Source organism: Manis javanica, chromosome 15 (genome assembly GCF_040802235.1).
Source record: "Manis javanica isolate MJ-LG chromosome 15, MJ_LKY, whole genome shotgun sequence".
Classification (NCBI taxonomy): Eukaryota; Metazoa; Chordata; class Mammalia; order Pholidota; family Manidae; genus Manis; species Manis javanica.
The window spans coordinates 5,894,465-6,038,643 of record NC_133170.1 but is presented as its reverse complement, the minus strand read 5'-3'; the positions used below and the strand labels follow the sequence as shown (position 1 = coordinate 6,038,643).

The window sequence follows — 144,179 nt, the reverse complement described above, 5'->3', positions numbered from 1 at the left end:
TGGTCCTGGAGGAATGCTTGTTTCTTTACTAAGTCCTGGCACTCTGACAAGGAAGAAGGCATAGTTCTATGTCATCCGCTTTGGTGATGTCTTGTGTAGTCTTACGGGAAAATCATATAGTGAAGACTTGATAGTAAATGCACAACTTCCAATGTATGGATTTGTGGTTATATTTAGTTTATTTAACATATTGATTTATGGTCCTGGTGAGATTTCTGGAGTCACATACTCTTGTTTGGTGATATGTTGCATCTCATATTCTTCTTCAATAAAAATCAGTAATATTCAAAACCTAATCTACAGTTTGAAAACTATGGTCTGAGAAAAAGGAGTGTAATATAATTACTGTGTCATGTCAAGAACTGTTCAGTTAGCTAAGTATCTCCCTTGCTCAGGATTTAAAAACAATATTTTGTGGGAATAGTTCATGATGCCAGTCCACAGAAGCAAGGCTGGTCCATCAGAATTATCTGAGGATGCTTTTGTTAAAACTGTTGTTTCAGACCCAACCTGAAGAGATTTTGATTTAATAGATTTTTGGGAGAAACCCAGGAGTCTTCATTTGTTTATTTATTTATTAAAAACCTCTGAAGCGTATTTAATGCACACCATGCCTTTTTGGAAAGTATTATGGAAGACAGCTTTAGATGCCTAGAAATTTTCCTTTAAATTGTATTAGATATTTCTAAATGGCACAGTCAAGCTTTAAAAAAGTACTTAGACCAGTTGCTTAAAAACTTACATTTCCACATGGCAGTTTTATTTTTCTTATGTACATGGGAAATAGCTCTATTCATTTCTCAGTATATAAATTCATAAACCCGAAAGCCGAAGCTTGGTTCTGTGTTTCACCCTGATGAATCTGCGGCATCTGAATGCCTCTGATGCGACTCTAATCCCTCCATCATTAGGCAAAGGACCCAACATAGACTTTGGAAGGTGAATTTTTCCATTCCTATTTTGGGCATATTTTGTTCATGCCTGTTATGGTGTTTTAACCATCTGTCTGCAGCAGTGGAGAAATACTAGACACCCCCTGCATTTTCAGTAGACAATTCTTTCCTTGCCTTTGGCAAACAGAAAGATTCCGGCCGAAAGGGGCTTATATAAAAGCTCTGTCAAAACTCTCCCCTGACTGTCTGCTTTGGGTCAGCCACTCATACAGTTGAATGATTATAATAGAGTGGAAAGATCATGGACTTCAACTCTGAATTTGAATTCAAGCTTTATTGTTTCATTAATAAATGTCTACTGAGTGTCTTCTGTGTGCTACTCTTGGGCACAGAGAGAACACACAGGACAGTGTGCCTTCTAGCAACTCATAGACTTGTGGGAAACACAAATAATTATCACGCAGAGCGCTGTACTAGAAGAGACGGTAGCGTGGGGTGGAACGTCCAGAGAGGGTCACATGGAACATGCATTGGCTGTTGGGATATGCCTGACTGGGAGGGTGTTCAGATTTTTAGAGGGTCTTACTGGAAGTTTAAGCAATCTTCATTTAAGTTTTGAAGGTATTTTAAGCTGAGAGGAAATGTGGGTGGTTCAGTCTAAACAAACACATGAGTGACATGTTTGAGGAAATACAAGTAGCTTAGAATGGATGAAAGGATATGTGAGAAGAAGAATAAGAGCGGAGGCTCAAGTTCCCAGCAAAAGCTGGTCAGTAAAGCCTGTGGACTTTGCTCTGAAGGCAGTGGAGTGTGACTGAGTGGGAGTGAAGGGATCAGATCTGAACCCTGGTTGACCTTGAGGAGGGCATGACCTGGCAGGCTGCTGCAGTAGCTCAGACCAGAGAGGCAGTAGTGACCTTGATGGTAGTGAGGAAATGGGTTTGCTGCTATTTAGGAAGTTACATTGGTTGGACTTTTATCCTTAATTACAGGCAAGTGTAAGGGAGAGAGAGCAATTTCAGATGCCTTGCAGCCCAAATGGTGGTGTCCTTCACCAATTTAGGGAACGCAGGAAGAGAAGCACTTTTGGGGGAGGGTGTTCTGCTCCACTGCTCTTCAAAAAAACCTTTTTCAAAGCCTTCCACTAAGCCAGCCGATGGTATGAGCTGAATTTTGCACCTATTGTGTTGCTAGAGGCAAAATTAACATCACATCATGATCACCAAAGCCACAGATGCATTAAGATTATTCAGATCATATGTGGTGCAGCAGAAATATATGTAGTAAATTGCATGGGATATAATGCTTGAAGATGCCTTTTTTATGTCACTACTGCCCTGCATGAGACCTTAAACGCCTGAATGTGACCTTAAGAAACTAACATGAAAAAAAATACTAGAAAGAGGCAGACTCTGGTGTTTGGACAACATATAGATGCACCTTACAACCTGGAAATTCAGTGATGTGTATGAATTAATTTTAAGCTGTCTATCGAACTAAAGGCTGCTACACATCCATTGACAGATCTGAGCATGTGCAAAGTTTGTCCAATTTCTAATGAGCTGATAAGGGGATTGCGAAGTCAGTTTTAGGCTGGGCATCAGGCTGCCTGAAAAGTCTGGTGTTGTGATCCTTCACAGGGCCACAAGTGGTGTGAGACATACGAGGGTACGTCAATGGGAGATAACTTTACATATATGAGGTCTGGGCCTTTTTCTTCATCAATGACCCCATCCTAAGCTTCTTCCTGGGAGCCAGACTGACTCCCCAGATTACAGAGTACTGGTTCTTAGTGCAGGCATTGCAGATGTGTTGGTCTTGGGAGAGGTGCAGGGGGCAATTTGCAAATAGAGGCCTGGAGTTCAAGATGGCTATTTGTGCTAGGTATATAAGGAAAATTTTCTGTATGTCTTGGGAACTGTAAGTGGACCACTTTGGAAATAATGAACTCATTCTTCCTCAATGTTTCAAATAACAGACCAGCATCTATTCATCAAGTGTTATTAAGTCCTTAGATGACCTTTAAAATGCCAGGGAGGTTTTAAGTTCAAATACATCTAAGCTAGCAATACTAATTTTTGGATTTGTAAAGGGACTTGTTGATTTTTATGTTGTATAGGTAAGAAAGAAGTTCTCATGTATTACCTGAAGTGTACTGCAAGTTGAGAAACTTAATTATGCAGAAGATGAAAGCTTTTCAAACTCTTAGTTACTTTGAAATATTTGTAGAGTTTAAATGCTACTTATTGTTAGATGCAGGTACTACATTTTGTGCTATACGTAATCAAGCAAAGCAAACCATGGCCTAATCTTTTAGAGCTTTACAGTCTCATATGAAGTACAAAAGATTAGACAAAAAATATAGAGCTGTGTATTCTAAATGAAAGAATATGGGGGGAGATGTCAGATGCACCAACAAGGTTAATCAAACTGTTACTTACAGTTAACAAATATTGTTAATCATGTAGTTTACATGTGGAATCTCAATCTTAATCATAATCAATAGAGAGAAAATGTATTATTATATCTTTACTCTGATATGACTTCAGAGTTTAAACAAATCTACTGCAGTCAGAGCAATGAAAACAAATAAAACTGAAACAAAGCAAAAAGTCCAGTGTCATGTTTTTCCCTTTTTGTTTTCACCTTATTCTCACACCCACACCGGCAAATGATACTGCAACCTTTTAGAATAACTTATCTTGAAGTTTAATTAGTTTTTAGCTGAACTTGTAAAACATTTTCAAAAAGAGAGAAGAGTTCCCCTCCCCACCCAGTGCCTAATGTAGAGAATTTTTTTTTAATTGAAGTATAGTTGATATACAATCTAATATTAGTTTCAAGTAAACAACACTGTAGACTTTTAATGTTTAATTATACCCTGGCAGTTTTGCTGGCAAAGGGGAAATTATCATCCACCTTTTAGGACAGGCCTAATAATGAGAGGTTTGTAGTATAGTTTATACAAACAGAGGCTGACTACACTTTCTTCAGTTCCTTTGGAAACGGTGCAAGGGAAGACCGCGGTTCTAATTCCTTTCTACTTGCTTATGCTTTTCCTTCTTGTTTGTGATCAGGAGATAAAAGACCAAAAAACCTGCCAAATTATACTTTTTCAATAGGCTGAATCTACAGCAAACCTGGGGCTTTTGGCCAGACAGAAACATCTGGGGATATTTGCGGCCAGCAGAAGGTTTTATGAAATCCTTTGGGTCCCCTTTGGCTTGATGACGCTTCCTGACAGCAGGCAGAGATGGGCATGAAAGAGTGCCATCCCCTCTGGGTAAGTATTGTTCTTTGCTGGTGATATTTTTCTTAGGAAAAATAATGTGACTAAGTAATGCTTCTTCTGAGTTTCAGCCTGCTGTCAGGGAAAAAAGGGGCTGCCATGAATCTACCTTCTTTACTTTCCTACTATGAGCATTCAGCTAATACTACTGAGCTTCTCTATGTCCCGGGATGTTGTTTAGGTGACAAAAACATAGCGTTCAAGACCTGGCCCTTAAGAAATTAGTTTCTCTAACCAAGAGTCTTTGAGATTGTATGCAAATTGTAGGCTGTTTTTGCTATTATTTTGTTGCCTTATTTTGTGAATGTTGTTGAGATTTGGGCACAATATGGGACTCTCACCTCATCTTTCCTCCCTACTCTTGGGGAGAAGACACATTTTCTTGCCCAAAAAAAACACATTTCATGCTCCATGTTTAAGAGGCAGAGCTCAGTGTGTGAAGGAATAGGTTGTTCGATGCTGCCTGTGGCAAATGATGAATCTGGTTAATTCTGGGTTTTCATACTAAGAAGACTGTTTCTGCCACATGCCTAATCTGTGTTCTATGATCAAGACTTTATTAATGGTGTTGATACCTTGATTTTATCTTTCTGTTTAAAAAATAATACTTTTAGTCTTATTTCTCAAATGATTTAGAGCCTGGGCAGGGAAAAACAGATGCTATTTGTTAAGTCCCTTGAAACACCAACTTCACATGAATTTGTTGGGAATACTGAAAGAGAGAAAACTAGGCTTTTGGTGAGCAAAATGGGTTTGGTTAGGTCATTTTTAGTTTGATGCTGCTTTTTCAAATTGGATTTTTGAACTTTGCCATGATACTTATTATTCCATATGGCTGGATTTTGCAGTCAAGGGTCTGTTTTTAACAGTTATGACCTAGGCAAGCAGTTTAAGAATTAAGAACTAGCTCTACTGCGTTTTCACACTGACATGTCACTACAACTAAAGATGGCTTTTCCCCAAGTAAGGAGCTCTTTTTAGCTGAGACCATGAGACCTTCTCAAATGGTGCATGAGTCTCACCATTTTGATGATGGTTGAGTGCTGAAAACACAAAATCCTCTAGGAACCTCAAGTGTGGTGGGATTTACAGGTGAAATCACCTGAAGGTGTGCTATGCTCGACTGTTTTCATCTTAACAGAACCTCTCAGCAGAACGATTTCAAAATCTTGTGTCATGAATGCTGTATGGTGAATAGCGATTGCAATAAAGCTATGGACTCTACAAGGTACCCCAAATTCAGAAAAGTAAAAATATGAAAAGAAAACAGATCTTAGAATTGATAAAATTACAGGTGCTTTGAAGATTACTGGAAGCGCTTTAAGAATGAGGTGTTCAGTTGGGCCTCCTGAAAGGATTTGCAGGACGATGTAGGGCTGACCCACTAAGAAGGTCACCCCACCTGATACCACACTTCGAGTTACATGAAAGTGGGAAGCCCCTGCCACCAACACAATTGCTTTTCATACTCAGGAAACTGGAAGATGGATGCTGACATTCTGCCCAAGGAAGCCTCACATTTCTAAACCACTTTTTACAAGAAACACCAGCCAAGACTCATGGTAAGATGACCTCTGCTGCGTGTTTATTTTTCTCACAAGAGTTTGTCTATTTGGTGTTTGCATCAAGAATCCTACCTGCAATGGAGTTTGGCAAGTATAGATTATAGCTTTTCCATTCTCTAATCAGAAGAAATACAGAATGGAGGTGGTTGGGGAATCCTCAGTGTTGAGTTCCTTAAGCAAAAGTGAGAGAGTGCGGAGCTGCTGAACAGGTGGGGCTTTGTGTCCAGGGTGTTGCGGTTTGAGTTTGAGCCGCCTCGGTGCGTACCCGGGGCACGTGCTTCAGCCTTAATGGGGGAGTGGGTCAGGGTGGGGAGTGCGTCAGGGAGAAGATTACCTCGGGGTGGGATTATCCATCTCAGCGGAATGAAAGCAGCGAAAGACTTTGGGAGCAATCAGTTCTCTTCACAGATTCCCGACGTTACTGATTTCGTCTGATTACTGACATCTTAAATGCAAGTACCAGTGGGAACTGAAAGAGAAAATAAAAGGCAGACATTTAATTCCCCAAAGCAGCACGAACGTTTCATATTGTCAAGGAGGAAATGAATCCATTTCAGAAGTCGGTTCAGTGGTTGGAAACTCATCTGAGCCTCATCTGCTGCAGGAGAAGAACAGAGGGAAAGGAAAGACTAAGTAACTCACACATCCGCAGAAAACGATGGCACAGAATGGAAAGCTCACATCAGAAATGTTGCAAAGTAAAGAAGGACGTGTGTCCTGAAAAGTGCATGGGGAGGTATCAGCCCTCGCTCGGCCCCAAGAGCACACATTTCAGAAGCAGCAGCAGCAGCTTCGGTTTGGCAAATTGCTGTGGGGTGACGCTGCAGCTGAAAGAATTGTAGGGGTGAGGGATTAACTCCTCCCAGAAGACTCAGGCAATTCCAGAGCAAGTGGTAACGATAGCAGCCACGGAGGCAAAAGGCAGGGGCAAACGCTCCGAAGACTGACGGCTCTGGCAGCGCTGGGTATTAAAGCAGGTACACAAAATAAGACTAAGCAAACATCGCTGATCATCAGGGAAATGCAAATTAAAACCACACTGAGATATCACCTCACACCAGTTAGGATGGCCACCGTCCAAAAGACAAGGAACAGCAAAGGTGGTGAGGATGCCGAGAAAGGGGAACCCTCCTACACTGGGAATGTAAATTAGTTCAATCATTGTGGAAAGCAATATGGAGGTTCCTCAAAAAGCTAAAAGTAGACATACCATTTGACCCAGGAATTCCACTCCTAGGAATTTACCCAGAGAAAACAAGGTATCAGATTCAAAAAGACAGATGCACCCCTATGTTTATCGCAGTACTATTTGCAATAGCCAAGATATGGAAGCAACCTAAGTGTCCATCAGCAGATGAATGGATAAAGAAGATGTGGTGCATATACACAATGGAATATTATTCAGCTGTAAGAAGAAAACAAGTCCTACCATTTGCAACAACATGGATGGAGCTAGAGGACATTATGCTCAGTGAAATTAGCCAGGCAGAGAAAGACAAATATCAAATGATCTCACTCATTTGTGGAGTATAACAATAAAACAAAACTGAAGGAACAAAATAGCAGCAGACTCACAGACTCCAAGAAGGGGCTGGTGGTTACCAAAGGGGAGGGGTGGGGAGGGTGGGTGGGGAAGGAGGGAGAAGGGGGTCAAGGGGCATTGTGATTAGCACACATAATGTAGGGGGGTCAAAGGGAAGGCAATATAGCACAGAGAAGACAAATAGTGACTCTATAGCATCTCACTACACTGATGGACAGTGACTGCAATGGGTTTGATGGGGGGAGACTCAATAATATGGGTCAATGTAGTAACCACAATGTTGCTCATGTGAAACCTTCATAAGATTGTATATCAATAATACCTTAATAAAAAAAAAATAAGAGTAGGCGAGTGGGATTGCCACCACTGTGAACTTCTAAACTTTGTCAGAAGGAGTGCAAGTCACAGATGCCACCGTCAGAAACTATAGAGAGATGGATTCCCTCCTCAGACATGGTAAATCCACACTAAATATTTTAATAGAAGAATTTCTAATTAAGTTTAATAGTTCAAAGAATCCAGATAGCTAGCTGGCACACTGGCTGGCAACCTGACAGGATAAAAGAAATACTAACAAAGACAATATGTTTTATTGAATATATCGATTTTATTTTTTATTTTCGTTTTGAAACAGACTTTATTTTTTAAAGCAGTTTTAGGTTCAGAGCAAAACTAAGTGACAGGTACACAGATTTCCTATCTACCCTCCATCACCTTACATGCCCAGTCTCTCTTATTGTCAACATCCCCCACCAGAGTGGTACGTTTGTTTCAACTGAGGAACCTATGTTGACACTTCATTATCACCCAAAGTCTCGAGTTTACATTAGGGCTCATGCTTGCTGTGTACATTTAATGGGTTTGGACAGATGTATAATGACAGGTATCGACCACTATGATATCATACACAATAGCTGCACTGCCCTAAAAGTCTTCTGTATTCTACTTATTCACCTCTTCCTCCCCACAAACCCCCGGCAACCACAGATATTTTTGTTGTCTCCATAGCTTTGCCTTTTCCAGAAGGTTGTGTGACTGGAATCATAAAGTATATGGTCTTTTCAGATGGGCTTCTTTCACTTAGTAACATGCATTTAAAATTCCTCCATGTCTTTTCATGGCTTGACAGCTCATTTCTTGTTCATGCCGAATAAGATTTCATTGTTTGGATGTAGATGTTTATCCATTCACCTACCAAAGGACATCTTAGTTGCTTCCAAGTTTTGGCAATTATGAATAAAGCTGCTATAAATATCTGCAGGCAGGTTTTTGTGTGGACGTAAGTGTTCAGTTCATTTGGTTAAATGCCAAGAGCCGGTTAAATGCTCCTTGTGCCATGCAGCTGGCAAGGCTGCGTCAGATGGCCAGAGTATGTTCAGTCTTGTAAGAAACTGTTACGCTGTCCCTCAAAGTGGCTGTAGGATTTTGCATTCCTGCCAGCAGTGAATGAGAGTTCCTGTCCACTCCACATCCTTGACAGAATTTGATGTCAGTATTTCAGATTTTTACCATTCTAATCGGTATGCATTGGTGGCTCCTTGTTGTTTTAATTTGCAACTCCCTAATGCATGATGTTGAGCATCTTTTCATACATATTCTCATTTGCCATCTGTACACATCTTCTTTGGTGAGGTGTCTCTTCTGATCTATTGCCCACTTTTAAAATCAGTTTGTTCATTTTCTATTTTTCAGTTTCAAGATTTCTTCGTATAATTTGGTTAACAGTTCTTTATCATATTTGCTTTTTGGAGAGTGCTTTCTCCCGATCGTTGGCTTGTCTTCTTTTGATGATGTCTTTCACAGAACAGACATTTTTAATTTTAATTAAGACTGACTTATTGATGATATCTTTCATGGATTACAGATCCATGGATTATTTCTTCTTCTGATTTAAGTTTTTTTTCTTTATCTTTAGTTACCTGCAGTTTTAATATGAAATGTGTACCTGTAGGTTTTTGATATTTATCCTGCTTGGTGTTCACCGGACTTCCTGGATTTGTGGTTTGTTGTCCGTCAATTTCTTTTTTGAAAATTCTCTTTATTACCTCAAGTGTTTCTTCTGCTTCTTTCTCTCTTTTTCTGGTACTCCGATCTCACCCATGTTACCCCTTTTGAAATTGTCTCAGTTCTCAGTTGCTCTGTTGAGTTTCTTCTCTTTTCCTTATTATTCTTGTTTCTCTTTACATTTCAATTTGAGAAGCTTCTGTTGATTATCTTCAAGCTCACTGATTCTTTCTTCAGCCTTGTGTACCAAGGACCCCATCAAGAGCAATTTTTAGTTATTACAGAGTTTTTGATTTCTAGCATTTGCTTTTGAATCTTTCTTAGAATTTTCATTTCTCCGCTTAAATTACCCATCTACTCTTGTATGCTGTCTACTTTTCTTCTTTGGAGCCCTTCACGTATTAATCACAGTTATTTTACATTCCCTGTCCAATAAGTTAAGCATCTGTGTCATAACTGAGTCCGGCTTGCTCTTTAGACTGTATTTTTTCTTGCCTCTAGCATGCCTTGTAATTTTTTTGTTGGAAGCTAGACATGGTGTGATACAAATCACACGAGTGGTACAAAATGATGTAAACAGTTCAGTAGCGTGAAGTTTTATGGTAACCTTACCAAGAGTTGGGCTGTGTTAACTTTTCGGTGTAGCTACCAAAGGCTTCAAATTCCCCTGGTGTCCTGTCCCTTCACTTGTCTTCCCTGTTGACTTTGGGAAGACTTCCTAAGACCCCTCCTCAGAAAGTCTGCATCTTGCAGCTCCTGCAGCTGTGATCCACTGTTATGATATTGGAGCTCTGCAGGTGTGGTGAAAAGGCACGGAAGAGGGGAAGCATTTTATCATCTTTTGGTTAACTTTCTGTTTTTAGTGGGTCTGTGTCCCTGGGCCATCACAGGTGTTCTATAGCCATTCCCCCCTCTTCTGTGAGACAGAAAGCTCAGAGGAGGCTACAGCGGTAGAAATGCCCTATGTAGCCGTGACATAAGAGTGTGGGAAAGCGCTTCCTCCTGGACAACTGCCTTTTGTTAGGGAGATGGATTATATGTGTCTTACAATGATCATCTTTCTTTCCCCAGCCGGACCCAGGAGGAACCTTCCTCTACCCTTCACTATGAGCGCTCGCTGGGATTCCTGGTGGTAAGACCTCAGGACTTCCTCACTCCAGTGCGAATCCACGCTCTTCAGTCTCCAGCAATATTTCAGAATTACCATCTAAGTAATTACTCATTTATAGCTCTGGTTGAGTCTCCTCCCGGTTAGCGTGTCTCCTCTGTGAATCTTGGGTTCATTTGGCAATTTTCCCTGTGACCTCAGTTCTTTGACTGGTTAAGAGAAGTCACTGATTTTCAATTTGTTCAGTCTTTTCTTGTTGTATAAGGACAGTTGGGATGATTTTCAAGCTCTTTACATGTCGGAGCCGAAAATGGAGCCCCTTCGATAAGCTTTTGTGGTAACACGGATGTAATATGGGATGAAAAACAGAACAGAGAGGGGAGTTTTAATTTTGGAGCCAGTAGCCTCAGAGTTACTTTGATTGAGGTGCTCTTTGGAAGTATTTCAGTGCATTTTGGTGCAAAAATCAATATTGCCTATGAGGTGGATCCTAATAAGAGAAGTTTGCATGGGTAGTATCCTCATGAAGGTGGAAAAGGATTGTCTGAAGAAACTTCTAATCTCATCCTCAAAAACGAGATAACCATACCTTGCATGACCATCATCTTAATCATTAAACTCAAATAGCTAAGAGCTGAAAAACTGCAGAAATGTTAGGAGGGAACATTTATGCCCCATTCTTGCTTCCTTTCAGGTAGCTCCATTAGATTTTTACTCTGTATCTATCTTTGCCTTCTCATTCTTCCCAGGGACGAAGCCATAGCTTACCCTTGACGTTGGGAGAGAAACTGGGTGTGCATAGTTCAGCCCTTTTATTCCTCTTGGAAGCCAGGTACCTGTAAGATGTACCCATCTGTCTGTCCTTGCAAGCTCTTCAAAGGATCGGGCCCCTGCCGGGGAAGCATACCGAGGTCCCATGTAACTGAAACTCTGGCAAGTCTTCCTATTTTTGATTCTGTGATTAAAATCTCTCTATCACCCCATCCCTAAGGCATCTCATCCAACGGAGGCTCTGTGGGTAATAAAAGGAATATTTTAATTTTTATGTGATTGACTATTATTTTTAATAGACTTTATTTTAAAATCTTCTTAGGTTTACAAAAGAGTTGAACACATAGTACAGGTAGTTCCTGTTTTATACCTGACAGGTTCTCCTCTTCCTAACATCTTACCTTACCGTGGTAGCTTTGTCACAACTAAGAAACAAACACTGGAACATAATTAGTCACTACATTCCAGACTTCATGCATATTCCACTAGTTTTTTCTGTAATGTCCATTTATTGTTCCAGGATCACTTCATCATCAGTTGGCCTAGAAAAGTTTCTCAGACCTTCTTTGTTTTTCATGGCCTTTACAGTTTTGAAAGGATCAGGTATTTTGTAGAATGGTCAATATGAGTGTGTCTGATGTCTCTCTCATAGTGAGACAGGGATTATGGATTTGAGGGAGAATGTGTAGGGGTGAAATACTGCTCTCATTCCTTCATATCAGGGGGTCAACTATCAACGTGACTGATCACTGATGACCAAACCTTGATCACCCCAGCCAAGGTAGTATTTTCCACGTTCAGCCATTATGAAGTTACTCCTCCTGTCCCCCTTTTCATACTGTGATTGCTGAAGCAAGCCACTGATCACAGCAGACACTCAAGGGGGATACTTAAATATTTTTGGCATAATTTGCAACTAGTTTATAAATGAAGTAGAACAGAGAGCTTTGATATTTATCAGACCACATGAAACCTCAACATTAGTAAATATTCACCTGCCAGCTTACAACCGATCCATTAAGTGGCCAAAAGGGGCATCGTGGTGAGATGAAAAGGACTGGGCTTCAAGGCAAGGGGCTCCTCTGAGGTGGGCAACTGGCCAGAGAGCAGCAAGTGGGGCAAAACAGGCTCTGGAGGCTAGAGCCAAGCAGAGAGGCAGGATGTTCCCACTAGAGGATTTTAGTACATCGAGCTTCAGCTAAGGAACACAACATTTGCCTAAGCCCCTACCAGGTAATCGGTTTCTCAGTGAGTTCCACAATTGAAAAAAAAAATCAATGTTCCTGTTTTGATTGATATGAAAACTCAATGTTCTTTCACCATATGCACATGTGACCGATGTCTGGGAAACACCAAATGAATTAACTTTTAAGGGCAATCTCTGCCCCTGGGTCATCTTTGAAAAGAAAAATAAGTGGGTGGATGAAAAGACAAATTAAAAACCTTCCACTGTCAACAAAGTTATCTCAGTTTAGATCAAATACCAAGGAAACTAATTTAATTTTATGCTGTTTCCATCCTAAACTCTGTCACTCAGTAGGTTATTTATTGCTACTATAAAATTGATGTTATTTATAGCTTTTTCAATCAATAAAAAAATGGAGGCTTAAAGGTGGGTCATTGTCTTGTTGGTTGTAGAATTCTTACCTTATTCTTTTTCTTTTCCACTAAAATTACCTTAATTTTTACACTTTTTCTTAGACCATTATATCATTTTCTTTTAAAATTTATGTTGGTCAAAACATATTTGTCTAAAAAGGACAGCTTTATAGATGAGAGAAACTCATTCATACATTTCAAGGTAACAAGTGAATATTTGAGGTGCCAAAACTTGAAATATTAAATTCTCTGGACCTGCTAATACTCTCCCAGATTTTTCTCTTTTATTTTTAATGTCTTTGAAGAAGATAATTATATGAATATGTATAGTTTTCCTTGTTTATTTTAACATTTTTTGATTATATAAGTAATTCATATCCCTTGTGCAAAAATTGAAAAATGCAGAAATACTAGAAAGAAGACTATCCTGAAATGATTTATTTTCAACAAATATTTATGAAGCATCTATGATCAGCTCTCCTCTCAGTGCTAGAGTTATACCAGTGAACAAAACAGAAAAATCTATGCCCTCACAGAGCTTTCGTTCTGGTGGAAAGAGACAGACAGACAAAAAGTAATACATATATTTTAAAGGAGATAATAAGTGCTTTGGGAGAAAAAAGGCCAGCAGGAAGAAAGGGATTGCATGGGGGGAAGGGTAGCATTTTTATGTAGGGGTGTAGGGGAAGCTTACTTGAAAATTGATATTTGAGCAAAAAGTTATTGCTGAGGGAGAGAGGATAAAGCTCCATCAAGAAGAGCATTCCGGGCCAAGCAAATGGCAGGTACAAAAGTCCTGTGGTGAGGCTTTACTCTGAGTGAGTTGGAAAGCTTTCGAGGGTTTTAGCTAGAAGAGAGAAATAATGAGTTAATTTTTCAAAGGATCACTTTGGCTGCTGTATGAGAATAGACTTAACATTATGGATGAAGGCAGGGAGACCTATTTAATGGTTCTTGACTAGGTTTATACTGGGAATGGTGAGAAGTGCTTGGATATTAAATACACGTCGATGAACCAACACAGTGTCCAGAGGATGGGATGTGGAGTGTGAGATTAGGTGAGGAGTTGATAATGCCTCAAGGTTTGGTCTGAACAACCAGAACAATAGGGTTGTAATTGGCCAAGATGGGAAAGATTGCAGGAGACATGGATTTAGGGCAAAGACCAAGTTCAGTTTCTCAACATATATCCTTATTTCCTTCAAGTTTTCTTTCTTTGTATTTTTAGTTTCCATGAATTTTTGCAATAACAGTTTTACTGATATTTTATTTACTGATATTTTGTTTACTCTACTGAGGCTTTTAATCCCACTGTTGCACTCATAGTTTCTTTGCAGAATGTTCTTGGAGCAGACTTTAATAAACCATGACTTCGGCCTTAGAAGGTCTTAGAGAAAGACTCTTATGGCCACTGCTTAAGTTGTTAAATATTTACTCTCTTTCACACTAGCCATCAGCACATATAAAACTTTCAAGTCCTGAACTGAAAAAAAAAAAAAAAATCAGAATAAAAACAAAACAAAACCCCCCAGAGTTACAGGATCAGTATAGGTGCAGGCCCATGCCCACCAGCAGGTCCCTTGATCTTGCTAAGGTTTCTACGCCCCCCAGACGGCAGGAGAGGAACAAATGCAGACCCCCCGTGGAGAGGCACACGGCCGGGAGCCTTCCCTTCCCCGTTCACTACCACTTCTCGGAGAGTTGCCGAGTGACCACACATTGCTTTGCAGAACTGGCAGACTGAGGACCTGGGAAAGAATTCTCCCTTGGTGTTCTCTCCCCAACATCTTTCATTAAAGAGAAGTCTGTAGAGACATAGATCTTTGCCCCAAACCATTGAAAAATAATGATAAAAATCCCATGCAGAAAATGTGGAGAAAAACCTCAGAGCTGACTCAACTATTTGGTGAGTTGATTTCAGAATTGTATTTTTTATCTATTTCATATGTATTAGAAAGAGGTAATGACTAGCCATGCAGCTCAAAGACTGTTTCCACTCTTTTATGACCCTGCATCTCACCTGCCTCCTATTAATCTGATGCTGCATTATTTCATCTTCTTCTCTCCTTGAGGCCTTCCGTTCCTGTTTCAGGAAAGCCAGATATTTGCAAGTCCAATTGAAGATGCCAAATATTTCTCTAAAGTTTTCTATGTACATTTTCCTCTTATGGTTTTCTTCCCCATCTGTATCATTCGGTATGTTTTTATTTCCGTCATCCTCAAATAATAACGTATTTATTGAGCTTGAGCATTTGCCAGTGGCGAGTGTACTTTGCAGAGAATGCCGTGAATTGCTGTGGGTGCCTTTCTGTCTACTTGACTGAATCAATTCCCTATTCATTCTGTAGCTGGGAAGGCAGATACATGGGTTATCTCCTAGCTCACTATCCAGTAATTATTCATTTGTTTGTGCTTTTCTGGCCTAAAATTGATGATCGATATAGGGTGAAGACCAAGTTCAGTTTCTCAACATATATCCTTATTTCCTTCAAGTTTTCTTTTTCGTATTTTTAGTTTTCATGAATAATAGTCCTTCCATCAAGGAAATAACGAACAGATGGCATGCACGAAATGCCACAATTTCCACTATTCACTGCTACCAGATGGCTTCCATCTTTGCCCCCATGTACTACCCTTTATTTATGGGGACTGCACATTACAGGCTCTAATGGGCCGCTACATGTCTCAAATATAATCTTACATACTGCTGTTTTTCCAGGTATCACCATCACTGGATGTGTGTGGAAAGAGATACCTATGGGAGAAGTCCAAGACCTTCACTGCTTCAAAATCAAACTCCATGAACTGAAGGAACAAATGACTTTTTCCAGGTGTTTCAGTGCTATCCAAAGATACATGGCCCTCTTTGATACACTACCACACACCCGGGCACCTATTTTTGCACACAACTTTGACATGGCCATGCCTTGAGCAATAGGTCCAACAGCCTTCTAAGGGTGGGTAACGTTGATGATTACTTCAATAAAGGGTTGCACAGGCCATCTTGGTGGGAATGTCTCAGGGCCATCTGGCTCTCTTGTTCCTGACACCGCCCATCTCCAAATCAGAGACCCATGCAGCATACACTCCTTAGAAGTGTAACATTTACATGTGTCGTTTCCCCAATCTCTCTTTCCTACTGGGGACAGATTTGGCAGAGACACAGTCAGCGCTTTGGATGTTTTCACCCTTTGTTGTCCCCCCTAAGACTCACCCGTGGAGGATGGCTGGAATGCGAGCAGGACACACCTGCGGGCTTTAGACTCACACTCTCAGTGTCTAGTGGTTTTTTTTCTTTTTTCCTTCCAATCTCCCTCCTCTTTCCTTCTTTCTTGCCTGCCAACTTTGAAAGCACTAAATCCTCATTGGTTACCTGGTTCTGGGTTGTGCTGTGAGGTTTCATCTATGGCGGTGTCTTCCTGCTTACCCCAAAACACAAAAGGCTCTCCAGTGACTTGCACTGTTCCATGAAGGAATTGGGGTACATGTTGATCAAGTTTTACACCCCGTTCAGATTCATATCCAGGTATACTGGCCAACTTTCACTTCTGCCCAAGGGTATATTGTTCTTGGTTTCTAGATGTCTTCTGGTCAGAACTATTTGGCTTATACACAGCTAAATCCCAGATCTTAGAATTTTATTGGCCTCTGGCAGAAATCAAGTACCTTTTCATTGTTTTCTTTCCAGAAACACATGTGTCTTGTGTGGAAACATTCCCCTCAGTGATTCTTCTGTTTCCAGATTTTCACTCGGATGAATGCAGCACTTTTTGCATGCCTGGTTTCTTTAAGCCAATGATTCTACGTAGAATCAGTTATCACCGGTGAATTTTAAGACATGCACATTCTTAAGTCCTATCCCAAACCTACTGAATAGGAAACTCTTGGGTTGGCCTCAGAAAATCTGTTTTAATGAGTCTTTCAGGTGATTCTGATGTGTGCTAAAGCTTGCAAATGTCCACTTTCCCAGGGCATTTCAGCTTTGTTGAAGGTAGGAAAGGAAAAGAAGGTGCCTGGAAGAATAAATATTAAAAAAAAAATGGTCTTGGGTTTTTTTTTTTTAATATGCTACTTTTGTTTAGCAACCATGATTCCAAATGGCTTCCCCTTTTTTCAGCGTTAACTATCTCGTATTACCAGCTGGCTTGTTCTCAGTAACCATCTGTCAAGAGGTTGTGTCGTTAGCATTTCCAAAGTGTGTTTTACATTGGAGAGGTTGTCATTTACCAGGGAACTGGAGATTATGACTTACCATCACTATAAAATTTGGTGAGAGGAAGTATTTTTGTTTTCTCTCCTCTGTAAAATCTGGGAATCCAGGCCATTGGAGGCATCACAAACCAGTTAATATCTGGTTTGTATCTGCTTTTCATCACTACATAACGTAATGGATGATCCATCAATGAGAAATAGCTTCCCTGCTGTTACCTGTTCTTGTATTCTTGCAATATTTATGTTTGCTTTTGAAATGAGGAAAGGTTAAATTGTCTTCAGTCTCTTAACCTCAGAAGGACCTTTAATGAACAAGGTATGTCTTTCAAATAGGAAGTCTAACAAGCACTCTTTAATTAGAAATGTCAGTTCTAATAGCATGAACCATTTCTTTCTAGGCTGATGGAGAACAGCCTGTTCAGACAGTTGGTTTTATGCTGATTACACAAAGTATACAACTGTAACCCAGCAACACACACACAAAGCCAGAAAAATTGGACCAGTAGAGGAAAAAAGAGCCATCAGCCCAAGCTGAGTGCCTTACATGCAGGCCTTATATGTCTTTTTTATCTTCCTGTTTTCTTTTTCTTACTGATTTTCTACTACCTGCAACACAATGTCTTGGAACAAGAAATAGAAGCACTTGCTCCTGAATATACTGCTTGTTAGGTAACAGAAAAACACCACATGAAAAAATTTTTAAATGATAGTGATTAAACACACTATTCTACAAACTGATAGAAATGCTTAAAAGAACTTTCTGTCATGTCACCTGTATCTGGAATTACAGGGTGATTGTTGGTTAACCTAGATCCTGTCTTATACAAAAGGTTTATTCTTGGAAGGTTATTTTAACTTTGAAATCATTTGAACTTAAGAAAAAAATTACATCTGCTAAAGGATCTCTCCAGGTTAAGGAGAAATGATAACAGATTGGAATTTACATCTAAATGAAGGAATAAAGGAACCAGAAATGGTAAATAAACAAATAAACATAAAAGAATATACATTTTTTATAGTTTACTGGAAAAGTAATTGTTTGTTTAAAGCAAAAATACTAACACTGCATAATAATGTTAAAACACAAAGAAATGAAGGTGATGACAATTATACAAATACTGATCAGGTAGATAAACAGAAGTACACTCTTATAATATGTGAGGTTATTAAATTTGTGAAGTGAGGGGCATAAATTGTGTGATAGGCTGAAATATGGTCTCCCAATCACACCCACAACCTGTGAACATCTTATCCTACATGGTAAAAGGGACTTTGCAAATGTGATTAAGTTAAGGATCTTGAGGTGGAGAAATTAGGTGGTATTTCCAAGAATAAATGGCCAACCTAGTAAAAATGGCCTGCCTGCCCCTTGTTTAGGACCTGCAGTGAGGAAACAGAGGTTCAGGCACGAGAGCTGCCGGCAGAGGACAGCAGCGAATGAGTGATGGCGACGGCCCAGGGCTGCAGGACAGAATTCTGGCAGGAAGGGTGCACTTGGACTGGGTTAAGGGTATCCAGGAATAGACTTAATGAATCCCTATTAATAGACAGATAATTGGTTTGTTTTTACACTGTTGTGACGAAATTCCTTTTACATACACATGCAAATATATGTAAATATAAATATTTATACACATTGCATTATTTCCCTAGAAAACTTTTCTAGGAACAAATAAGCTTATATTTCTACCTATTACAAACTGTCCTCAAGAAAGGAAATATCACCGTACACCAAAAGTGCATAAGATTATCCAATTTACTTTTATTTTACTCTCCTCAGGCCTGGATATCATCTTTCTTCCAATCTTTTTATTTCTTTAGGAATATACCTATTTTAAGTATGCATTTAAAAGGTCATTTGTAAGTTCATATATTGATAATTAAATGCCATTTATATTCCTTCTATGATGTGCCTACTCAAATCGATTATCTCACTTTTCTATTGAGACATTTTTCTTTATTTTATGATTTATTAGAGTTTTTGAAATATTAAAGATTTTATTATCAAGTCTAATTTATGATACATTTTCTGGTTTTAAAAAATATTTTACCTTTATGATATAGTGGTTTCAAGTTTTATGGAGTTAAGTCTTATGCTCTGTGGGTTTGTATCCTACTTTGAAAGGTTTCCTGCACTTAAATATTAGAAGGACATTTTTCTGTTTTCTTCCAGTGCTTAATTTTATTCTTATATTGTTCAAATTTTAATCTGTATGTAAGGGACTATATAAAGGATGGTGATACCTAGGTTTATTTTACAAAGAAGAGAAGGATGGATTTTAAAATAACTTTTTTCTTCATTACATTTACCATAAGATTAAGCAATATTTCCTGAATTAAAAATGCCATTTGTTTTACCTGAAACTTGCAAGTGAGACATATTTATATTAGAATTTTCCCATTTATTCTAGCACATCATAAAAATTTCAACCAAACGGGAAGGCTTACTACATAGCAAATACAAAATATTAAATGAGATATCAAAACATGGTAAATTCTGTTTGGATTTTCAAAGAAAAACCAGTCTTACTTCTGTAAGAATTCTGATTGAATTTGATTCTCCTGGAGGAAAACATCTTAATCTAAATAAAGTATCTTAGGAAAAACCGGTTTTTTTCCTTATAGTGTTTACATGACCATTCAAAGCTGTTCTAATGCATTTTAAGAGTTAGAAGAGTTTTATCTATTTCTATAGATCAGGATAAGAATATATAAAATAAGGGACCACCACTCTTGTGTGTAAATACATTTCTCTCCTTGAGTAAGGTTTCCAATAATATTGCTACAATTTCGTTTAAAAACCCAGTTTTTAAGACTTTTTCTGAAACAAATATATGCCATTGCGATACCTTTTGAGCCTTAGTATAAATGGGCATGGTTGTTCACACTGCAGTGATATCTGTCATAGCCATTTATTCAGCAGGTTATTTTTGAAGATCTTTTCTTTTGGAAATATACATGTAAAACAAAGGCCCCTCATACGAACCGATTTCAGTTTCTGCCGTATTTCTATTAGTTACTTCATCAGGTAGTCATAACCGTAGCCATGGAGGTACACAGCTTGGGTATGTCTTTCAGAGACAGTCTGCCACTGGGGGTGCACTTACCTGCCAGCCTCCTGCTGTGGTTCCTTTCGGGGTGTCTCGGCTTTAGATCCAAGGCCATGTTCCTCCTGGCAAACCCCACCCTCCGCCCCAGTGATGGCAGAGCACAGGGGTGGTACAAGGCTCACCACCCTGGCCAGCATCCTCTACCAAGAGTCTTTATGCTGAGACTTCCCAGGGCTGAGGCACTTTCTGCTCCATCTTCCTTCATTTCCCAGCTCCTTTCACAAGTGTCAGACCTGCTTTGCCATCTGTCAACTACTGCTCTCTTAATCGTTCCTTACTGACAGCCTTTTCCCTGAGATTTTATATACATACACACACATAAATTACACACATACACTCTGTACATATACAATTGTAATTTATATATATTACATATGTATATTAGTTCTAACTCTGCCTTGGTGTCTGCTTCCCAAAGGATCCTATTGACACATGCATTGAGCATCTTCTATAGCAAGGAGCTTTGCTAGATTTAGTAGAAGACAATCCTAATACAAATAACTGTATAATTTCTCATAGAATATAAGGCACATTTTAAGATAAGCTTTATATAAGTTAATGCTAAGGGCAGACCTTTGAGGTATAAATAATATCATGCATAATAATATGTTAATGTATAATGATAGTATTGTCTTGCCAGTGAGTTTCAGCCCTGGGCAAGTTCACTATGGATTCAGTGAGACTGAGGAATGACAATGGAACGTTCTTGGGGTAAAAGGGTTTCTTACCTGACTTGCTCTCCCCGCGACAGGCCGAGCACTAGAATTACACCTGTATCCAACAGTCCGCAGGTCTGCAGTCTTCCTTCATCCCTGCCACCGCGCCTGTCCATGCCCGCAGCTGTCTCAGTCTCTGCTCTCCTGCGGCCGTACAGCAGCCCTGCAGCCGTGCCACCGTGTCGCCCAGGGCCCTGGGTGGAGCTCTTTATATAGAGTCAATAACGACGTATTGCCCACACGTGTGTAGTGAGCCAGCCAACCAGACCCAGGTGAGAATCCTGGCCCCAGGAACCTTCACTTTACCCACAAGCATTTAAAATGTTGATGTTTTGTGTATCATGGATTTTCAAGATAAATATTACTGATCTTGAGTGCTGAGTTTTGTGGTGGCATCCTCTTAAATTTTGTACCCAAGGCATTGCTTCCCTCTCCTCACCCCCCACCCCAGTCTCAGTCCTGGGAAGTTCTCAAAAAATGTTGGCTATCGTTATTCGGAGAAGAGGAAGACAAAGACATTCTGGTCTGAAACTAGTCAATCTATTTGGTCTCTTTTGGGCACAAAGACTCTGTATTTGCTGAGAACCACGCGCAGGATCTGTGCGGCTGCTCATGAGGTCTTAGAGGAGCCGACCCAGGCCGCCTTAGCACCTCGACCCCTCTCTCTCTCCTTCGGTTCATGAAGCTCACATATATCTCAGCTTTATAAAGACACAAGCTTTATTTCTAATTCAAGGCATTCGGGGGTTCACACCCCCCGTTTCTCCTTCTCATCTTGAAATGTTACCTCCTGGGATACTGTGTCATATAAATCTGGTCTTCTCCCCAGTGCTCGCACTGGGCCCTAAGACCCTTGGAATTTACTACGTGATAAGAACCACAAAGGTGTCTTGATACTCATAACAACCCCACAGCCACACCTGCGCTTACGTTAATGAGGTGACGTTTGGAAGCACCTGTGGATGGGTTGCCAGACTGATGAGAGCTTTAGAATTTTCAGTCCCCGCATCCTGACCTCCAGGGAGAGGACAGGAGAGGGGCTGAAGGTTGACTCAATCACCAGTGGCCAATGATTTAATCAACCGTGCCTGTGTCAAGTCTCCATAAAGACCCCAAGGATGGGGCGTTTGGAGCGTTTCTGGGTGGGTGGCGTCCCTGAAGAGGACTCGGAGGCTCGTGTCTGTTGCCACTTACCTTGCCTATGCATCTCTTCCATCTTGCTGTTCACAGCGAGGGCTCTTAGTGTCAGGATGTTTTCCTGGGTTCTGTGGTGAACTCTAGCAAATTAACCCAACCTGAGGAGGCGCCATGGGACCCTTCAATTTACAGCTGATCAATTAGAAGCACAGGTGACAACCTGGGCTTGGGACTGGCATCTGAAATGGGGATGGGGCGCCCTCAACCGGTGGGATCTATGCAGTCGCCAGTTAGGTAGCGTCAGCATTGAGCTGAATTGTAGGGTTCCCAGCTGGTGTAGAATTGCTTGGTGCTGTGGGAAAACACCACACGTCATACCTCCTTAAAGGGGTCTCCCTCGTTATTGCATTGAGCCCTGCACAAACTGAGCTCAACAAACACTAAATTAAAAAAAATTCCGGCTAGATAATTTAACATGATTTTTCTTTTTATTACGAGTTCCAAAGCAAATATATCTACTTATCATGAGTATACTCCAGAGTTGAGATCAAATTAAAAAAATAAAAAGAGGCAGGTAAGAACAGTATAGCGTAGACTAGGGAAAGACATCAAGAGATCCCAGCTTTGATTCTGGCTTTAACATTATTTATTTGTGTGATTTACCTAGAACTTTATATGAAGGGTTTTACCTTTAAGACCTCTTCCACATCTAAAATTCTATAGTTCTTCATTTTTTTACTCTTTCATTCATTCATTGCCTTACTCATTAATTCCTTCATTAATTCAAATCATGCCTAGGAGCTGTGCTCTTCACAAAGGATGGCAGACAACATGGGGACAGTAAGTTGTGTCCTTTGTGGAATTTACATTCTAGGGCTTCTTTCTCTTCTTGTCATTAAGAAAAATAAGAATACATAAATAAATTTTGAAATGATTTCTGTTGGTTTTTATGAGAATATATCAATTGGAGGTGAAAGACAAATGCATTCTTAAAATTAGGAAACACTGTACTTTGTGATTGCTTATTTTCCGTGAGAGGTAGATGGGAAGCATAGCCCAGGGTCACTGTGCATTCTGCTCATTTTATAATATTCTGCTGTCCTGGCATTGTCAGCCCCCATTATTGTTTTCTTAGACTTTGAAGAGAAAGTTCAACTATGCCACATTCATTTCTTTTCCTTTCAATGAATTCTAAATAAAAGCTTCATGGACGGATACATTGCTACCCAAGAGGTATGAATTCTACAGCGTCCACATCTTCTAGTGTAACGCTTCTATACATTTGCCCCAGCAACAAAGCTGTTTTCTCATAAATTTGTCAAAAAACCCTGAGCAATATGAAGCCATTCAGCTCTAAAACCTGCCACACATCACTGTTCCAAGGTAGAGAAATGGAGGAAATATTGAACAGCAAAATTTCATAGCGTAAGACAAGGTCATATAATTCTGTGTCACTAAACTAATGCTACTAAGCATCAGACAATCTTACTAGGTGACACTTAACATGTTTTAAAACTTTAACTCATTCTAGTAAAGCTTGGGCAAACCCTATTACAAAGTTGAATCAAGGACAGACAAGCAAGTAGAAATATTCAAATACATGCCAAGTACCAAGTGAAATTGGTAACTGAGACTGAACACAGAGAAAAGCTCAGAATCAGAGAATTTTACTGCCAGAGGGGCCTTATACATGATCTGATTCAATGCTTGGGGAAGCAGGCAAAACAATTTTAAAAACCAACTTTCCTGTGAGGAGGTGATTCTGTTCCCCCCCCGACACCCTGCCACTGTCATCACAATCTGCAACTAAGGAAAAATAAATTCTCGCTGTGTAATTTTATATGTCAGAAATAACCAAGATGATTATAGTTAAATGAAAAATGGAAAATAGCAAAATATTGCTCACTCTCTCTGTTACATTTACCCCATCTTTGTTAGGAAAAGATAGGAAATGCTTTTCTGTGTGGGTAGAAAGGAAAACATATTTCTGTGTTCAGAGAAAGATGCGTAATATTTTATACTCACCAAAGAAAGAAAATATTCATTGAATAACACTTGACAAAAAAAAGCAACACAGTGCCACTGAAAAGTGACAACTTTGTAACATTTAATATACACCTTTTTGTTTGTTTTCTACATTCTTTTAGGGAGTTGAACTCAAACTGTTTCCATTCTGCTTAGTACTGAGTTGGGATGGCCCAGGGTTTGTGCGCATGTGGGGTGTGACAGTTGATGTCACAAGGCATGTCCAACAGGACAGATGGTTTAGCGGGGGCCAGACCAAGAGAAGCCTTCATCCCACACTGCTGGGATAAACGCTACGAGACACACCTTGCATTGAGAAGACTGCAGCCTCTGTTCTGTTCTGCCCCTGCTCTCTGCCTGCTGACGTGGGGGGGCAGCCCCTCGGGCCACCTGGGCCGCATTTCTATATTAAGTCCTGAAGAGATGGGCTGATGATGCTGCTGCACCGCAGAGCCTCATGTACAATGAGGTGATGGCTCATTGCTGAACCCTGACACAGAGTCCCTGTACCCTGGACCCAAGACAGTGCACATGAGGCTTCAGCAGAACTTTCTTCCTTCCCTTCCAACCTCTGCCAACTTTCTTCCCTTTGCGCTTCCTCCCCTGGGACAGACACACTGTGGGAAGGCAGGGGACGGTCATGTCTCCTTACTGCAGGCGTATGCAACAGCCCCAAAACCTGCCCAGATTCTCAGCTGATTTGGTCGCTCTAGCAAACTTCTTACAAACGGTCATGTTAACCTCCCTATCAATAATTTGGCTACCTAATGAATAATCTAGTTACCTAATAAGTAGTTCTATGTGATGTGAAGAGGGTGCACCACTAAAGAAATTAGAATTTGAAAAGGTCATGGCTACAGCTCCGTTTTGATCTTGAAAAAAATCAAATAGAAAATTCTAACTGGTCATAATTTCGCAACAAAATAGTATGGACCGTGTCTTTAGCGATTTTCACTTTTAATCTGAAAGTTGTATTTAAAAAATGCACTTTTAATACAGATCTCTGGTTTTATATGAGATGTGTTGCAACTTAAGCCTTTCCTATGCTTCTAAATATATTCAAGTCAACAGACATGCAAACGTTATTTTTCTCTCTATTATATTTGTATGGTTATTTTTTCAAGAAAACTCTCCAAGTTCTGTCCTGGCAACCTTCATCAAACTGCAGGAAGAATGGGTTGTGCCTGTGTGAGCGTGCAAGCGAGCAGTAGGGAGAAGCTGTGTTCTGAAGTGGGAAGGGCAGACCGAGTCCAATTCACCCACAGAAGTTAATGCTCCTTAAGGAATGATACTTTCCCATGGTCTGAGGATGCATGGTATATAATTATTACTGATATTTTAAGAACCTGAGACTTTAGACATCCACCCACTTTTCTTCATAATGAAGTCTCAGTTTCATTCTTAAGTTGCAACCTCGTATATTATGTATAGTAGGTACGTATAGCATAGTGGCTCTTCATTTGATTTTGTCTGGTACCGATATGTTCGCAGCCAGTGAATCAATGTGAGAAATCCATTACTTGACTGTGCTCATTTCAGGGGGTCTGAATTGCTCTCAGACTTCTCTCGTGGGTTTCTCTGGAGTCACGCTGCTAGAAAAGAGCTTTGGGTTCGAGGACTGATTTTTGTTTCTTGGTTTTCATTTGAGGAATGATTTCAGTGAGGAATGCAGAGAGCCGCCTCTGAACTGCAGGACTCTCACCGGTACTGGACTCCTGGATAAGAGCAAGACCGGCATTTAATCATACTTTTCCTGGATGTTAAATTTCATTTAGGATTCCTTTTGGGAAGCCATTTATCATTTCCATTTTTAATCCTGCTCAAGAAACAGTTAAAAGCATCAGGGAATCTAAATCTATTTGAGAAACTGCTTCTGAATTTTAATGCTTATCATTCTCACCTCATGGGTTTGTCACTTATGTTTGTATCCTAAAGCAATAGATTAATTTTGCATATTTATGAGTCCTGTATATACATGGAATCATACTGTGCTAATTTGCAACTTATGTTTTTCTCTTAATTTATGTTCTTGAGGTTTATTCATGTTGTTATGAATAGGTAACCACAATTAATTACGTAGTGTTCCATCTTATGAATATAACACACTTTGCAGTTATGGATTTGCATTTTTCTTCCTGAGAGCTTTATAAGGGTGAAGAAAAGCTTTGTTTATCATTGTAAAACCGGCCTAATTTTGGCCACAATAGTTGCCATGTAAAGGGTATTAAATAAATGCTTGGTTACTGGTATCTTTTTAATAGGGCAGTAGGCAATGTGAAAAAAGCTTTTTGAGACCCTAAATCATAGACATTTGTACCTCTAGTCCAATTACAGGGCAATCCTTAAAGCAAAAAATGGGGGAGACATGTCTTTTCCATATAAAGTGCATTTGTATTTTTGGCTTAATATCTAGCAATACTCTTTGACAGGTAGGGGCCAATCAGATGTTTTTTTTTTTTTTTCATTTGAATGGATATGTCCTTACTGGTGATCTTTACAGTAAATTTGAAAAGGAAGAAAGTAAAGGTTGGTTTTAAATTGTTTCACTCTTGTTTCCACAAGGAGATTAGTTAGCACAATGTTGCATAATCTAAACAATTAAAAGCCTTAGCAACAGGACAGATAATTAGCTACTCGACAGAGCAGGTAATTTTTCAGGTTTGTTCTTTGCATAAAGAAAAAAAGTACCTCTGGGTGTATTTATTGTTTGTTCCTGAACTACTCTCCCTTATTCTTGGAAATGGGATGGAAAATGTTTGGGTTGATTTTAGGGCTGTATGTCTTGTACACACAAACACACTGAAAATCAACACCTTCATTACTATAGATTTTGCCCTATTACCTTCTCCCCAGGAAGTACCATTTTTACAATGTATTTCATTAATCGCAAAAAATAACAAGCTGCGTCTCATAACCTGTTTTCCTGTGAGCAATCACTATAGCTCCTGTTCAGTTAGGCCCCACTGAGTTAAAATTTAAGGTTTAAAATAGTGCTTCCAAACTTGTGAGCTCTGGGGTCTGAAGCTCAACTGCCAGAGTTGTGTCAATCCATATTGTGCACAAGTCAGGCATTTTTCTGTAGACTGCAGATGATTTGTGTACATAAACTATATGTAAGTGCTTAAATATAGGTAGATGAAATCATGTTTAATAAAATAAAAGTGAATCTTAAAGTTCCATTAAGTATATTAGGCCATTTCTAATTTTTTTCTTTTTAGCTATTCTTTCATGTTAAAAATGTGTGTGCACATGGCTTTCAAAAATCAGTGGGCTTATACTCGAAACAAGAGGGCGTCTGTTTCAAGCCTTGTCTAGTCTAACCCAAGGTGTGCCTCTTCATAGACAATTGTTTATTTCTTCTGCTATTGATCTTCTAACTTCTAAGTAATATACATATGCTCGTATTTCTGGATTTTGCAGCATTAGACATTACTCACTGGTTTCTAGGTCAGGAAGAAAGGTCAGGATTTAGCCCTCCTTTCCTCTGGTCATTTGCACAATTTACAAAAGTAATCAGATTTTATATTATTAGGACTAAATGAATATCAATCTTAGCTAAACAACATTATGATAATATGATATGATTACCTTTCTATTTGGAACAAGTTATATTTTGTTTTGCCTTTTTTAAGGGAATTAATAATTATTGTTTTTTGGCATTCACTTATTAACTCTGTAATTACCACTAATAATACATCCCGAATATCTTCACCAGAAATGTGTACCTGATATTCAAAACATCAGAAAGCCTTTAGCTTCAAATGCCTATCGTCTGTTATTCTGTTATCAGTGCCAATCTGGACTAACTGTTCACAGAAACTGCTCTCCTGCTGATGTCAGAACGCCTGCCTTCTCCATCATTCTAGAAGTCAAGCAGGTGGTTATGTGGAGGGTGGATTTAAAGGAAGGAATGTGAGAGGCAGGGAGACATAGAAGGCACGACTGTCGAGTGATAATAAAGGCACACGCTTAATAGCATCAATTCGCACTTTTGTTTCTAAATCAAGGGACCAGGGCAGAACCCAGCCGACAAAGAGCCCAAAGCAGAACATAAGCAGAATAAGAACGCTTGCTGTTCATTTGAGGCCATAGTGAGCTGGGCATGTTTTAAACTTTCCCTGAATTCATTTAATTAATCCCTTCCACAACCTTATTATACTATTATACTATTACATCACTTTATAGAGAAAGTAGTGTAAGGGTAAGATCATTAAACTTCATTTTACAAAGAAGAAGGAGCCACCTGCTGTCCACTCTCTCTCTGTACTGTGTCTGTAAATGTGAAGCACCTAAGAGGAGGCCACCTTCCACGTGCTCAGAGCACAGTCCTGGACCTTCTGACCCTAGGACTGTAAAGGCATCCCTCTAAGTTATTTCAAGATTAACTCAGAAGTCTCCCATGCGGTGTACAGGAGACAACCCAAGGTAAATCCTCTTGTCCCTAAGGAAATTGTCCTCTCTTCTACTTTTTTCCACACAAACACATTTGTGTGAAGTTCTCTCGACTTTGTGGACATTTTTATGCTACCATTAAACGCATATAAACTTATAAGGCACACTCACCAATACTCTCTGTCATACACTACCTGCTATACTAGCATAGGGGAATTTTCTGGTGTCAAGATGGTTAAATTCCCCAAGTAATAGGTACAGAGAGGTTAAGAAACTTGTGTAAAGTCACACAGCTAGTTGCTGGGAAAACCTGGAATTCAAAAAACAGCCAAGGCATTGTGATGGTTAATCTCATGTGGGCTATGAAATAGTACCTTGTTCAATCAGATGCTAATCAGGTATTTGTAAATGCAGTTAACATGTGTAATCCATGATTTGAAGTAAAGATTGCTCTTCATGATGTGGGTGGGCTTTGCCCAGTCACTTGAAGGCACTTGTCCACAGGCTTAAAAACACTTCCAGTAGTCGGTTCAGATGGGCTCTACTTGGAGAACTTGCAGGGAGGTGGTTTTCATAGATGTAAGCATTTTTTTTAGCAAGATGTAGTAATTTGTTTAGTAATGTGGAAGCAGTTAACATGACACTAGGCTGAACATTCCTTCTCACATGTCCACTTACTTCAGTATTGGGGTTCCAAAGGGAAAGACAATTGAGCTTTCGTTGAATGCAGAAGAAAGGTACCCCAAATATGAACTAGTGACAGCACTGCTACCCCTGCAAATTGCTAAACTTTGCAAGAAGGGAGAAATTTCTCCAATGCCATTCTCTTAAAAAGCAAATAGAATGATCTGGTGATTTTTTTTTTCTCCAGATAAAATACATCTACCATGTGAAATGTAACTACTTTCTGAGAGATTTTCCCCAAATAATTGTAGGCTTTTGGGTCTTGAGTCCAGACAACCAGCCCAGACCTTTTCCTCTGCCTTTCTGCAGCTGAAACCAGATCTCTGCCTCAGTTTGTGATTACTCCAGGCGTTAGGTTTGGGGAGCATTAGCAAGCCTGGGATGACAGTTTAAGGGTCTGAAGAAAGGTCTGTTTCCTAAATTTCATGCACATGGGTCATGCTGTGGCAATCTCTTGTTTCCTATTAACCTATCTGTGTCAAATAAAGTTTCTTGAGAGATGTAGCATTGAACTGATGGAGCTTCAGTGGCCTGTTGCAGCCAGAGATGGTCTTGGTTGCAGCTTCTCCAAAGAACTCTGACTCTCCTAAGGGACTGAAAACATATCTGAGCTACGGTCATCAGCATTAACATTTGAACAGGGAGAAATCTATATATAATTCATTTGAATGTTATCTCCTAAGGCCAGGAGAACCTGCTTTCAGTCTTTAATTCCTTTGGATTGTGGTATCTGCGGACTTAAACTTGGAAATGAATTTCACTTTTGAATGTTACATTCTTCCTTAGAATTTCAAAATGTTTGCAGGGCATCAAAGTAGGAGTAGTTTGTTTGCAGGGTGTCTGTACCATTTTGCATCCCCACCAACAATGTATGAATGTGTGTCAGGCTAGACAGTGGAGATCCCAAGGAATTTCCACTGTCAAGTGGTAGCAGTACAAATGAGATCGGGCTTCAGGTGGTCCGGGAAGTACAAATCAGTTGCACGACAAACTATTCACATTCTGAAGATACTCATTTCTCTTGCACTGTTACTTTTACTCAGTAGGCACCAGAAACTCCAAGGAAAATTCCTATGAGCATGTGCTAGAAGAAATAGTACATAAAATGGACTTGTTTTCCCTGCCTGCCATGCGTCCTCCAGTAACATCATTGCTGAACTCAATGAATGCTTTATTCACCATTATGATAGCCCACAAAATTTTACTTCTGTTTCAAGGAATCCACTGTACAGGAAAAAAATAATAATAATGGGGTGATTTCCATATTAATTCACTTTACTATGTACCAATCATGATGTTAGAAAATGGTAGATTAGCCTATTGAAGACACTGGGGTCTATTGAAAAAATGCTTTGCAAAGTTAAAATCTTATCCCCCAGATGGAAGATATATTCCCTGAAGTATGATAAAATATGTAGTAGTTATTCTTCTAAAATCATAGTTGATGGATCTGGGAATCAAGACATAGAAGAGGAAAATGGCACCTTACATCAAATTACTCACTTGAAAAATATTTGCTCCCTAACTTTTTGTGCTGGGGGTCCCAGTTCCTAAGGGAAGAGCGCTTCCACCACAGGAAGCAACAGAGATTCCACTGAACTGGGGATTTAAGATCGCCGCTCGTCTGTTTTCGCCTCCTCTCAAAGTAATCCAATATTAAAAAAAAAGAGAGAGAAGCAGAGAGAGAGATACTCTATTGATGGGCAATTTATCCTGACTGTCAAGGGGACATAGGGTGGCTCCCACATAAAGCACCTAAGTGCATGTCCAGGGATCCTCTTGGAAATCACAAATACCGTAATGGCAAAATTTAATGAAGGCTACAGCAACCCTGGGGGAGCAGGACCTTTAGGACTCAAACACCTCGGGAATGGAGGGTGGGATCATATTTCATTTAATAAACCTCGAACAGCCAATCTTCTGACTGAGGTCAAAGGACACATCAAACAGGTACAGAGTAATGAAGTCATAAATACTCATCACAACCTATGACCAGTTGCAGAAACAAAGTCTTTACAAGATTTGTATATGGACCGTGGTGGCCGCCATACAGCAACTCACTCAGCGTCTTCTCGATGACCTTGCGTCGTGCTTTTTGGACATTAAAGAGCTGAAATCTATACTTTCCCCTTCAGGTTTTCTTACAGCTCCGTTTTTCGGATGTGGTTTGCTTTGTGCCAATCAGATGCATCTGAGCACGGCCTGAATTTGGAACTGCATGCTGCCTTTGGTGGGGAGGCTGTGTCACCGCTGTGTCCCATGTAGTCTGAGCAGGTGCTGGATGCTTGGAGGCATCGACTGTGGCATAGCCTCCCAGTGCCCAGAAGGAAGCCCAGGCAGCACATCACAGGAGCCGCAGTTCTGCCGACGCCCTCCTGACCCCGTTATCCTAGCCGAGGCTGCCTCCTCCATCAGAAAGCTGTCCTGGCGGTGACTTCCTTCTCGCCGGATCCCAGCTAAAGCTGTGTATTTGTGGGGGGCAATTGCACCGCTGGAGTCCTGCTTTGCATGCCCTCCGTGCCCCACTGCTCCTGGGCAGCAGCACCCTGGACGGACCTGTGCTGTGATGTGATTCTCATAGTTATTCCCGGACCTGCTCCTGCACTTAATAAAAGGATTATGGAAACACGTTAATTTCCTTAGCTTTTTATAACAAGAGGCCCTCTATTGCTTGAAACGGCACTCTGGGTGGTAGGAAATGGCCGGTTTCTCGCATTCTTGGAGATACCAATAGAGCGACTCTACGGGGAAAAAGGAAAGTAGAAACTACCGGAGAGGTAGGTGGGGCACATTGTAATTCAGTACATGGCAGACACCACATACATATAGCATCAAGCAAGTAGGGAGAGAAAAAAAAAATTGAATTAATAAACTCTCATTTCAGAGCATGGTAAACAGAAATTTTACAAACATTAATTTTTGAGCTTTGGACAAAAAAGTGATAATTACTTCATTTGCTAAGACACAACATCTTCATGCCTACCCTGCCATCTGGACCGTGGTCTTCAATACTCAACCTTAATTAGAATGAGAACTTTTTAGAAAATAGATGAGCCTATATTTAAGATAGGAATATTCAGCATGAGCCCACAACATCTGCTCCTTGTCAAAACCAAGGATACTTTCCTAATTGCTTTTGGGTAGGACCTGACGGGATACAAATACAAGTCTGAGGAGAAACTGCTAGAAGACAAGTAATGACAAATTGAACATCAGGAAACAGTGATGAAATCAGGCCTTGTGTCTGTAAGACGGCCATGATGATGCTTAAAGAAGACAAGTAGTAATTGTATTAGAGAAAAATCTGTCAAGAGCTGTGAAGGCTCTGACTTTACCCCTTTTGCAAGCATGCAAGTTAGCCTGCCACAGTTTCATAGATGCTGAGGGAAGACAAGGCTCCTGGGCCAGAGACAAAGCCTTGTTACTAATGGCACAGCAGGCAGGGCGATTTTCCGGGGCACCCCACATCCAGGGGGGCAATGCAGGAGCAGGCCCCGCGGATGCCGCACGGACAGCATGTTTGTACACCGCTGAGGAGCCCTGGGCTTAGGAAGCCCTCATCCTTTGAAGGGGCTGCTAGCTGACCCACACAGCTCTCCCCTACCTAACATCACTGCAGTACATGATTATTTTGGTCAGAAATACTATTATATTTAGTATTTCTATACTATATTAGTTATTTTGATCAGAAAACGGACACTATATTCATTATTTTGATCAGAAAAACAGTAGAGCTGTGTGGTTATGCCCGTGTCATCTGGAGCTGGGCTTCTTGTGGTGCAATTATGCTTCTACTGCTTCTAAAATGTGGGACCAACAAGCAAGTTTCTTCATTTTTCTGTATCTCCACTTCTTAGTCTGAAAAATGAGTATGATTAAAAAATAATAATAATACCTACTCACTGATTGCTACAAGGATTTGGTGAATAAATCTATGTCACATAATCAGGAAAGTACTGGGTGTATATATATAATATTTTATATAAATATATTTATACATTATATTTTATATAAATGTATTTCTACATTATATTTTATATAAATATATTTCTACATTACATTTTATATAAATATATTTCTATATTATATATTATAAAAATACATATTTGAATAGATTATTTCTATATGGTCATGTAAGAAACTTGGAAATAGTTGACTCTGGGAGGTGGGAGTGAGAGCCTGAATACATGTGTTTGGAAAAACACATTGTTATCACAATATGCCCTTATATTGTTTATATTTCCTACCAAATTCATTCTTCTACCGATTAAAAAACCTAATTAATTTGAAAGAACTCAAAGTAAATGGGAGTATAACAGTTTAGAATTTCTGAGCCAAATGGCGCTTGCCATCACAGAAAAGTAGATGGCAGATTTTTATGATTTTAAACATTTGCTCATATTGTTTTATACACTGAAAATTGAGAAAATTGGTCATCGGAAGTGCTGTTCTATGTTTTAGTTTCCTATAAAATTCTCATAAAATTTTCTTCTTTTAAATAGTTTAAATATTTTTAGATCATGCATATTTAAAATTTTTCCCATATCTAACTACATACTCAATTACCAGTTGGATCCATTTTGAATAGTCTCTACAATGAAACTGATCGATAACAGTGTCTCTACAAACTAAATGAAAAAAATGAGCTCAGAAAAAAAGCTTTGAATGTAAAAACAAAGACAATTTAGTACCAGGCAGCTCTGTAGGACATTATGAGAATGTTCCAGAGGGTCTCTACTCCTTTCAGATGAGGGGTCCTTGTGCTCAGAAGAGGATAGCCTGTGAGGTTTGACCTTGTTTCACAGTCCCTTTGAGCTGGGAATAAAGTGGAGTAGATCCAGTTCCCAGAGCTGGGTTACCCATGCAGTAGAAAGCAGAACCCTGAGAGAGAGAATAGATCATTGTACCTCTAAATATTGGAATTAAAAGTTAAGGACAGTTGACTTGGAAGCAGTGGGGAACGCAGCAAGCTGGAGGGCACCACACTGTGAGCCTTCTCTCAACAGGACTGCCTCAGGTGTCAGACGGAGGGGTGAGACCCAGAACGGGCACAGTGCAAAGCAGGACGCATGGCATTCTCATGCTCGCCAGAAGTTTCTTATCTTGCTAATCTTGTGATTTAAAGACTTCCATTCAATTACAATATCCCTCCCTTTGGTATTGCAAAGTCTTTAGACCATCTTGTCCTTTGCGTATGCATTTTCCAGACTTGTTTATTCTCACCTTGGTGCTAAGCATAAAATATTCCTTCATGGGATTCTGTCTTCCAAATACCTCAATGCTTTTTCTTCATTCTCTGACACCTGACACTTTTCAAATAGTGTAAGGGAAATGTTTTTCTCTGTCACCACAGTAAACCAGATGCCCAATGTTCATATTTCTTTCAGACAGTGACACCCAAGAGAACTACACACTTGGCATTTAAGCAGCAGGTGATAGACGTCTGGGAGCTCTGGGAGGGTCGTCTTGGTGGGAAGACACCTTACCCGGTCTCCCATTTCCAAGGTTACAGTCAATAGGAACACAGTGGTGGTCAAATCCTAGGGAATATGATTTCTTGATGTGTTTGTCTGGTTAACTGATACAAAATAGGGGTGAAAACTAAAGACATGGATCACAACATAAGGGGTGTCTCAGTTCCCTCCAAGGACTGCTAAAACTTACTTTTACAAGTAATGTATGTGATTTGAATTAATATTTCATGTAATCTGAAATATAAAAACTGTTTGTTATCCTACAGACTTGAGGCCACTCTTAGCTCCACCCCCTTTTGGAGCTTCCTGCCCTTCAGCTCCGTCTCTGCTCCGTCAGTCATAGCAAAGTAAAAGGAGAGGGTGCTGTCCGGAAGGTCCGCACTCCTGACAGCAGGCGGCGAAGCCCTTCCCAGGGGGGTGACTGATGTGGGCTTGGCTGCGCACCCCCAGATAGCTTAGGCTCCCACATAACTGATACGGCAAAGTGGGTCGTACTCTTTAGGATTTGGAAAATGTATCAGAGAATCATATTTTTTAATTCTCCTTCTTTTTAGGTGCCTGTCCAGAGTCACATTATTTGAGAACTTAGTATATCCATATTTTATGTCCCAGAATATTTTAGTATTAAGAATATTAGAATTTTTCTCGCTGCAGAGATTTTCTCAGCTTCTGATGAAAATGAAAGAAGAGAGAATGGGTTGACAGTGTAGACACCAAATAAATGGAAATAACATGAAATACCTCGGGAGGATCTGCTGTGGGGCTGTAGGTCTGGTGGGTTCAGGTTGCTCTCTGTAGCTAACTGCGTCACTCACCTTCCCCTGACACTGGGAATAACATGGGTCCCACAGTGCTGTTAACAGCTCAGGGATATTCTTTCCAATCATTTCTAGCCCACAAGGATTCAATAACCTATCACCAAACTAGGTTCTTTTATTTCTGTTCTCTTGGGGGAGGAAAAGGGCGGCAGCCCAGAATGCTATGGATGTGGTTCAAATATTCGTCCAGTGAAATGTGCAACCAGAAAAACACCTGGATATAGAGAAGAAACACACAACAGAGTTTCCTGCATAAAAGAGGTTCTGTGATAAATGGGGATAAGGGAGACAGCTGTATGTGTTTCTGTTTCAAAGAAGGGGAAAAGAAAGAAATGAGCTGGTAACTTCTACCTAACTATATGCCTGGAATTCTTTTGTAATTGTCAGAAAGGAAAGACAAGTCCTCAAAAGGAGATGGGGAAGGAGAAGCCTGCTACCCTCCTCTCTGTGTGGGCGGCTCTCTCCACCCATAGGTGCTGCCTCCATATTTCCAGGGTGGCCTGGAGTTTCCTCTTGCTGGTCTTTGGCTAGAAGGCATTGACATGAGCTGACATGCAGGAAGTGCTCTGAGTAGTGGTTGGCACTCTTATTAAGCTCAGCACACAATATGGGGCTTAGAACATCATTGTTAAGTAGTACACACATTCCACTTTATATCTGCAGCATTCAACCTCGTGTATGGCCTCTAGTGTGTTGAGTTAAATGCCTAAATGAATGCCTCATTAAATTAATGCTTTAAAAATCATTGGGTTCATGTAGCACTTGAAAATACGTGGGTCCTACCTACATTGTAGATGTATAATCATGGAAATGAACTAAGGAATGGAATGGGTGCAAATCTGTAATTGTTAACTTACAGAGTCTGTACAGAGGAAGTGAAAGGAAAAAATGAGAATCTTAGAGTTTTTCTGGGTTGGGAGTTCTAGCTCTATTTTGGGATAACAGAGATGCAAATAACTGTAAGAAAACTTCTGAAATGCAGTATTGACAGTATGTTGTGTAGGGGCCGAGGGCAGCCGCCCCAAGATGTGGCTTTATGATATGTGAGTTGCAAGCAATCAACACCACCCAGAAAGACACCGACTCCCCCGCCAACTGCATATAAAGGATTTGGATGGAGGAATTGCTCCAGGAGGCAAGGCATTACCATAGGTAAGTGCGCTATAATGCAAACTAGAGGCAGCAGACAGGGAGGGACGTGGCTAAGTCTATTAAAATTCCTCTCTGGGCCCCATTGTTTTCGTGTGGCCCATCAAGTATTTGTTTACCAAATGATTACTGGTTCATATTCCTGTGAACTGCTCCCCTTTTCCTTTGAAGTCTCAGACCCCTGCCCACCTCTCCTGGGTTCAGGAGGACATATAGAGTTCATTCTTCCTGACTGTCTTTGGAATCTGTGTCCATGGATTCCCCATAGGAACCTATGAAGTTTAATTTAGTTTTCTCTCCTGTTAATATACCTTATCTCTGTGACTGTTAGACCAGCTAGAAGTACCTTGAAGGATAGAGGAAAATTGTTTCTCCCCAGCAGTTGTGAAGAACAGAACACTAAGTACATTTGATTTTGTGAGTGAATAATAGTCTATCTGAGAAATGTAAATAAGTAGAAGAGTGGGATCAAGATACATATACATAGATCAACATACATTGTGGTTTGTGCTGTAATTTTAAATGCCCTGGAAAATGTACAAATTCACTAATTATACAGAGTATGTGAAAGATTAGAAAATTCTTGTCGGAGCAGGAGAAAATGAAATATAGGTCAATATAATTGGTAGAAATAAGTATTGTTTTCAAGAGATCAGAAGGAGATGAGGCTTAAATATCAAATGAGGAAAATTCTTAAGGAAAATGGTAAAACATGAGGTTTAAAGAGCAAAAATTGATATTCTTCACTATGAGCTCAATTTATTAAATTATAGAGTGAAAACTAAAGGTGAAGAGTTTGAGACAAAAACAGCAAAATCAAAGAACAAAAGAGTGATTTTGTAGCTAGGTTTAAGGTTATGAAAACAGACAGCAGATCAAGAAAGACTCAATATGTGTTCCACATAGACTCAGTCTTTGATGAGTGCCTAGGACAACTTTTGGGTACGATCAAAATGTGGTAAAAATATAAAACTATAAAAATGTTGACATGAAAACAAAAACAAACTAAGAATAACTAACAATAGTACCTTAGAAAAGGGAGAGAATAAAAGAAATCATATGATAACAAGATTTTATCCATGAATGATTTTGTAGAGGTAGTCAAAAAAGTAGCCTAAATCATAATTAACAAAGTTACAGCACTATATATACAAGAGACCAAAAATAGAGGATTTCTGTGGGAACTTAAGGGGAATGGATCAAAGAAGGAGGTGCAAGGAATAATTATGTTTACATCACTTATGTATTTCTGGTACAGTTTTCATTTTCTATTTAGGATCATGGTATTCCAGTTATGCTAATGGAAAATAAGAAGATTTACATGAATTAATCACTGTATAATAACATATTTTGATAGGCAAGATAATGTTGAGGAGGAAAATATTTCCTCTATCCTTCAAGATTCTTCTAGTTGGTGTAAAAATCAAATTGACATCAGACAGATCAACAGAAGAAAATCAGATTTGATTTCATATGTATGGGGAATCCATACAGACATGAAATTCTAAAGAGTCAGGGGAAAACGAGAATGGGTGGGGGCCTGGGACTTCAAATGATAAACAAATGCTTTCTGGGTCACACAGAAACAATGGGACATAGACAGGACCTTGGTCAACAGGCCTTGCTAGGTTCCTCCCTGTCTACCATACCTGCTTCATATTAGAATGTAGTTTCCATGGTGACAGCTCTCTTTCTGGAGCCGTCCTCCACCTAAATTCTTTTTAGGCAGTTAAGGGGAAGGTCAAAGTTTCTTTCTGAGTCTTTTGGGCCTTGACTGTTTTCGGCTTGATAAAATCTGCATGTCAAAGTGGCACATTTTGGGTTGGCCTGTCCTTGGTTCCTGGTAACATAAAGGACTGAGCACAGGTTTTGTGTTTTGCAATGTCTGCCTGGCTTCAAATCCCACTTCCGCCACAGTTTAGGTGTACGTGAGTGTGTCACTATGTGACTTTGGGCTTCCTTAACTTTTTGAGGTTATACTTTTCATCTGAATCAAGAGAAAAATGATATTAACAGTCTTTCATTTTATGACAAATAGAGTTAAAAGGTATAAAATGAGTGGTGCGTCATCTGTGCAAAGTGTTCAATAATTCATTCTTCTTTCCTCTCGCAAATTGCACATTTTTCCCCAGCTTCTCTCTGAAATTGGGATGTCTCTTACAAATGTTAGAAGAAGGTTGCTGGCCACCAGGGTAAGGAGCTAAATTTTCACTGCCTTTGCTCCTGAGAACTCAGTTTTTCTCAGAGGTTCCTTTGATTGTCACCTCAATAGAGACACTTGCATTGATAACTCCCCAGGCAATTGAATTTTAAGTAAATTCTGGATCCCTAATTTTTGCTTAAAATGTCTTTGAAAAGACTGCATTGTGATGCAGCATTGAAATGTAAAATTACATTGTGTACAAAGATAACCTGTCACAAGCCAAGTGATTGAAAGACAGAAAAAATTGCCAGGTCTCTCAGAATAGAACATTAGAGTTTTGCAAAGCTAGGGGAGGTTAGGGTGACTGATGAGTGTGTCATAAAAAACTGTATCACCCAGGTGCCTATTAACTGTCTGTCAAAAACTTCCAGGTGTCTAAAGGAGTAGTGTTAACTTCATTGATACATACTTCAATTGATAATCTTAAAAAATCGAGATGACCTAATAGGAATTGCAGGAGAAACCCAGAAATCTTCAGTATGCCTTATTCTCAAGCCAAAAAGACATGAAGAGGTAAAGAACAGCTGTAATAACTATGAAAACCTGTGGTCTCTTTGAGGCTTTACTTAGATGTTGATTTTTAGTTTATTTAAAAATTTAAATGTATAATACTGCAGGCCAGGCCCTTGTTAACTCATTTAATAACAAACTAACTTCTTTAATCACAAACTAACTTAACTCCCAAATATGGACTCACTTCATTCTTCTAACAAACCTATGAGGAAAGAACACCTGTTACATCCATTTTACAAATGAAGACGTTGCGGGATAGAAAAGGTAATGACAGAGGTCACAGAGGAAGTCGGTGGTAGAGCTGGGATTCAAACCTTTGGGTCTATGTTAATCTTTAAGTTCTGCTGTCTTTGCGATGGCTGGGGAGGAGATTTCCACCTACTCTTCAAGGTTGTTGTAGCTGGTCTAAGAATCAAATAAAGGCGAGACAGAGTAACAGCAGAGAAGAAAATAATGATGTATGTATGGCACGAGATTCTGTAGGCAGTCAGACACAGGAAGGTCTGTATGTCCTCCTGAACTAAGGAGAAGAGGGTAGACTTCTGGGACTTCAAAGGGAATGAATGGGAAGCAATTCACAGGAAGATGAAAGTGTAAACATTTGGTAAACAAGTGTTTGCTGGGCCACACAGACAAGGGTCCTAATGAGGAATTTTAACAGAATTCGCCAAATCCCTGCCTGCCTACCACCCCTGGTCCATGTTGCAGTGCAGGTGTCTGTGGTGGCAGCTGTCCTCCTGGGGGCAGGTCCTCCATCCAAACCCTTTCTGTGCAGCTGTGGGGGTGAGAAGGTCAAGTTTCCCTCTGAGTCTTTTGGGCCTTGATTGTTTCCAGCTCTGACATGATCTGCACACTGAAGTGGCGCATTGTGCAGCGACCCTTGGCTCCTAAAGACTTTGCAGAGAAACCTTAGTCTCAGACTATCATAATAGGCTCTGTTCTAAGCATTTAAAAAAAATGTATAAATGGGTTTAAATCTTAGAACAAGCTCAGGCAGTGGATGGAATTCCTCAGAGCCACAGAAAGGTGAGGGGAGTTGTCTGACAGCCAGGCTGGGATTTCTCCTGAGGCAGCCTGGCCTCAGAACGCACAGCCTAGCTCCTTTCAACCACTGGGCCTGTGCCTCTGAACTGTAAAGCAATTTCAAGAACCCAAGTCCTTCAGGGCGTGAGGCAACGCTAGTTGTCTAGTTCCTTGTTCTTTAAGTTCCAGTCATTCATTCCTTGCTATTCTATTCAGTGTGGACCGTCCATAGGAAGCAGAAATTCTTTAAAGGTGGGCGTGGGAAGAGAAGCAGACAGGACAATTTTGGCGACATGCCTACAGCTCTCTCTGGTGCACCGCCTTGTTAGAGACCCGCAGGGACAGTTTGTTCCTTTCTAATCTGTGTTGCGGGCTTTTTTCCTTGTACTGGTTGGAATACACGAAGCTACTGTGCAATAGCAATTTAAAAACCCCAAATTTCAGTGGCTGAACACAACAAAGATTTATGCCTTGCTTGTACCACAGTTTGCAACAAAGTCTGGGCTTCAGCTTTACACCAAATTTTCTGGCAGTATCCTGGCTTGGATCTTTGCCTGGCAGCCACTTTTAAATATTGAAAAAAAGAAATTTAATTTGCCACCTGGAAAGACTGGGGAATTTTATAGCCAGTAAATTCTTGCTTCTTTTTGTTTCACAACCTTTCCTTGATCTCGCCTCTTTCCTCTCAGATCTTTCTGGAAGCAGCAAGAAGAAACCAGGTGGCCCCGTCATCACCCTATTCAGTTAGGCACATTTTCTACCTTTCCCATTGAAACAGCAACGGGCAGTCCCTGTGGGTCAGGAATATGGGAGGGGCTGTTCTGACCTGGGGTGTCTCGTGAGTCACAGTGAAGACACTGGTCAGTGCTACAACCACCTGAATGTTTGGTTGGTCTGCAGAACATACTTCCTTCCAGTAAGGGCACATGGCTGGCAAATTATGCTAGTTGTCAGGAGACCTTAGTTTATTGCCACATGGTCTTTTCTGTCCAGTTGATTGTCTTTATAAAATGGAAGCTGGCTTCCCACAGAGCAAATACTATAAGAGGGTATGGGAGAAGCTACAATATCTTTTATGACCTAATCTCAAAGTCACACTCTGTCATTTCTTCAGTATCCGACTGTCACACAGGTCAGCTCTCTTGAGTGTGGGAGAGGACTGCACAGACACCTGACACAGGAGGCGAGGGTCCCTGAGGGCCACCTTGGAGGATGGCCACTAGAGAGGTGATAAACAAAATAATAGGTAATGATAATGTAACTTATAAATGCTACAGAAGAGGTGCACCCAAAGATGTGTAGTGCTGTGGAAAATGGAGTATGTAGGTGAAGGCTATGAAATTCTGAGAGAAAGCGACAGCTGAGATGACTCCTTGGGCGTGAATGGAAATCAGGACTCGAGAGAGAAAGAAAAATGGATTCGAGGAGAAGGAGGAGACGCTGTGACACTGGGTCTCTAAGTCACGGTATGTACTAAGGAAAGACAGTGGGTAAAAGAGTAGGGGAGGTGAGGGGCAAGCTCCTGGGCAAGAGGGGTTTCTTCCTGTTCATTCTAGGATTTCTGTGGGCCTAAGTGGCTAACCTTGTGTGGTGCCGTAAGCCTCACTCCTGAGGGTCTGTGTCCTGGTGACCATAGAGGTACCAGTCTGTGGTCACTAAAATGACCAGATCACAGTTAAAGCTGTAATACCGATAATGTAAGAGACAAGCAAGTAAGTCACTTGAGTGCTAACTGTATTCCCGCGCACCCCCGGGGAGTACTGGCCCTTGGTCATGGTGGTCCTGATCAGTGAAGGAGAGACTAAGGGGCTCACATCACTGCTGACACCTCTGAACCACACTGACGTTACGGCCCCTCTGTTGGAGGAGAGGCTTGTGGGGACCAGATCATAAATGAGACGCACCTTACAGTGGGACCAGTGGGTCCCTGTGGCCATTTCCAGGTCTCCCAAATGTGTAATTGGAATGAACAGACTTACAAGTGGGCTGGACCCTTGCATCGGTTTCATCTTTTTGTAAAAGTTGTTATAATAGGAAAGGCCGAGTGGAGGTCTTTGAAACTCAGAGCACTTCTCCCCAGTCAACATAAATTAAAAATATCCTAAAATGGCAGAGGATTTAAATGACATGGCCAAAAAGTTGAGGAATAAGAAAGAGCAGTGTCCGTCATGTCTCCTTTTACTTCACTGGTCTGACCCCTCTGTACACCTAATGGATCATAACATACGACAGTGAACTGACACATACTTAGTCATACAAAAGCCCCCAGTGCTGAATTGAAATAATATGCTCTGGATCTATTTGTTTATGAAATCTAGACAATCCCTGTTAACCCCCTACTATGGAAAGGAAATTTGATCTTACCTACATGATCTCCCTTTCCCTCTCTTAAATGTTTGTTATATTATGGTTTGGGTTCTACTTTCATAATTTTAAATAATAATTGTACCTGTATTGTGTGTTTAATCAATATTTCCCAATATCTCAACTCTATATAAAAATGAATGATCAAATCCATGCTTCATAACATCTTGCTTCTATGTTTTTACTTCCCACCTTCTGTCAGCCACACTTTCACTTTTATGTTACAAAGGTTTCCAGTATTTATATTCTGTTCTGCAAACCGAGGATTTGTGCATTATCCACAGGTTGACTTTAGATCTTAAAAACTGATCAACAGAATTTACTTTATTATGACACAGGTATAGTTTACAGCCAGATCAAAAAGTATGCAATGTTTATTCAATATTTAATGAACGCCTACGATGTGTGTCAGGCTGTTTTATGCACTGAAGATATAACAGTAAACAGAATAGACAAAAATCGATGCTTTTAGAATGCTTGCATTTTCTTGAATTTTCTACCCTATAGAGCCAGTGTTACTGCCACTTGCATCCTTGAAGGAGCTTCTAACGTGAAGGCCAAAGAAAATTGTAAATTGCATCCCATTACTTGCTTAAAATCATGCCATATTTTATCTGTTTATTGTTTATGATGGAAATGATGGGTAACTAACATGGCACTTAATATGTGATAAGCATTCTGCTAAATATTTCACATATGCCTTTTAACATCTCTGCAAGACAGGGATTAATGGTTTCCTTATTCATGGATAAGGAAAAGGAAAGACAGAAAAGTTCAGTGCTCCACAGAAGGCACTATGAATCTGCAGCCACTGAACAGAAACACACTCAAATATATGAAAGAAAAATGTTAAAGATGTAGCTAAATATTTTAGAAATGCAACCATATAGAACACTTTTTCAAGCTTTAGAAATCAATCAATCAAAAGTAATTACAGAAAATGGAGGAGCTAAATGATAAGGTTTATTTGAAATCTATGGAGAATAAACTTCTGTGATTTATAGATAGGAAATATTACCTTTTCCAAGTGGTAATAGAATAATTGTAAATGTTTTCTGTAGTTTAAATGGTGGTTTCAAGTTGTAGAACTCACAAAAATTTATGAATTCCAAAAATTCAGGAATTATTGACGTTATATTGATTAATGCAAGTGCCCCTTTCCTTGCTGCCTCCATCCTAGAATATGTAAGTGATGACCAGTGCTCCAACATCCATTTTGTAACATGAGGAACCCCTGAGAATGGAAGTCATACTCTTAGGATGATTGAACAGAAACAAACACTAATGACGCATTAACAGCAGTCCTAGCCCTGGACTCTCTGTCTCAGGACTTCTTTTAACTGGAAGAAAAATAATCCCATCTACATCTAACCAGTATTATTGCTTGAGTCTATTATTTCTGTTTCATGCAGCTAAACCTTGTTCTCATTGATAGATAATAATGCTGCCATTTTAATTCTTTCCAAGCTCTGACTTAAATGGTCTAAGATCTTGATGTAGGAAATGAAAGACTGTTCTATCTACTTAACCAGAGCCTTGGGTAGGTTCATGGGGCACATTAGTTAGATATGTAACCCCTCTTTCCTGCCATTGGTTATAATCACTTCCCACAGTTACTAAAACAGTCCAGTTTAACTAAGGCATTACCAGTCCTTTCTGGAGACCTATCTGAAGTGAAGAGAAAATATGATTGTAAGAGAAAGGGGCTCTAAGGAAACTGTGAGACTGGAAGTTACCTGGTATTTAATGTGTTTCATATTATAACTTCAATTGAACTTTAAATAACTGGATTTCTGTCAGAACTTGCATTCAATGGCAAAATATTTTTGAGAGGTAAATGGAAAAGAAATATATACTCATTCAGAACCCATTTTGGGGAGGGATATACGTTGCCACCCAACTTAACAAAGGTTACTTGGCTCATCATTAAAATAGTCTCAGTATTTATGAGAGTTTAAATGCTCTGTTTGGTCCACATGGTGCTCTTGTTTTTGACTTTAATAAAAAAAAATTACAACTTCTATGCTGTAAAGACATACATTTTACATAATCTTTCCCCTACTTAACAAATCCACACACTATTGCAAAACAAATTTGAATAAGAATGATGAGAAATGAATAGATTTTTTTGCTGTGATCTTTCTGACAGTGTTGCAATTAAACTGCCAAAAGCGAAGAGAGAAAGAACACATGTGCGCGCTGTTTGACTACAGAATGGCTGCTCAAGCAGAGCACATTTTGTACAACAGATGCTAAGAAGCATTTAGCATATCTGACATGTAACAGTTAGGTGATGGGCAGTGAGTCATTTCGTCACTGGAAATAGGTGTAATATTGAGTTTTCTCACTTAACATAGGCTACTAGTCTTAGACCTTTGTGTCTGAAAAGAATGAAAATATAAACAAAATCAATACTATAGTGGATACTGCTTTAGAGAGAGTGAAGATTTAAGTGTTCCAGTGACCTCCTTCTTAAGTCTCATGCCCTTTGAGGGTGTGGATGGGCACACACTTATCTACATGAGGAGATGAGTTCTCAGGTGACACCTCTGGGTTCTAGAAGCACCTTTATCGGCAGGTCAGCTGATTCACTGCAGGCTCAGATCCCAACAAAGGTAATCACACAGAGGAAATATCAGTGGATATGTTAACAATTTTTATTATCTGAGAAGGATGCTTGGTATAAATAGCACAAGTCCTACAAATGCTCCTTTATTGCAAGTAATATATATATATATATACTTAAATGAATACCCAACTTCACGAGCACTAATGCTAGTAGAAGAACTAAACTCTAAATGAAAGCTCAGTGATCTGAAGGATGAAATTAATGTAGACAGAAGCACGTTTTGATAAGTTTCCACCACTTTTGGAAGAGCTAAGGATGATTCAGCATGTGGTGGCACCAGTCTTCTCACTTGTCTCGGAGAGGGAGAGTGATAGCAGAAGTCTGAATTTAACTTGAAATTTAAATTTCCGTTTAACTGAGATGGCACACCCCCAGGGTACTCAGGAGTACACCATGAAGTCTCTCCCCCAGAAAGGTTTAAAGAAACTACCAATTTAAAATTTACACCAGCTTCTTCCGTGACATAGCAGAATGCATTAGCCTGGTTTTACTAATTTTATTACTTGTGTCTTAGCTCTGCTCAAACTCTAACATATAGAAGTGCTAGCTCCAGATATGGAAGTAACTGGCCTTAGCTCTCTTTGCCTTCTCAAGTTTTTGACTAAATAATAAATAAAAACATGAAAAGACGTTCAATATCACCAACCATTAGGGAAATGCAACCTTTAGACATAATAATAAGGCCAACAATATCAAGTGCTAGAGAGGATGGGGGCACTGAAGCTCTCATATATTGCTGGTGAAAATGCCAAATGGTGGAGTCAGTTTAAAAAACAGTTGGCAGTTTTTTATAAAGTGAAACATTTTATAATCAGCAATTCCATTTCTAGGTATTTATTCCCTCTTAAAATGAAAGCTTACATTTATGCAAAAAAACCTGTGAGCATTTATACTGACACTATTCGTAATTCCCCCAAAGCCCTTTACGTAGTGCTTAGCACACAGTAATGCTCAATAAGTGATGGTTATTAATTATATTTGAGAAAGTGTATGATAAATTCCTATGAGGTATTTGGAGGATAAAATAGATCTTGCAGAAAATTGGGAATAAAATCAGTCCATGAGAAAGTCTGTCTTCAGTAAAACTTCAGCTTCTTTTTAAGTTTTTCCGTTTTTCTGGATGACAGGCGATTGCTCACCTTGTTTTGTCAGCGTTTGATTGACTCAGTTTGAATAAATACATGCGATGCCTTATTATAGAAATGTGTCAGCAAAGTAATTAAAAGACGTAAGTTCTCTTATTTCATCAAAGATGATTTTAAAATGCAAAGGTCTTGAGTTTGAAGCATTTAAAAACTTTCTTGAGGCAACTTTGCCGCGGGAGGCTTCAGAAAAGGCACATGCAATGGTTAACTTTTTGTGCCAACCCGACTGAACCACAAGGTGATCAGATACTTGGTCAAACATTTTGGGTGTTTTTCTGAGAGATGTTTTTGGATGAAATTAATAGTAGACTGAATAAAGCAGATTGCCCCTCCCCGAATGTGAGTGGGCCTCACTCAGTCAGGTGAAGGCCTGCATAGATCAAAAAGACGGAGACGTCCCTAAGTAAAAGAGAGTCTTTTCTCCTTAAGGGTCTTCAAACTGGGACATCAATTTATGACCTGTCTTCAGACTCAAACTGAAACACTGGCTTTTCCTGGCTCTCAGCCTGGTGGCCTTTGTATCAGAACCATGCCACCTGCTCTCCTGGGTCTGCAGCTTGCTGGCTCATACTGTACACCTGGGACTTGCGGGTCTCCACAACGGCCAAAGCCATTTCCTTACAGTAATTCTCTTTGTATGTCATCCAATTGGTTCTGTGTCTCCGGGCAACCCTAATGAGGACAGGACATTTCATCCTGTCTGATGTTTGGCTTCAGAATTGTTCTTGATCACAGGGGATCTGCATGTATGTGAACTGAAGCAGTCATCATGTATCCTGACTGTATTTAATCAGTTTTGGTTGAAAGTGCATAGTTACAACTCTTATAGACACGATCCCTCCCCCACCTCCATCCCCATATTATCAGCTTCTATTTTGAACTTAGTCTTGAAAAGCTGCTTATCTCCAGCTTTCTGTGTGCATTGGGTCCTGCCCACATTCTGAAACCTAGGCAAGGAGGGTGCCTTTTGTTCTCGCTGACAAGCAGACTGGACAGGAATGTTCTGTGGCACCAGGAGGGTCAAAACTCCGTCTTGTCCAGTTCCACCTGTTCTCTGCACCAATGTCATATTCTCAGGCTTGTGGTGAACCCAGGAACGTGTTTGGCGGCTGGCAGGTGATAGGGATACGTCAGGTGAAAAATGGACAAACTTATAAAGAAGCTGAAGTTTTATTGAAGACAGACTTTCTCATGGGCTGATTTTATTCCCACTTCCCTGCACTCCCAACACATTTTTTGAGACCAGCCTTCTACCACCCTTCCTTCTGTTCTCTAGGAAATGAGCCATGTCCCCTACCTGTCCCATACATTTTAGCTCTAGTAATTTGGATTCGGGTAACCCTTACACGGCTCTTTTTTTTTTTTTCCCTTTTGGACCAGGGACTAGAAACGGCAAAGGCATTTTTTCAAAGAAATTTCTACTAATTAAAAATTAAACTCCTTAGTACATTAGGATACTATTACTTCCAGATAATACATTCCACCTGACACTGGTTTCTCCCTTGAACTTCAAAAGGATCTATCCATGCCACCCACGGCATTCCATGGGAACATGTTGTCACACTGTTCACTCAACAATCTTAAAATATTTTAATGGGAGAGACCGTGATTAATTTTTCTTTGGATCCTAATATAGCAGAGATGATGGCAAAATATGACATGCTTACTAAAAACAGTATTGCTTGATTCAATTAGAGGTTTTTTTTAAATCGCCTTATCTTTGCACAAAAAATAATCAGAGAAGTTTAGAAGGAGTTTTAAATAGAGCTAATCTCTGCCTGGATTATGATCATATTGCTGCAAAGTATCTAGAAGAGGTTTTCTATGTTCACCCGTAATGGAGAATAAAATGACCCTGGCCTGGTTAAGAAAGATGAGTCATGTTAAACTAAATCAAGGACTCAGCTGACTACCCTGATGGGCTCAGACATAGGAAGGTGGACCTGAGACTAGATTAAGAGAGGGCTGCAGAGAACTGAATTACTCTGTAAAAAATGAATAAGAGGGGGTACAAATTCTCAAGGTGACCCAAGAAAGAAGGGATAAGGCAGGGATTTGAGATAAAGGAAAGGAAAAATAAGGTGCTGGAAGACTGGAACACTCCATGGAGTAAGTCATCAATGAGAAATACCTGCTGCAGCCAAGTGGTAAACCGAAGACATTTTGAATACATTATCTGCTCTTCAATTGGAAGCTCCACGAATGCTATAATATATACCCCTTTTCAATTCCCTCAGTCAAAGAAGTGTCTTCAAAAAAATATATACCCTATGTAAGGGTGGAAATTGAGGCATAGACTGTTTTGGGACTTGACAGAAATGATGTGGGAAATGCAGTGATCATGTGGGCAGTGAAATAATTCACAGTCTGAACTGATTAAACGTAAGAAGAGTTTAAGCAAAGATGTAACCGTGAGGATAGAAACCCCCCAAGAAACAGCAGAAAGCTTTGAAAGAGTTCTGGGCTTCCACCTGTTATGGGTTGGGAGTTTGAGCCAATTTTATTTAGATCACAAGAAGCAAAGACCCTAATTTTTGGGTCATATACATGAAGAGTTATGGGTCCTTGCTCCCTTATCTGTTATCTTTGCCGATGTTTGAACTCCTTCTTGTTACTGTCGCTTCTACAACAAAGAACAAAGGCATTACTAAAGTGATACGTGTTTGCCTACAATGAAAGGTATAAGTATAGTTTCCATATCACATAGAAAAAAATAGAACCTATACCTACAGCCACTCATTTATCTTTTCAACAATAACTTATTCAGTGAAGGTAATGGAGCTTCAGACATTGTCTTGTACTCTCGTGCCAGCAACAGAAATACTGGGTAAAATCTATTGGACAGTCATTGTCTTAAGCCAATATCCCTCGGATTATCTGCAGGTCACATGGCCCTCTCGTGAGAGGTGTGCTCCCCACACAGAAAGGACAGGAGCATGAATGTCTCGGGAGATGGAGCGGCACCAAGAGGAAGCTGTGCAGACCGGCCTCGTTAAATGTCCCTTGGGTCACTGCACTTAGTCACACTTTCTGCCCCATCATATTTCACCCACAACTTTGTACTCTTCATCAAGCCTAGTACAAAAACCCTCAGGTTTTACCTCTACTTTGGGTCTTCATTTCCTTATGAAGACCCTTATGTCACATAAAATTGATTTTAAATACAGTGTTACACTTCTCTCTTCTTAATCTGTCTTTTGTTACAGAGGCTCAGCTGAGAACTTGGGTAGAAGGTAGAAGGAAATGTATTTTCTCTCCCTTGCAAGATGCATAGGTCATATTTTGAGGACAAAAGTTTTAACCTCCACAGAAAATAAAGTATATGCTTACAAATTCTGTTAAATATGGTTTCTCATTTTTAAATTTTCTTAATAAATTAGAATGCTTGCATCAGGAATATCAAGGAGAGCTGACATAAGAAAATTGCTCTTTGATATTAATAATAGGCTTTCAGTGCATAGATGACTGGCTGAAGAAATCAATCTACAGTGAAACTTTTCCTATTCTTTCTCATATCACGTAGGTGAAGGGTAGCTTGACATGCCACATCTTTCTGGCATAGGCTTATTTTCAGCTGATTGTTCTGAGGAACATCAGCCACCGGAGAAACTCTGTAAACACAGTGGAAGTTACGACGGCATGTAAATCTGAATTCTAAGCTACTTTTTAGATTTACTCAGCTCCTTGGCTATCTCCCTAATGTATACATGGGCTACGCATGTTAATCAACTTTTGTTTGTTTTCCTCTTGTTGATTTGTCTTTTATTACAGAGCTCTCAGCCAAAAAGCTCAGAAGGTCAGACAGCAAATTGTATTCTCCCCTGCAACATGGACGTTCTATTTAAAATTTTTTGAGGTACCTTTAGGGCAGCGGCATAATTTTGCAATCCCACCGCAGCAGTCAAAGGGTCCAATTTCTCTATAGCCCTGCCAATGCCTGTTACCTTTGTTTTTTTGATAGTATCCATAGTTACTGGTATGAAGTAACATCATACCAGTTTTGATTTGCATATCCCTGATGATTAGGGGTGTTGAACGCTCTTTACCTGGCAGCCATCTGTATGTTTTCTTTGGAGAAATGTCTATCAAGTCCCTTTTCATTTTAAAATCAGTTTATTTAGTTACTTGTGTTTGAATTGTAGGAGTAGAGTATACATTTTAAACAGTGAGCTGTACCTTCCATGAAAAGGCATATGGTACTTTCGATTCGTTTTAAAATCAGGTTAATTTTTAGTTTATACTTTCAAAACGAGGTTCATTGTCTCCATGGCTTAGGCAGCTCACTCTAGCATAAAACACTCAAATTACACTTTAAAAAAATGCTTCTTTGTTTTCTCCAGCCCAGTTGTCGCTCTTTTTGATGACTTTTCATGGCACGGACAATGCTATACATTTATCAAATCCCATTTCATTTTTCTTTTCCGGGGCGTACAGGAATGCAATGTTTTCCAAGCTCTCTTGCTGTTAATTGGGGCCAAAGGACTAGGTCCTGGCAAATTGCCAAGGTGAGTCACACCCTTAAAAACAGCTTCTTCTGTTTTATCCTTCTGCTCTTTTCTGAGTTGGAAACTATACATTATAGAGATGGCATATGGAGGTGGGGTGGCCAGGGGGTGGCCAACTTACATTAGATTTAATATGAGCAAGACATAATCTTTATTGGATTAAATCATTAAGGTTTCAGGTTTTTTCTTTTTCTTTTTTTTGCAAAGCAAAGCCTAGCTAGTATGACTAATTCAGCTCTCAGCAAACATTGTGTTCTAATTCTTTATAAAGGTTGATACATAAAGGATGTATTAAGAATTTTAAAAAAATTTGTAAAAAGGCATTGCACGATGTAAGTCAACATTTTCTCCAGAAGTCTTATATCGCTCAAAAACGGATATTTTGTCAGATAAATGATAACTAAATAATGCCAAGAAGAAAATAAATTGTTTTTGAAACAACCAAATGCAGATTGGAAAAGTCCAAATATATTTGAGAACATTGGATAAGGCAACATTAGCTGTAATTATATTTAATTATATGGTAACAAGTTTTGGGTTAACAATTTGAGAAAATAAATCTTTGGCAGTTGGAACATTTTTTTTCTTCTTAAAAAAAATCTCTTTAACTAGAAAGGAAAAGAATAATAGTATTATATTAGACAGTGGAACTCAAAGTGCTAATAGATGAAGGCAGGACTCTGAGGAATATCCCTAAACCTAATAGAAGTAAATGAGGTCGATTTTGTCCTGTTAATCTGTCTCACGTCGATTTGATTCTTAAACCAGAAAGAAGAACCTTGAAGAGTAGAGGAAAATTTTTCCTTTCCAGCAGATAAAGGGATGTCAATAACTTAAGTGATAAGCCACAAATCTGAAATCATTAGAATTTAAATATTATATTTTCTTTATAAGCAAGTTCACTGACAGAACACTAGTACTGCAACAATACGAGTCAGGAATTTCTCAAACACAGCTCTTATCTCTTCGCCTTTTTGATCCTTAGTGACTAAGGTATACATTTGCATCGTTTTATGCTGTGTAGAGAGCTAAAGACAAAATAGGGATGACCAATCAAAGCCAAATGTTACTATATTTGCCAGAAACTTCTTTATGTCAGACCCAACATAGAATGATTAAAGTTTTAGACCTGGAAAGTATCTCCGAGATCACTCAAGTTGTGCTTGGCTATCCCTTCTCCGTAATCGAGTCTCATCTTTTCCACGTCGGTAGGTTGAGCTTGTCAGCAGTGTGTGTGTTGATGGCGGCTGAATTACAAAAAGATGCCTAGGTGCTGCAGAGCAGAAGGGAGGCTGCCAAACCAGGCCTGGTGGCCAGCATTATAAGCTCTTGCTTTTCCTCACTGTGTGTGCTGGTCACTCTCTATGTAACGACCAAATCTTCCTTACTTTCCCCTCAGAGTTAATGTCTCCTTTCTTTAAAGAGCTAACGAATATGCCCGAGTCGTACATAGAGACTGGCAAATAGTGGAAGCTTTGAAATATTGGTACCTAAGAGGATTGCATACTGTACTTCGAATAAACCACCTAAGACATTCTACGGAGTGTTCACCCTGTTAGAATGTTTGTCTCTGCCAGGAAATTGTAAATAAACTCTTTTGGGGTGAGACCTTGTTTCGCCGTCCCACAGCTCCTTGACCGTACCTTGTCGTGTGCCTCTGTTGTGTGTCTCGCATGGTTTTGTCTGTTTTCTCTCCTCCCCTAGGTTATGAGTTCCTGGAGGACAAAGGGCATCGTTTTCATCTGTGTTCTTCACAGCAACTAACCCTACATGGTACATAATAAATATTTAAAAATTATTTGTTGAATTTGAAGGATATCTCCTCTGGGTAATTTTATTTACAAAACATTCACATTTGGATGGGGTTTATTTTACCAGAATGATTTATTTTGAAGATTAAGGTGATTGTGAATTAAGCTAGAAGACAAGGAAAACCTAAGCATTGCTTCAAACTTTGAGACGGGGTTTATCAGGATTAGCACAGTGTGGCAAAACGGGCACATGCCTTTTGGTACCTAGTTATTTTCAGATTGTTATAAGAAGTTAAGTACCACTTCTTTGGGGTTTTTAAAAAAATGGGTTAATGAGACCCTAAAGACTTTAAGGTGTGTCTTTAGAAGGCCTGCATTCTTTGTACACATGTCTTGGCAGTGATTGACTTAAGTTGGAACCGTTCAACAGGAAAGAACCACTAAGAAGCCAGGTGAGACATTCCAATCAGTCAAATAAATTGAGCTTCTTGAATTCCCCCCAAAAATGCTTATTTATTTGATTGGTTCCCTAAAGCTGATGTTTGAAGCAGTAAAATTGTCAGCAAAGATGGGAGGGCAGTGAAGGAAGTTTTAAAAATTACTTATTTTTTGTTATTGTAACTCCTTTTCTAAAAAGTACCAATGTTCCTTTCTATAAAGATTTTAGGCCCACCTGTTATATATAACATGGATTCACATGTATACAGTATGTTTTTTCTGATTTGGAAACTTTCTATTCAAAAGACTCAGTCTATAACAATATCTAGATATTTATAAAGCCTTTCTTAATTTCAGTTCAGAATTGGTCATTGATTCATTTGACCATTACATGAAGATAATGATTTAACATCAATGGAATGATCAAAACTAGCCCTTGAATTTGGAGAAGGTCAGGATGGAAATCTTGTCATTCATTGTCATTATTGTCCAAAGACTTAGCTAGTCTCCTGAAGGTCAGGAAAGAGCCAGCACAGAGCACCTTCAGCAACCGCCGGCTCTAACTGCAGACTAATGGATGATGTTGGTGTTTGAACACGTTTGGGTAGAGGCAGTTTCCCCAAGAGTCTGAACTAGTACCACGATTTGAAGGAGGCTCCTTTAATAGCAGCAGCCTGGAGTTAGCAGACATCTCCCCTGAAGAATTTCTCCAGTGAAAAAATCGAGTTATTCTGAGTTTTTATGGATATAGGCAAACTCTGTCTTTGAACATGAACTTCTCTTAAAGTCAGATCCCATACCACTTTGCTGATGGATGTGGCAAACAATTCCTCACCCAAATGAGAGTCGAGGGTGAAGGGCAGCCTATTCAGAAACACACCGGGATCCTGGTCTTCAACCAGTCCCTTCTCAGGTGTATTGCCATTTGGTGCCTGTCTGCTTTTGTCTTAACTCATCTCTTGGGGTTCTTTCCTCATCTTTTAGGTCTCAGCTTAAGTGTGCCATTTAAGGGCTTCTTTGATTATCTCATTCAAATTAAGCTCATTTATTTACTATTCAATTTAATTTATTTGTCAACCTATTTATTTTAAAGTAATGTTTATCATAACCTGGAATTATCCTTTTATTTATTTGTTTTTATACCTATCTCTCTACCTCAGACATGGGTAGAAACTCTACAATGATGGCAACCTTGTGTGTCTTCTTACTGGTGTATACCTTGCACGGAAGTAGTGCCTGGCTCAAAGACAATAGAATAAATAAGTGTGTACCACATGTTGAGTTTCTTTTGTTACTTTGTTATTTCTGCTTTTAGTGTCTAGAAATGAATTACACTACTGGAGCACATAATATTATTTCCATTATACAGATAAACAAAATGGAGGTTGCTAAAATATTGAAGAAGAATATAACTTACTATAATGAAATACTGATTTAATTTTCTTAAGATATGAATCAGCAGTGTCCTTCACTCTTATTTCTAATTATATTGTTCTATGATTCCTTTTGACGGTGATAAAAACAGAAGAGTAAATTTTATGGTTAAGGGTGTATCAAGGCAGCTTAATTGGAAACATATTTGAAAAGTATGATTACTGTCTTAGTCATTGAACAATATGATTATCAAATAGGTTTTAATATATGACTAAAATTATTTTAAGTCAGTGGACTCTTTGAGATCATAACAGCCAGTGTTTTATTCCCCAGCTTTCACTGGCATTTTGTATTCTCTAATTCTCAAGTATCAAATTAATTTTTAAAAAGACCTAGCCAATCTGACTTTCAGAGAATGTGAAAGCTCTTGGAACTCACAGCTTTACGTTTCTCTAAGCACTGAATCTGACACTATTTGCCTTCTCTGTAGGTACAGACATACTCCATATTTAAGTATGGATTGTAGCCCAAGATGAGAAATTTAGGAATCTATGCCAGTTGTACATCCACTCAGTACTGAGCCAGCTATTGCTACTTCCAATATAACCTGAAATTCCCAAACTGTCGTGGTAAGATTTGCCTCCCTAAGGTTGTAGAACAAGACATCTACAGTTAATCAGGCCCTTTCTTGGCTGACTGTCCATCTTTTTGAAACTTCCTACCTTCACTTGCCTTCCTTATCACTGTTATAGATCTTGATTTTACTCCAACTTACATTAAAGTTCAACCTCTTCTCTCTTCATTTGTAGCCAACATAAGAAGGGTTGGTTCTCTCCATTGGTCCATTTCTGTTGTGTTTCACATGTTTTTAGTTACTACAACATGCATTCAATAACCCCAAGTGAAAAATACTAGATAACATTACATTTATATGATTCAATCTGATTTTTGAGTGTCCTTTGGAAATAGAGCTTTGAAATTCTCAGGCATCCTTATTTGGATTATGGTTCTCTTGGTGAGTTGTACCATAGTCGTCTCACCTTTTATTGACTTATCTTTCCTGTTTCTTTCTTAGGTCCACAAAAATGTCATTACTCTCCTTACACATACTCACAGCATTGTGCAATAAAAGTTCAATAGGGGATCTGATCTAAAATCAGACCAAACAGTGGTGTCCTATCTCCAACTATCTCTTTTCCTTCACTTCATTACCGATTACCTTTGATGTCTAGTTTTAGCAAATCTCCTTTCCTGTGATGGTTTTATCAAGCTGAGAGGGTTATTTCTGTGATTAAAATTTCATGGTTTCTTACATCTAAATTCTTTGCTAGAGAGAACATTGAATATTCTCTGGAAAAAAAAATAGAGCGTAACAATTTTTTGTGGTTGCTGAAATTTGTCATTACAAATTCTAGGGAGTGCCCTGCCATTAATTCTCTCCAGAAGAAATAGAGTAATGGTAATAAGCTGCACAGCAAGAGTCAGGTTGGACAATTTATGGTTATAATAATAAAAAATAATATTTTTGATATTTACAGGGTGATTTTTTTTCATCCAGATGTTTATTTTCAAGACCAAATAGAAAATACAATTGAGACAATTAAAACATACTATACGGTTTATTGATTATGCAAATATAATCATGTTACCAAGCATGTTTTTTTTAATATGCTAAGGATTATTTGTGTAATTAAGAATTTAGAGGGGGATTCTTAATTGAATTAAGAATTGACTATATCAACAGAAGACTTAAACATAAGACATAAAACCATAAAACTTGGAAGGAAGCATAGGCAAAAAAATCTCTTGAACATAAGCGTAAGCAATTTTTCCTGGACACATTGCCACAGGCTAGGGAAACAAAATATAAAAAGAACAAGTGGGATGACATCAAACTAAAAAGCTTCTGTACAGCAAAGGACACCATCAGCAGAACAAAAAGACAACCTATAGCATGGAAGAATATATTTGAAAATAATTTATCTGACAAAGGGTTAATATCCAAAATATATAAAGAACTTACCCCCAAAAACAAATAACCTGATTAAAAAATGGACAGAGGATCTGAACAGACATTTCTCCAAAGAAGAAATACAGATGGCCAACAGGCACATGAAAAGATGCTCCACATTGCTAATTATCAGGGAAACGCAAATCAAAACCACAATGAAGAATCACCTCACACCAGTCAGAATGGCCACTATTCAAAAGACAAGAAATAACAAGTGTTGGTGAGGACGTGGAGAAAAGGGACCCCTCCTACATTTTTGGTGGGAATATGAACTGGTGCAGCCACTGTGGAAAGCAGTATGGAGGTTCCTCAAAAAACGAAACACAGATATACTATATGACCCAGTAATTGCACTTCTAGGAATTTACCCAATGAAAACATAATCCCTGATTGGAAAACATACATGCACCCCTATATTTACTGCCACATTATTTACAATAACCAAGACATGGAAGCAACCAAAGTGTCCATCAATAGATGAATGGATAAAGAAGAGGTGGTACATATGCACAATAGAATATTACTCAGCCATAAAAAAGAGAAATCCTGCCATTTGCAACACCATGGATGGACCTAGAAGGTATTATGTTAAGGGAAATAAGCCAGGTGGAGAAAGATAAATACTATATGATTTAACTTATTTGTGGAATATAAAAACAAAACAAAACAAAACAAAATGAACAAAAGAGCAGTATACTCATAGACACTGAGAAGTGTCTGGTGGTTACCATAGGGGAGTGGGAGTGGGATAAAGGGGCACAAAAATTCTCAATTATAATATAAGTTGGTCACAGGGATGATGGTACAGCATGGAGAATACAGCCCTTGATCCTGTAACATCCTTCTATGTTGACAGATAGTGACCTCACTAGTCGGGGGTGAGGATTTAATAATATGGGGACCTGTCGAATCACTGTGTTATATACTTGAAACCAATATAAGATTGTATTATCAACTATACTTCAATAAAAAATAGAAAAGAAAAAAAAAGAATTGATCATATCAAATCAAAGCAAAATACATTTCTTATAATCCTGCTATGTCTCTAATTCTGTATTATGTATTATAAAGGAATACATGGCTTTTGTTACTAAAAATTTTATAATTTTGACAGGGAGACAAGTTAAAAGAGCAGTCCAATATACCAGTCATCTCAAGTTCTAGTTTTTTAGCATAAAAGCTGAGTAAAAAAAATCTGCGTATTGGACTCTTAAGGGGACACTAATTGGGGGTGTGTGGGATTTTGATTGCCCTTACCGAGAGTGTAGGCATTAAATTCATGTGCGGGTGAGGAGAGAAGGGGAAGGGACATAGTAAAGGCCAGTGTCCATCAAAGGGTGTGTATCTTCTACCTGGGGCAGCAAATTTTTTCTAACCCTCAAATTTCACTGGGCCAACTCTCCAAAATACGTATAGTATTTTCTTTAGAACTGCAGGATTTTCAGGTTTCTTGCTGTTTCATAGAAATGCTGAGGTGGTTTACACCAGGTAAATTAGAACAAGTTCAGTGTTATTCAGTTTTGCCACATGCGTTTAGAGACGACCACGTCTCTGGAAGTGGTTTAGATTTTATTTCAATAATTGGAGGTTAACTGGTAAGGTCACTTCGTGATTTAGAATAGAAGGACAAAATGTTCTGAGCCAGATAATAAAATACAGCTGGACGTGTGACCAAGATTGTTCTCACATAACTGGAATCTGAAATATATTTTTGTGTTGGAGAAAAACAGCCAAGTGATTTGGTGAACCATGTCACAGACAAGAATTAACACGATGCTGATGTTAATCGCATGGTGTTCATCTGCACATAGCGGGCATCAGATTTCACGGAGCTGTGAAGAGAAGGGGGTTTTAATATTGGGTAGAAATATTAAAGATTCGGTGCTTTCTGGGCAGTTAGGAAAAATGGTGTCAGAATGTACTCAACTTGGAATTTGTTCTCCTTTTTACCAAAATTCAGGAGCTATAGATCCTTTTCCGTGCTAAAGTGCAGATGAGAAATAAGTGGAAAAGTAGAAGTGGAGAGATAAAAAGATAACGCTGCTTAGAGAGAAACCGAGAGAATGAGGCTGGGGGAAAGACAGAGGCCAGTCACCAGTAGAATAGGGGTTCTTGGCTCCCTCCTTTAACTCAATACTCAGCACTCTAAACTGAATTATGCCTCCCCACCCACCCCAGTTCTTCCATTGAAGCCTTAACTCTCAGTGTGGCTGGATTTGGAGATAAAGCCTTCAAGGAGGTAGTTAATGCTAAACGAGGTCACAGTGTGAGCTCCTGACCCAATAGGCCTCTGTCCTCATGGGAAGAGGAAGAGACACAGGACATGTTCTCTCCTCCTCTGCACACGCAGAGCAAATGCCACGTGAGGACACACGGAGAAGGTGCCACCTGCCAGCCAGGGAGAGAGGCCTGACCAGAAACCAACCCTGCTGGCCCCTTTATCTTGGGCTGCCAGTTTCCAGAACTGTGAGAAAATCAGGGTCTGTTGTTTAAGCCACGCAGCCTGCGGTTCCCTGTGATGGCCACTGGGCCGATGGACGCTCGGGATGCCCGGAAAGAACAGGGCGGTTGGCAGAACCGTGAGCCACGTCCGTCACGGGAAAAACACCGTAAGAGGCCAAAGGGGACAAGTGGTTGTTAGGAAGGGCGGGGGGATGGTCTGGGGACTGGCCGTGGCACCCCTTTTCTGTGCCCTTTGATGCCCTTCGCAGGCACACCCAGGAGTTTCAATCTGGGAAGCAAAGCCCAGAAGCCGCTGGGAGGTGCCTCCTCCGTTACATTTCCACGCTTCGCTTCTGCCCGCTGGGTGGGCGAGCATAAGACTCAAGTACAAACAAATCACCATCTGCCCCTTCCCCCCCAAGCAAAACTCCAAATCAAAAACCCGGCGGGAACACGCACATATGACCTCGAAACTCAGGTCTCCTGGGTCTGCCGTCTGAGTCTCGGGGTGGAGAACATGGCAGCAGTCTGAGATCTGGGGGGCACCCAGCCGGCGTGGGGCGCCAGCTGCATGAGGGCCAGCAGCCGGGCTTGCTGGCCCCTCAGTGCGGACATCCCTACAGAAAGCCTGTCTTCCTTAGTGATACCATCACCACAACCCTGCCCACACTTAACCTAGGGTTCTTCAAATGACAGTGCATCAGGGGCTGGCAGGAGCTCAGTTTCGGATGGACTTGCCCACTCGGGGCAGTCACCCCAAAGCACTCGCCCCTATAGAAATGTGCTGGGTCATCTGCTGCTCATATTCGTGTGCTGTCAAAGCCCAACGAAAACAGCAACATCGAACTATGAAAATGTAAAATCAAAACAAAAAACCCAATCACCACTTCTTCCTGTATCCCGTGTACTCCTATACTTCTCACACCAAACACACACACACACACACACACACACACACACACACACACACACACACACACAAACAGAATCCCATCCTCAAGAGCCAAACCACTGCTTCTGCTCTAAGGGGAAATGAGTTTGGGGTGATGCCACACTGAGCCGGCCCCATCGTGCTATAGTGATGGGCATGGATCAGGCCATCGATCAGCTCTGGAAGCTCTTGACATGTGTGAAGTTTTGCCAACCAGGGAAGCCTGTTGAAATCGTGGTGTCTAGGGTTTTTATTGAGGTTCTGGAGGGCTCACGTGGCCGACTTTACTCAGTCTCAGCTCCTCAGACATCAGGTTGACACTGTGGCCCAAAACCTCTACCATAAATTACTTTGCTCGCATAAGCTATCTGCTGGGGCCCAGCCCCGGGTAAACGAACACACTCTTTGCAGGAATGACGATAGTCCAGGGCGACTAGAGACTATCTTCCAGGAGTTGGCCAAATCTTTGTTTGAAAAGTGCAGGGTCTGGAGATGATATTTACTGTGCACTATGAATTTTATTTCAGAACATGAAAGGAGGTATTACAAACCTTTTGTTTTAAAAAAACACTGGGTCTGCTAGGGCTCAGAATCATTGTATTAAACATAGAAGAGATCAAGAGCAAAGGAATAAAATCCTATACTTTGGGAGGAAGGGCAGTTGCCTGCCATTTCAGTCCAGCCCCTCTTTCAGCCTCTTAAGGCGATAGAGTGCAGTTTGCAGCATAAAAGTCTTTGGAGTCAGGCTTCCTAAATAAAAACATGGCCCTGCTATTTACAAACTGTGATATTCAGGCGAGGCTACTGGAAGTGCGATGGCTCAGTCTCTTCACCCGCTAGCGACTAGAGTCCCAAATGCCCCTACCGAGATCATAGGCAGTTACTGGTAAATAGTTAGTAAACCTCGACGTCTGTTAGGATTACTAGAATTATTAGCTTTCCTATGAGAAGAAATGGGATTTGCCCAGTGGAGAGAGGGGAGGAAGCTTCACAGTGCTCAGAGGCGATGGATGTGCTGCCTGCTCAGGTGGGGCTTTGGCGGACTCTTGTTCCAGTCTGTGTCCCAGTTGATGGGGGCGTGGCGTCCTGGTCATTCCCATACAAATGATTCAGGGCAGCAGTTCAGGTGATAAACATTCAGTTGAAGCTGCCTTTTTATGCTGCTTCCCTTGGGAAGCTCAGGATAGAGCATCGGGCTTCACACATGGTAGTTAACGAACAGCCTCCGGTCCAAACTTTTCTTACCCAGGGTGAACAAATCACACTATGTAAAGAGCCCTTGAAGTGTTTTAGTCTCTGCTTTCAAGGTATAGATACAGCTTATAAGTGTATGTGAATGATTCATTTAACCAAAATGGGTTGCACAAATTGATTTTTATCAAAAAGAACTTAAGGGTAAGAGATTCAATTAACTGAAGACTGTCCGATAACCTCAGCTGAAGAGTCCCCATTTATGGTGGAGCTACCTACATTTTATCCAAAGTTAAGTGCCATCAAGCACCAGAAAATGAAAACACACACTTCACATTAGAGAGCCAGCATTCTAGATCGGCCCTTGGGGTCAGGGGGTGGTCCTTGGGGGTGAAGTGACTCACGCTCCCAACTCCCAACACTCACGAAAAAGCTATTAATCTTTCTTCTTTTGGGGAAAGCTGTTAACTTTTTCAGAGACTTGAAGCACAGCTGAGTTTTTGGATAGTACAATTTAATAGAAGACCTGTTCCCCAAGAGCTTCCCATAGCTGTCAGCCGAAGAGGTCAAGAAAGTTTGCCCCATGCTCCATTGCAAAACACTAGGCTCAGAACCCTGGGAAGCCGAGAGCCCACCCTCTGGGGCCTCCAAAGGGAAATCTGCTGCTTGGCTTTCCTGCTGCTCAGACAACCTCTGCCCCGTGCACACTCTCACGGTGCCCTGGGGCTCCACTCCACTGATCTGTGTTAGCCCTCTGCATGCCCCTAATGCCATGCTGTGCCATTTGTTCTTCTGGATCCTTGATCAGCAGATTCATATGGCTTCAGTGTCTACCACAATTGCCTTACCCTCACCTCCTCCCGCGGCAGGTCTAAGTCACGGTCAGTGTCTGCTCTCACCTCACTCAGATCATATGAAACACATGGGCTCCCACTGTCTGGGGCCCTTGCCTGAAAGGGTGACCTCCTATTTCCCTGGGAGTCTCACTTCCACATGTGTCTCCTGTACCTCTTGCCTCCCAGAACTGTTCCACTCCGAAGTCTCCAATTCAGACGTTGTCCTTAAGGCCACAGCCCCATATATTTCTTGTTAGCTTATATAACCTATTGCCAAAATTTTTTCCTGCTTTATTGAGGTATAATTGAAACATAATGCTATGTAAGTGTAAAGTGTACAATGTGATGATTTGATACATGTTGCCAAATGTTTACCATAATAAGGTTAGTTACCACATCCTTCACCTCACAATATTACCATTTTGTTGTTATGGTGAAAACATTACAGCCCTGCGCTCGCAGCCGTTCCAAGCATACAGTACAGTATTATTCACTCTAGTCACCATGCTGTCCATCAGATCCTGGAAGTTTGTATCCTTGGACCAATATTTTCCTGTTTTCTCCACCCCCCAGCCCTGACAGTCACCATTCTGTTTCTATGAGTTCAATGTTTCTAGAGTCACATATAAGTGAGATCGTACAGCATTTGTCTTTCTCTGCCTGACTTATTTCCCTGAGCACATTGACCTCCAGCTCCATCTACATTGTGGCATAATTGTTTTTATTTTTATGCCTCATCCCTTCAGCAACAGCATTAACGTGCTCTTTGATAACCATTTCAGAATTTCCCTCTCTTTCTTTATAGGCTTGAGTTCTTTCTTACACTCAGCAAATGATCTGGATCACTGGATTCGAATGTTTTGGTCACCTCAACCTCAGCATGTGGAAAAATAGTTTTGAGCCCTCCACCCCCATCAAAAATGTCCCTTCTCCAGTGTTATCTTTCTCTGCTTCACTCCTGCACACCTCTAGTCTGTTCTCTCAATATAAATTTGAAGTCAGTAGGGATATAAGTATAAACACTTCCTGGAGAGGTTTTTGGAAATACTAATGGAAAAATCTTAACAGTAGCCATCTGATTGCTTTTTTCAGAAGCAGCTTAGAGTTCAGGCACCTCACATTCGAATGCAAGGGCTGAAGCAAACCCAGGCAGGCCACACGATTCACTCTTCTTCAGCCTCATTCTACACAGAGGCATAGGTTTATTTACTGGCTTCTGCGTAGGAGTTGTATGTTTTTTTAAACAACGACTAGTGCAGAAACACCTGGTTTATCAATAATCATGATTTCCTTTAAATCACTACTATGTTGACTACCCCAAACAAGTTGCTACACGTACATTCCTTATGAAAATATGTTTGAAGGTCTGAGCAAAACAGACACAAATGAACCACCTCACTGGTATATCCCAACTACAGGACCACCTGCTAAGGTATTTGTAGGGACTTTTGCAGATGAAACAGATGTAGCTAACGTGTAAGTGGCATTTATCTCTTTTAACAGTAGATTGACAATTGTTTCCTTACTGCTTAATGGAAATAATCCGGACCAAACATTAACAATTTTGAGAAATAATCCAGGACCAAAATTAGTAATTTTGTGAAAACAATGGTATGTATTAAGTGACATTTTTAAGATCTGTTAGTTGTTTGTTATTAAATTATTGATAAATGAGTTATACTGCTCTCTTATAAGCGCTCGAAGTAATGACTATTAAAAAAAAACTTAGCAACAGGAAGGTCTCAGAATTAAATCTGGAAAAGGTATTTTCTACAAAGACACACAAAAATCATTTCTAATCACTTTATTTATTTTTCAAAATACATATGAAACAGTAAAATTATATTTCAAGTGCTTTTCCATTTTCTTTTACAAAAGTAATCATAAACTGTACACTTCATAACAGCTTTGAGGTTTCATTGTTACGTAATTCATCTGAACCTGACAAATATATTCACACATTCTAAAGAAGACATGGTAAAAATACTGAGATGTGTAACACCTTTTAAAGGTGGTCGCGAAACATTTGTTCTAAGTAATACAATTATATGCTGTCAAGTTTCACAAATGGCTGGTTATCATGTACAAAAGCCAGAAACACAAATTTCAAAAGATTTTAAAATTTCTGTTCTAGAATATGGAAGTCAAAGAGATTGATTTGAACAATGGCTACATATTACGTCACAAATTTCAGTTAAAAAGTCACCTATGAACAATGACTATGATACAAAAAAAGGATCAAATAGGATGGATCCAAATTATTCAATGTCATGTAGGAAATGAATTTTTGTGGTTCCTGCTAGTTTAGTATAATTGGCAAAAATCTTGGCTATTCATTAGTGGAATCATCACATTGCAAAGTGAGGCAGATCTTTTCTATTTTGACTTCTTCATTCTTCATTCTGAAATGAAGGTCTTAATTTATTGTATTTTATAATTTATCCACATTTTGCAGATTAGCCCAATCACTTATCTCAGTTGGAAGGGTCATAAGAAGTTACGTGGATGACATGAACTTGGGCTGGATGTTTTGTTTATTTAAAAATTACAAATGCAAATATTTTGTATATTAGAATTGGTCTACCTGCTTCTTTCTCATGCAGTCATAGAAGTTATGAAGCTATTCACACGGGGATTACTGCTTTTTAAATGGAAAGCTTTGAGGATCTTTTTAAAGAAAAACAACAAAAAAATAAAACCTACAAAATGAGCTATAGAGATATAAATAGCGGAAAACATGCAATTTTTTGTAGAGAATGATTCTGTGGACAGTTTGTCCATAGCTTTAGAGATTATAGTCTTTATTTTTGTTTTTTTTTGGCTGATAAACTTGATTCTACAGCAAAATTGTAGCCAAAGAAAATTCCCTGTATAGATGTACAGACTGAAAGAGATAACAAGGAAATCCAACCCATTAACCTTCCAACTTTGAGACTTCTTTAACAATTTTTAACTCATTTCTATAACATGCCTGGTTAGCCAATAAGTTGTTTTTCAGGGAACAAAAACAACTTTGAAATTGAATAATTGAAATCCACCACTCTGTATAGTAAATAGGGATTCTGTGCACAGCAGACACAAATCACAACAAAATTTCTGAAGAAAATGGCCTATTTTCACCCTTTCATGACAAGATCAGGTATAGTTTGCTCTTTAGAGAAGTTTCTCAGGACCCAGGTGAGCTTAGAAGAAATCATTGTCAGTCAGAGATGAAAACATTTTCCTACAAACACTATTTGCATCTCTAGATCTATCAGTAGCAAGTCATTTCCAGAGTCTTAGTATAGATACAAAGCATTGTTCTAATCAATTTTTTTAGGAACATATTTAAATCATTTCAGACATGAAAAAGCCTATTTTGTCTCTTAAATGTCTACTTGTTTTTTTAATCACCATTTCTAGCATTCAAAATGTTTGCATTCAATAAATTCTGAAGTCCTACTGCAGACCCTAATTTAGTGCTTTCTTGTTTAAGTCTCTATAGCATAACATTGTCATGCCATGAAGTCAAATCCTGCTGACCTATCCTTCATGATTAACAGGTAGAAATGAAAACAATCTCTTACTTTGATGAGAAAACACTTGAACTGAATATTAATTAACTGCCACTGTTCAAATACACATCTTTTCGTTAACTGTTTATGGCAGATGACAAGTATTACCAATGCATTTTTTATTAAATTACCATTCACTTTAATTAACCCAAGATTGAGTAAATATAGGCAAAGTCTTTTAATGAAATAGAAAATTCTTACCTTAAAGAGTACCAGTGAATAACATAGTGGAAAAAGCATTGAGTTCAGTTAGCTCTGTTTCCCATGTTAAACATAAACTCACTATTTTATTTTAGATAATGGGTCTTTGTAGGTTCAGATGAATCATTCCTGAGCCATGCCATGGAGTAACTATTAAAATGCTGTGTCATGAGCTTTTTTGAACAGTGTTAGAGGATTTACTTCCCATTAAAAGTTAAAATGCAAAGGAGTTTTTATATTGTAGTCACTATCTTTATTTTCTTGCATGTTAACATCTGTGTTTAACTACTGTTTAGTTAGGTTAGTTCTTCAAATTATCTCACTTTCCATGAGTGTATAATTTCTAATTGGTAGCAATAGATTCTTAGCCTGAACACTATTAAAAGCTTAAATCAGTTACAGTACATCAGAACAACTGAAGCTACTATGTCAAGAACACAGATCTTGGTATTTTCTTTAGATTCAGTAGAGGTTGAATAACTTTCTTAAATCCTTATGAACTCCAGTTTTTTTTTTCTTTTCTTAATTATCAGGTAATTAAATTACCTGGTCATAATTGCAACAAAGGTAGCAAAGAAAAAGACCAGATGGAACTATATTCCATGAAAATATATGTTCTGGGATAAAATATCAAGTCCTCTTTTTAAAGAGGTAAAGAAATGACCATGTGTTCAATGTGACGATTTTGTGTCCATTTATTTGTAATAGTCTTTGGCTCTTTAGATAACTCATTCTGAAATAAGTTATATTGTGTTTTATGGATGGTAGAATCTGAGAAAGGAATGGAAGTTTGACTTTTCCATCTGTGAAGTAATTAATCATTAAACAGAAGCCTTAAGGGATTGGTAGTTCTTTACTGAGTTGCAAATTTTAAAAATAAGAAACATTACAGGAGAATAAGCAGAGGTGGAAATGCCCATTAAATATCATAACCAAATAGGTTCAAATATTTGCTTTTATCTAAAACCTGAGTCATTATTGATCAGTTGTGATCTCCCTGCAGTAACTAGAAAACACACCCCCTTCCCCAAACTGCGTATGAAAGTGGGTGCTTGGCTCTGAATTCCCATCTCTAGTTCCCTGCCACTAGTCCTAAGGACATTTTGTTTTTTTTTTTACTGAACTGTAAATGTATTAATAACATGAGATTTCAATGGAAAATGAAGTACCAGAAACAAAGCTGGCCTGTCAAAGAAAATTAAAATTAAGAAAAATATTAAGAAACCAGTGGAAACACAGCATTGACTGTTCAGATGTTCGTAGCAAGACTGCATATGCCACAAACATAAAGTTTTCATATTCAATTTCCTCATTCCCCAGATTACTTAGTAAATCAGGAGAAATAAATAAATAAATAAATAAATAAATAAATAAATAAACAAACCCCAAACACCAGAAGGAACATCTGTGTTGTTATGCTAATGAATCAACACTTGCATCTTTTTCCTAGACTAATGCTTGGCATGTCTCTGAAATTACGTATTCATTACACACCTAGGGCTGCAACTTCATAATGTGTCAGGGCTGTTGTTAAAATATGGTCTCCCCCGCTAGTGGAGGATTCCTGTAACATCAAACCAGACTTTAAATACTGAAATGAAAAACATTCCGTCTTCAATCACAAGCAGAAAGAGGATCAGTTATGTTTGTATGGACGTGTGGCTGTGGAGAGGGATGCTGTTGTGGTACTGAAGGCGGCTACAGTTTTGTAATATGAACTCTCATTTTATATAGTCCTGCTTTATCAACACGAAGGTGGATCTCCCACATGTATTGCATGAAAGATGCTTTGGTGAAGTCCCTCTCCTTTCTCTCTCTGATAGGATTAACAAATACTCTGACAGGATGAGTTTATTCTAATCCCTAAGGAAACATTTCTTAAAAATTGCCTTAAAAACTTACTTTATTCTACAATTGCCATATTAAACACTCTTGGTTGGCTGGCTTTTTGCATTTTTTCATCACAAGCATTCGCTTTTTCTCCATAGGAGGCAAAAAAACAAACAAACCATGAGCTACTAAAAACAAATAAAAAGTTCTTTAAAATATGTTTTTGGGTGAAAATTATTATTACACTCATTTAGGAAATATAGTCGCTAGTTAACTGTAAGCTGTGGCTGTATCTACTAACAAAATAATTGTCTCCAAAAATGTCATTTTATTAAGAGTATAAGTTTCATCTTTCCATTTGACAATTTTTATTTGCAGTAAAATAAATAATTCCAAGGTGGAAGTGAAGTCTTTAATCATTCTGTCTATAGTAAGTGGTTCTCTTAGGCTTCCTAATGTAGCCAGGTATTTTTAAACAGGTTTCTTCTATTATTTTCAATTAGAAAATGTTAGCTAGAAATATTTGTTTTCATTAGGATGGTATAAGCATTTTTGAAAAATGTCACGCAATTGGGTTTGCTTTTAAAATGTTAATGTGTCCATCAGTAGATGAATGAATAAAGAAGATGTGGTACATATACACATGGAATATTATTCAGCCATAAGAAGAAAACAAATCCTACCATTTGCAACAACATGGATGGAACTAGAGGGTATTATGCTCAGTGAAATAAGCCAGGTGGAGAAAGACAAGCACCAAATGATTTCACTCATCTGTGGGGCATAAGAACAAACAAAAACTGAAGGAACAAAACAGCAGCAGACTCACAGAACCCAAGAATGGACTAACAGTTACCAAAGGGAAAGGGACTGGGGAGGATGGGTGGGAAGGGAGGGATAAGGGGGAATAAGGGGCATTATGATTAGCACACATAATGTGGGGGGGGGCACGGGGAAGGCAGTATAGCACAGAGAAGACAAGTAGTGACTCTATAGCATCCTACTATGCTGATGGACAGTGACTGTAATGGGGTATGTGGGGGGAACTTGATAATGGGCAGAATCTGGTAACCACAATGTTGCTCATGTGATTGTATATCAATGATACTAAAATAAAAATAATAAAATAAAACATAAAATGTTAATGTGTTAAATATTTACATTTTAAAAACAGGAATGCCATTATTCTGAGAGATGGCAATAAACAGAATTTCATGGCTTTTCAAAACTTTTTTTAAAAATGTTTAGGAGTAAGGGATTTTACTAAAATCAAAACTTTATAATTGCTGATAAAATGGTCTCATTCTAATAAATGTCTTTTTATATTCTAAGTACAAATTTTCCTTGCCCTCTTTTTGGTTCTTAAACCTCTTATCTTGGGATCAGCTTGAAATACATCCTCGCCATAGTATGTATCTCAGAAGTAAGGTTGAGATCACTCAATATAAACACCTCCCAGTAGAGTCCAGACATGAGAGAATAAAAAGTTGACCTGATTTAAAAGAAAGTTCGGTCATGTAAAAACATTTGCATAGTTTTTACGACTAGTGGCCTGGTCCTTGCTCCTTAGGAAGGCAAAAGCCTCTCATGAAAGGACTGTGGGCCTGGGCCTTTTAGAATTATTTGTTTATTAAATGCTGAAGTTATATCATTTATGGTGTATTTCTATAATTTGCTGAAAAATAAGTCATCCTTTCTTTAAGAAAATACCCAATTCTGATGATTTGCTTCCGATTGTGTTTAAAAGTCACCGTCACTGTGTGCAATCTAAACACAATGAGCAGAGACATGTATTGTACCTTTGGTGTCTGTTAGTAGTCTATCAGAAATATAGGATCTACATGACAGCTTCATGTCACGAAATACACACATCACAGTACTTGAGAACATTGAAAAAAATGAACACCTGATTCTATTCACTTAAGAATACTAATGCTACATTTGAGAGTAAGATGATTCGAATTTAAAAAATATCAGTTCAACTGTTGAACTGATGGACCTAATAGAACATTGAGACAGTATAAAATGGTAGCCCAAATGGCTCAACCTCCACTTTCCAGCTACTAAATATTACTTCTTAAATTTATAATCAAAACAGTTCTTTAAATTATAGCTTTATCTGTATGTTTTAAAGAACAAGCTTAAGACCCAAAGTTTTGAGGAGAGCAGAGGCCAAACCTCACCAAGAAAAGAAGCTACTGAGGGTGAAAGAATATATTATCAGGGAAGGAACGTTAAGTCGATCACACAAGGATTTAATGCTGTGTAAGTTAAGTTCAAAATCTCCATTAAGGTTTATATAGGATCATGTACACAACTGGAAACGAATATACTCATAACAAAATCAGAACCATACACACGTGACGTACTACTTTATACAACAGCAGCATAAACTCTCCTTAATTTCAGATAAGTATGTATTCTTCTTAAAAAACGTATTTCTTTGCTTATGCAAAGCATTACAACTTATTAAAACACTGTTTGTGCTAATAGGCATATAACATGAATAAAATACCTCTGTCAGTAAGGACCATTTGTATTCAAGTAAAATATGTCAAGATGTTCAAAGTTAATAAACAGGACAAGAAAGTAAATGAAAAACTGCACAAGTTTTTTTTCATTATCACGATACATTTGAAGTGAGGAAATCACACCTCCACTTCTTTTTTCTCTGATTTGACGAGAATGTGATTCTGTGTCCTTCGCAGGATGGTTTTATTTTGGAGGCATTATGGTGTGGAAGGCGGTTTGGGAGATGGACAGGATCCTTGACTATCAAAACTGGTTGCCCGGCCAGGTAACTGAAAGAAAATAGTTTCATAATGTATGATCTGGTTAAGAAATAAAAAATAAAGTGGGTCATTGCTGCTACCTTCCAAGAGTGAATATTCACCCACGATATGCAGGTCTCTGAAGAGTAGACAGAACTCCCCCTGCCCTTCAGGGTTCACCTTCGCAGCAAGAGGGGCACCAACACTGAAAGAGGTGCAGGCAGCGCACGAGGCACAGACGGCACGCTGAGCAAGCCTGTCTGGACCACTACTCCTGCCTCAACATTCACTACATGTGCCACGCCGGGCGCTTAGTTCTTACGGTACAAGAATGACTGGTCTACTACAGCGACGGCCAGTTGCTAGGTGAGAGCAAGGAGGCGTAAGACACAAGAGTCGGCATTCCACTTGTTTGAAGGCAGGGAGTGATTTTTATAGGGGCAATTCATGAAATAAGAGGGACTGAGTTTGGCAAACAGGAGCCATGAGTGGTGAAAAATAATTCCTCACAGTCCCTAAATATTATATATATTTAAAGAGTTTGATTACCACTGAATAAACTTGTGATTATCTAGGTTGAAGTAAGCAGATTTTCTAAAGGATGCTTTAGTCTCTGTCCCATCAACTTACCCACTTTTTGAATAACTGTTCCCTTCTTATTTAAATCTCTGCTCCAGGTAACAGAACATAATTACATGCTCATCAGTTTCCCACAAGGCAAAATCCAGGCAGTTCTTAGGTGTCTAGCCCATATGCCCATTATGTTCTGTTTCAACAATGACTGGAGGTGCAGGAGTTGGGAAAAAGAAGCTCTTTGCTGGAGAAAGTATGTCTACATAATTTTTTAGTCCTGCTTGTCCTCCGATACACCGCTGCTAGAAAAATACCTAGGATCTTCTTCTGATGCCCAAATTGTGGCTTATTCTTCCTGTATATCCTGCAATGGCTGAAAGGTGCTCACGTGCTCTGCCTGTTTCATAGCTCCCCTTCACCAGATAAATGGACAACTGTATCAAACAGTCGTGAGTAATTATAATATGCCTTGAGTCATGTAACATGCCTGTCCTTTCATTGGATAAAAGTTCTTGCTCACATTACCTCATTTATCCCTACATCATTCCTGCAAAGTCTGCCGGGATGTGTATTTCTATTTTCATTAATTATGGAGAAATAAAAACAAAGATGAGAACTAGGGCAGGGATAGCAGTTGTATAATAAGTTTAGACTTTGGACAATACACATCACCAAAATGAAACACAACCTTCCAGAGACTCGTTGAGCTATTCAGAGAACGCACCTGCTTATACTTACGAAGCTCTCTAGGGGATGGAGCCGCGTGAATGTGCATTTGTGTGTGTGTGTGTGTCTTTTGTGATTTACATTAAATGATGAAGTGAGGTACAGATTTGGAGCGTAACTGTATATACACAGATATCTAATGATGACAGTTTACCTCTGTCATCTGAGCATGAGATAGTCATCAAAGGTTCCCTGTAATGTTCCGAGTATCACAGCCAAGGTCATATTTTGTGACTATGCTGAGCATAGAACCTGGGCCTACTGACATTTAGTTAAGCAAAGAGCCTTGTGCTAGGACAAGAAGCAAAATCTGACCCATGGAGAGATGGTAAAACACCATCGATTCTTACTGAGTTGCATAAATTCCACCATGTACCACACATCCTTGTGGGAACCAGCATTACCTCTCAATTAATCAGGTCATATAATGACTCTGTGACTCTTCCGTGGCTCCAGCAATGTTTTTGGAAAGAAAACCATTTCTTCTAGTGGGTGGAATACACACTCAGTTATTGCGTAGATAGACAACTTCACAGCGAAAAATCCTGATAGAAATGGGTGTTGATACTTCTTCTGGTTCATATAACTATAAATATTAGCTGTAATCAGAGCTACCACTGTGCCATACTCTGTGTGAAGCACTTAATATTCAGCATTTTATTTAGTTTTACCCTATGCATTTACTATTTTTACAGAGTAACCAAAATATGGAGTGGTTATAAGAACTTGTCCAAAGGGATCTCCCATATGTAAGTCATCAGCTTTTAACTCTGGCAAGCTGACACCCTCATATTTAAAAAAATTTGTGAGCACCTACTTCCTGACCAGAGAAGGGGGAGATATATACCTGCCACCTTACACAGATGAACTGTATCAGGTGGTGGCCACTTCTCCTGGGGGATTCTGGGGGAAGTTCAGGTGAGGTGGCTGTTTTCAGAAAAGAGAGACACCGAAGTTCCCAGTTAGTAATGAATTTAACTCAATTTCTCCACCACCCGTTGATGGAAATTTTCAGGCTGTGCAGAGAAAATAATAGACTTGAAGTTCTAATGGGCTTACAGTCCAAAGGACTATCAAACTAGAAAGTTTAGTGGTCTTTAATCTCCAAGGCACACACAACTTTGAATACTGGATGATTAGAGTCTGTGAGACAAAAACAGAAACAATATCCATTTCTTTTTTAAAAATAGGTAAATATATAAAATGCTCAAGAAATGTTAGCAGGTAAATAACGTAAAAAGATAGTAAATGTCAATCCCAGAGTTACCTCCAGCAAGGGGTGCCAATGAGTGATTGGTTTTCGGTGATAGGCCAGCATTTCGTTCCAGTGGTCTCGCCCGAGACCCTCAGCGTCCAGTCCTGTTCTACAAATCCCGATGACCTCATTGTGTCCTACCCTGTGATTTGGAGAATATTATGCTTTTATTCCAACATTCACAGATAAATGGAATTTCACACATCTGAGTATAATTTTAAACATATGATTAGAACATTAGATTTTGGGTCAGGTTCTAAATGATTTTTCAGATTAAACTATTCCAGATCAAATGGAAAATCTTAAGTAAACAAAAACTTACTAAACAGGATCGGCGTTCACATAGGAATTTGTAAAGGGAGCACACTCAAACCATTTTAGTGCCCCGTAACTTGAGCACACGTCACCATAAGAAAAGTGGTGTGAATGAGAAACGCCAGCTGGGCCTTACCTATATGGTGAGTTCCTTCCTTGCAAGCAGTCCTATTAATGTTAAATGGCGTAAATCAAACCTCATGCTTTCCATGAGGCTTAATGTTTTATCATGCTTAGATTTCTCACCAAGAGCTCAGTACCCACTTGCTTATATAAATCACCATGTTTAATCGACTCTTAATGATATGGCAGCGCACATCTCTGCTTGCACCCAATTAAACAGGCAGCGCTGAGCTCAGTACCATGGCATCTGATTTGCTGCTGCGCCAGCACCACAGCATGCAAACAACATTCCTATTTTCTGCTCATGTTCTGTTTTCACAGCAACAAATCAAAATAATAATGATAGTTAATATTTTTGAGAGTTTATCATGTGCCAGACACTGTTTAAAATAACTCAAGTGTACTCAATCACTTGATTCTCACACCATGACTATGACTATTATCATCATCAACTTATTTTACAGATAAGAAGCTGCCCATCCGGAAGTTAAGGGAGCTGCCTGCCTTTACACACTTAGTAAGAAATAGAGGCAGGATTTGAACCAAGACAGTTGAGTCACATGTACAGGTGGAAGGTTACTTCTCAAAAACAGAATGCAACTTACAGGTATTTCTAGAGGGTTATTTTTGACAGACATCTCTGAGGAGACTTTAGAGATGGCTTTGGGACATTTCATTTCCTTCTTCCTGTCACTGATGTAGATATGTATGTTTAGGTCATTTTCTTCAATATGAAGTTTCCTAAACTAGCATATTTTTAGAAATATTTAAAAAAAATTGTTGTGTTCTATATACTGTCAGGACCCATTTCCCTACAACTGCCTGGTGCCATTTGCTCAGCTATACCGGCTGCAATCATTGCTATGAGAAATTAATAGGAGCAATCTTTTGATAAAGCAGGACAAGGGCTTTGAATAAATACATTACATTTTTAGAGTTAGTAATTTCAACTAATTCAAGATTTCTCTCTCTCCTTCTCAACAGTAATAGCTTTTCTTGTAAACTGTGATATAAACCAATTTCAAACAGATGGTACAAATCAATATATCTTTCAGTGTCCCATTTTGCTAGCTCTGAGCCAGAGGAAAACACATTAATTTCTCTAGATTACAGGGTCCTAGTCACCATTATTTTCATGGTGTCATAAAGTGGACGCTCTTTTTGAGTGTTTGCACCTGTGTGTTCCGTACCATTTGTGTTACCCTTAGAGCAGCATTAATGTTGTAAGGCACTGTCAACATACTGTAGACAATCAAGTGAGTGCAGCATATAGTATTTCTTTTATAAATATTTATATTTATAAAAGTTTATAAATATAAAAAACGAAACAACTAAGGAAGTCTGTATGTAGCAATGGGCAAACAAGAGATAAGAACTTGTAATGGGCCAACCATTCAGAGAAAGAGGGGGTGCAGCCGAGGAAGATGGAGAAGTGGTGACTTGAGCAGAGCTGCATAGTGTGGGCGGGCTGGGATCCACAGGGTGACCTTCCTGACAAGCGTAGAGAAGGAGGGTGAAGGGAGGAGTGGCAGCAGGAAGCTTCAGAACTGCTCTTGGGGTGTGCAATTTATTTTATGAATGGAGAAGTGACTCGAGTGTGTGAGCTGGAAGATCTGTCCACAGAGCAATGTCTTAAGACGGATAGGAAAGCATCCAGGTTGTACCCCTATGGCCACTATTCACTTTCCACTCTTACTACTCACTGACCATGGTTCGTATTATGCTAACACTTTCCAAATGGGAAAAGTGAATCCCAAAGGCTTTAGATAAGTTGCCTTTCCACACAGCTAGTTATTGGGAGCGTTTGGGCAAGAATCGTGGTATTCATATCCTAGCCCCGTTGGGAAAACAAACTCCACGGATTGGAGCTTCCCAACACTGTTTTCTGTAATGGATTCTGTATTCCTTCTGCCCCACGCTTTCACCAGCCCCAGAGGTCCTGCCCTTCAACTTATGAACGACCTCATTTGGAGAAGAAAAAAGGAAACATTGTAACATGGGAACAAATGGATTTTGAATGAGTAATTTTTCTGTCCTCCAACTTAACTTCACCGCTGTTGTAGCATAACCGGTCTGCGTCTGACTACATGTGCTGCCGCTCTTCAGGGACACACACGTACCTATCGTAATCCATGACCGCGATGGAGAGGCTGACCTGGTCCACATTCTCCGGAGGGATGTCAAAAATAATGGCCTCGTTGTACACAGGGTTCAAGGTGTTTTTCTTCGTAGTTGTTTTTCTCTTTTTTAATCTTCGACCCTCACACATCAGAGACACTTTGACATAAGGATCTGGGAGTGGGAAGGTAATTTCATGAAAACGAATGTAACAGCACAGAGCATAAACAAGGCTGTAGTTAATTATATGTAAATAAGAGAAGGGTGTAGTAGGCCCTTTCATATTACCAACTTTAAATTCAAAGACTTACTTGGGGGCAGTAGATTCTCTAAGATGTCTTCCTTTAAATGAAAGAATTTATCTTGAAAGAACTACAAAAGAATGAACTTGATCTTATCATTTTTAATACAATAGAGAGAGCCCACTAGTCTATCAGGAGCCAGGGCAGAGCTGCCTAGGCCTCTCTTTAATAATGGGAGTGAGGCCTGATTTACCCTTGGCCCCCCCATTTTGTCCCTGACAGCCTTTCTCTACTAGTGACAAGGATGATTCACTGGATCCGCAGTTGATTCACAAACCTGTTCTGAGAAAGCTTCTGAGAGAGGAGCTGTTTTCCAAGCAGCACTCCTTGATGACAAGCTTCATGTAAATAAAAAGTGATCTTGTACTTAATTACAACTTTCATGCTGTTTACCTCTCTTAAATATGACCTCTTTGACATAGGGTAGAATGAGCAGAATAAACAATTATTTGCAGAGTCTGCTGTTTATCTTAAATTTTTCAACATTTATTGACCTGAGATATTTTTACCAAAGTAAGTGTGGAACCGACTGACTTTCTTTCTACCTTTATATATCAACTACATGTTCCAAACTTTAAGAAATGAATGGGTAATTCATAACATAGCTTAAAAATGAGGATGAGAAAGATGTACAATGAGGAGCCCCTGTTGCGTCTGTCCGTGTACCTCTCCACCCCTTAGTTTTGTGCACCACCGCAGTATTTCTTTATGCAAATATTAGTGACATGAATATATATTCTAAGATTCCCCTTTCTTACATAGAAGAGAGCATGATTCCCGTATTTATTTTTGCACCTAGTTTTCTTATTCACTTAGAATATCCTGGAACTCTTTCTACACTAGGACTTCATACCTTTTGTAGTGCAAATTTAGTTTCTGTGCTCTGAACCAAAAAGCTATAAATTCCTTCCCCATGTCATCCTTTACCGATGTCCACTATTATTTCTTATTTGTTTAATTTAATGAATGCTTCCTAACTTCCGTAATCTGTTCTTACCATTCTTCCTTCTACAGACCTGTGCCAAGGTTCACATATTAAGTTATGAACAACCCTCCAGACTGCAGTGATTTAAATGAAGGGATAAAAGAGCATGATGTACTTTTACCTCTTCATCCAAGTTAGCACAAGGGAAATTTCCTTCAAGAATGTCTTTAGGAAAACTTCAAAAAATATTCATTTACTTAATTATTTCTTCCAGTCCCTTCCGGTTGCCCAAACTTTTATTCAGAAGGGTATTAAGAATGCAAATGAAAATAGGGTCTTGGAAACTTGTTTGCACATCAGGTGAGGGAGATAAATTCAGCCTACGGAGGTCCTCATACGGCTTTTACTCACAGAAAAATGCAAGTTCTAAGTGAGTAGCTTGAAGTCCAAGAATCTTCCTTTATAAGCAACTGACCAGCTGGAAGTAGTGAATTAAAATGGTAAATTACATATCTTTGAGAGAGAACTAAATCAGTAGAGAAAGAGATAAAAATAAAATCCCAAGTTCAGAGTCAATCTATTTGATAACATCTTAAAAAATTTTCATACTGATAACATAATCAAAGAGGTGATTTGGAGCTCTTTTTCTACTTTCTTTTTTTCCCACTGCAGACAAATGAACTCAACAATAATTTAATAGCCGTATATAATTTTGGATCCATGGAATATTTTATCTGGGAAGGTATCCTCCCCCCCACTAGCCAGTTGCGTCCATACCTGATGAGCCAGTGATGTCCATGGCCTTCAGATTTCTGCACTTGATGACTGTCAATGTCATGCGTCCAGCAGTTGGCAAATAACACAGGGAAAACATGATTTCACCGAGGTCTATGCTTTCCTAGAAAGGCAATCGGTAGTGTTAGCAATGTTAAACATCAGATAGTGAAGACAAAATATAATTGAAGCTGTTGAGTGAAAAATCACTTCAATAGATTGTTTGAATGTCACTTTAAACTGTTTTAAGAATACAGATAACATTACAAGTAAGCAGCTCTAAACAGAGTAAGAAAGGAGAGCATAGCCCAGCTGCTCATTCGACATAACCATTTGTATTTCTTTTTTTTTCTTAATTTTGGTATCATTAATGTACAGTTACATGAGCAACATTATGGTTACTAGACTCCCCCTATTATCATGTCCCACCACATACCCCATTATAGTCTCTGTCCATCAGCGTAGTAAGATGCTATAGAATCACTACTTGTCTTCTCTATGCTATACTGCCTTCCCTGTGAGCCCCCCCACATTATGTGTGCTAATCGTAATGCCCCTTATTCCACCTTTTCCCTCCCTTCCTACCCATCCTCCTCCCCAGTCCCTTTCCCTTTGGTAACTGTTAGTCCATTCTTGGGTTCTGTGAGTCTGCTGCTGTTTTGTTCCTTTAGATTTTGCTTTGCTGTTATGCTCCACAAATGAGTGAAATCATTTGGTGCTTGTCTTTCTCCGCCTGGCTTATTTCACTGAGCATAATACCCTCCAGCTCCATCCATGTTGTTGCAAATGGTAGGATTTGTTTTCTTCGTATGGCTGAATAATATCCCATTGTGTAGATGTGCCGCCTCTTCTTTATCCATTCCTCTGCTGATGGACACCTAGGTGGCTCCATTTGTATCTCTAACAGGAGTCTCAAACTCTGTACACTCAAAACCAGACTGCTGATTCCGCGCATTCCTGATCATGTCCCCAGACCAATTCTTTGGTAAAAATTTTTCCCAAATCAGCTAATGGCATCAAAATTCATCCAGATGCTGGAGCCAAAATCGTGAGGAGTCACATTTTGTTTTCTCCTTCCCTCCCCCTACACATCCAGCCCATGTCTTGTCTACACTACGTACAAAATCTATCCCAAATCAGTGGCTTTCTTTTCAGCTCTATTGCTACCATTCAAGCCACTATCACTTCTTGCCAGGATTGCTTCATTAGTCTCTAAAACTGATCTCCAATCTCAGAAGCAGCCAATGATCACTTATGAAATGCAAATCAAATTATTTCACTCTCCAGCTGAAAACAACTATACTGGAATAAAACTCAGACTCTTAACCCTGGCATGTAAGTAGGGTAACTATAAATCCTGGTGTCTCTGGGAAATTCTGGATTCACACCTATGGTGCTGGTGTAACGATTAAAAATGTCCCCCTCAATTCTTAAATATGTCTTTGGACACTGCATGTTAAGGCCCTGTGTGATCTGGGCCCTACCTATCTCTTTTTATCTCTTGCCTCCCACCCAGGTCACTCTGATGCAGACAGAAAAACTTTTAACTCTGTTATTTAAAAAAAAATGAAGTTTGTTCCTCCCTTTGGCCATTGCATTTTCTTTTTTTCTCTTTTCTCTTTACATGGCTGACTCCTCACCATGCAGAATTTAGCTCGAGCAGCATCTCTGCAGCAAGGCCTTCTCCCTTTCCAGGCTTAGCACACTCACCAATCCTTCACAGTTTCCTCGTAGAAATTAGAGTCCTCATCATCATTAGAAATTATCTTTCAAATTCATTTTTTGTTTTCCCAATTCCCATATATAAGCTCTAGGAGGGCAGGATTCTTTCTGCCTTATTTTTACATCCTACTGAAATGCCTGGTACAGAGCTGGCTCTCAGTGCATTTTTTAAAATACTTGTTTAAGGAACAAAAGGATTACTTATTAATCTAGGTTCAAAACTGACCTGCTATATTTCATTTATAAAGTACAACTGTCCACAGAACACTGATATAGATATATTTGCTGTTAATGGCTGCATAGATGGTGGACACATGAAAATGAGTGTGAACAATGCACATTTAGGATGCTTCTTGAAAAGTTTTATACTGCATTTTATCAAATTGTTCCCGGTAAGACAGTTTGTGGTAGATTCGATTTTGGGAGAAATAAGTTGCTATGCACCCAGGTCTGTAGAGCTAGGTTCTTAAAAATTCTTCGAGATAAACTTAGTATTTATGGGACTTATTCTGTAGTTTAGGTTCTGATTTATGTAATTTACATTTCTTCAGGGTCTAGAGGCAGTACAGGCTCTGAATGAAGAGCATTAACTTTAGAGTCTGTTAATCCTGGGTTTGACTTCTGTTTTCCACTTTTTAGTTGTGGATCCTAGGAAATTTAAATAAGCTTCGAATCTCTAAAACTTTATTTTCAGACGAGGAAAACGCTCATTTCACAGTGGTTTTAATTATGAAATGAGATAATGTCAAAAAAGCCCAAGGCATTTAGCAGTGACCGGCCCAAGATAAGGGGCCCTGTTTTGTTCGCTGCTGTATTGCTGTGACACGGAGCGGAGCCTAACACGTCTCAGGGGCTCAGTAAGAACTGGATAGAGGAAAAAAAAAAGTATCAAGGGGAGCAATGATTATTTTTCTCGAGAAAATTTGTAAGAAGTAATTATTTTAAAACAAAGGTGTATCCAGCTGGGTCTCCTCTAGGCTGTTGCATGGCTGTCGACCCACGTGCCACCAGCACAGGCCTGAGCAGAAACAGGGAGAGTGCATCCCCCTACTAAGGATTCACTCTTTTCATGGCCGAGAAATTACCAGATATTATTTGTTAGGCTCACTGGTAGGTTCTGTAGCCTCCAAGACAGCCACGGCGTGATTCTGCCCCCAAGGACCTCAGCTGAGAAAGAAGAGAGTAGGCTGGAAAGGGCTAAGAAAATAAGTCTGAATCCTGTTATTTTTATCTGATTGTTCTCTCCTTGTTTATGTCTTTTCCCAAGTGTTTCTTTAGGCCGAGCCCACGGGCTGGTTTTCTGTCTGGCAGCGATGCCCTGTCCTTCGTCAGGGATCATCCATGAGTAGGCATACTTTGCTGCCACCTGGTAAAAACTAAGAGATCCGTTCATGAATGGAGAGCAAGATACCAAGTTCCACCAAGAAACATGGTGAGGTGGTGATGGAGAAACTGGGGAAGAAATAGGAGACACCAGAGGTGAAATGCTCAGAATTTGACAGGTGCTGTACCACATGCAAACGGAGCAAAGTACCTAAACGGAGACCTCTAAAGGGACTGACTAGTAAATAAGATGTGTTTTGCAGGTCTGACTGATGTGGTTTTACACACTGAACAGTCTGTGGAAGTAATTTTGCTACTTCTACGGGTGTATCACAGGTTTACTGGCTCAAAGGAAGTTCGCCGTGTTTGGGCCGATCTCTCAAAGATTCTAAAATGGATCCAGCTGCAACATCACTTCGACTCTGTTATTAACAGGGACTGGGAGATATAAGCGGGGTGACTGAGGAGTTGACCGAAGTACTGGCCCGAAGAAACTGGAAGCAAAGGGCATGATTAAAGGACATTTTTTGCACAGCTCTGTGTGGCAGACCAGTTGGTTTTTTGCCTACCATGGTGGTAAGAAGTCTGCTTAGATTTTTTAACTCCACATAGTCAGGAATTTTTATTTTTTTTTAACTGATAAGCAATTTAGTAAAAAGGTTGATTTAAGCATCTGCATTGGTTTCTCCAACCTTGACTCATGGCTGAGTACTGATGGAAGTAATCTGCTTGACCATCTCAGAAGGACCGTGCAGGTCAATGAGTGGCTTGGGGATCCTCATCTGAAAATGATCCCAAGCTTTAGGACCTTCACCACAAGGTTTTTTCCTTGTAGGGATTCTCAGAGTCTTGGGAGGCATCTGAACCGGTCCTTTCACTCTGAGGTTCTTTTCCTTTGCACCTCTTATCAAGTCAGCGCACACCTTCTCCAAAGACTTCACATGGCGGCTGGTCAGAGTAATTCTAATTCGGTGTTCCCAAATGAAGCTACTGTGAAATGCAGACCCAGGGTGCGTCTATTGGGATCAAACTAATGTAAAATAATCTATTTCTCTTTGACCCACATCTCCCATCTGCCTGAGAAAATCATGGAATTTAACCTTGGGCAGCCAACTTAACCTCACATGACCTCAGTGTCTTTTGTATAACATGAGCATGCTCAAAAAAGTGAACTAGTTTATTGGCTAACTCTAATATTTTGTAATTTTAAGCACCAGTATAATGAGGATTAAATAGTACATACAGAACAGACACATTGAAGGTGTCTGGAAAGGCCACTTCAGAACTTGTTTGCTACAGAACTGGTGGGGCCTCCTTGGAAAGACCACAAAGGAACAACTGGTGCAGAGAGCTCAATTTCAAGTTCAAGAAGAAGTGGTCATAAAAAAATGGCTATTACTTAAATTTCCAGCCGATGTGCTAGGTGAGAAAGGATGCAGCATCAGGGTTGATCTGGCTGGGGTTTCCCGGCTCCACGGGTGTCTTTCCAGTATCTTTCAAAGCCATGGCTGCGGCGTCTTCTGGACCCAGCACCTGTTCCTCGGCAAGAGTGAATGAACAGCGCTGAGTCGGGCGCAGGAGCCGGCGGAACGCAGGTCCGCCGCAGCCGCCACCGCGTCTTCTTCAAAGAGCTCAGGGATTTTAAGGAAACTGGAGTAAGCTGGGTGGTCAAAAGGAATGCAGAAGATGCAGACAAATAACTGCAGAAGTTTGATTCTTCATTAGGCTAAATAGGACTGCGAAGAACTGAAGGCGCCTTCCTGCTGGGAAGGGCAGAATGTGCTCTAAGGTGAACACCTCTGCTTGTCAGCTTTTTAAATCTGGAAGCGATTTAAGATATGATTGTGAGAAATAAGCATCACGAACATCAACGGCTGTATGACCTTAAAAAAGAGTTCTATGATAGATGTAAGAACAGAATCTACATCTGGGAACCGGTCCTTGAGCTCCAGTGCCCACTAATTCCCAGCACCCGCCACCAGTCTGGCCCTGCGTTGATGGGCAGCTCCAGGGTACGGTTTGGGTTTGAATCTCCGCCTCTTCTCTGTCTGCCCCAGATCACTGCAGTGCTTGGTCTCGATAAGATGAACCCTCTAGTGCGCAGCAAAGAACCAGGCAATAGGCTGAAAGTTCTCTGAACATATCGCATAAATATAATAAGGCATGCAGCAAAATTCTCACATATGTATATCAGAGACAGACTAGATCATTTCCTATTCAGCCCCCTATTTACCATTGCTTTAGACAAAATTCTAACAAGAATGTTTACTTGGTATATCAATCTACAGCAAGTCAAAACTCACATGTAGAATGTGGAGATGAAGCAACTAATACCAGTAGATTTTGGGAATGAAGCCATAAATGACAGATGCAAAGACACAATACATATCAAAAAGAAGCAAATATTCTAAAAAGAATAGCAACCTAGAATCATTTTGTATCAAAGAGAACTAACACTAACAAAGACCCAGGAACTTAAAAACAACATTTTTCTACAGACTCGAACACTAATTAATATTCAAAATGATGACTCTGAGTTATCAAGCTGAGGAAAAATAGCCTATATATTCTGGTTAAGAATATAGAGAAGTGTGCTCTGTGTTTTAGAGTTATTTTTAACCAAAATCCTTAAAATGTTTGAAGGGGTAATTTTAGCTTAAAATAAGAAAGGTTTTGAATTTCTGAAAAAAATTTTTTTGTGTGGGTAACCTCCTTTAGTCCAATTCTATAGAAACATGAACTTCCCATATTAATCTTTGAAAACTCTTGTATCTTTGGGCAAACAATCATTTGAAAGCCGGATGTAAAGTCCAGGGTAGATTGTTCCATAAAATTTCTTTCGCGTAGGAAGAACTTTTAATTCATTTTCATACACACTGATGGATTCTGTGGGACATTCACAGTGAGTGTTCTGACCCCATGTACTGTCTCTCCAAAGTAAAAATGAGCCATTTGAAAGATGAACGAATACGCCAAGAGTTGCCTTGCACAATCCAACTGAACTAATGGCAGATCAAGCTATATCGAAGGGAGGGTAAGGAAGGGAGAGGAGACAGGTTGCAGGCTCCATGACCAGACGGTATGAAAGCCAAGGGAGGCCCTCCTGGGGGGAAATAATCATTACATTGGAGCTTAAAGGATTAAAGAGATTGTATTTCACAGGGATGAAGAGAAAAATTGTGCATACAATGATTTATACTCAGAAGTAAGAATGGGCAGTTGTGTTTAGAAATATGGAGTTTGGGGATGGGTTGGAGGAGGCTTAAGATGTAGTTTGCTTGGTGGCTTCTGTGGGCAATCGGGTCCAAAAGTGTTGGTGAGAGAGAGGGGGCTTGGCAGAGCGGAAAGGGCATAGGTTCCTGGAGCCCGAAAACAGGAATTCAAAATCTTACATCTTTCCCATGCTGGTTCCCAGGGACACGGCAAAATCACGGGACCTCCTTGAATATTAAAATACACTGTAATCACATGGAAAACGGAGATAACGTCTGCCTCACAGGGGAGGTAGAGGTATTGTGCATGCAGAGTGCCTGGCATGAACAGATGCTCAGCGAATAATGATCGTGGTGACACCACCACTTGAAAATTATTTATTTTGAGTAGGTTAGATTAGGGTAGAAAAGACAGGGGCGGGGCCCCTGAAGTTTACAGGTGTGGAAAGAGGTTGGCTGAAGAAAGGTTGGAATTCAGAGATATGTTAGGAAGTAACGATCTCATTAAGACTTATTGAAAAAAAAAAACCTTCAAACAATCGGTTGCCATGGTGGCAGCAGTCATCACAACTACTTAACACCCTAAATGCAGCTTGCCTCCCACATTTCCTAGTTGGTAAGAAAATGCACGGTTTTCCTCACACTGTTAAATAATGTGTTACTAGATCAAATGAGCGGCTTCTTCAAATTACTCGTCCCTCATCCGCCTGTTCCCAAATGAAGCTACCGTGAAATGCAGACCCAGGGTGCGTCTATTGGAATCAAACTAATGTAAAATAATCTATTTCTCTTTGACCCACACCTCCCATCTGCCTGAGAGAATCATGGAATTTAACCTTGGGCAGCCAACTTAACCTCACATGACCTCAGTGTCTTTCGTATAACATGAAGATGCTCAAAAAAGTGAACTAGTTTATTGGCTAACTCTAATATTTTGTAATTTTAAGCACCAGTATAATGAGGATTAAATAGTACATACAGACCAGACACATTGAGGGTTTCTGGAAAGGCCACTTCAGAACTTGTTTGCTACAGAACTGGTGGGGCCTCCGTGGAAAGACCACAAAGGAACAACTGGTGCAGAGAGCTCAATTTCAAGTTCAAGAACAAGTGGTCATAAAAAAATGGCTATTACTTAAATTTCCAGCCAATGTGCTAGGTGAGAAAGGATGCAGCATCAGGGTTGATCGGGCTGGGGTTTCCCGGAAAGACCACACTAGATAACAAATGTGCAATGCCATTTATACTGTCCCCTGACTCTGCTAAGAATTTCAGAGGGGATTGTGTTTGACTCTCTGATGTGTACAGTACCCAAGGGGCTATAATATAGACTCCACCCTCCTCAAGAGGATGCATGTGGTCCCTAATAATCTGGTCCCTAAATTCTTTTCTACCTTCATCTTACAAATCTCTTGTTAGACTCCCACAGCCCCCCAAATGCTGCACTCCAGCTGTTATCAAATGCCTAGTCAATCTCTGAACACTCTTTCCTGCATTAGCATGCTCACGTTTAGTGACAGCATCCAAAATGCCAGGCAGAGTTCTTAGTCACTGGGGAAGCACCGATGACTACGGCAAAATCTCTCTCCTTACAGGACCTACACATGCTTTTGGACAAGTCACATAACCTCTCAGAACATCATACAATTAATGAGGAGACAAACTGTTCTAACAACATAGGTCTGCATAATTTTAAAGCACATGCTTTTTTTATTTTTTTGACCCAGTGTGGTAGGTGCTTTTAAGAATTCTTGGGTTTGAATTATAGGAATAGAGATGAAAACTAGCAATTCTTCCCATGCGGATCCACAAGGATTTCAGAGGTGTGTGACTTTTAACCTGAACCTTGAGGAATGACTAACGGGAAAGGGAATTGAAAACAGAGGGCGCAGCATATAAAGCAGCTGCAAGGTGAGGCTTGGAGTGTCCAGTCACGACCAGATGGTAAACAGAGACCACAGGCTCGGGCCATAGGAGAACTTAGACGGCAAACCCTGGCTTTATTCTAAGTAACCCATCCTCGGGAATACTTAACTTAGATCACCCCTGATCTCTGCAGGCAGGTAAGATCCGTGTCCTGGCTAAAATCACCTGGAGGGGCTGCAGTTAGATTTAATAAGAATAATGTGCACAGAGAATGTATGTTATGGGCTCCACTGACAGCCCAACACATGATAGGTGCTTTACAAAATACTATCTTTTTTTCCTGTTGCAACAGTTTTCCTAGGGCCAGTGACTGGTGTAGGGTTGATGCTCAATAAAAAAAACGTATTGCATGAATAAATCACAAAAGCATTAGGTCAGGTGGTGACTTCAGAGGCAGCAGGCACAACTGTCTAGACTGAATACTACTCAGCAGCCAGAGCAAGAGAACAAAGAACAGCATTGTACGTGGGTGTGCTCGGCTTTGGGAGGGGAACCCCCTGCAACGGTGCGAGGGCATGGCCACATATGGTGGCCTCGAGAGTCCATAAACTAACAATCAAAGTGTTTTGATCCACTTAGACATATACTAAGGATTCAGGGAGGTGAAGGTAGGGGACTCCCATCTATTCATTTTGTTGAACTTTATTTCTTTATAAATCCCTCTAGTGTGACCTAGGTGATTATGTTTGCTATAGCACATTGGAATTTCAGAATCAAGTGTATCCCTAAGGGGTCCAGAGGGCTGTTTTTTCTTGGCACATCTGGCCGTCTCCTCCAACCCATCAGCACAGCGGTCCAGGGACTCTGGGACGCAAATGGGAAGGCAGAGGAAGCTGTTTGCTGGAACATAATTAGCAAATGTAATTAACATTACAACCCTTCTCCAGTTCCTGGCCCATTTCCCTCCTCTTCTTTCAAAGAGCCACAATTTTCCCACAGCACTTCCTCCTTCTCTCAGTGATTCTAATTAAACCAGATTTCATCATATTTGCAAAGGGTGGGGAAAGGAATGGGCAAGGAGCAGTCTATCCCAAAACCTAGATGCCTGGGTTTTTACACCACATTTTCCTATTGATTCTTTCCTGCCATCTCCCCTTGCAGAGACAATGCTTGCTAGGTGTTCTTTAGCAGGACCTGCTCGCATTTCTGTGACAAGGAGTGAAGGCACTTTGCATTGAGCATAAAATGTTAAGCATTGTGCTTGGCCAGGGCACAAAATCCAGGTGGAACTTTGCTGGAGTCAGGGTAGAAGTGGGCAGAGAACACAGCAGTGTTAGTGATGGGGTAGTCACAGCCCCCACCGAACATGAAGTGACTGATGGTCACAACCCAGTGATGCCATTTAACAGTGTGTTTCTCTGGGAGGATTTGCAGCTCCCAGTCCAAGTGGAAAGCACTGCCTGTCAAGACGGTTTAGCCCTCACCCCATCCAGAACAGCTGCACACTCAGCTACCAGGAGGCATGAAGAGTGCAGGTTGCAGAGACAGAGCTGAAGTTGTAAAACAGCCTTTCCTGGATTTAACAAATCAAGCTTCACAACTACCTGTGTAGTAAGGAGTCTGAAGCCAAGGGGAGAGCCTCAGAGAGACACTGGGACAAGAGCAGCTTGGGACACATAGAAACGCGTGTGATGAACTGTACACCGCTCCCCTTAGGCTGATGCCTCTACATACCTTTATCAATGAAAGGAGTCCCTCTCGGTATGACTATACATAGGCGCTTGGTGGGGTGAACTTGGCTTCAGTACGTTAGAGTCTCCCCCTCACACTGGTTTGCATAGTGTCATCTGTGTGTCCTGCCTTGTTATGATTTCAAAGCCATGTTTTGAAAACTGGTTTTGGATAAAGTTGTTCATGGTTTGAACTTGTCTTGATGAAATTGTTTTGAGCTTCACTATAAAGGCTTTCTTATCAAACTCTGCCACCTGGAGGGGAGAGGACCATCACATCCCTGACACCACAGAAACAGCAGCGGTCCTCATCACGTGATGGACTTTTACACTGAACACCCCAGAGGTTTGACCAGCAAGTCAAGAGTGTTTGGTGTGGGCAAGGCCACTCTTTGCTGATCTGAAGAGCTCCCTGAAGGTGCTGAGACACTCACGCCTGCTGGTGGCCGGGCTGCTCTTGGTCAGCAGTGGTGCTAAACTGTAGCGGTCTCTGGGAAAGAGGGGGCATCCTTTCCTGCCTGGGGGAGGGGAGGCCACCCCTTATAGGCCGCGGCACAAATTATGCACTGGTCTCTGGAGTAATAACCTTCGGAGCAGCCCACCTCGTCAGCCAACCCGCTAGCTATGTGCCCCAGGGAGGGGCCTAAGCTGACACCAGCTTTCAGTTGGAAGGACTGACTCATGGGGTGTGGGACTGTGTATACAGTATTTAAACATTTAAAAGCACTCCAAAACCATGAGTAAAACTGTTATTTAGTAAGATTTCTTGTTTAGTAAATGAAATTTATAGAGACTTAATGCAGTTTTTTCCACAGCACAGTCTTTTGTAACACTGTTATGTTTTATTCCATTTCAAGATTGAGGAAAAGAACACAGAAAAAGTTACCTCTAGTTCATTAAAAAAAAAATACGAGGCTAATTCACGTAAGAAATTTAAAGATTAGGGTAAGGAATTTAAATACTGGGGCAGGAAATTTAGGACACGGAACAAACTGGCATATTAATAACCTAGTGGATGACAAATAGTTTCTTTGTGTGCAAGATGATAGCATATCGGGGATAAATGACACTTGGAAACTTTAAATGTTAGAAGAAACTTCACATTTATTATCTCATTTATTTTCAAAAAGTCCTGTGGGGTTGATATTACAAACCTTTTTTTTAAATGGATGAGAACCAAGTGCAGAAATTTTAATCAACTTACCCAAAGTGAGAGAGCTAGAAGGTAGCAGAGCCAAGATTCTAATTAAAATGTATATTCACCTCAGTTCCTGTAATTTTCCGCTTCTCTCTGTGACTTTCTCCCATGGAAATAATGCTTCAAATTATACTGTCCAGAACAACAACTTAGAATTGTTTTCACGGCCTTAGATTTTCCAAGCTAGCAGATGAAATACTGTATTTCTTAGAAAAAAATTTTAGAAATTAGAAAATCAGTTCCCTAATTTATAGGAAACTTTAATGCAATCTATTATAGAGGAGAAAGAATATGTGAACATTCACATTTAAAAATCAACTCCATATGAGAGTATATTAATAATTAATAAAATTAAGGTGGTTAAATGCAAGAGAGAAAGGAACACTTTTAATCAACAATACCTTTAGAACTAAACTAAGTTCCTGAAACTTACAACAGACCCAGGTATGTTGCTAGAACTTCATGGGGCTAAAAAGCTTCTCCTTATTTCTACAACCTCCAAGCATTAAAATATAGAAAGACATGAATAATAAAATTAATTTGTACCCCCAATATGAGTTTTTCATTAATTACATTTAAGAGATAAAAATTACTTAGATACTTCCTAAAATAACACTGATTACAATTGCTCTTTTGAATAAGGCCAGGAAAGTCATTGCGTCATGTATTTTGACAAAAATTGTTAACAAGACAGACTTGACAGAATAAGTTTTAAAGGCCTTATACATATATTTTTATCAGAGTATCATATTAAAATTTTCTTTAATTCAAACAATGTAATAAGTGTTTTGAGATTTCAACTCTAAGCCACAAGTTGGATTCCATGTTTAAAAAAATTCAATTTTTTTCATCCCTTCTGAGTATATTCCAATCTTGTTAACACCCTAACATAATTCAAGGCAAACAATACTGCACTAAGAGTTAACTGGAGACTTAAAATCCAGTTCTGGACCTTCTGTTAAACAGCTGTGTCAATTTAAGTGATTTTCCTAATGTCTCTGAGACCCCCTTTTCTAAACTATATATCGAAAGGATTACACTTGAAATAGCAATTTTGAAGTTTTATGATCACATGATCTAGGTACGCGAGGTCTCAAATTCCTACCCAAAACATACTCATGAACTCTTAAGTTAGTATGAAGGGACTTCTTATCTATTACAATTCTTATGCACTTTGAGATCAATATCTTAGGTCATTATTTATGACTCACTGATTTCATTTGTATATCGTGCTCCCAACTAGGTGTTTTACTATACAACCTAAAAGTAGCAAATTGGAAATGTATGAAATTCAGGAAGCATGTATACTTATAATGGAGGTGAAACGGTGTAGAAGAAGAGCAATGGATAGAAATAAAAATCTGCCTTTTAGATTTGTTATAACAACAGTCATAAAGACATTATTAAGAAAAGGTAAAATTTTCAGTGGTTTCTACTTAAAAAACAGGAACATGTATAGCATTTTATATGTATTTCTATTTAAAATTTCTGAAGTAAGACACTGGGCACATATGTTTTAAAACCCATAATATTAACGTAGTTATTTTCCAGATTATTCTAAATAAATGATGTTAGCATTCCTGTCTGAAATCTTGATTTTTAAAAGGCAGCAATTTTGACTCTTCACATTGCAATGAAATGTGAAATTCCAATTTAAGGAGTTCCTTTGAAATCCTCTGTGTATTTTAGCAGAGGTCTTGGTTCTTTCTCATGTACTGTGGTTGAAAGCCCTGTCTTATTATCAAGCTTTTAAGGACTAATTTGGCTCCTGCAAAGAGAAGGAACCATGGACTGTTTCAGACACATGGCATAGTCCAAGAAGGTTACTGTAAATTAACCTATTTGTCATCAGGAATCATTTCCCTCAGGGTGTCAATCGGGAATCCAGGAGGAAACAGATGGCAAGCACAAATTAGAGTAATTCCAGAGGGCTTAATGAAGGTACCCTCTACGGGGACATGGGCGGGAAGCAGAAAACTGCCTCGGCCGGTGCAGTGCCCTGGCGCTGGGAACAGCAGAGGCGCGTGTAATGACCTCCAGGTCTGAAAGGGCAAGGGAGCGGCCATTGCCCGGACTCAGAAGGAACGCGGTGAGAAGACGACTGCTTTGAGAGGGACTGAACCCTCAGGTGAAGGACGTAGAGAAAGATCCTGAGACCTTACAGACCCAAATGTCATTCCCCTCCGGCCCTAAGGTCTGTTTGCAGAGCTCAGAGCGCAGAGTCTATGCACCCAACGGGCCAGCCCCGGAAGGCCCCGAGCAGGGCGAATGCTGGAGAATGAAGCTAAATGGACGCACACCCAATAGATTAAGCATCTTTAGCTCCTGAGGTTTTAGAAGATGCACTTTTTAATAAACGCATGAACAGGCTGGTGAGGGACAAGGAGGTGGAAGTGTTCAGTGGGAAGGTAAGAGCTGTCAGGTGGAGATGGGGGGATCCAGGTGACATTGAGAACAGGTATTTTGTACAAAGAAGTAAGAATATTCACTCTCTGAATCTTAGCATTATAGTAACTAAAAAATTTCACTCTCACCCAAGCCTTTCCCACCCAAACAGAAAAGCATAACACCTTAAACCAGGACACAGCCATTTTTAGCACCAAGATCTTTACTACTAGTTCATGTCAGTAACAACTGAAACCATATGCTGATGATCTTACTCGGCTGGTAGCTTATTCTTGCCAGCTACGAGGGAGCATTTGCAAATGCCTGGCTCTGTGCTAAACCCTCGTTTTATTCAGTGTATTCAACCACGCAGTTGGTCTTCTCATAATCCCCATTTTACAGATAAGATAATTAAGGCTTAGAGAGATTTAATAACTCAAGGCCATAGAGATAGGTGACACAGCAAGGATGCAGAAGCTGTCAGTGTGTCCCAGAGCTGAGTTCTTTCGTGATTATGGACACACTTCTTGTAACCATAGCCAAGACAGACAGAGACCCAGGGATGACAGAGAAATTACATGGCAGTGATAATCTTCACAAGTAGATCATGTAGGAATTTAAACTGGAAATTATATAAATGCAATGTATTTATGCAAAAAAAATTCACCTTACATTTTAACACAATTCCAAATATTATGATTAGAATATAGTGTTGGCTACTGATTTTTGAATAATTCTTTCAGTGACTCAAAATATCATACTGTGCTCACCCAACAATTCTACATTTATTTAAAAAGTGTGGCATCAGTGTTGAATTAGTTTAAAACTGGTGGCACAAATTTAAGTTTTAGAGATGCACTCACTTTGATTTTTTGTTTTTTGTTTTGTGAAACAGAACACTTTAATCAATGTTACAAGAATCTACTGCTTAAACTGCTAATAGAAGGTGATTACAATCATTATTGTGGGCTACTTTAAAGCCAATTTCACCTGTAATCTTTCACATGAAATGCTAATTTTTATTGTTGCTCTTGTTAAACTCATCCACTGTTTACTGAATTGTGAACCATTGCAAACATTGCTAAAATCTGAGACTCACTCATCTGGATCCCCCTCTCAGCTCAAAATACACTGAACAGACACTGTTCCGTCTCATCCTCTAAATGTATGGAGATGTGATTTAACTTCAAAAAATAGTAATAGTGATTTACTGAATACCAAATATTTATGAGACAAAGTTCCCTTGTCTGCCTGACTTGAGCAGGTGTTAAGGCCAAGGAGAATTATGCCTTGGGAACGTTCACAGTCCTGTGACTGTCTATGACAGACTCTATTACTTTACACTTGATTTTCATTTAATTTTATGTTGCAACACAGATACTTCCAATCAGTTCTTGCAAAATAACTTAAAGACCTTACAGATAGGTTTATAGAGTTTATTTGCACCATTTGAGTTAATAGCAATCAATTAAAGGTGGCCCATTAGCAGATCTTATGTCTATGACTGTCAGGGTCAGGGGTCAGGCTTACTGCTGAGATGAAACAGACAATCAGGAATGCTGAAGAGCAGATGTGGGTTCACTGTCCCCAGGTAAATCTATGGCTGCACTCCTGCTTGCTGCACAGGGGAGATCAGTGAGATCCCTTTGACTAAAAAGATTTTCTCCCTACTGCCGTGCCTTCCACCACACTTTTTTCTTTAGAATGAGGTTGGAAATTTACTACTTTTTAAGATGTGATTGGCTAACGCATTATTGCATAGTTAGCAAACTTTAGAAGAGAATTCATTGAAAGTTCAATGCAAAAATGAATACAGAATTATTCTGATCCTGGGATAAATCTAGGAATGGTTGGGCAAATAATGAAAAATATATCACTGGAACTAAGAGAATGAATTTAAACATTTTTAAAAAAACTTCCAAAGAAATTTTAATAATGTGTAATAAAATATACTACTTCAAATCAAAGCTCAGCTAGTACATTTAATCCTCTGAATAGTTGGTAAAATGAAGACAACAGTTGCTTTGAATCTGTCATGTCAAGGCCTACTTTTCTGAATAATACTTGACAGATCCTTAGTTAGAAGATAATAGATTCAAGCACTTTATAGCTGTAAACCAGGTCAGTGTGGTTATGCACACACTCTCCTTTCCTGTGAGAATTTCTGTGTAGAACACAGTTGGTGCTGAAAAAATGTCCATTGAATAGGTGAATAAATAAATAAAATGCAAAGTTGTTCTGTTCAAAATAAGGAAACCTTTTTCTTATCTACCTGTATTTTCAATGGCTCCTTGAGTGTGCATGAGAATACCACACTTAAATATTCAAAATACATTAGTCTTTATAAAGATGGACTTTTTGAAAAAAGACTTGAAAAATATACTCACAGTTTAAAAACAAAATCTATGTGATTATGCAATATGTTGCAAATCATTCCTTGTCATTTTCATCCAGTTTCTACCATTTTTAACAACGGTAGCTACCATTATTGAATTTGTGTCCTTACATAGATTTTTAAAATATATGTAACTTAATGTGAATATATATTTCCCCTTCCCATTATGAAAATAGTGGTATAGGGAGCATCCTGTTCTTCAAGGTAATTTTTCCCTATATTGCAGATATTTCTGTTAGCTCAGGAAGTGACTGGCTGGCCATAGTATATAGTGGGATGATCCCTAAGTTGCACATTAATTTTTTGTACAGAATAAAGACATGCCTTTAAAATTTCCTCATTATTAAACTTCAAATTTAAAAGAAACCCTGCTGATTCCTGATAAAAATATTAATCCTTCTTGTATAGAAATAATTTTTAGTAATGAAATTATAAATATAAAATTGTGACTCTTGTTTCAGCCTGGTAGATTTTTGACAGTAAACTTAAATATTCCTGGTTCATTTTACATGTGAATTTGTATTCAGCTATACACTGAATAATTGTTTAATTTTTTGTTTATAGGAAGTAGTTAATACTAACAAATCTAACCAAGCATCTATTTAATAATTTGTCATCAATAGGATATGTCGCTGCATTGCTTTTTTTTCCCCTCAGGTAGTCGTAGATTTGTACTTACAGGCTTACATTTGACTTTCTATGAAAACTCATGAAGTTCATTTATTCAACAAGTATTTATTGATTAAGCACTTATATTTGCTGGGAGGGGTGCAAGGGATGTACAAGATGATTTCTGTCTTCCAGAAGCTCAGAGGCAAGGGGCAGATATGAGACATAAGAAACCTGTAGACTGTTTAAGTGCAACAGATAATGCATCTGCCAGCATATATGAGCTTTTTTCCATTCCCATTGCCACCTTAATCTGACTGCATTTCACCTCATCTAGACTGCTGAGCAGACTCCTTATGAGGCCCGCTAGGTTTCACAATCCCTCACTCCTAGCCACTGAACACACTGAGTTGCCATGTAAGATAACAGCTCCGGTAGTTTCACTATCCTGATAAAAATGAAATAAAAATAAACCCCTATGGGGTTATTTTATTAAAGGTCCTATTGATTGTAGTTTAAATTTGATATTCTACTTTGGGTCCCCACTGGTGCCCCCTTCATCTCATACTACCACACCTAAGTCTACTTTTTCCCCTTGAGAACATTATAGTCTTGATTTCTTTAATTTTCCTCATGTGGTTTTCTCTTCACAGAATATCCATCTCTTTTTTTCAGATTCCTATCATTACTCAAAAGTTATTTTAAATGCTATTTTCATAAGAGATACAATCTGTACCAAAAGTGTGTGTGTGTGTGTGTGTGTGTGTAGAAAAGACCACATTTGTGGCAGTTATCAGGAAAAGATTATATAGTATTATTTATACGTTGGCAAATAATTTGTTCCTTGTTTCTTCCATTAGACTAAAGTACTTGACCATAACTTGCATTTTACTAGTCTTTATTTCCGCTTTAGGACAAAGTATAAACTTTTACATAGAAGGTCCTTAGTGAATATTTATGTCATCAGCTTGAATTTACTTGAATCGAACGCTGTAGAAAAGCAATCAATTTCATTCAATGAACTGGCATAAGAAGATTTTCTGAATAAAGCTGTGGACAGGCCATTGGACATATGGGAAAAAAGTGTGAGAGAGAGTCCATGATGACTTGTTGAAATAAGAAACATAAAATAATTAAAAATGACAATCACAAAAATAGTAGCACCTTGATTCCCAAAGAGTTCTATTTCCAATACTTGTAAGATATCAATTGGGCTGAAGAAGGAAAAAGAGGTCTATGGCATTTACATAAGTACGAGTGTGAGGCAGGACTTAATGATATGGAAGAGATTCATTAAATATTAAAAATGTATCAAATATTTCTTTCCAAGTTGATAACAAATGTTTTCTTTCTGACTAAATTTTGGATTATTTAAATTGGAGATCTGCAGTTACATAAAGGCACTCTTAAAAACTCATATATGATTATTTCAATAAGAACCTTAAATTAGAAGAATGGCTTTTTTAAGATCTATGCTAACTAGGTAGTTATTTATCTACACTTGTCATCAGTCTCTCTAAATATAAAGATGAATAATATTTTAATTCAAATATATACTTTATCTGTTACATAAATTGTTTTACATCTACATCTGCCAGGTTGGATCACCTTGGCAAGTTTTTAAGGAGCTGGATGAGGGCATGTGACTACATTTATTCCTGCTTCTTTCCTTTTCCCCATCTTTGTAGAAATTCTGTAATTTTTGTATAAAATTAAAGATGTGTAAGAAAAGAAAGTTTCTTGGGTAAATTTCAACCCACACCATTTTTTTCATTTTGTTAATCTGAAGTACAGAATTGCTTAAGGATTTTTTCAATAGCTGAAGAGAAATTGTAATTAAATAGTGCACAGACCATAAAACATGACACTAGTGTATGTTGTGAACTTTGGTCCATAGTCAAGAAATTAGGTTTGGTTTTTATCTTCTCAACAAAAGAGCCATAAGCAGTATCTAGAACAGTGTATGGCCAGTTAAAGAGAAATGTCATTTGACTAGAATGACTTAATAATATTTTTTGTTATCTGCCTACTTCTTTTTAGGTCCAGGATTCTGAGATAAAAATGCCTACAGGTGTGGTGTGCAGAATAAAGGCATACCCAAGGATGGGTCTGTGAATATGCTACCTACATGGCAAAAGGGACTTTGCAGATTCTGAACCTTGAGATGGGGAGATTATCCTAGATTAGTCACGTAGGTGCAGAATAAACCAAGGGATGCCTGTGGCCTCTAGAAGCAGGAAAAGAGAAGGAAATGGGTTTTCCCCATACCCTCTGGAAAGGACCAAGTTCTGTGAACACTTTAACCTTAGCTCCCTAAAGTCCCATGTTGGACTTCTAAAACACAGAACTGCATGATAAATTTGTGTTGCATTAAGACACCAAATTTGTGGTCATCTTTACAGCACAAATAGAATACAGCAGGCATATGGGAGAGTTGAAAATAAAATTGAAGAATTTATTAACATTTACCAAAAAAACAAATATGTTCAATTAGCAATCAGAAACTGAAGTTTCCACAAGGAATTCCTCCTAAAAAAAAAAAGTTTAGAACACAAAAACTTACAAGTCTAAAGAAAAAAATCCACTGTCAGTGTCTTAGAAAATTAGACTAATTTTTAGAGTTCATTTGGACATTACTTACCTCTAAATAATTAACCAAAGCATGCTTCCAAACAATGTTTTACCTCCCTAGTACTTCGAGCATGCCAAACACATAACAGGAACTCAGCAAATACTTGTTGAATGAATAAAAGAAGGACTAATATAAGACTGGGGAAATTGAGAGAAGTACCTAATGAGTTAGTTTCTACATTTATAGAATTCTAGAAGGTACCATGTTTTTATGAGAATAAAAATCACTGCCTACCATTTTACTCTCTGTTGGTATGTAAGTAATAAGGTAAAAAACAATATGAAATCAAAAGAGCCCCAATGTACTTTTGAAATATGTCAGATTCTAAATTTTTTTTTGTTCCATAGTAGATGTCACAATGGAGACAATGAAATAAAAACCAACGACTGAAAATATTATGATGATACAATGCAGGAAACTTGCAGTATAAATTTTTCAGTTAGTTTATCTATATAATTTGTAGTCAAAATATCGTGACCCTAAATACTGATTGTAATTAGTAAAACATTGATAGGGGGAGAAATATAGAAGGAGCTATTTTGAATTAAGAAATAATTTTCTTATTTTAGAAATAATCCCTTCTCTCTATTCAAAATATCTACATTTTGAGCCTATAAATTTTGGTTAAACTTAGACAAAGGGTGGTTCATACATAAAGACAACCTGGTGGTAAAAAACAAATGCCTCCGTTAAAAAACCAACACATCAAAACAATTTAGCAATCTAAGCTAAGGGACCAGTTCTCTAATTCCATTTTTATAATTCTATCCTGGACAAATGGCCTCAAAGCACCCCCAAAACAAACCAGACTTACGTAAAAAAGAACACAACAATTTTTAGTATAACAAAATTTATGCCTAATGCAAACATCCAACAGTAAGAGAATGGTTAGGTAAATGGATCACATGTTTAAATTTCATGCAGTAAAACAAATAGAGCACGAAAGAAAATCAGTGTGAAAATTATTAAACTTAGTTTGATCTTAATATTTTTGAAGCATGCATATAAACATCAGAAAGCAATATGCCAAGATATAGAGTATTTTCATTTTATGTTGTTTTTTACTGTTTTCCAAACTTCCAAAACTGCAGTTGTTATTTTATAGTGAGTAAAAGTATTTTGTAATGAAAAAGTCCTAATGTCAACAGTCACTCTTGATCACTCAGCTTTTCAAATATTGTAATTATGTCTATTCCATGAGAGCTTCTGAAGGAATGGGCTGTTTTAGACCAAACCAAGAACTTTTCCCAATAGCATCCAAGTATATTTTAGGTTTGATCTGAGGAACAAAATCATCTTAAATAATGAAATTCAGTATTAACTATGAGGAAATCGAGTGTGGCAGTAAGTTACAAATAAACATTATACAAAAGAAAAGACCTACTATTTTGGGCAAATGACAAGAGCTGGTTTTTTTATTTACACAGTCACAACTGTTACTTATATAGTGGCAGGTGCCTGAATTAGGATTAGCTATGTAATCAAATCCTACCATTGTAGGTTTATAGTACATAAATTCCACAACTTTGTAAACTTACTCTAACAAACTGGGTAATAATAGTTTTATATACCACTGCAGGTCAAATAAGAAGCAATGTACTGGGTGGAACTCTTACTTACTGTGGTAGCACAGTGAATATCTTTCCATACTGTGGCTTCCCTGGAGAGATCAGAGACTTCAAATAGATTATCGAGAATCACTTCCCCAATCATGTCATGTCTAGAAAATCTGTCAAAATCATAAACACTGAAATGTAGTTTTCTGTTGCTTAGTTGATCATATGCTACAGGAAATTGAAATGTTTCATCAAACACAGGATTTAAAGTCTTTCTGTGCACGCGGGTCTGGAACTTCTTTTTCCTATCTGGAAGAAGATACATCTTCACGTAAGGGTCAGAAGTTCCTGTGAAGTCTTTAGCAGGGAGGTCTAAGGCTTTGATCATTTTCACAACGAGGAGTTCATTTTCATAATCATACTGGAGGGTAAAGTTAAGTTTCCCACAGGTTTTGACATCTTCTTTCATGTTGCCGTCAGAGTCAACGGATCTCTGTTTGTAGAGCTCTGGCTTTATCCTCCCAATGCTGGTGGTGGTTTCTCCTCTTTGTAAAACAGGTTCTGTGCCCATGCTAAAATCAACACTGGAAACCTGCATTTGCCTTGGTAGGTGTCTTCGGAAGGAATTGTGGCTGTACACATATACATACACACAAAATCATTTAGGTCGATCATTTTGATGATGACATTTGATGATGACATATGATGATGACATGTAAATTCTCCCCCACCCCCAGAATAATGAAAGCATTCTATAGATTTCACACACACACACACACACACACACACACACACACACACACACATTCACACAAAGAACTACTTTTGAAAAACCAGATTTCAAAGGAAGTCTCCTAAAGTTTAGAAGTATCTGAAATGTACAAATGTACATTTTTATGAGCTCTTGAGATTTTGCTCTCTCAATCGTAAATACATCATTAAACACCATTATAAAGAAACATGATTACTAAAAGTTAATGTTCCACAAAATAACATTAATCATCAAGCCTCTGAGTATATCTAGATGTCGGCGACATGCAGACCAATCCGATTCTCAGGTGGCTGACTCTTTTCAACCGGATATTTGAGTCTTGTGAGTTTCCTGTCTTCGTGAAATGTGTATTAAAGTAAAAAATGTAAGTCCACCTATTCCTATACCGTGTTGATTATTTCTACTACTTCAGATAACTAAATGAATGCTTATTTTTAAAAAGAATACATAGTTGTAACAGGCAAAATGAGTACATTTTCCTTTAGCATGGAGCGGGATCCAGAAATTCTGAGAATTACAAAAACACAGGATTTTAGAATTTGGGGCCAACATAAGTTTTTAAAAACTCAGACTGACTTTCCTATAGTCACTATTACTATTGACCTAGACCACACTTCTCTCACATTAGCTATGTCAGCTTACACATCTCCCAGCCTACACCCTAGTCTTCTGGTCTTTTCTGTCTCTTCATCAGACTAATGAATCATCAGTTCTTGGACAAAATTATTATCTTGAATCTGATGGTCACCTAGCTACATCTCAGATACGCAAACTTCTAGTTTTGTCTCTCCAAGAGAGATTTTTAAATGAAAGTCCTAATTTGCCCCAAACTTAAGCAAATTCATTTTCTGCCTTTTGCTCTCAAACCAGCCCTCTTTTCCCCCACCCCTGACAATAGCTCTAACAATTTTATCAGTCACTCAGAAATTTACTGGGATTTACTCAGTTTTATAAATCCTGTTGATGTTTGCTTTGAAATATCCCATAATTGTCTGTTCTGTTCCACTTCCACAGCTACTCAGTCCAGATCCTTATCACCCTCTACTTTGCTTTCCACAGTAGCTTTCATTTGCTTTTCCTTCTTTCAGCTCTTACCTTAGTATCTATCTAGCACTTACTTAAAAATCCTTTACTCACTTTTGTTATCACTATGTCAGCTCTACATCTTTGATAGCGCTAATACTTAGGACATTGGTTAATATTTGGTTCACTGATACACACACAAGGACTGGTTTAAGAAAGATAGAAAATTAATGACTCTCCAAAAATAAGATACCTAGTCATGATACCATTTGAGAATCAGTGGAGCTGAGGATATTGATCCTAGAAAGGAGAGGAAGAAGCCAGGAGCAAGGAGCAAAGACGGGATTCATGCCAGCTGTCTTTTCCTATCTGAAGGGTCGCCATGACAGAAGTGGTGGGAATTTATGGAAATTACAGGTGCAGATATTCTTCAGCTTACTGTAAGGGAATATTAAAAAGCACCTACAGCTGCCCCAAATGGTGAAATGATGAACTTCTCCAAATAGGAAGTGTAGACACACAGGTTGGATGGAGAAAAAGAGCATTTCTGCCTCAGGGGAAATGCTAGACTTCTAGGCATATTCTAACACCCATTTTCTATGACCTTCTGTCTTTGGTTCTTTGATCATTTTATGAGTCAAGCTATCATTAATATATGCATTAATAAAGTAGAATTTTATCATATAAATTACATTATGTTACAAATTATATAAAATCAGTATTACAATGCGAAGTGTCCCAAAGTCACTCTGACATTTAATTAGCTATTTTCTGTAACTGTATTGAAATACTTTAAAAAATATATTTTAAACAATTAAAGTGTTTTAATTATTTAAACCATAAAAATTGTATGGAGCTGTACTGAAATGAACTTAGCCTCTGCATAGTACCCTTTTACACAAATAAGGAAGATAAACCCAAATGAGCTGTAGAAGTATCAGCGGCTCTTTGCCTGTTACCGTGTTATTTACTGACTTCTCAACAATTTTGTTAAAGGGATTATAGTTCAGCACATAGATTTCAAATTAAGATAAGGATTGAGGCCGGTAATGTGGGGCAACAGGGCCGCAGGGTGAGAGTACTCTGCAGCAGTTTTCAATGATCTCTTTCTCTGCATTCAGCTTAGCCTCACTACCTAAAGAGAGGCCCCTGGTGGGTTGTCACAGAGATTATATGGAAGAAGGGAAAAGGCTTAAGGGAAAATGATCTTCCAGGATCAGATGAGTGCTAGAGAATAGCAAGAATTAGAATGGGAAAAAAATAATATTCAATGAGAATTTGGGATGAAAGAAAAGGAGAAAATAAAAGGAAAAAACATATACACTGTAAAACTTTCACAATAAAAAAGTCAAGTGGGACCTTGCACTTCAGATTTTGCTAGTAAAGGCTAATGTGCTGAGTGTTTGACTTGTGGCAGGTACAGTTATAAATTCTTTATCGACTCACTTGATCACCCATGTCCCCTAGGAGATATTTACTGGTAGGTTCCCCATTTTTTACCAAGGAGGAGGACACTAACGCACAAGAGGGAAATAACATTTAAAGTCATGGCTAGGCAGGTACTAACACAGAAACTGGACCAACCTGCCCGAGCCAGTCCGGGTCTAGTGGCCACACCCTGAATCACCTTGCTATGCTGTCCCCATGGTGGTTCTTCATTTGATTAAATTAGTCCAAAAGTGAATCACTCTAAGTAATGATCTAAAATAGTAAAAATTATTTACATCTGCTTTCATATCAGTTTTTCCACTTAACCATCATAGAAAACAAAACTTAAGAAATCCAGAAAGATCCGAAGTTTACTTGGATGAAATAGCTCAAGATATGTTTTTAGATATATTTTTTAACTTCTGTGTCTAGTTGTCACAAATTGAAAGGGAGTAAAGATGTTTAATTTGTGAGTAAAATTATGATCACATGTGTGCAAAATTCTTATCAAGTCTATGGTTTTAATTTGATAAGAACATGTTGTGAAAATACTAAGTAGTAAAGTGAATTCTGTAAAGCAATTTATGCTATATTATATATGTAAATGATTAAGCTAAAATTTGATCACAACAATTTTAAACATAGGAGGGCTTCTTTATCTCAGATGAGGGAATTAACTAATTAAGACTGTACTGAACTTAAGATCCAATGTTTTAGTTTCTGTATCTAAGTGAATATATATAATACATATAAATTATAGATATAATATATATATAAAAGTCTTTACTAACTTAAAGCATGAAGTGATGTTTCCTCAGAGTGATCCCATTTTAATGCACTGAGAATGTTAGGACATTTGTTTTGACCCTGAATCTATCTCAGATATACAGGACCAGAGAACCATCAGAGAGCATATGAAGTAAGAATTAAACAAGGAATACAGGTAGTATATATAAGTTGTTAATTATTAAAAGGTCTAGTATAAGTCATTGTATATATTCAACTTTCCTGAGACATTTAGAATATTTTATTAAATAACTTTCCTGCCAAACCACTTTCACTTACACAATTAAAAAAAATTTTTCTAAGTAAAACTACCCAAGAAATGAATTTCCTTATTTTTTATAGACGGATCTCATTATTTCACACTCACTTCTTTTTCAATGTGATATTTTAATCTTTTTATCTTCTCTCTAAAAATCAGTAATTTCTTTCTTATGCCTCAGAATATAATTGTGCAGCTGTAAAGCCCCTTCTAACAGGAATCAAAGAGTAGTAATGTTTTGTTCTAGTAAGCTAGTGCCCTAATTATAGGGTAAATAGTGTATATTCTAAGTCACAGTTTATCTAGTCAGTTGAGAGAAGCTTTAATTATTACAATGTTAAAACTGTTGTCATGACAGAACAGATCTTTTTCTTCTTGCTTTTTTTTCCCCTCCTTTGGAATGACAATGGTAAGTGGATATTTTGTCTCACACAAATATCCAACCAAAGTACAGGCCACTTGACTAATACTGATCCCATTCTTACCCTTCAAGCCTGGGAGGGCACCACTCAAGTTCTCTTCCAGTTGGAGAAGGAAGACCTATCCTCACCTTCAGGGGAACATCTGAGAGTAACTAGATATAGTCAGTATCACTTGACAAGAATAAAATGTACTAACATGGTGACTTTTCAAAATCAGAGCCCGGAAGTTGAATGTACAGGCAGAGCTGCCCTGGTTAATGCGTGGATAGAGTCCTAGAATCTCCCCGGAAACCAGGCCAGCATTTCCACACTACCCAGAAGACAGAGCGGGCAGACCATCACTTTGAGATGAGGTGGGAAAGTGCTGGGTTGGAATCAGATTGCAGGTGGCGCCCAGCTTCCCTGCATAGTGAAAGCACCTTGGGGTAAGTTGCTTAACGTGTTTGAGCTTCACTTTCCTCATCTGTAAAAACAGGTCTTTCAGAGTTATGAAGCCCAAATGAGGTATTACAGAGAAGGTGACGTGGAAAACTATACTCTTTCACACTGATATCAGTTATTATCTTTGGAATTCAGGATGCAAGGAGCTGCGGTGCAAATGCCATAGGGAACTCTAGTTCTGGCAATGTTAAATCTAGGTTTGCTGTTTGGAGATGCCCGGATGGCACAGCCATTCCTGTGGGCATATCCTGGACCACCGCCCTGAACAACACAGACCCTTTGACCAAGTCACTTCTCAGCACCCAGCACTTCTCTTTTCCTTAAGTAGGAAAGCTACATCCTCCTGTTCTTTGCAGAATATTTGCAGAATTCTTATTGTGTCTTTACCATTGATTAAGTCTACTTTAGATATTGCTTGGGAAATCAGAGGGAGCAAAGTAAAAATATATTTAGCAGCATTTTATTGATTTATTCAATATGTTTTAAAGGATCGCATCTCCCCTTGTTTTAGTATTGAAATTTGTATCAGAAACTATCAGCACATATTAAAAGTTACAGACCTGCTTCACGGTGAAGGAGGCTTGAATAAATAATAAGACTAAATCGAGTTTCTGGTAAACTACGTTTTTATCTTTATTTGGTTCCTATTGTCTTCCATTTAGTTTGAAACACAGACAGGTGTGATTCAGGCAATACATAAAAACCTGAGCATATACTGCGCAAAGCACTTCTATATGAAGGCAGACAACTGTATAATACACCTCAGTGATTTAAAAAAAATAATTCCTTGTTGGATGTCAGCAAAATCCTCGATATCCTTAATTTCCTCTCTGACTGTTCTCATCTTTCTCCTCAGTAGAAACCTGGCTCTTCCCTAAGGACACTGTTTCCTCTCAAGGGCACTTGTTTCCCTCAAGTGGAGGCTGATATTTTACCCACAGTCCTTGCTCACGGCCCGGAAGTGGAGTAGTTCCTAGCCTCTTGTGCCCATTAACACTTTCACACCATCCTTCCTCTGTGCACGACTCCCAGCCCTGAAGCTCAGGTCACCAGATCGTACCGCACCCCACGCAGTGTTGGTCAGCTCCTGATTACCAAATCACTCCCTTTAGCCTCTTCATTGTTTTAATCTTCTGGTCCACTACCACTTTCTTTGACAATGTTTTGGTTCTAATTCCTAGCATAGCTCATGTTTATTCTAACCTCTGGGCCTCCAGATTCCCTGAACTCCTCTCCTAGTTTCTCTGCTTACCTCAGTTACTACCTTGTGCATCGGTAGATTGTGTTATCACACTAGCTGCCAATTTCCCCAAACCCTAATTTCGGGCCTCTCTCTCTCTATTCAACATTTCTTGTCTTTCTAGCTCAGACCCTCTATACTCCAACTCAGACCTTTTTTCCAACTCACAGGACCTACAGTCTATCAATTTTACCACCACTTCACAGTTCTAATTCCTCGATATCTTTTTCCCTCTTTCCCTCACTTCCATGGCTCATGCACAGCCCTAATTCCCTGTTACTCCCCTACCTTCGCAGCTGCAGGCAAAGCCCCAGCTCTGGTTGAATTCAGCTACCCATCATTTCTACACCTGCACCTATGCATGTTGATACAGCTGGAGAAAACTGGAAAATGACTCTCATTGTTCCACTTTCAACTCATGACCATGTTTCCCATGTAAGCCCTAGTGCACAGGGATCCATTCTCCCTCTCTCCTAGACTCGCAGGAAGACTATTTCATACTTTCTCACCTTTCTTCAAACCTCCATTACTTCTTCCCCATTCTCAGTCTCACTTAATGTCCTTACCTCCCATTTCACCAAGAAAACTGAAGCAAAGAGCAGAAGCCTTCCATAGACTCCCACCACCTTGGCAACCCCCCCTCCTGGCTTCTGTACCCACGACGTTGTCTTAACACCAGTCCCTCCACTTGCACACTGAATTTCATTTTCTCTCACGTCACCTTCAAGAATGCTGCCTGATCCCCACTTTATTCATTCTCCCTTTCTGTTAGATCATTACTATTGTCAGAAGAGCATACGACTATTTCTATTTTAGAGGAAACTTCTATTCACACCACTTCCTTGAGGATAGTATGTCCACTGTCCAATTTATCTTGTCCTATTCTATTTAAACCTGCTCTATTATCTTTTCACATGCCCAGTGCTAGCATACCTTCTCTTGAAAACATGAACAAGGTCTTCTCCCCTTTGCTCAAGTCACAGGTCAATTCACCACCTTCATTCTCCCTGCCATTATCAGTCACTTAACAGTTCATCACTTCTGGTTGTTGACACGCTCTCTCCGTCGGCTACCAGGTTACACCTTCTGGCTCTCCCGCTGAAGAGTCTCTACTTCTCAGTCTACTAAGCTGCTCCTGACGTCTTACTACTGGAGCACCTCAGAATTCCCCTCTGGTTTTCTCTTTCTTACCTACACTCACTTCTTTGATGATACCACCTCCTGGCTTTGGTACTGTCAGTACATCGAGGACCCCAAATTTATTTATGTATCATAGATCCTCTCCCGAATTCCAGAGTCACTGTCCAGTTGCCCTCTCAACTTCTCCATTCTTATTTCTAATCAAATCCTCAAGCTCGACAAGTCCAGAGCTTTGGCTCTTGCCTCTGAAACTCACTCTATTCAGTCTTGTTTGTCTCAACTTGATCTTTTCGGATGCTCAGGCTAAAACCTTGGAATCGTCCTAGACTCCTCTCTTTTTAGTCAGATGTGCCAGCTCATCTGTTAGGATACTCTGTTTAAAATACATCCAGTTCTCACCATCATTATCTACCATGTCCCTTGGCTGAGCCACCATCACCTTTAGCCTGGATTGCAGCCTCCTTAGAGGTCTTTCTGCCTCTATGCTTGTGCCTCCCTCAGGATCTATTCTCAACACAGACTTAACAGCCCTTTCAAACGTAAGTCCGGTCATGCCGCTCTTCTGACTGAAAGCCCTGCAGTGGCTTTGCATGTCACTCAGAGCAAAAGCTGGAAGGAGCTCAGGCCCTGCTGCTGTCCACTCCCCCCACCCTGGCCTCCTCGCTGTGGCCGCAACACGAAGGGCAGGTGGAGCCTCAGGTCTCTGCTGTGGCGCCTCCTTCACCCAGGAAGCTCTCCCTGGGCCCCAGGGGCCCACCTTTCCACCTCTTCCAGTTTCTGCTCATATGTTACCTTCTCGGTGAGCACTATCCTGTCTTACTGGCAGCACTGTGCCCCATTCAGACCCACCAATCCCTTTATTTTGCACTATTATTTTCTAATTACCTTCTAATACATCGTGTAATTGACTTGGTTATGTTTTCTGGTTCCTCTCCGCAAGAATGTGGGTGGGGATTTCTGACAGTTTTGTTCCCTAATGGGTATCAGATATCTAAAATAAATACCTGGTGCACAATAAGTGTTCAGTAAATGCTGTTGAATAAATTTTTCCCTGAAAAAAATGTGATAAATAATCCAATAATAAAAAGAGCTGTTTCAAGAAAAACCTGGTTTCTTCTCAATTATGTAATGTAATGGTTAAAATTCATTTAAATAACGTGTTTATTCTGGTCAAAGAATGTACAGGTGGCCTATTCTTTAATAGCAATTAAGGAAATAAGTGTTCAGGTATCCTGAAAATACATGCCCCTTGACCTTTCCACATGTTAAAAAAAGGTAAAAAAATCATAACATGGGATGATAAACAATTGCTTTTGACCTAGCATATATTTAAAGGAATATATAGAAAGCAATTAGGTTGGAAAATATTTCTTGGTAATTTTTGATCTACAAATAAAGTCCTGAGAACATAATATATTACGAGAAAGGAAGTCATCCGCTTGTTGCTTACTCGCACTTAAACGGTGAAATTAGGAATATGTAAACGCAGGTTGCACAGCCTTGTTCTCTCATAATTTAGCATCTAGTTTGGTAAAGAGCTAGAGCTCAATAGTAAGACAAAAAATAAATAATTGCTAGCCTGTAACTATGGCTTTAAATCATACAGGATAATAGCTTATAATCGGGCAAAGAAAGGAGATTCTCAGATGCATTTACCTTAAAGACTGGATAATAGATAAAAAAGAAATCACCGTTCCAGACAAGGGAAGCAGCATAAACAAAAAGCACAGAGGCAGAGCGCTGAGGTCTACGAGGGGATGATGATAACAAGACCAAGTACCCTTCCAGCGGGCAACCATGAAATGCATCTGTTTCGATAGATAAGATGAAGTCATCAAATTAATTTACTGATATATATATATTTTTTACTCAACAAATACAACCTGAGTTCCTGTAAGTGGTTTGTCTGGGTGTCAAGAGCAACCCAGAGTGAAGTCGGCAGGTTTTCTGCCTAAGAAAGCAGCACGGTGCTGTGTGTGCGGGGCGCGTGGGAACCAAAATGCTTCAACGGCACCGCGGCATCAGCGGATTGTAAGAGTTCAAATGTCAGGCTCTGCGAGGGTGTGGGCGAGGCTTGGAGTGACTGAAGGGCCACTTCATGTTTCTGAGAAGGGCTCTTAGATTCTTCCTGTACAACTTATCCCAGGTTTCTACTTCTTGTGGTTCGCTACCTCCTGATTTTTCACCCCATGGGCACTACTGTATCAATTTCAAAATATATTTTCTTTTTTTACAGTCTGTCCTATAAACTGTTGCCAAATTAATTTTCCTAAAGCATAGCTCTTATCCAGGGGACTCTCTGCTGCAAATATTTTCGGCAGGACAGACCTTGGACACGTTAGCCGTGACTTCAATGCCCCCTCCTACTTGGATTCCGGGTGGCTCTACCTCCCGTTATTCCCCCACTGAGCTCTATTTTCTGATCAAGGTAACTTACTTGATGTTTTCATAGCAAGATTTCCTGTTCTGTCTTTTCATATGAAAATGTTTCCATCTGGGATACCCACCTTCTCCCAAATGCCATTTATCTGAATTCCCAGTTTCTTTAGCCTCATCTTAAAGGCCTTCTCCATGCCTCATGCTGGAAATAATTTTTCTATCCTCAAAATGCCACATTTTCCCCCACATAGTTCGCACTTGTAATTCCTTACACGGAAGTTGAGATTGCACGTCTCATCTCTGCATCATGTTGTACAATTTTTCCAGCTCTCTTGAGTGTGAAGAGTGGACGGAAGGGACAGAATATACTATCTATACCCATTAGTAGGTATCTGCTGAATAAGGTTATTGAATGAATGAACGAACAATCAATGAAGACAGATGCTAGAAGAATGTCAGGAATGAAGAAATACACAGTTGCCTGCTGGGTTGTTAGGCTGCTGCTGTGCCCCTGGGGCCAGATGTCCAGGTATTTGAAAAGGAAGATGAGAAGTTCCAGCAATGCTGTTAACTTCGGGATCCATCACGATGTCACTTAATGATAGAGACAAATAAAACTTGAAAGAGCATGATGTCTGTCATTTATCATCCAAACAGAATAAAAGGGAGTCCCACTAGGAGACTAGAGCTGGGATATCCTAATAAGGCGAGGAAACTGAGATTAAACTAAAATTAATTGTGTGCATGTGTGTGTATTTTATGGTTTGATTTCGTTACATCTCAACAAAAAGTGAGCATTTGAACAGAATCATGAGATTTATGAAAATGTACCCTTGATCCCTGTGTGCAAGCAGACTGCATAATGAACTCAGCCATTTCCCCCTCCTCTCCATATAAAAGTAACTTCTGGTAAGAGCAAGCAGTTAGTGTGTAGATGAGGGGTTTTGAGTACTAGAAATAATCAGGTTTTCTGCAAGGAATTCATCCCACAGCCAGAGTAAAATCATGACTCTCGTCATTCACAATAACCACACATAATTCCTGTTTTTTAAAACACTTCAGGGAGGAGGAAGATGGCCTCTGTTCTCCAGTGTGCGAACTGCCTGTCTGAAGCCGACTTGTCACCCCATCTTTGATTACAAAGTACTGTATCTTCTTGGCTTTAACATTTATAATGTGAAACCATCAATCTAGATAAATGTGAATTTGAACTCTTGTCAACCTGCATGACATTAGGCAAATGTTTAAATCTCTCAGGGCTTCAGTGAATTCCCAGGTAATGGGAATAATCAATAATACTTCATACAGGTTGGCGGAAAATCAGCAGGAAACTGCAAGTGCTCAAAAATAATTCCTTTTTTTCTTCCCCTTTCAGCCACTCATAGATACAAGGAAATTCGAAGAGGCAGATGAAATGATACCAAAGTTCTAGCAAAACTAGGAATGTGTATTCCACTTTTTCTCCTAGAAAATAGGGTATGTACAACCCAATTATGTTTTTTGAGATGGTGAGAAAAAGTGTTTTACTGATTTATTCAGTTTCACATGATTACTGAGAAATCCAGAGCTTGAGGGATGTGTCTTCATTCCTATTGTACATTATTTCTAGAATTCAGTCTGCAAACCAAGTCCTCACACCTGTGTCTTCAATAAGTAATCTTTCATTCTTCCTAGACAGGGACAACCGGACAAGCTGTCTCTTCACATTCAACACATAATACCTTTGAGATAGCGCTTTGTTTTCCCGAGGTTTCCAAAAACATCTGGGCAGAGAAAGCTAAGTTATTTCCATGGCTTTACCCCAATTTGTCTTCATTAGGTCAGTGTCCTTACATAGGTACCCTAATCAACTAAAAGACTTGAATAATTCTGAATACTAAGCTGATATATATTCATAGCTGTTGTTAATATTTTAAAAATGTTTTGTAGATTAATTGAACATTTTCACTCTGAGATTTCTGAGTGTCTTAATATTAAATATTCTATTTGGTCACAGTTTGTATCACTGATCACAGTGATAAACAATGACATGAGGTTATTTTAAAGCAGTTTTCCTATAGACATTAAAGAAAAGTGGTATGGGATAATTTTTTAAAGTTAAATATCCATAATAAATACATTCACATGAAAATATATTGAGTCACATTACATAAAAATGCTACTGCCCAGGAAAGTTGTCAGAAAATAACTAAGTATGAGGCATTTCTTGGTTATAAATTCTCAACATCACAGAAAATAAGAGTATGGAAAAAACACCTCCAGCCATTCTTCTTATCCCAAGTTTCCTTTCCCACCAAAGCAAGTTATTCTTACTTATCTTCCTGGAATATATTTGAGAAAGAAGTGGACTTATTCATAGATATAATCCTTTTTCATTTCACAAAAGATATATTGAATGTTGTAATATTCACAAAAGAATATTGAAAGTTCTTTCAATCCTAGTAGCAAATGACCCAGACACAGGTTTTCAATTTGATAGATTCCTAAACCCATATAAGTATGTCATGTCAGAAAGCATAGATGTATCTTAGATTTAGAGGTAGGAAGGTAAGATTAGGAAAGCAACTAGTTTGCAGTAAATAGCATTTACCTCCCAGTTCTGTTGATTTTTGCCCTACCCTAGTTTTAGGGTAAAACTAGGTGCTACTTTTGGGAACCAGAAAAAATGGCCACTACAATGTTGTCATTCATTGTAAGGACTGAAGATCATACTTGGTAGAAAAAATGATTCTTCACCAGAATGTCATTTTCCATTACCATTAACACAATTTAAAATACACTATAGCAAATTATTTTCATTTCAGCAAACTTTTGCTGATTTTTTTTCCAGGTTAGTTAAAAATATAACTTATCTCCATCAGGATGTCTCTCTTTTCCTTCCTTCCATATATACTCCCTGGTACGCTCATGCCAGCCATCAAAGCTCTTGAGGAACTTACACTCCAGCCATGAGAGTCCAGTCTGTGTGAGTTCAAACAGGCAGTGGAATTTCCTGGCAGTTCCATATTTATGGCACAAGTTCCATGTAGACTTGAGCATTGACCTCTGTTACTCAGTTTTGACTGTGAACTACATGATTTCATGACAGGCACTGCAAATGGTTGTTTTCTTGGTATTTATTGGTTGAATTAAACGAATAGAGTGTTAAGTAACAGCTCTCAACCAATGATGTTTCAAGAGAAAGAGTTAATAAAAGATAACCTATAGTCACATGACTTCACGGGGATCTCAAGTTCTACTAAACCCTTGTCACGGTCCTGCTCCCTATTTGGCTTCTCAGTTTCTCTCTCTCTTTGCTCCTATTTACTCTGCTTTACCCTTTTCCTTTCCATTCAATTATGTTTCCTGTTTCTCATTTGTCCTGTTTGTCTTTTCTTTTCTCCCTTCCTGCAGTTTTTCTCTCTTATAAAATCACACAGAAAACACACACATACACACACACACACACACACACACACACACAGAGTTTTGTATGTTTGATCTCTCCTTACCGGGATGAAGACGTAGGCTCAGTAGTTTGTCTCTGCACACGTGCATGTTTAATCAAATGTTCTTTTAAAGCGGTTTGGACTTCTGCTGGGATATCAGGGGAAGTGTGGCTGATTTTTATTGCAGGCTCGATAGCTTTGAGTGCTGGCTTTCCATTTTCTTTAATTTCTTTTTTCTCTTCAGTCTCAAAAACTTCAGTAGGAGCATTTGACACGCTCTGTGGAAGGGCACTGACGTTGGAAGTCACGGGTTTGCTTCTCCAGTAAGGCCAGCACAGCTTCCAGAAGACAAAAAGTGAGACAACCAACAGGGCCAGACCACAGAAGCTGACAACGACTGCTAACAAGCTGACCGAAATATCTGGAAAAAATTGCAATGTGAAGAAATGTTAATTTATCGATAGAGTACATAAAAGCAGAAATCGTGAGATAACTTTATATTATGATTATTATGAACAACTTTCTGACCACCCCTTGGCCATTTGGGGCAGATTCACACTTTGAATGGCATTCCACAGCATCTTTGTGATGTGACCCCGGGCTATGGATCCATCTTGATTCTTCTGCCACTCTCCTACTATGCTCCTTCCCTGGGCCACACAACGCTCTCTCACGATGTGCAGGCTGTTCCATGTTCCAAAGCATTTTCTCCCGCCTGCCTGCTTGGAAATCTGTATTTACCCTTCAGTAATCAGATCTAATGGGACCTCTGCCCTGAAGCTCTGCCTCCTATCCCTAAGGGCTTTTAAAGAGCACCCACCACTATAACACTGCTATTATATCAATTGATTGGCCTATAATCCTTTACCCCCAAACTCTAGGGACATGACGTATTTCAAAAATTACTACTACTTATTTTGGATTTTAGGAAGGTAATACGGTACGCATTACCGGGCCTAACATTCAGTACCCAATCCTGTTAATATGTCTGTAATGAAATGTAGGAATTAGTCACACTGAGTGGGGTCACTGAAGATTGTAAGTAGCTTAATGCCAGTACAGGTAAGGTGTTGGTCCCAAATGGCTACAATTTACAAAATAATTTTCAGTGTTTAGGGTTTTGAGATTTCATAATGTGGGTAAGGGATTGTGGACCTGTACTAATTTTGCTTCTCCAAATGTTCCCATCCCACCGATACACTCATTCTCTGATCCTTCAGAGTAAAACCCAAATTTATTCACCTTTTTATTTTTAGTGTCTAGTACATATCACATGAACGTTTACGGAGCTGCTGAAAACATGTTTTGGGAGTTATCTGAAAAGGCACTCAAATGTCTACGGATTTCAAGGTGGCTGGATGGTTCAAAGTTGACTGATTTGGACGGAATATGCAGAAACTCTTCTAGTTGGGAGATAGTATAATATAGCCTGTGTTGTGGACCCAGTTAGTCCTGGGCTCAGATTGCCAACTCTGTGTGTGTCTGTGAGTGAGCTGTTCATGTTTTAAGAGCCACAGTAAAATAGGTGCACTTATATTTATTGCATAGGAATGTCATGAGGTATAAGTAAGGAAATGTATACAAAGTAGTTAGCATTGCAATTTATATAGTAAGTACAACAATGGGCTGGTATCCGTATCAACTGTTTATTTTTCTTTAAGAGTACGCGCGGGAAAAGAAGCATAGGTATGGATCAGTATGGATTGAATGGTCATTTACAGACTAGTAAAGTGAGACCCATCTTCTGATCCTATCTGGTGCTGAAAGGAATGAATTTGTAATGGGGACCACCATTTCTAAGTAAATGTTGATGTTTCAGGAAGTTAGTAAATCACATCCCATTTCCCTATCTTCTCGTGCTCAGAACACTTGAGAGAAACACAGTTTTCAAACAGGTAGCAATTAAAATACTAGGGAATATCAGTTTAGGTCTGTTAGAGCATGGACTTGCTAATGAAACACTCTGAATTAATTACACTTATCCATGGAGTCACGGGCCTGGCTGGACAACCACACATATCCCTCATGAGAATTTGACCCTATAAATTTTACTACATAGAGGACATGAAGACTGCACCTCAAAGAAGTGGGAGACAGGTAAGCCATTTCTCAAGGATGCAGGTGGGCCAAGAATCCAGGATTATTCCCATCTTGTAGCTCCTTCTATCCAGACATAAAGCGAGGGGTAAAGGTATTTCTCCTCAACAATAAAATGTGAAAAATTTACAACTTTTTCCTGAAATATGAAACTAAAATTATAAATAGAAGCTTAATATATTTTATATAGTTTTACATTACTTGCTATTGCAATTAGAACTAAAATTATTAAAAAAACAATCAGCTATTTAATATTTAGATCTTTATGACATAAATTTTTCAATAACATTTGTTTAACAAAATGAAAATCTGACTATCAGAAGATTAAGGGAGGGTCTGGAAGAATTTATCAAGTCATTAAAATGCTTTTTTATGATTCAATGATTATTTAATGATTGCAATTGAACAGTTAACTATAACATGAAGAACGTTATAAATCTGGACTTAGTTCAAAGAAAAAAGTCAGGAGCCCCAGAAACATTTTTGAGTCAAGGTATGGAAATGGTCAGGTATACATTTCAGAAATGACACTCTGGCTAAGGAGAAGATGAGAGTGGAGGCCAGAACAGAAGAGGGAAACTAGTTAACAGATCACAAGAATCATCCCTATGAGAGCTTGTAGTGGTTCTAGATGAGAGTTGCTGGAATGGGAAAAAGAACGGACTAGGGAGATAACTGGGAAGTTAAAGCTCTAGTTGAAGAACGTGACGACTTAAGTACAAGAACGTGACTCACTGGGAGACCAACAGGATGATGAAACAAGGAGGACCATGGCTTCACTTTTGGCCCCCGTACTGAGTTGGAAGAACTGTGGTCCTGCAAGTAGAAATTTTGAGTAAGCAGTTGGCCATGCACGACTGGAACTCAAGGTAAATGGAAGGATTTCCTTCAAGAGTTGAATCTGAATCCGTGAAGGGTAGACAGAAGCTCCTCAATAGAATCCTGAGGACACCATTACTTACAGAAAGAGAACTTCAAGGAACGAGCCTGTATATGTGGAAGACTGAGCAAGAGTAGGGGAATTAAAACAAAAAATCAGGTCAATATGTTTTCAAAGAAGTTTGGAGAAGAATATTTAAAAAGTGGTCAACAGTGTAAAAAGTTAACATAAGTTCAATTCAAACAAGGGTTGACAAGTAACTATTAACTTTAATAAGTCGTCCTTTAGTGAATTTGGTGAGACTAGTGAAGCAAAGGATGTGTTAACTAGATTAATATGGTTTAACAAATGAATAGGATTGTGGAAGTGGAGCCTATGAGACTAGAAAATTCCTTCAGGAAACTGGGTTTAGGACAGGAGGAGAGAGGGCAGTAACCAGAGAAGCCCATGGAGTTGATGAAGGTGTTTAACAGGATGAACAATACTTAAGCATGTTTTAAAACTTACGGGAAGGAGTCAGCAGACAAGAAGAGAGAGGAAGTTAGGCAGAGTGAATAGTAAATAGAAATGTCCCGTTAAAAAAAAAAAAACGTTCAGACCCCCCGGTGGATGGGGGTCTGAAGCAGGGGTGAAGGGAGTGAATCCCTTTTCCATTTGTAAGAAAACCAGGATGGTTCAGGATCCAGGTAACTTTTTAGATTTTTGGGCAGGAAGTCCAGTGAATTCTTATTTATAATACTATTTTCTCTCCGAAGTAAAAGTTAGGGTTCACTGCCAATTATCTTGGGATATTTGGGAAATGTGTGGAATATTTAAATAGAGTGGGGAAAATGTAGAGAGCAGAAAACAAATAGGAAAACAGAGAATGTATGGTCAGGACTGAGGACTTTTTTGAAATTGGAGACTAATAGAGTAAAACCAGTCTGCCTGTAATACTTCGAACCTCTTAAGCATTCAGTTTATTTGGTGTAGGAATAAAGAAGCAGATGAATTTATCCACGAATAAGGTTCTCCTCCAACCCCTGCCCAGAAGGATGGGAAACACCTCCAAGGAGAAAGTCATTTCAATGATGAATCATAAGTATGATGCCGCATTTGATAGGGAATTTGCAGAGAAGAAGGGTGAATGGATTGGAGTTTCCAAATGAGAAAGACAAAAGCATCGGAGTTTTTGGTGGAGGACTGGGGAAGTAAGGTGGAGAAGAGATCGCTGGGGAACGGGGCCGACCACTGAGAGGCTGGGTGGTGAATATAAGTGGCTTGCCATCTCCTCTCGGCCTTTGAGGTTACCCATTTTAGTGGGCAAACTTCATGAGAACCTTTCTCCAGCTCAAATTTTCAGTATCTCTGGAAAATTTAAAGAACCGTTATATGACAGCCATCCTATTTTATCTTGGTAAGACTAAGCGTTAATGAAATTTACAGAAATGAAATTAGGCTCTGAGATAATCAGGTTTAAAATTGCTCAGACTCTGGTTTGATTACATACATATGTACAACCGTTGCGCCATCACTATCTACTTATCTCTCTGTGTGAATGGCTTTATATCTGACTCATTTTTGATATAAAGATCTTACTCTTTCTTCATGTCATTATCTCAGAAAAAAAAAGTGACACAGTTCTGAAAAGCTGAAAAAAGACAACCCTCATCAGAAAACAAAACAATGCCAGTTCCTCAGAAACTTGTAGTAAAGCAGAACCTCGCTAGTCTATATAACCAGACCATAACAAGCACATGGTTTTATTCACTGTGGCTTGTGAAAACCATTAGGTCTAATTACCTACTACCCATGCAGATGGCTGACTGTGCACAAAAGCATACTCTCAACTGCAATTAACCCTGCCTTCAGTGAATATTCTTACCTGTGTCTTTCTGTACCTTTCAAAAAAAATTCTAGTTCTTTAATTTTCAAATGTACCAAGATGTGATTTCTCATAATTAACCAGAAATTATAATTTCTTTGGTTACTCCTCATTATTGCCTGGCCACAGACTATGTTTATGGCATTTTTCTGAAGAGAAGGAGAGGGAATAAAACTCAAATCAGCAGCTCTGATTCAAAGAAAGCTGAGGAATGCTGCTTCTAAAAGGAAAATTTGGAATTATCTTCAAAGTTAACTTATTTATCTTACGCAGATGGCATTACTATTATATTAGGGCATAATTCTGACTTTTATAACAAGGGACCAAATTAACAGTGACAAGCAAGATTCAAGTTTATTTCTCTCTCATGTAATTAATTGTCCCAGCACAAGCTAGCCAGGGCCGTTACATCAACTTCAAGGTATCCGGAATCCTGTTTCCTTCTATATTTTTGCTTTGTTACTCAAAGGTTTTTGCCTTCTCCAATATGGCAAGCCATCATGTCCACATTCCAGACAGCTGGCTGGTGGATACCATCCAGGGACTAACAAAGGAAAAGGGAAGGTGAGGTTACGCCCTCCATTCTAAGCATGACCTGGAAGTAGGACGCATCACTGCTGCTGACAGGCTGATGGGCAAAATTAGGTGCAGTCACCACTGTGAGGTAGGTTGAGAAAAGATTCCTTTTAAAAAAAATTTTAATGCTGCCATATACCCAACTAAAAAGGGCTTCTACTATTGTGAAATAGAAGGGGGAGTGAATACTGGGAAACAACTAGCAGTCTCTTCCTCATCCATAAATCCAATATAGAATCAATCAACATATTTACCTTTCAGCAATGCCTCTTATAATATGTATCTTAATTGTATTGACTTTTGCCTTTCTCTTGAATTTCAATAAATGATAAACTTTCCTATATTTGATTATAAAATGCATATTTAAAAACATTTTTGTTTTCTGCAATCAGAATGTATTTTAGTATCAGTGGTTTGTTACAACCACTAATAGCCAGGAAGTGTGTCATAATTTTCTCTATGCATGTGCTAAAGCAAAAATATTAGCACCAAAGGTCATAGAATGAGTCTAGGTGGCTTGGAAGAAAGTACTGGAGAAAACAGTGAAACACATCTTTAACCCTTGTAAGCCAAACTTTTTTTGGGAATAGATGGTGAAAGTTAGTGTGTCAGATGAATTTGGCAACATGGCCAATATTACACATAATTGTGCAGCTTTAGAGCACAACACCAATGGAGCTTATATGTTTTCTGCATTCTTTTAAGGAAAAATATATGTATCATTAACACCCTTGACAACACTACTGATGGCACAGAGTCCAATAATGAGTGGAAAAACAAAGGCATCATGAAATCTGAATTAAAAAACCATTCAGAAGAATCAGACTCAGAACTGTAATTAAAAATTTTTTTGACCCATTTATATCTTTTGTTTTCCTTTTTTTGATTGTGTAAGAGTGACAAGTGATTTTAAAAATAGACATCTCAGTTTTAAGAGAAGTCTTTCCATAAGTAAGAAAAAAAATTCTATGTGATAAAAAAGCATCATCATAATTTAATTAGCAACATTCTTTTTCCCTTTTTTGGTACCATATGAAATAATGGTGCATCTTATAAACAGTAGCATGTAGATTCAATCATTTATGGTACCAATATGGAATTAAAATATCCACATTTATTTAAAAAATCTTTATGGATTTTCACAATTGGGTAAATAATTTAGAATCTGTGATTGTATATAAATTCTACATTTAACTTCAACTATGCACAGAATTCAATTAATGGTACCGGTACATTTTAATGTCTGGCAGAGTGGCTTTTCATATAATAATAAGTTCTAATAAGTATTTGTTGAGTAAAAGTTAATGCTAAAATCACCCCTCAGCTATAATAACAACTCATACTGTACCATATTAGAAATGCTAATAGGCTTAATATTGTTTTATTCATGATTCTTATAAATCTATGACTATTGAAACAGAACTAAAGGAATAATGAAGACTGAAAACAATAGTTCTCATTTGACTAAAATAATTCTGCAGTATGAACAAACTGACATTTACAAGGTCTTAAAAATTTGACTGTAATGTTCTCTCTTCAATAACGGAATGTTAAACTGTAGATCATAACATGCTTCAGGATCCACCTGAATGTGAAAAAAAAGTTAGTATCAATTCCTTTTTCCTTTCCTTCAAACCTCCTCCCACCAGTGATTCTACCTTCTGGCCCTGAGGCCATCACTGCCTAACTCCAAGTGGGAGAATATATCTAAGGAGCTCTGGTTCTTATCTGAGCTTCATCACTAACTAGTTGTGATTTGAGGGGAAGTTCCTAACTATTCCTGCCTTAGTTTTCACTATTGCAAAAAATGATTTCTATTTGTAGCTGGAATGTAGCAATTTGAATAATACGATTATCTTTTCCATGCTTCTTTCTACTTAAGCAAACTAACAGACTTCTTTTTTATTTTTGGAAATGGAGATATTAAACAGCTCTTCATACTTTTCTAGAACTTCAGTAAACTTAATACACTTATTATGCAACTCTTACACATTTAGCCATTGGATCACAGCTTTACGTGCGCACACGCTAAGGAAAGTCACTGGCCATCCATATGGTGTTCAGCTGCTTTTTCATTAGTTTGTTGCTCATTTTAGTCCAGCTTTTATATGCCTCAAGTGCTCTAATTTCTGCCATTATCATAAACTAAATATGTTGTATGCTTATCTGTATAGGATATTGTATTGGGAACTGGAGAAACAATGATACAAATATATGCAATTCAGTGTCAGAAGAGATTTGGAGATTATTAAATAGCACCCATCATTTCACAAATAAGGATATTGAGGCTTCTTGAGAGTAAAGTCATTAATTAAATTATTTTTTCTTTCATTCATTCAATAAATATTTGTTGACACTCTAGTAGGAGCCACATATTTTTCTAGGCACTGAGGGTAAAATAGTCAACAAACAACGGCCCTCAAACAGTTTACATCTTAGTGACTTTATGTGCATATTGTTAGTAGAATACAGTGGAGATCAGGAGACTGGAAGGATACAATTATATTTTCAAAATATAGGTCATTTAATTACCATTAGAAATTCCACTAACCATTTGTAATACTATTTATCTTCTGCCAGAATTTTGTACAAAAAAGCTTTTAAATGAATACAGAATTATCCCAAATAAAGACCAATTTTTTTCTATAAAACAAAATTACAATGATGATTTGGTTTTAAAAAAATGTGATTTGAATGGACGGCTATATACTTTTAAGAACAAAATAACTCTTGTAAGAATCAGATTGCAGAGACTCACAGCTCGTATAAAGAGGAAATGCAGATCTTAATGTGTCTCAAGAAAATAAAAGAGGTTAAAGCAAAAGAAAATCCTGTTAATACTGCCAAAGTATGACATCTCAGAAGTAAGAAAAATAGATGTTTGCTGAGACCTGCTGGCCTCTGAAGGTAGTCAGTCAGTCAGTCAGTCAGTCACCCATTTCTCTTTGGAGCAAAGGAGACCAAGCACAGTATGAACTCGTGATCATGTAAAAATGAGACTGGAAGTAGTACAGGGTGGACATTCTTCCTTGGAGTAACAATGTGGAGAAACGAAGAAGTCCTCTTATATGTCCTTCATCAAATGGGCCTATAGTTCTGAATTCACTGTGGTTCACTTACTCTTTTCCAAACCTATTAAGTCTCAAGGAAAATGTTCCATTATGTTCCTAAATTGCAATTCTTCATACAATCATTAGAATGTATAAAACTCAGTGGTGTAGTGATACAAAACTTACAACTAAATTTAGTAATCACTTGCTTTCTGTCTGTAGACAAAACTCAGTGAAGTTCCCTTACTCATTTTAATCCCTGTTGATAGACTTAAAATGCCTTAATCTCAGAGGAAAATCATGAAATAATTTAAAAATTTTTACTTATTCATCTTGTTTCTTATTGGTCAAACAACTTCAAGGAAATCCTTTGCCAATATACTTACAAGTTACTGTATCTGATAAATTGTAGAACACATGTATGAACGTTTAAATTTTTAGATTTTTTAGTTCCAAGTAAAAATGTAAAAATGCAAAATTAAAACATTGATTAATAAATGTTTACCTGAAATATTTAGAATAACATTAGTTCTATGCAATTGTAATGTGACTCTGAGCTCAAGTGGGTTTGATTAGCTGATTTATGAGATCTGCGTTTCAAGCAAGTCTCCTAAAACCTCATCAGCATTTGAATATGGATCAGCAATGAAAAAAACCAACCAGAAATGAACCCAAGTCCAGTTCAAAAACTATTATGTACATTCAGTCACAGTGTATCTGAAAAATAACATTTGAGGCCAATATGCTGTTTTGTATTTCCCCTAAGCATTCTAGTATTAAATCAATTTCTGCATCAAAATGAATTTAGTGGGTGACATATCCATTTAGAGGGAGGGGGAGAATCAGTAGTGAAAAAAATGCAAAAATTTGGTTTTCTAACAACTGCACACGATGAACTTTCTAGTACCAGTAATGTTGACATCAGTAATGTCTCTAATAAACTATTCCAAAAGTGAATTAACTAGTGTTGGCAGCTGTGCTCTAAGTCGTCACAAATTTTACTAACATATAGGATTGGTTGACTTGATTGGCAAAGATCCTCAAGGTCAGTAACACTGCTTCTGTTTCTCCTGTTGTTACGGTGAAGCTCACTGTTTACTGGCATTTTAAACACTGGTGGTATAATATCTTATTTACATATGTGACTCCTCAGTTCTTTAATGTAGAAGGACTTTAATTGGGGTTACCTGAATTTCTCTCCCAATACCCCTATGTGAAGGAATCTAAAAATATACACAATCTGGAAGCTTGATTGTCGCTGCCACTTGAGAATAACTGACGCCATCTGGGCAGTCCTGATTAACATTCAAAGTAAATAACCACTGTACCATTCAATGTGGATGGCAGCCTACCAATACTGTGCCTCTAATTAAACAAACAGTGAGTAGAAACATCACTTACTGGAAGGGTTTTTATTTTGAGATCTATAATAAAGGGCACCCATGCATAGGTTATAAGAAAATCTGTGAAGAATAATATGCAGCTGAGTGGCTACTATAACTAAAGATTCAGCAGGTAATCTTTGAATCTACTTTATAGGTATGTATTGGTATTGGGAGTTTACTCGTGGATTAAAGCATTTTACTTCTAATTGTTGCATAGATTTACAAATGGAAAACTTAATCTTGTGCATCTTTACATCTGATACACAACCTAGTAGAAAGCCTTCTCTGGTGATAACTGTGCAAAGACATGCATATATCAAGTTGAATATTCCATTTGAACAGGATTTCTCTCCCTTAAGGGGAGAAAAATATCCATTTAATTGTTTCAGACTAATTTTTTCACTGCTTTTTGGTCCCGAGGAAAAGTCCAAAAGGAATTAGGATTGTAACTACTTCTTATAGTCCTCAGAACCCTTTCCACAATTCCTATACTGCATTTTGCCTTAAGGTGATACAGTTGTGTATTTAGAAAGATGTAGAAGCTAGTATTCGGTTCTCAACCTTCACAAGTTTTCCTCATTACCAGCTAATTTGAGACCTAGTAAAACTTGGTGCATGATCACAAAGGTAATGGGGAGGGCGGTGAGTTATTTATTCATAGCATCAATTGTTAAGTGACCAAAATATAGGTCTTTAAACTCACTCTGATTCCTTCCATTACTCCCTTCTCTGAGTCTTATCTTCAGCATGTGTACCGCTAAAGACACTTCAGAAAAGCTTATCCAGTGTCACCACAGAGGACTTTCAGGTCACACTATTTTGAGTGTTTATCTTATGCTTAACCACCGTACACCTGACTCGCATATACACCAATGTTTACCTAGTCCCTTCCACTCCTAGTTGAGTTTCATACATTGCTAGGAGTTTCACACTCACTGAACAAATGGAAACGGCTGTTAACGTTCATACACATTCACACAACTTAGGTTTCCAGCATGCGGACAGCAAAAACTATGCACCGTTCCGCTCCGGCGTCCAAGCAGCCAGGCGCAGACAGTCCTCTCTGGTTGCTGATGCCGTGACCAGAGAATGCGAAAACCCAGCAGATACTCCATTTAAGTAAGTGGTTGTAAAAGCTAAGCCGCATCTTCTCCCACCTACATCCCCGTCCCTTTGTCTTTGGTGGTGCGGTGGTGGGGTGCTGGGGTGGCCTCACTAAGGGCGCCCCCTTGCCTCCTTCCCAGCGCGCAGGGCTTTCTGCGGTCCGGTTCTGCTCCGGGCTCAGCGGCGCGCCGGTCCCTGTCGCCCCGGCTACCCTCAGGCTCCAGCCCGGCCGGGGGACCGGCAGGCAGGAGAGCAGAGGGAAAGAGTCGCCTTCCAAAGGGGCCCCGTCCAGCCCGATGCCGCAAACCCCCCGTCTAGGACTTGTTTGCCTCCCAGAGCAACAAGTGACCGTCCCCGGGGACTCTTGCAACCCCGCGGCCCGCAGCTCCCGGGGTCCGTCCAGTCCGTGCAAACCGCGCGAAGGCCGCTCAGACCCGCTCCTGCGCAGGCGGTTGACACCCTTTCCCCGAGCGCGACCAGGACACCGGGTCCGAGGCGGCCCCCTCCCCGCTCTTGAGAAAGATCTGTCACCCGAGACTTCTTTCAGCCTCCGAATTTCTGACAGCCGATCCCACCCCATTTCCTCCAAGTTTTCGGAAGGGGCGAGAGGATGCCCTGGGGTGGGGAAGCAGGGGAGCATGTGTGCGGCCACGGCTGGAACCGGTGCCCTCCCGACTCCGCTCCACAGGTGCCCCGGGGCTTAGCTGTCACCTCACAAGGGGGATCGATAAGCCCTGGGGCTTTGCCGACGGTGTCATAACCCTAGAAACCCATCCGTCCTCCGGGCTCGGGACTGTCGGACGCTCGACAGGTGGCAGCGCGCGTCCCCCGCCCGGACACTTTCTGCGCTCGGGGGCCCAGGCGGTGCCCCGGGTCCGCGCGCCCGCTGCCCCCGCCCGCCTCCCGCCGCGGGACGGAGGCCCCGGGGCCCGGCAGCCCGCCTCCCGGAGCTGCGGACGGCGCCGCGAGGCAGGAGGGCGCCCCGGGCCGGGGCGGGGCGCGCGCTCACCGGTGCTGCCGCCGCCCTGGCCGCCGCGCTCCGCGGGGAAGATGCCCGCGCACGTCTCGCGCTCCACGCGGCCCGCGAAGCACAGCTCGGTGACGATGCGCAGCGCCTTCTGGCACAGGCTGCCCACGCCGTCCTCCTGCGGGAGGCTCATCGTGGGCGCTCCGCCGCCGCCCGTCCCTCCCGAGCCTGCAGGCGGGCCCCGGGCGCTCAGCCGCAGCCCGCCGGCGGCTCTCGGGCCGGGCGCGCGCCGGGGCGGCGGCGGCTCTCAGGCGCCCCGCGGCGGCCCCATGGCGGGAGCGCGGGCCGCGGGGCTCGGCGGCGGCGGGGTCGGGTTCGCGCCGACTCTCCGGCCAGCGGGAGCCCCGGCGGCGCGAGAGGCGCGGGGAGGCGGGCGAGGCCGGGGCCCCGACTCGCCGGAACGCCCCCCGCTCGGCCGGGGGCCTGGCGGCGGCCAATGGCAGCTCAGCGCGCGCCCCGACGCCCGGCGGCGGAGCGCGCGGCCCCCTCCCGGGAGCGCCGCGGGCGGGGAGTGTTCGGGGCGGGGTCGGGGGGGGGGGTCCCCGGGGTCCCCGTGCCCTGCGGGGCGGCGCTGCCGAGGCGGGGGGCGCTCGCGGGGCGCCTCTGTCCTCCCGGGACCTCCCCAGCCTCCGAACCTCCCCCCAGCCTCCTCGCCGCCAGCGCGACTCCAGGTGTGCGTCGATGTGCTCCGGCCGCTTCCACTTTTGCGAAAAGTCATTCCAACTGAAGACAAACTGAAAAAGTTAACTCTTAGGAATGAGTTGATGACTAGTCAAAGCGGACATGCATGGCCTGGAAAGCCAGCCCTGGAAAGCTTTCTAATGACTCTAACGTGGATGGTTTAGAGACAGTATTGAAACCAAGAGGTCTTTTAATTTCTAGTAGTGAAATTCACCATAAGGCACATTTCCTTTTTACCCAGTTGTTCTTTTTTTATGCATAATACTTTGAATAGGCAAATTTAAATCTATTGCTTTTGATTTTTTTCTCTTTTTTTAAACCCTGTCAGGTAGATCATAGATCATACAAGAAATATGTTATTTATATTAATAGGTTTCTGTCGATTAACCCGTGACTGGCAATTGAGAACGCACAATTTGGCTCCTTTATCACTTTTAGAAGCAACTTAAATACTGAAAAAAGACAAGGTTATGAATTAAGAGGAGTTAAGGTTATGTTCAAAACCGTTATACACACTTCTGCTTAATCTTGAAGAAAGTGCTTTCAGATCTTTATCACAGGCCGTAAAATGAGGGGCGTGCTTCTCTACTGGTCTTAAAATTCTCTAATGCAAACTGGTGCAGATTACTTATGGAGCTAAAGTTATAAAATGATATTAATCAGTATGTGCCACAAGGTTACAGTAAATGCATTTACATTGTTTCTAAATTGTTTTCAGGCAGAGTTTAGTATAATCTGAAGATTGATGTCACATTTATTAGGTGAGAGATGCTTTGTTTTTGAAGTGGAATATCCTGAACGTGTTAGCATATTTCTGCTGGTGGAATAAGTAGTCTTATTTTAAACTGCTAGACAGTTTATGATAAATTATTTCCTCTGTTAGGACACTATGGTAAAGCTTACTATAAATATGAGGCATAGCCGCCCAGTAGGTAAGCATTCATTAGTTGAATCATTTTGACCTGATTCATAGGACAATTGGTACAGTGAGGACTATTTTTATCATGAATTACCCACAGACTAAAATCTGTAGCCTTTATTTACTTGTTATTATGCACATTGATTGGAGTAGTTTTCAGATCAGATGACTAAATAGATAATTTCACTGTCAATTAAAAAATATATTGAATATCTATTGTATGTTTGAGCAAAGTAACACACTTGAATGAGGCCCTTTCCAGTTGTCCCTAGCCTCCGGCGCTCCACAGTCTAGACAGACCCATATTAAAAAGCGTGCAGTACAATGCTGGGCTCTCTTATTTACTGTGTGAGCAGAACTGTTTTGTGGGATGAACAAAGGAGTGATTTATACTATTACAAACTCTCATTGCTTAAATGGAGTAATGGATAAAGTCTCTCTACTGACCCTCTTATGCTTGATTTCAGTGTTAAATATTATCAAGTAAACAAATTATGAAAATAACTTTCCTGGTATTTGGTGATGCGGTTTTTGACCCATTGCTCCTCTTACTGCTGTGCTTCCTGCACAAGCAGAATTCATTTCACTTGGATATTCATTTTTCTGAATTTATTTGTCTGAAATAGCCTTGCTTTCATCTAAAATTAACACCACAAGGTTTTGATTTTTTCTTCTTTGTTCTTTAGCCCATCTCACACAGCTCGTTAGCAGGTGAATCAAACCAGTTTTTCCTGTCACTTATTAACAGCTCCTGTAAGGGTTTTTGGGAAAAGTAGAAACTGCATTCAAGGTCACTTTTATTTTCAAGGCTGAAGGAAAAGAGGACAAGATTTTCAGTTCATAATCTTCAAAATGTTTCGCCAATGATTTCAATTAACAAGAGCCTATCAAGTAAAACCGAACAATGCAGATTGACATTTACTTCCCCACCCACACTGTGAAGGAGTTGCTGAGACAGTAAAGAAGGGGAGATCAGGTTAGACGGCTATTTACTGAGCACCATTTACTGTTTAAGTGCGGGAGGACGTATCAATAGTCAAAAAACACTGTACGGGTCTCTGTCACAGCTTCCTATTGAAAGACCTCTGTGTTACGTGAAGAAGGATTTGGTTTGGAGGTGACAAACCTCAGAGAATTCCCACATGTGCTAAGCTAGCCTCTCGAGTGGTATTTGACACTGCTTTTCCTGCTTACTCAGCTAAGCCCCTTTCAAAATCTGGAGGGAAGGGAGTTACTTTCTTAGGTAGAGAGCTTCCTAAGGTGCTGGGAATTTGGAAATCATTACTGACACTACAATTTCAAATATTACTTGACCCCCAAGACAGGAACTAAGAGGGTGGGTAACAGAAATCTCAGAACAGCTGAGCTCAGACTTAATGAAGATTTAAGACCAATATTACATTTTAACTTACTGCAAGCTTTCCTACCTAACTTTTATGTGTTCTACAGGCAGCTCAGACTCATAAGAGACACATTCTAATTTCCTGCACACCCGTGGGTCTGCTCCAGCATTCCTCAGTTCGGAGAATGGCATTGCCACTCATTCCCAGCTGGTGATAATGGTGCCTGGACTCTGCTTTACTTGGAAGGGTATTATATTGAGAAGCCCAGTTCTATTCTGACTGCAGATCCCTTTAATCAGCCTGCCTCTTCATTCTGGAAGGATAAGTGTCTTTTTGTTCATTCAGTCTGATGGATACTCAGTAAGAATTTCAGATGGAGTCTCAGCTTCAGATCCTTTAACTTTGAGAAATTCTATTGATTTATTCCTTCAGTGATTCTCTGTCTTCTTCATTTCTGTGTAGTCTGTCCCTGAAAATCCTTAATGTTACATTTTTGACCGCTAGGATTGAATCTCCAATTTTTTTTTGTTTCTCTTCTGTTTTCCATCCCTAAATTTGGGGAGATTTCCTTGACTTTCTGCTCTGAGCCTTCTATTAAGTCAAGTATTTTTTTTCCTGTTTTCCATTAAATTAGCAATTTCAGCGATTACAGTGTTAAGGTATGCATAGTTTTTTGACTACTGATTATTTTATTTCTTATTTCGTGTGCTTTATTTACCTGGCTCTATTAATTGTGTATTTTTAACACCCCCTCTCCCTGGCTCTGCTTTTGCCATGTGTCTTTTTCCTCTGAATAACTTTTTTCTCTTTGTTTAGTTGTTGTTCTTCATGTTGTAGGGTTTTCTGAGGTTTCTGCTGATATAAATGATTAAATACAATGCATTTATATTTAAAAGCACTATAAGAAGAAGGTCCAAGTGCATTAGGAAGGCTTATAACCAGTGGGCTTCACTGAAGGGCCATTCAGGGTATTTTGAATCAGAGTATCCCCAAATATCAGGAAGGGCCTATCTAATCTTTCTTTAGGGATGTGGGGTAATAATTACAGTCCACCTGCTTTTGTTTGACTCTCCTTGTACAGTCTGGGGCCTCAGTCTGCCCTTCCATAGTTCTGGTGTCTTGCTCTGGAGCATTTCCAGTTTAATATTCCCAGGAAAAGACTTTTATTTGCAAGGGTAATCACTTGACCCCAAGAGTTGTGTAGGTGGACCTGGAGCCTCAAGACACCTTAAGAATGACTTCCAGCCCTGCCCTTTTTAGCCCCTTCCCCTATCCCATCTTCTGAGGATCAGTATAAGGTACCTGTTTGTGTTTTTTCTGACACTTTCTACGGGGAACACTAGCGTGCATTGCTGGCTGGCGTCTCTGGAAGCTGAAGTTAGGCTGTTACTTCTGGCCCCCGGCCCCAGTCTTGTAAATCTGATGCCTTTGGGCATTTTGTCGTGCCCTCTGTGTCCTCCAATGCTTTGGGTTTATAGCTTTTCATTACTTTATTGGCATTCTGAGTCATTTCAGGTACATTCTCAGGGAAGTTGGGAGAAGGCGTAGAAGGTAGAGTGAGTGACTGAAGTGGAGTATGTCCTTTGGGAAGGAAGAGGATGGTCATTTGTGTCTTAGGAACAGATGCTTTTGAGCACCTGCTCTGTATCAGGTCTGTTATATATTTTATATATGTGATTTAAAATGGTGATGACAACTTTGATATATAAGCTCTATAAAACTAAGAAAGTGCTGGGCCAATTTTTAAAAGTTATACAATTTAAACATTACTGGTTGTTTTGGGAAGTTTCAAAGGGAGGATATATTGGTCAGATGTTTTATAAATCCTTATGATTATAATTTATTTATTGAACAAATATTCATGCAGTTTAAATATGATACACAGTATGTAAGTTTTTAGCAACTTTGTATTCCAAGTCCCATTCTTGGAAGAAAGTTAGCCTAGAAAAAAAGCAAGTTCTAACTTGGTAGACTAGAACCAATTTTCCTAATATCAAATACACTTTTCCCATCAGAAAAGATGATAAAATTGTCCTATTTTTGAGAGCAGAACTGGGGTAAATGACGTAAATACCAGGAAGGCAACTTTTGCTTAATGTTAGAAACAACTTTCTAATTATGATGATTATTTTCACAATATGTCAATTTTAATGTGTTGAGTAAGTTTTCTAAAGAAGCATTTGTGATATTCGTGGCCCCAAATATTAAAGAATAAGGGCTAGAACACAGAATGTGCCTACAGACTAAGGACTATACTGTTTTTCTGAGTAGGTGTTTGCATAGGATTACCACTAATTTCCATAATGCTACATTTACTCAAAATAGTTTGGGATTACTTCTTTTGGAATTAACTTCAAGTCAATTCACACACTATCAAGAAAGCCAGAGAACTTTAGGATAATGCCAATTTTTTAAACCTAGCTTGTAATAGTGTAATTTGATTGAATATTTTATCAATCTTGAATGCTGGCTGTTATATCTTAAGACTTTGAGAAAAAGTCTTTTCATAATAAAAGCAGTCAATAAACTAAGAATAAAAAGGAACTTACTCAACCTGATAATAGGCATATATGAAAAACCCCAAGTAACATCATAATTAATGGTGAAAGACTGAGAGCTTTCCTCCTAATATCAGGAAAAGATAAGTTGCCTGTTCTTGCCATTTCTACTCAACATTGTACTGGAGGTTCTAGCCAGGGAAATTAGGCAAAACAATGAAATAAAAGGCATCCGTATTGGAAAGGAAGAAGTAAAACTGTCTCTGTTTGCAGAGTACATGATGTTGATGCAGAAATTCTAAGGAATCCATGTCAAAACTATTAGAGCTAATAAACAACTTCAGCAAGCTTGCAGGATACAAGACCGATATTTTAAAAATCGTGTTGCTATACACTAGCAATGTTTCTAAATGAAATTAAGTAAACAGTTCATTTATAATAGCATCAAAAGAATAAAAATACTTAGGAATATAGTTACCAAGAGAAGTGCAGGTCTTGAATCTTGAAAAATACAAAACATTGTTGAGAGAATTTAAAGAAGACTTTAATAAATGAAAATTAGTCCTATGTTCCTAAGTCAAAAAGTTGATCTTGCAGATTTAATGCCATCCATATGTAAACTGCAGCTGCTTTTTTGTAGAAATTGATGGAATGATCCTAAAATTCATATGGAAATGTAAGATAGGATAACCAAAACAATTGTGAAAAAGAAGAATAAAACTGAGGACTAATACTCTTTATTTTCAAACCTATTATAAAGATCTGACAGTAAGGTATTGGTATAAAGGTTGATATATAGATCAATGGAATAGAATTGAGAACTCAGAGTAAACCCTTATCTTTATGGGCAGTTGATTTTTAATACAGACACTAATACAATTCAATGGGAAAGAATAGTTTTCCCAAGAAATGGGGTTGAGACAAGTAGTATCCACACATGAAAGAATGAAGTTGGACCTCTTTTCTGTATCACACACAAAAATTAACTCACAGTGGATTGCAGACCTAAATGTAGGAGATGACATTATAAACTTTTTAGAAGAAAATGTAGGAATAAATTTTTGTGACCCTGGGTTTGACAATGATTTCTCTGATGTTGGCCAAAAGCTCAATTGACAAAAGGAAAAAATTAGATAAATTGACCTTCATGAAAATTAAAACTTGTGCTTCAAAGGAAATCATGAAGAAAGTGAAAATACACCCCACATGTTTGGAAAAAATACTGCAAAATGTGTATATAATAAGGGACTTTTATCCAGAACATATAAAGAACTCCTACAAGTCAACAATAAAAAGACAGTCCAATTTAAAAAAAATGGGCAAGGGATTTGAATAAATATTTCTTCAAAGAACACATACAAATGGTCAATAAGCATATGAAAAGATGCTCACCGTCACTTGTCATTAGGGAAATGTAAATTAAATCCACAATAACATATCCCTTCAAACTAAATAAGATAGTTATTACTAAGAAGAATGTTTTGGAGAGAATGTGGACTAATTAGAACTCATACATTTCTGGCAGGAATGTAATTGAATACAAACTTTGGAAAACAGTTTGAAATCTACTTTCATGTACTAATTCACTAGTCATTATCTGAGTACCCAAGAGAATTGGAACTATATAGCCACAGAAATGAACACTAATGTTCATAGCAGCATTATGCACAGAAGCCAGGAAGTGGTAACTTGCATCAATTGATGAATGGGTAAATAAGATTTAGTATATCCATACAATGGAACATTACTTTGTAATAAAAAGGAATGAATTATTGTTGCATGGTCCAACGTGTATGAATCCTGAAGATGGTGTTAACTGAAAAATGAATCACACAAGAACACATGTTGTATGATACCATTTTGTATGAAATGTCCAGAACACAATTACATATGGATAGAAAGCAAATTAGTGGCTTCTAGGGTCTGGGTGGGTGGAGGAACTGGGGAATGGAGAATGGATGCTAATAGATATTGGGTTTCTTTGTGGAGTGATTAAAATATTCTAAAATATATATATATGGTGGTGTTTTCATAACCATATGAATATACTAAAACCCATTTATACTTTAAAGGGTGACCATAATTGGATACTTTAAAGAGTAACTATTATGGTATATGTATTTGATCTCATGAAACTGTTATTACTTTTTTAACACTACTTTATTGCCATGGAGCTTATTTGATTTTGAGTGCTGTGAATACTTAAAATTAAGTATAAAATGAAAATTCCTTTTAGAGAGTTTTGGTTGTAAAAATTGAAACCATAACATAGGACAAAAAAATACTGAAAGGATACCATAAAAATTGAGCTGATAAAAATGCATGTAGTATACATGCCAGAAAGGGCTAATTACCATAATGATAATATCTTAATATTAAAAGATCTCTTACAAATTAATTAAAACAAAAAGCCAAATTTTAATAATGATGTAAGGAACATGCATTTTTCAAAAATGTACACATGATAAATTAACATATAATACCCTCATTAATAGTTAAAATATTACAAAATTTAACAATATGATAATTTTTTAGGAAAGTGATAAGGCCCAATGGAGGCCAGATTTGGGAGGAAACTGGGTAATTGTGTACACTGATGGTAAGAAAATAAATTGATACTACATTTCACCAAACTATTTATTTCATGCCATTGCCTTCTGGCTTGTAAAGTTTCTGCTGAGCAGTGTGCTGATGGCCTTATCGGGTTTCCCTTATAAGTAATCTTTTTTTCTCTTTCTGGCTGTTTTCAATATCCTTTCCTTATTCTTAACCTCATCATTTAAATTATTATATGTCTTGGTGTTTTATTCCTGGGGTTTCTTTTGCTAGGGGCTCTCTGTGCTTCCAGAACTTGGGTGTCCATTTCCTTTCCCAAATTGGGGAAATTTTCTCCAAAGAGACTTCCTATCCCTTTGTCTCTCTCTTTTCCTTCTGGTGCCCCTGTTCAAATACTGTTTCATTTGGATTGGTCACACAGCTCTCGTATCATTCTTTCATTTCTAGAGATCCTCTGATCTCTCTGTTCCTCAGCTTTGTTGTGTTCCTGTTCTCTAATTTCCATCTCGTTGATCCACTTGCAGCAATTTGTTATTCATTCCCTGTATTGTGTATTTCGTGTCAGTTACTATATTCTTCAGCTCTGAGAAGCTCTTTTTCGGCTCTCCTATCACTTTGTTCAAGTCCTTCCTGAGATTTTCAGTATTTTCCTCAGATCAGTGATATATTTATGACTGTTACTTTGAAGTCTTTATCCAGAAGGTTGATGATCTCCATTTCATTCAGCCCTCTTTCTGGTGTCTTCTCCTGTAGTTTTGTTTGGAAGGCATTTTCCTGCCTCCTCATTTTGTCAGGGTTCCTGTATTCCTTTCTTTGTATAATATGCATCTGCTATGCTTCCTGGTCTAGACAGTAATGGCTTTTTGAAGACAGGATGTGTGGGTGCAGTGGTGGGGTGTGCAGCACTGGGGCATGCAGGCCCATAGTCACTGGGTGGCAGGGTGCATAGTGGCTGGTCATGTGGGCATGCAGTCGTGCAGTGGTGGAGGCAGGTGGGACCTGGCTGGGACTCCTGGGAGGAGGAAGGAACCCTGGGAGTGGTCTCCCACTGGTGCTTCCCCTTCTGGGCTGTGATAGGGCTGAGAAAGCTGGGAGAACCTCCCTCTGCCTGCCAGGCAGCCGAGTCTAATGCTATTAAGCTAGCCTGTGGGGCAGGTGGGCTGCTGCTCAGGAAAGTGCTGCAGGGCGGAGCCACCCACAAGGGGAATGGAGTGTGTGCAGCTCCCAGGAGAGCCCAAACTGTCGGGCTAAGGGAGGCCTGGGAAGTGTCGCCCACCTGCCCTTTATCTTGCAGAGAGAGCTCTTTTCGACCCTCATCCCTCTGGCACCCTTCCTGCTGCTGGCAAATCTTCTTAACTGTCGTCTTTGTGTTGGGTCTTAGCGGGACTGTGATCACGTGCCTGCCCCTTTACCCTTCTCTGTGTGGTCCTCTCTTCTTCCCCAGGTGCAGGGAGTCTGCTCTGCAGGCTTCAGGTCACCTTTAGGGTTTGAGGTATTTGCTGTAGTAGCTTCCTTGGTGTGTGTGTGGGAGGAGGTTTCCGCCCTGCCTTCCTATTTCACCACCTTTTCCCCTTCTGATATATTGTTTTTTTCCTGGAAAAGCCAGTTTATTGCAAGTTCTAAGGTGGGCAAACCTGAAGTGCACTACTGCCCCAGTGGCATGTGTAGCTGGCTGGTGAACGATGCCCTAGGTGCATCTGCTTGTGAGCATTAACACAGAGGAACCACGCCACTCATTCCACACAGGTACAATCCAATCTGCTAACTTAAAACAAAACAAAAACTAAAACCCACAAAAAAAACCCTAATGGCATGAAACTGAGATTTGTACTAGTTAGGATCCCATCAAGAGAGAAGCCATACAGTAATTTTAACAGGGAAGGTTTAATATAATCATTAATTAGAATGGATTACCTACTAGTGGGAAAAGAACTCTGAATAATACAAGAAGAGCAGACATAGGAGGAGCCCCTACCTTTTTGACTGAGACAGAACATGTGAGGATGGACCCAATCTGGAGGCTCATACCCAGACCTTGCTGGAGAGCGTGTGGCAGGCAGTGGTCCACTGGACAGTGGAAATATTCGCTGAGGTTCTGCTCTGTGAACCCACTGGTGATATTCCTGCAAGGATAATGATCTGGGAAATTGCTTTCTTGGGGAAATTTCCCAAAGAGAAGTGCTGTCAGCTGTTATACACTCCAAGAGTTTGCTAAAGGGAGCATCTTGAAATCAAGAAAAGACCCACCCTTCTGCTGGAGTACTCCGGTATTCTTCATGAACAACACTTAATGTGCCAACTGGCAAAGGAGAAATGTTTACAAAGTGGTATTATTATTTCCATTATTGTATAGAAGAAAATAAGAGGGTGTTTTCAGCTGAGAAACAATAAATTGGTAACTGGAACTAAGTTATGTTAACAAAATAACTTTAGACAAATTAAGTCACGGTGGTTTGCAACTTTAGCAGTAGCTTTAATGTTAACTCATGAGTTATGTAACAATCTGTATGTGATTACTCAGTTGTCATTCAGTCTGTAATATTACTACCAATCATCTGGGAATTGCAAAAATATATTTCTTATAAAAATGTTGGTTTTAATAAATAAACATATTCAACTATAATATTAAATTGAAGATATTAGATAAAAATATAAAAATGAATAAAAAAATACTAAGAAATACTTATAATAAAACAATCTGTCTTTCGACTCTCAGATGGTAACTATTATTTTCAAGTAGAGCTTAAACATGCTACCTGTGTAATAAGTGAGCTGACAGCTAGTTTTACCAGAAAATACATTAAAGTAAGCATTCCTAAATTGTTAAATATTTAAAAAGCCAAATTTTGATCAAGTTGAATAACTATAATATTGAATATGATAAATAACTGTTAGTGCATAATTGTAGCATCTCTATTATAAAATGATTACTTTTCATAACATTTTTTTTTAGCACAAGGTGTAATATGTCAGAAATGAATTGCTGCAGATAGAATGTTGTTTAAAGGTTATTATTTTTATGGGATAAAAATTCCTGTCTCAACTTTGACGTTTGTTTTTGAAAAATGGGCTTCAGTTCAACATTTATATAGCACCAGGAGACCATTATTTTGTGACAACACTTCACTGCACTGACATTATCTGTTAATTATCTTTGCCACCACTAATTTTGAGCCTGGTGTGCTGTATATGCTGATTCTTACCAGTTGTATGATTGCTCTTTCCTTTTTTCGCTGATGAGTCTGAGTCTGGAAAATATACAAACCCTAATTAAAAGTGAAACTCAGATAAAGGTTGTACTTTGCACAAAGAGTTCTGGAGACACTACGGTCATGCAGAGTGGTTCAAAAATAATTTTCATGTATTCGTAATTGCCTCTGATATGCACCGTCTGGTTTGGTGTGGCCACCACGTCCTTTACAGTTCCTCTTTCTTGGGTACATCCATCCATTTCAAATGACCTCTGAATACAGTTCCATATAGTCTTTACTTAAATGTCCCCCAACTCTTGAATATCTTGTTTATGTGTTTAATAAGCATTTATTCTGTACAAGCATAGTGAACAATAAGGTCCTTTTGGGGGACAACAGAAGGAATAAGTCAAAGACCAAATCAAAACTAGAAAAATGAATAAGAAAGTTCCTGTCCTCAGGGAAATTTTGGCCTTGCAGAAGAGAGACACCATTTTAAAACTAGGTAATAAGACCTTTTCTTTAGAATTGTTATCTTGCTTCTGGTGGCCTGTGCTTTAATTGCCCTTCCTTGGTCTTCCTGTCTTCTTGCAGAGAGATCCCCAGCCTGTTAACTCAATTCTTGTGATCTTTAGGGGAGGATACACTACTTCCCTTCACCTGTCATGCTTTCCGAAATAGAATGTCTTGTACTGGGCTCCTAAATTTTCCCTTCTTAACCACTGACTTTTGCACTCCTCTCTGCTGAAGATGATCATTCTTGGTGCTCCAGTTCCCGAATAAGGGACTGTGGTTCTGAGCTCCCCTTCTTACCTGGCCCTGTATCCTGCCCCTTATCTTCACATGGTTGTCTACTTACAATTCCTTTGAAATGTCCCGTCCTGAAAGAGGTATTATCTACATACCCTGTCTTAAGTGTTCTCTTTCCCCAGCCACCAAATTTCAGTTACTCTTGATCCCATTATTCTGCTTTACATTCTTTATTACATTTACCGTTCTCTGAAATGATGATTGTTTTCAAGTATTTGCTGTTTTAGCATCTGGGTTCCTCCGCATGATGTTAGTGTTACAAAGGCAAGTCCATGTTATAGTTGACGTCTCTACTCGCACTTCCTAGAATTGTACCTTGTACATAGTAGAAGCTCAAAAGAATATTTTTTAAATGTATGCACAAATGAACTGTATCCAAGAGGAATGCTTCAAATCTGAAACTAATGTGGAGTCCCATGTCTGAAGGAAGAAAGATCCACTCCGTATTTGAGCTGGCACATCGGACGTGTATTTTCTCCTCCCCTAAGAAATTGGCTCTCCTGATTCTTAGGCCTCCAGACTTGGACTGAATTACACCAGTGTTTTCCTGGTTCTCCAGCTTGTGACAACAGACTGGGGGGCTTCTTGGCCTCCATAATGAAATGAGCCAATTCCTATAATAAATCTCTCTCTCTCTCTATATATATATATTTACATATATATTTGTTAAATTTATAAATGATTACATTTATCTTTCTATATAAATGTATATATGAATATAAATACACATGAATGAGAGAGATAAGTGTGTGTGTGCGTGCGTGTGTGCGTGCGTGCGCGTGTGTGTGTGCGTGTGCGCGCGTGTGTGTGCGTGCGTGCGTGCGCGCGTGTGTGTGCGTGTGCGTGTGTGTGCGTGCGCGCGCGCGTGTGTGTGTGCGTGCGTGCGTGTGTGTACGTGCGTGTGTGCGTGCGTGCGTGTGTGTGTGTGTGTGTGTGTGTGTGTGTGTACTATTGTTTCTGCTTCTATGAAGAACCTGATTAGTACAGATTTGGTAAAACCCGTGTAGCCCCAGAGGGAAATGGGAATGAGATCATGAAGGAAGAAGTTCATTATAAAGTCATGGGTTCAGAGACGGCATTACTACATGCCCTTGAGGTCACAGGGGAAGTGCCAGTTTTTGGTAAAACAGCAGAAAACAGGAATGAGGGGCAAGTCTAGGCCAGAGCTTTTGCTGGGATTTCTGTAAGAAAGGGAAAGCAGGGCAGAGTAAACAAATGGTTCAGGTTGACCACGTTGAAGGCTTCTGCTGGGTTTGGGGCTGTCTGGACAGTGTCTAGTGGCCTGCTGCCTTACCTTGGGAGAATTTAGGGCCGGGGAAATATCGGCTTGATGTGGGTTAGACAGTTAGTTATGCGAGTGGATGGGGCTACAGTCAAGACTGGTTGATTTCTGTAGGTGTGAGGGCAGGAGGTGTATGGGAAATCTCTGTACCTTCCTCCCAAATATGTTGTAAACCTAAAACTGCTCTATAAATAGTTTTATAATCAAAACTGATTAGCCTTGGGTGGGACAATCTCTCCCTATTCAGCAAGCTTTTTCAGATGTCAAAACATAAAATACACAAGATGAATACCAGTGTAGTTTAATAATTCATTTTTATTCAATATGCTTATGTTCTTACCTCTTCTAATATTATAAAGTGCTATTATAAGCTACACACACATTTTAAATCTGAAAACTAAAGTATAATGGAGAACATTTAATTACTAATTAAAAAAAATGTAGTGAAAGAGAAAAATTCTTTAAATCACAAAGAGATGAGTAGTGTGAAAGGAGATTTATTTTTGTAGAAAAGTAGATCAATGAAATTCTGTCTATAAGCCCATCAATTACTGTTGTTATTAAATTGCCCTTTGATCAGCGTCCTCATTACTTGGAGACATTTTAAAAGAGATAATTGCTAGTTTTGTGTGCACATACAAATTATTTTTTAAGAGGAAAAAGCTACTTATTGAAGGCTTACTTTTCCCCATTATCAAATTGCATATTTGTAGTATAGTAGTACAAGCTGGGTTTTTAAAAAAATTTAAGCAGGCTTCCTCTCTGCTCCTCAGGAAAACTCACCAAGAAGTGTAGCTTTCATAAATTGATAACACTAAAAAACAACTTGAAAAACAAATTGATATTACTCTGTTCTTTAAAGATAAGGAAATTGGTGCAAAGATAACATTAAATAACTTACTCCCATGTACACACTTATTGAGATTATACGTATGCAACACATAGGTTATCTTCTAATACATGATAACCAATGAATCATAGTAGTTATTGAAAATAACCGAATAGTATTTAAGCTATGAAATATCCAGAGAAGAGTAAACATCCCTCTGGGACTTTACCTTTTACATAAAAGTGAATTATTCTCTGGTATTTAACCAAAGTTTAAATGGATCCATTTTTTTTTGCTTTTTTGAGATATTTTTAGTGTTGATTTTTATGTGTGTCATGTTTTCTATGTCTGTTATTCTCATTTCCTGTATAAATATTCTTTGGTTCAGTACCAAGTTGGAGGATACAAAAGAGTCTGACATTTGAGGATATATTTTCAAGTAGAAAATATTTAAATAAAACATGGGTGGAGTCTATCCTAACCAGAGTCTGTGTAAAACTCAAACTGATGAAAAGGTGGGAATAAGTTAATAGCACTTAAAATTATTTGTTTTTATTTACTAAAATAATATGTGTATCAGTATGTCAATATAAAATATATTTTACGAAAGCAATTAAGGAAAGGTCTAAATATAATTTCAACAAGTTCAGGCCTCCATGAACATAATTTACTTCTGAACATTAAGCTTTTAGTACCATAATCGCAGATTATATGAGAAACAAATTGAAATAACTATAAACGTTGGTGGTCAAGTTCGCCATCAGCATGTGAGATGTCAGCATATTTACATAAATTGACAGATTATACAGACATTAGTAAGGATACAGAACAGAATTAACAAGCTTGATACAGTAGATAATTAAAAGTTGAAAAACTCATATCCTTTTTAAGCATTCATGAAACATTTACCAACATTGAACAATTAATATGCCACAGATGAAGTGTCAAAATTTTCAGATAACTGATAATCATACAGATAATATGCTTTGACTACAATTCAGTTAATTATAAATTAATTTGTTAAGGATAATATATTTCCAAAGGCCTTGCAGAGCAAAGAGGAATTTTTAATGTGTGTGATAACATAGTCATTAGATGCTATATTGAAAATACCACCTATTAAAACATGTAGATGCAACCCAAATAGTATGATGAAGGAAATGCAGTCTCAAATGCATGTAAAAGAGGAGCAGATACTCAGAAAGAATCCTCAAAATTCATGAGGTAAGTATCTAGGCTAAGGGGGCTGAAGTACAACTAATACACTAAATAGAAAAGGAAGAAAACAGAATACAAATGTGATGAAACAGAATTTCCACTTCTGGCATGTTGGAATAACTGGTACTAGACTTCCCGTTCCACTGGAGAAAAGAAAAACTAGGAAAAGTGGGAGACAACTGTTTTTAAGCATTGTGTCATAGTCATAAAAGGACCGGACTCTCTGAGCAAAGGAAAATGAAGGAGACAAAATACCGTACAAAATATCCTTTGCTTTTGTCGGAGGCTCATTCTGAGTCTTGGTCTCCAAAGTGTCAAAGTTACAGTACAGTTAAACCGGCCCCAGAGTAAAGGCAACTCTCTTTTTCTCTCCCTAGCAAAGCTAAAAATGTAATCCTAAAAGGACCAAGCTCAACTGCCTGATAAAGAAAGTTCAGTGTTATTTAAACGAAGATCAAAAAATCCAGAAACTCAGAATCCACCATGTAATCCAAAGATTGGTAAACATTCCATAGAATTTAAAAAGTGGGCGCACTGTCATGTTAATTTTACAAATCCAATGTCACATTGCTACGAAAACGATATACAGAGAGCATGAAATGTGAAATGTAGGCCAAAGTTAATCAAGGTAGGTCCAATTATCCGAAGGAATATAAGCAAATCAGCAATAGGTGAAATGGAAAACTCAAGAACAAATGGAATTTATCTGAGGGATGCACAAATGATCTACCATTAGGCAAAATAATCCATTAATGTAATTCTTCACATTTAATAGATTAAAGAAAAAAATTGTATGATTTTTACCAGGAAAGAAAGAGATGCTATTTGAAAAAACTAGTGTGTAGAATTAACCTTATTGGAACTTGGCATGATAGTCAAAGATTTATAGCAACCAAGTGAATGGCAGCCATGCAGGGGCAGCCTTGACCAGGGCAGCCTGCATTCCCAGTGTAGGTACTGCGTCCTGGACGTAGCAGAACAGACTTTGTTCCCAAAGAAGCGTTGGTCTGTTGGGTCCTGTCTGTGGGCTCCCTGAAGGACTGTCACGACCTGCCATTGTTTCTCCTGACTTGGATCTTTCTCAGGGGCAGAAATATGGTTATTGCTACACGGATGATCCCTGAACACATTGAAAGCAGAGTGAATAAGCTTCTACCACCTTGGGCAAGCAATAGGCACACTGAAAACTAGAAAAAACTTGGGAGTGAGAATCTTTGAGGACTAAGGGCTTTGAAAAGCTGCTGGGTATGCCAGGGAACCTATGAAGCCGTGCATACATACAGGGCAGGGTGCATGATTGAAGAGGGCCGTAGCTTCTCCTGCTGGTTCGTTTTTATTTTCAGGTCAAGCAGGAAATGAAAGCTAAGGCAGAGATGTAGATGGGCTGGGTACGCACTGAAAGAGCACTCCCAAACCGAAGCCCACCTGCAAAGACCTACGGAGTGTCTCTTTTTCTTTTTTCTGCATATTATAACATTAAATGCTCATTTTTCAATGAGAAAAATTAAAAAGTGTGCAAAAAATAAGAACATATGGCCCATTACTGGGAAAAAATTAACATAAAGTGTCCCCGAGACATTGCATTTTACTAGACAAAGACTTTAAATCAACTGTCTTAAATTTGCTCAAAGAAAAGGAACCATGGAAAATGAACTGTATGGAACCCGTATGATGATGTCTCTCTGAGGAAAGAATATCAACGAGGGCATAGAAATTACAAAAAGGAAGGAAATAGGAATTTTGGAGCTGAGAAAAATACAGTAGCTGAAATAGAAAATGTTTTATGTTTTGGATATTAGTTTCTTTTCAGCGAAAATAAGAACCATAGCCCCATAAAAAAACAACTGATAATCCCAACATCATTGTGAAATGATGTTTAGTTAACATCCATCACCACACAGAGTAATGATTTTTTTCTTATGATGAGCTTTTAAGATTTACTCTCAGCAATTTTTAAATATATAATACAGTACTGTTAAAGATAGCCACCATACCATATATTACATCCCCAGGAATCTTTTCTCTTATAACTGGGGTTTATACCCTTTGACCACCTTCACCCATTTCACCCACTGATCACCGTCCCCCCTGGCAGACAGCAATCCTTTCTCTCTATCCAGGAGCTTAGTTTGCTGCTTTGGTGTTTGGTTCTACATATAAGTCAGATCTTACAGTATTTGCCTTTCTCTTTTTTACATTTCACAATGCTCCTCAAGTTTCATCGATGTCACAAGTGGCAGGATAGAGAGAAAGGATTGCTATGTGTGGTGATGGATGCTAACTAAACATCATTTCACAGTATATACATATATGGAAACATGTGGTATGCCCCACAATGATATATGCCATTGTATCTTAATAAAACTGAAGAAAACATTATTTTTTTCTAAGTGGTGGGATTATCAGTTGTATTTTTATGGGGCTATGGTTCTTATTTTACTGACCAAAATTTTGTAATGTTTCTATGAATACATATTATGTAAACAAGACATAATAGTTTCCCAGATTTGTCCACCCTTGAAGTTCCACATAAAAGCCACTTTGTTGTAATATTTTACAATTTCCTGTCCTCCACCCAAATTAGGAATGAATCACAATTTCCTCTGAGTTCCCAAACCATCTTAGTTATCCTAATGTTACAGCACTAAAAGAAAATGATATTGGTCAAAAATCTCAGCTTTGGCGCTCTGCAGTTCTGATTATTGCTCTAGGGTTCTGATTTAATTAGCTGTTGGCGTAGTGGTTCTTTATTTTTCTCTTAGCTCTTTAATTTTTAAAGGAAGTATGAAGTACTTTTGTATATGAGAGGATTAATCTATACAGACTAGGCCATCAGTAATAACAAATACAGGTTATCTCTTGCCATTTCAAATGATTTATTCCAAAAAAGGAATGTTTATTCGATTACTGTCTTTGTGAAAATATAACCTACTTTCTTAAAAGAAGTCTATATAATAATAACAGTCTGGAAGAATCGGCACTACATTATCACTCAGGTATATTGAGTACCTGCTATATATAGAAATGTGGCAAAAAATATTTTTTAAATTTATTGTATATGTATCTTTACATGAAATATGATAATGGGCTGAAATTTTGTGAATTGTTATCCTTTATTGTGTTTTTATTTTATTTTTTGTCTTTTTTGCTAAAACTTGGTAGGATGATTCTCTTTCAGAAGAGGACCTAAAATTTTTACAAACCCATGTGCCTATATTTATACCAAGAATTTGTAACAGTTTCAATAGTAGTGTCATTGTTTTCATGATGCTTCAAAGAATAAGTGTACAATATATTCTGAGTGGAAATGGCAGTCTTTGATAATATCAAAAGTCTTTGATAAAAGTAGACTTTCTTAGGCTAACAAAGAGGCAGGCAGACCACAAGATTACAGAAATCCAAAGTCTAATATTTCATATCGAACTCAAGAAATACTTCTTTATCTGAAACTGGAAAGATCACTTTGGTATTCAGATTGAATGACCTGTGCTATGTATTTAAAGTAAGTTGATACGTGATTAAGCAGGAATTGGTGACAGGGTCATGAATCATAATGTTTGGGAGCTTGTTAAACAAATCTTGTCTCTTGGGGACTGAATTTCTGTATTTTTGTGATTCAGGATGTTGTATCTTATTCATTCATTATTTCGCTGATATCTTTACTCATGCATTCACTCATTTCCTCAACAAGAATTTATTGATTACCCGGTAAGAGATGTATTCACTTTGGTGAATGGTTGGTAGAATTAAAAATCTATATTCAAGGATTACCATAGTATATGACATCAGAGAGATTATCACTTCATCCACCAAATGGGGATGTGGAGTAGAGGTACTTGGGCTTTTAAAATCTTGGAGGCCCCTTGTGCTGTAATTCCATGTGTTACAAATTTGTACAAGAGAGTACCTGATTTCCTGTCGTTACAACCTTATACGGAGATAACAAAATGATCTATTATGTTAGGACACCAGAAAATAGCTTTAAGAAGTGTTCATCAAAGTTTAAAAATTCCATTTTGCATTCAAACACCTTTACTTACAAAACGGAATTTTTAAAGTTTGAATGCACAGGCAGGCAGTAAATTCAGAAATCTCCAGTTGAGGATATGACTTTTCAGTCTAGAATTTGATCTTGAATGTCCCAATGATCCAATTCAACCAAACTCATGAGACTTCAGTGTGCAATGCAGAATGCAAACTTGGTCATTTATTTTGATCTCCAGTGGCACAGATCATTCCTAGTGAATCATCTTGAGCAGTACATTCCTCACACCAGAAAACCTACAGGGAAAGCTAAACCATTAGTAGGACTTTTCTTTTAGAGGGTACACAGAGGCTCCAAGCATAAGAGCTATAAATAGGATTCCATGTTTAATAGTATCAGGTTGCTGGACTTATGCATCCTAGGGGGAGATATCAGATAGTCTGATAATAAGTTTAAAAATTTGCAAGTGCCAACTCCAACTACCTTATTGACTGGGTACATGGACTCCTGGCTGGCCAACATCAGTTTAGAGGTAATGACACATTACCTCTTAAGATTTGCCATCAGTTGAGAGGTAATGATACATTACCTCTTAAGATTTAGCAGTACATTGAGCTAAGAAACAGTCAAGCTTTGTGAGTGTCTTTTTATTTTTATACCTGTCTTTATACTAATTCAGTATGCATAGAATTTAGGGCATGTCCTCTTTAAGGCAATCTTAGTCACTTATGTCCAAGGACTTGGGAAGGGGGTGGGATTCCTTACTTGTTCATTAGTCAAAATCTTTTGGGAAGTGATAATGTCATTTGAAACCTTTTAAAGTTCAGTACTAAAATAATTATTATTTTTGATATTTCTGTAGTTTTTTTTGTTTGAGACATTGATCTATATTCTTTTTCCTTATAAAAAATGTCAAGATTTTAGATTTAAAAAGATTCATTTGTATAACATTATTTAATTTTAGAAATATGTGATGTAAACTAAGATAATCAAGGTAGTACAATCACATTTATTACATCTTAAAGATTTGTCCTAGATTTCTATAATTAAAAAGAATTTATTGGTTAAACTTTGAGAGTATATTTCCAAATGATCTAGCCTGGATTATTTGCATTTTAAATCAAGTCATTCTGACAGACTGTGCAAATATGTCAAGCTCATTGTTATATGTTGTAAGATTTTACTGTTATTATTTCTGCAGATTTGTTAGGGCTTTTCGGCAAAAAATGTTGGGCACATTTTTGCTGATTGGTTAACTATCACATCTCTGCCCCAAACCCACATTTTATCCTCTCTCCCATGATTCTGGAGCAGGAACACGGCGAACTATATCGCCCAGACGCGTTTACTAGAGGGCTTCTGCCGACAGTGGTCACTAGGGCGGTGGCTCTCATTCTTGGCTACATGTGTAATCACTAGGTGAGCTTTGAAAAATATTAGTGCCTAGTGTCATGTCCACAGATTCAGATTTCATTGTTTGCACATTAGGACTGGGTATCAGGTTTTACAAATTAAGTGACTCTAATGAGCAGCTAAGATTGAGAATGGTCACACTATGGCTGGGAGTCAGGGAGAAGGTCTTTCCTCCTGCCCTTGATCTTCCTTCACTGCCATCCGGGCAACAGC

The 144,179-nt window shown here is 39.1% G+C and overlaps 2 protein-coding genes across 2 annotated transcripts; both read right to left on the bottom strand.

Moving 5' to 3' along the window:
* Positions 1–63,637: 63,637 nt before the first annotated feature.
* SYT10 (synaptotagmin 10) lies at positions 63,638–123,451 on the bottom strand. Its single transcript, XM_073222888.1, has 7 exons — positions 123,224–123,451; positions 111,322–111,679; positions 98,005–98,572; positions 77,316–77,436; positions 75,314–75,485; positions 72,768–72,897; positions 63,638–70,231 (listed from the first exon to the last, which is right to left on the bottom strand). Exons 1-7 carry the CDS (start codon positions 123,372–123,374, stop codon positions 70,160–70,162), a joined length of 1,572 nt encoding a protein of 523 aa, XP_073078989.1. The 5' UTR covers positions 123,375–123,451; the 3' UTR covers positions 63,638–70,159.
* On the bottom strand, positions 81,056–81,863 carry LOC108386736 (small ribosomal subunit protein uS10-like). The gene is made up of 2 exons (XM_073223417.1): positions 81,829–81,863; positions 81,056–81,347 (listed from the first exon to the last, which is right to left on the bottom strand). Exons 1-2 carry the CDS (start codon positions 81,861–81,863, stop codon positions 81,056–81,058), a joined length of 327 nt encoding a protein of 108 aa, XP_073079518.1.
* Positions 123,452–144,179: the final 20,728 nt, after the last annotated feature.

Bases quoted from the DNA above. Each gene is read 5' to 3' on its own strand.
- LOC108386736 (XM_073223417.1), bottom strand. From the start codon at position 81,863: ATGGCTTTGAAAGATACTGGAAAGACACCCGTGGA. The intron at 81,348-81,828 runs GCCGGGAAACCC...TGCATTTCACAG, and splicing joins ACTGGAAAGACACCCGTGGA to TAGCTTCATTTGGGAACACC.
- SYT10 (XM_073222888.1), bottom strand. From the start codon at position 123,374: ATGAGCCTCCCGCAGGAGGACGGCGTGGGCAGCCTGTGCCAGAAGGCG. The intron at 98,573-111,321 runs GTAAGGAGAGAT...ATATGTGTACAG, and splicing joins GAGCCTACGTCTTCATCCCG to CCACAATTCCTTCCGAAGAC. The intron at 70,232-72,767 runs GTAACTCTGGGA...ATTTTCTTTCAG, and splicing joins ATTGGCACCCCTTGCTGGAG to TTACCTGGCCGGGCAACCAG.